This window comes from Fundulus heteroclitus, unplaced genomic scaffold, assembly GCF_011125445.2.
Source record: "Fundulus heteroclitus isolate FHET01 unplaced genomic scaffold, MU-UCD_Fhet_4.1 scaffold_320, whole genome shotgun sequence".
Lineage (NCBI taxonomy): Eukaryota > Metazoa > Chordata > Actinopteri > Cyprinodontiformes > Fundulidae > Fundulus > Fundulus heteroclitus.
The window spans coordinates 3,238-147,416 of NW_023396730.1; the positions used below are offsets into that span (position 1 = coordinate 3,238).

General features: G+C 40.6%; 5 protein-coding genes across 9 annotated transcripts in view; 4 read left to right on the plus strand and 1 right to left on the minus strand.

The window, feature by feature from the left end:
- The first annotated feature begins 31,204 nt into the window (after positions 1-31,204).
- LOC118556297 (zinc finger BED domain-containing protein 4-like) lies at positions 31,205-38,356 on the plus strand. The gene is made up of 3 exons (XM_036130269.1): positions 31,205-31,863; positions 31,942-32,183; positions 38,336-38,356. Exons 1-3 carry the CDS (start codon positions 31,353-31,355, stop codon positions 38,354-38,356), a joined length of 774 nt encoding a protein of 257 aa, XP_035986162.1. The 5' UTR covers positions 31,205-31,352.
- Positions 37,663-88,880, minus strand: chchd7 (coiled-coil-helix-coiled-coil-helix domain containing 7). Of its 4 annotated transcripts, none has more exons than XR_004928926.1 (5): positions 88,507-88,801; positions 67,385-67,444; positions 67,202-67,300; positions 53,564-53,744; positions 37,663-39,118 (listed from the first exon to the last, which is right to left on the minus strand). XR_004928926.1 is itself a non-coding variant. In XM_036130270.1 (4 exons), exons 2-4 carry the CDS (start codon positions 67,436-67,438, stop codon positions 53,640-53,642), a joined length of 258 nt encoding a protein of 85 aa, XP_035986163.1. In that variant the 5' UTR covers positions 67,439-67,444; positions 88,507-88,800; the 3' UTR covers positions 53,492-53,639. The 4 variants fall into 4 exon arrangements, 2 of the variants coding, with proteins under 2 accessions (XP_035986163.1, XP_035986164.1); XR_004928927.1 differs by lacking the exon at positions 37,663-39,118 and adding an exon at positions 52,348-52,460; XM_036130270.1 differs by lacking the exon at positions 37,663-39,118 and having other exon boundaries at positions 53,492-53,744; positions 88,507-88,800.
- Positions 88,881-89,042: 162 nt separating this feature from the next.
- On the plus strand, positions 89,043-117,611 carry plag1 (pleiomorphic adenoma gene 1). The gene is made up of 3 exons (XM_012858011.3): positions 89,043-89,223; positions 106,328-106,684; positions 106,855-117,611. Exons 2-3 carry the CDS (start codon positions 106,437-106,439, stop codon positions 108,047-108,049), a joined length of 1,443 nt encoding a protein of 480 aa, XP_012713465.1. The 5' UTR covers positions 89,043-89,223; positions 106,328-106,436; the 3' UTR covers positions 108,050-117,611.
- Positions 117,612-140,099: 22,488 nt separating this feature from the next.
- LOC105931881 lies at positions 140,100-143,138 on the plus strand. Of its 2 annotated transcripts, XM_036130272.1 has the most exons (8): positions 140,100-140,231; positions 140,313-140,512; positions 140,621-140,828; positions 141,304-141,379; positions 141,491-141,774; positions 141,865-141,921; positions 141,999-142,075; positions 142,162-143,138. In XM_036130272.1, the coding sequence occupies exons 1-8, from the start codon at positions 140,172-140,174 to the stop codon at positions 142,223-142,225; spliced, it is 1,026 nt and encodes a 341-aa protein (XP_035986165.1). In that variant the 5' UTR covers positions 140,100-140,171; the 3' UTR covers positions 142,226-143,138. The 2 variants fall into 2 exon arrangements, 1 of the variants encoding a protein (XP_035986165.1); XR_004928928.1 differs by lacking the exon at positions 140,313-140,512.
- Positions 143,139-143,204: 66 nt separating this feature from the next.
- Positions 143,205-144,179, plus strand: part of LOC105921034 — a 2,167-nt gene continuing 1,192 nt past the window's right edge. Inside the window, exons 1-3 of the mRNA XM_036130274.1 lie at positions 143,205-143,321; positions 143,813-143,957; positions 144,041-144,167. Of these exons, the coding sequence (XP_035986167.1) occupies positions 143,317-143,321; positions 143,813-143,957; positions 144,041-144,167 (277 nt within the window). The 5' untranslated portion in view covers positions 143,205-143,316. The remainder of the gene's footprint in view (positions 143,322-143,812; positions 143,958-144,040; positions 144,168-144,179) is intronic.

The following is a 144,179-nucleotide window of genomic DNA, read 5'->3' on the forward strand; positions in this document are numbered from 1 at the left end:
TTCTTTTTGTCTTATTAAAATTGGTGGGGGTGTCGGCGACGTTGCAGCGTAAACAGGGGCGTAATGCAGCCGCTGTCGGGTGAACATTATTGCACACTGATAGCGCAAGGAAAACTAAAATGATGCGGCGTGCTGCTGCTGCAGCACATTGACTCTGCTTCTCCCGGCACCGTCTAGCGATCACCACCTCCCCTCCGCCGCTATTAAGTAGAACAATGACCAGTGCAAAATTAAGTTCTATTTACCGAAGATGAAGTGTGTAGACTGCACATTCTGTTGTAGTATGATGGCTCCCACAGTCCATTGAGATTGTCTGCCTGCATCCTTTTCATGGATATTATTAATTTCTTTCTTCTTTCCTCGTCCTTTGGTAAATGACAGAAACGTACATCCGACGATTTGGAATGCCTCTGTGTGCAACCGGGAGCACAACAAGTCGTAGACATTGTTTAGATTCCAAAATAAACTAAAAGTACGTTCTAAACACCCGTTTTGTAATGATAGTAGACGGGAACAGTTCTGCTTTTGCCTACCCGCGGGACCCGGATGTAGCGCAGACGTCACGCATGACGTCACACGTGAACTGGTCTATAGTGCATCGTGACAAACAGAGCGTTGGGACTTGCTCAACAGCGGGTCCGCTGAGTGACATCACAAATGGGAGGTGACAGTACTATTCTGGAACAAGATGGGTTCCTCCACATAAACATGATTAAAAGAAAATTATTCTTAACTAAAAAAAACATATAATTTATTGCACAGTATGTAGTAGTTTTATATTTAAAGTACTTTCAGCAGTTTGATTTCTGATTTTGACCGGACTTCTCCTTTAAGCAGAAACGTGCCTCTACTCAGCGCTGGTTCTCAGACCAGTGTGATGCGTTCGCGAGCGTCAGAAAGCTATGGTGCATTCAGGAGAATAAGACATTTCTAATTTACAAGGAAAGGCACATAAAACCAAACACAGCCCGAACCGTAGGGTCTACCCCCACAAACTATATATCCAAACGTGCGTCTCGATGCCGTGAAGTGTGCTATTTGTACTTCACTCCATTTCCAGTTACCATGGCAACAAAATTAGCGAAAAACCACTATTGCCTGTTTAAAGTTTGTTCTGTTTTTTTCAGTTAATAAATATGTTTATGTCAATGTCAGAAGTGCCTTTTTGGGGCTAAAGACAAAATAACCAAAGCTGTTGATCTGTGATCGACAGTACTCCATTGCAAAAAGTTATATATTACAATATACATGCTAAATTATGGGAAAACCACAAGGAAAGCAACTTAAAAAATCCAAATAAACAACAAATGTAACAAAACAGAAAAAGCAATGCAAGCCTCTAAGTAAACTAGGAGTTTATTTCACAAGTGCACAATGATAGAAAAAGGCTTCTTTAAAAATGTTGCCAACTTTGGAACAGTGCTTGTAATGGTTTCATTCTAGGGCCCCCACAATTCCTAGCAATGCAAGGGAGAACCACCCATGCAGATAAAGACAGCAAACATTGAAAATGGAAACATAAGCTTGTTGTTGCTAAGTATCTGGTTGCTACAACTTCCAGAAGGTGTAGGTTTGTTTGTGTCACATTAACATATTTAAATATTATGTTGAACACACCTTTTTGTTATATGTTACCCATAAACACATTGAATCTGGTACAGAAATGTCCAGTGCTGAAATGGCTGCAGACTTTCCGGGCTGGGCTCTATAGTCACCACAGGTGCTGTCCAGTGCCTAATCCAATGAGACTCTGAGTGCTAATGGAGGTAAGGCCCTGTCTTAAGTTTTGACCCGTGGCAAAAGGTTAAATACTAAAATATTGGAAAATCTTGGGGTATTTGTCTTACCTTCCACAGTGTCAGCACACTGATTCAATTGGTTTTAGTGTCTTCCCTGTGTTGTTTTCTGATGTTTCTTTAATGACAACAGTTTACATAGAAGACAGACATTTTGCCTTCCTGCACACAAATCTTTTTTCAAACACTTGTATCAAACCTCTGCTTAAGAAGAACCTCTAAAAACATTTGATTTAAAATCCCCAAGCAATAAAAGCCTACAACCAAGGATAATTTTTAAACAACCAAAGATATTTGAAATAAGCAGCATCCGATCTGAACAGCTTACAATTTCCTTTCCACCACATACAGAGAGAGACACATTTATAATTCTTACAAGCTCTTAACAGATATACCTTACACCCTACAAAAGCTCAGCCTAACCAACACTCAGAAGCTTTGCCTTTAACGGTTACGCACACCACCAGGCGGGCGCCTTCTTCAACTTCTTCAGAAGTTGAACGTTTCTAGTTATTATTATTATTATTATAGTACCGTTAATACAGCCCGAACCGTAGGCTGTACCCCCACAAACTATATATCAAAATGTGCGTCTCGACGCCGCGATCAGGGCTTTTTGTACTTGATGCCGTTTCGACTTACAGTTGGAATAGAATTCGCAAAAAACACTTCTTAACACAATTGACCTCTCAATAATGCTCGGCTGAGCACGACACTGGTGTTTTGGTCGAGTGGGTTAGGTGTCGGGCTGCGAAGCAGAAGATCGAAAGTTCGAATCCAAGCTGTGCCAATTTTAGAGAATTACATTTTCACCCAATATTTCATTTCCCTTTGGCTTTAAAAAACGATTTTTCAATTTAAATCAATACAGTTCACCTCATGCCTTTAACTTGGTTATTCACATATTTTATTTTTTCATGCTACATTGAAGTATTTAATCATGTTTAATAACACCAATTTTCCATGCTGCTTCGATGCAGACCTTCTCCTGTTGGCTGTTGGCTCATTAGCAGCCTCATTTGTTGTGGTCTGTGTTCATTCACACAAAACAATAAACCGTGCCAGCCGACATGAGTTTTACAAACGGCAAAGCTTTGTCTTAAGCAGTAACGTGCCTCTACTCCGCGCTGCGTTCTCAGACCAGTGTGATGCGTTCCCGAGCGTCTGAAAGCTGCATTCAGGAGCATGGGACATTTCTAATTTACAATAATATATATTCTTTTTTACAAGTAACAATTAAATAACTTGAACAACTGGTATAAATGAATGATGATAAAGGAATTTATTTAACATGTTTTGGGACAGTTTGTATTCAGACGTTTTAAGAAAACATTAAAGTATTTTATGTATTGTTTATTAATTTATTTTATATTATACTTAATCTCCTCCTTTTCCTGTATAATCCTGCCTCAAGCATTTCGCTGGCTCTCCTTATTATTGTAAACTTTGTAACGTAACGAGAGTTCAGGGACATCCTACAATCAGGCTTAGGCTACTGGAGGACATCAGGGCCAGTTTTTCTCACTCTACTGATTTCTACTGTTCTCCAGTTTTGCATTGCATTGCATTGAAATGAAAGTCACATTTCCTGCCACAGTTGTTTGCTGCTTCTCCACCGAAGCCAGGCCTGCAAGCTCTCCACCATCAGCCATCACTTATCAGTTACCCTCCTTCACTGCCTTGAATTTTAGTCATACTCAAAAACTGCTAGTTGAAAGAATAATTAATTTCATTATTATTTTCTGTTTAAATATCCAGTCATATTCACTGAATTAGAACATCTTTTTAGAATGTTTTTTAGTCTGAAAATGACAAGTACCTTTTGAAATTAACCTTAATGCAGGTACCAAACTTGTCCTTAAACCACAATAATTGTATTTATTTTACTACTATAATGTACTATTTTAATCTTAAATCTTATTTGTATTAGTTGGGATGGCTGCCAGCACAACACTGCATTATGTCCTCGTGACAGAAATCATCGCTAGAAAAATGCATTATCATCATTCAACAATGATTACTGAAAAAGACGTACTTCGTTCCTGTAGTTCCTATACTGTCCACGAGTGGCGCTGTGTGAGCAGACAACAAGCAGTACTCTTTGAGTTCCGGGTCAGAGGTGAACTCCTCCGTCTTGTGGCTGCTATTGCTTGCTGTGCTGTGCTGTGCTGCCGTTTTTCCTAAATTACTGAAGGATATTGTTGAATCAAGTCCAATTTACCCAGACGAAGGGTGTTCCATTGGGTGTTTTCCTTGCAACTACGTGACGGTGAGTCGTTTATTTAATGTCGGTTTTATATTATGGTAGAAATGCGGTGGCAAGGCTACACGGCACTGAGGGATGGAAGAGCTGCGTGAAGCTGACACCCCACCCACAGAAAAAACTCCGTTAAATAGACGGAATGGTTAGTGCTTCGCTTGTGCAGGTTTGTGTCGTTAAAATTAGCGTTTGTGCTGTTTTGGTTTTGAAGATATTAAAGAATATTTGTTAAGGTCATCCAGAATTCACCATCTCCCCATTTTGCTTCGAATCCGATCAAACTGGGCTACTTTTTTTAGTGCTTCGTTTGTGCAGGTTTGTGCCGTTAAAATTATCGTTTGTGCTGCTTTGGTTTCGGAGATATTATGAATTTTAATTTCAACCGATGACGTCATCCCAGCCCGCCGCTTCAAAATAAAGTGCTACGGTAAATCATATGTTATTGCCGTCACTGGAAAAAACGTAAGTCTTTTTAATATATTTCTACTGATAAATCAGTAACATTACTATGAAGTTGTGTCATCTACCGAGCCTCCCCCCCTACAGCATTCTTATAAAATGATTTATATATTCCTGCTTATTGGCAAAGATCTCTTGGGACACATGTTTTTGTTTGTTTTTTTAGTTTCCTGACTGAGGGGAGAGGCTGGAACAGTCTCTGTGCAGGATGGCTGGCGTCCTTAATGATGTTCCTCATTTGTGTAAAAAGATGTGGTCAGATCTACCGTTTGGTCTCAACACTTTTCTCAAGAAAGCAGTTATTAATTTTATATTTTTCTTTTATCATGCAAGTTGTTTTAGCTGCTATTGTAAAATGTGTGTTATATTGTTTTGTACTTTATTCCTGAATAAATATTGCGATTTATTTTGTCTCATTTAAAGAACTTTACTTTAGATAGCAATGTCAAGTGACATTGCCAAAAAAGGCATTTCATTTATTAGAATGTTCAACTGTTTTCATAAAAAAAGTCTATTTTTCCTAATCAGAAGGGTTTATTCTTCTTCGAGAGTATAATGTTTATAACATTTTCAAACAATAACTTGGTTATAGTTGATCTTAGTAGTCATAGTTCATTACTCCTCTGAAGTAATTAGAATAGCAAACCTTTATTGCTCTACAATAGGGAGATTTGGGGGTGTCTGCACCTAACAAAAGGGCAATTAAAGTATACAGGCTTATATAACGCAGAAAACATACCCAAACTAAAATCAATAACAGAAAAACTGCAAAAAATAAATCACACTGGTCAGCCTATAAAGTATAACAACATTAAAATTCATAATATCTCCGAAACCATAGTAGCACAAACGTTAATTTTAACGGCACAAAGATGCACAAACACAGCACTAAAGAAGTTGACCACTCTGGTTTGCTTTGGCTCAGCACCAGCAAAGGAATAACAATGTAGCGCTTTATTTTGCAGCGGCGACCTGTGGTGACGTCACCGGCCGGAATTAAAACTTATATTATCTGCGAAACCAAAGCAGCATAAACGCTAATTTTAACGGCACAAATTTGCACAAACGAAGCACTAAAGAAGTTGACCAGCTTGGTTGGATTCAAAGCAAAATGATGGGATGGTGAACTCTAGATGAACTTAACAAATATTCTTTAATATCTTCAAAACCAAAACAGCACAAACGCTAATTTTAACGACACAAACCTGCACAAGCGAAGCACTAACCATTCCGTCTATTTAACGGAGTTTTTTCTGTGGGTGGGGTGTCAGCATCTGACACATGGCCTTTGGTGAGCTTTGGTGACATTAAGTATTGGCACCCTTTTTGAGGAACTTCCCAGTACAGGATTTGGACCAAACTAACAGAGTACAATCACCCGGTGATACTGGACACAACCATAGACATATATAAAGAGTAGACCCCGCATCGACCGCTCTCGCCTATAGGCGCTGACGAGATTTAGGGGCGCCATCTTGGGGCGGTCGACAACTCCGCTCAGTCTAATGTGTTAACCAGGTGCAGAATCAATTTTAATCAACCATAACTCGTTTAATGTTGAACTAATTTTCACATTTGTTTAGCTTAAAACTTTAAAACTATAGCTATTATAACAAATGGTCCAGTGCGTTTAAATAATCTTAGTGGGGTTAAAAGTAATAGAATATTCTGACATGATGTATGTATGTTTCAAAACACAGCCACACACACATTTTTTATAATTTTTTTATTGCTATATAAACAAACACATTTGTACATGTACATATGTACATATACTTCCCAAAAAGAACCCGTGATGGGCGAAATCTGTAAAGTAGTAACCTTTATTTTTTTTTACAATTATTATATACAATTAAATACACTATAGTATATTGAAACCATAGAACAAAACCTTTTTACCGGCCCAAGCATTTGTTTAACAAATGAAAGTACTATATAAACGTTTTTTTTTTATTATTATTTACAAATAAGCTGTAAAATAATAATTTTAATCAATACGAACTGAAGGCTTCAAATTGCGGAGATCAGCGTGGCCCACCGCGACCCGAGTCATTGGATTAGAACGGGAGAAAATTTAAAATTATTATAAAAAAAATACAAAGTACAGTAGGACAAATAGTGACTCGTGTGTATTTCACTGCTCTTTTGACTGAGGCGCTGCATCCGTGACTCCGGTCTGTAGCGTTTTTTTCTTCTAAAGCCCGCGGTGCAGGTGAGTTTTTTTTTTTGGGAGAAGAACACATTTTTATCGGTAGTTGTCACTCTTTTTTTCAAAAAAGATTCTTATAAACCGACACGCCACCTGATGAGAACTGTAATGAACGGCTCATCAATGCAAATCCGTGAAGCAGCGAGACCGTGAAAGGTGAACCGCAATATAGCGAGGGTTCACTATATATATATATATATATATATATATATATATATATATATATATATATATATATAATATATATATATAATATATTATATATAATATATTATATATGCTGTATATTCACTAATGTCTAACAACAACTTTGTATCTCCTAGTATTAGAAAACTTACATTCTGATCAAAAATATAAACAATGTCTTTTCATCTTGCTTGTGAAAAGTTATCCCTCGAGCCCTGACATAAATAATCCCTCGATTTAAACAAAAATGAGCCGCACAGTGCTGAGGCATCATTAGTGTGTCAGCTTGAATCAGCAGGATTAGGTATCAAGTCGACCGCCCCAAGGTGGCGCCCGTAATTCCTGCGCAGCGACAGTCAATGCGGGGTCTACTCTTATATTATGTCTATGGACACAACCGTGTTAGTGGCTAACGCTTAGCATGTTGCTAACCGGAAGTAGCTCTAGGAAGGTCTCACCAACTTCTGCTTCACAGAGTTTGTACTTCCTTTAGTAGTTTGTAATGCCTTTATCATTTTTATTCACATATTTCATTTTTTCATGCTACATTGAAGTATTTAATCATGTTTTAATAACACCAATTTTCCATGCTGCTTGGATGCAGACCTTCTCCTGTCGGCTGGTTTTGACGAAGACAAATCCTTTTCACACTCAGAAGATTTGATTTAAAATCCCCAAGTGATAAAAGCCTATGACCAAGGAACTCGGAAGCTTTGCCTTTGACGGTTACGCGCACCACCAGGCGGGCGCCTTCTTCAACTTCTTCAGAAGTTGAACGTTTCTAGTTATTATTATTATTATTATTATACTACCGTTAATACAGCCCGAACCGTAGGGTCTACCCCCACAAACTATATATCAAAACGTGCGTCTCGACGCCGCGATCAGGGCTTTTTGTACTTGACGCTGTTTTGACTTACAGTTGGAACAGAATTCGCAAAAAACACTTCTTAACACAATTGACCTCTCAATAATGCTCGGCTGAGCACGACACTGGTGTTTTGGTCGAGTGGGTTAGGTGTCGGGCTGCGAATCAGAAGATCGAAAGTTCGAATCCAAGCTGTGCCAATTTTAGAGAATTACATTTTCACCCAATATTTCATTTCCCTTTGGCTTTAAAAAACGATTTTTCAATTTAAATCAATACAGTTCACCTCATGCCTTTAACTTTTTTATTCACATATTTTATTTTTTCATGCTACATTGAAGTATTTAATCATGTTTTAATAACACCAATTTTCCATGCTGCTTCAATGCAGACCTTCTCCTGTTGGCTGTTGGCTCAATAGCAGGCTCATTTGTTGTGGTCTCTTGTCATTCACACAGAACAATAAACCGTGCCAGCCAACATGAGTTTTACAAACGGCAAAGCTTTGTCTTAAGCAGAAACGTGCCTCTACTCCGCGCTGCGTTCTCAGACCAGTGTAATGCGTTCGCGAGCGTCAGAAAGCTATGGTGCTTTCAGGAGCATGGGACATTTCTAATTTACAATAATATTTTTTTTTTACAAGTAACAATTAAATAACTTGAACAACTGGTATAAATGAATGATGATAAAGGAATTTATTTAACATGTTTTGGGACAGTTTGTATTCAGACGTTTTAAGAAAACATTAAAGTATTTTATGTATTGTTTATTAATTTATTTTATATTAATACTTAATCTCCTCCTTTTCCTGTATAATCCTGCCTCAAGCATTTCGCTGGCTCTCCTTATTATTGTAAACTTTGTAATGTAACGACAGTTCAGGGACATCCTACAATTAGGCTTAGGCTACTGGAGGACATCAGGGCCAGTTTTTCTCACTCTACTGATTTCTACTGTTCTCCAGTTTTGCATTGCATTGCATTGAAATGAAAGTCACATTTCCTGCCACAGTTGTTTGCTGCTTCTCCACCGAAGCCAGGCCTGCAAGCTCTCCACCATCAGCCATCACTTATAAGTTACCCTCCTTCACTGCCTTGAATTTTAGTCATACTCAAAAACTTCTAGTTGAAAGAATAATTAATTTCATTATTATTTTCTGTTTAAATATCCAGTCATATTCACTGAATTAGAACATCTTTTTAGAATGTTTTTTAGTCTGAAAATGACTAGTACCTTTTGAAATTAACCTTAATGCAGGTACCAAACTTGTCCTTAAACCACAATAATTGTATTTATTTTACTACTATAATGTACTATTTTAATCTTAAATCTTATTTTTATTAGTTGTAATGGCTACCAGCACAACACTGCATTATGTCCTCGTGACAGAAATCATCGCTAGAAAAATGCATTATCATCATTCAACAATGATTACTGAAAAAGACGTACTTCGTTCCTGCAGTTCCTATACTGTCCACGAGTGGCGCTGTGTGAGCAGACAACAAGCAGTACTCTTTGAGTTCCGGGTCAGAGGTGAACTCCTCCGTCTTGTGGCTGCTATTGCTTGCTCTGCTGTGCTGCCGTTTTTCCTAAATTACTGAAGGATATTGTTGAATCAAGTCCAATTTACCCAGACGAAGGGTGTTCCATTGGGTGTTTTCCTTGCAACTACGTGACGGTGAGTCGTTTATTTAATGTCGGTTTTATATTATGGTAGAAATGCGGTGGCTAGGCTGCACGCCACTGAGCTATATGCTACATGTAAAAGCCTAACAGCAGCGCGATCTCTCCTCCGCTGCAGGTAAAGAGCCGGGTGAAGCTGACACCCCACCCACAGAAAAAACTCTGTTAAATAGACGGAATGGTTAGTGCTTCGTTTGTGCAGGTTTGTGCCATTAAAATTAGCGTTTGTGCTGCTTTGGTTTCGGAGATATTATGAATTTTAATTTCAACCGATGATGTCATCCCAGCCCGCCGCTTCAAAATAAAGTGCTACGGTAAATCATATGTTATTGCCGTCACTGGAAAAAACGTAAGTCTTTTTAATATATTTCTACTGATAAATCAGTAACATCACTATGAAGTTGTGTCATCTACCGAGCCTCCCCCCCCCCTACAGCATTCTTATAAAATGATTTATATATTCCTGCTTATTGGCAAAGATCTCTTGGGACACATGTTTTTGTTTGTTTTTTTAGTTTCCTGACTGAGGGGAGAGGCTGGAACAGTCTCTGTGCAGGATGGCTGGCGTCCTTAATGATGTTCCTCATTTGTGTAAAAAGATGTGGTCAGATCTACCGTTTGGTCTCAACACTTTTCTCAAGAAAGCAGTTATTAATTTTATATTTTTCTTTTATCATGCAAGTTGTTTTAGCTGCTATTGTAAAATGTGTGTTATATTGTTTTGTACTTTATTCCTGAATAAATATTGCGATTTATTTTGTCTCATTTAAAGAACTTTACTTTAGATAGCAATGTCAAGTGAGCCACCAAAAAAGCATTTCATTTATTAGAATGTTCAACTGTTTTCATAAAAAAAGTCTATTTTTCCTAATCAGAAGGGTTTATTCTTCTTCGAGAGTATAATGTTTATAACATTTTCAAACAATAACTTGGTTATAGTTAGTGATGGGTCGATGAGGCGTCATGAAACGTTTCGACACATTGCAACTCTGTGCCGATACTGTGCCGATACTGTGTCACTGAATACTGACACCTGCTGGACCTTAAAAATCACTACAGGCAACCTGGTTGACAGAGTTAACTGACACTGATTTGATGACCAAGTATACACAATACAATTTAAATCATTGTATGTTGCATTGTATTATTTTATATTTTCATTTGAATTAAACATATATTTGATTTTTTTTAGATACAGTCAATAAATAATGTGAAGGAGGATGCTTGTGGACTGGCTTTTTTATTTTTTTTTACAAATGGTTGATCGGGCGCTGTGTTTAGTTACCTGACTGATATCATCTGTTCTGAAATCGGACATGCTGAGTATGACAAAGGGAGGAAAAACTACTCAGAGTAGCAGCTTTCTACTCAGTGTAGATCAGCTGTTTTTTTTCTGAAACGACGCTCAGAACAAAGACGCACAGCGCAACCCGCCCAACCAAAAAAGCGTTGCAGAACCCATCCATCAGTGGTGCGCTCCGATCAGCACCTGGTGCTCACAGAGCGAGACTGTGGTACACCACCATCACACCAGAGTTGCAAAATAGTTAAAAATTAACCATTATTAACCGTTATTTTGTTTACAGTTCAGCTTGGATTTTCTTTACTGCGCAGCATAGCTCTGCTGTGCGCGCTGCTGTGCGCGAATGCACACGCGTACAGCTTAGAGGGAACAGAAACAGTTTGGCACGTCAGTCAGTTCGAAACAGGTGCTGTATTGGTCACGTGACCGAAACAGTTCCTGTATCGGTCACGTGACTTTTCCGTAGCAATACACACATCGACACGGGTTTCGCTCTATGAGACCGACACATGCGCCGACGCATCGGTGTTGCCGGACCCATCACTAGTTATAGTTCATCTTAGTAGTCATAGTTCATTACTCCTCTGAATTAATTAGAATAGCAAACCTTTATTGCTCTACAATAGGGAGATTTGGGGGTGTCTGCACCTAACAAAAGGGCAATTAAAGTATACAGACTTATATAACACAGAAAACATACCCAAACTAAAATCAATAACAGAAAAACTGCAAAAAATAAATCACACTGCTCAGCCTATAAAGTATAACAACACTGTAAAGAACGATCTCCTAAAACGTTCCTTTGTCCACCTAAGCTAAACCTTTAATGAGGCTTCAACTATGAATATATTGACTGTGTTATCAGCTGAAAGTATAAAGCATATGGATTGAATTAGAAATGCCTAAAAATATAGACCAATTTGGTTTGTTGTGTATTGAGCTCAGCACAAAATATTAAAAACTTAACGCTCCCCAAAAACTATTGGGCTGCAAATCTTAATGAAAACTTTATTTTATTTTATTCCAAGGTTGTTGCTGCACAAACAAAGCACTGAAAAAGTTGACCACTCTGGTTTGCTTTGGCTCCAGCTCAGCACCAGCAAAGGAATAACAATGTAGCGCTTTATTTTGCAACGGCGGCCTGTGGTGACGTCACCGGCCGAAATTAAAACTTATATTATCTGCGAAACCAAAGCAGCATAAACGCTAATTTTAACGGCACAAACGAAGCACTAAAGAAGTTGACCAGCTTGGTTGGATTCAAAGCAAAATGGGGGGATGGTGAACTCTAGATGAACAATGGCCTATGGAAGTCTGGAGGGATGGGAGTTCAAGTCTGACAGCAGCACTTAGTGTGTGTTTTTAAGTCCCAAAAACTGTGAATAAATGTTTTTCAACATCTTACAATCACTGTGACCAGTTCCTATGCATAATGCACTTAAATAAATGTTTAACTGAGTAAAAGTACTGTTGAAATTGCAAATACTTTTCTTAAACTCTGAGGTTATTCATAATGTTGTGTAACAGGGAAATCTTTTTATTATAAAAATCAACAACAAGTCCACGCAGTGACGCACCCATCTAGCACATGTATGGGGCCAAGGGAATGCCATGACATGGCAGCCCAACCATCACTGCTTCGCTCTGGGCATGCAACAGTCTGAGTGGTACGCTTCTTTGGGGCTTCTCCACACCGTAACTCTCCCGGATGTGGGGAAAACAGTAAAGGTGGACTCATCAGAGAACTATACATGTTTCACATTGTCCACAGCCCAAGATTTGCACCATTGAAACCGATGTTTGACATTGGCACGAGTAACCAAAGGTTTGGCTATAGCAGCCCGGCTGTGTATATTGACCCTGTGGAGCTCCCGACGGACAGTTTTGGTGGAAACAGGAGAGTTGAGGTGCACATTTAATTCTGCTGTGACTCTGGGAGCCGTGGTTTTATGTTTTTTGGATACAATCCGGGTTAGCACCCGAACATCCCTTTCAGACAGCTTCCTCGTGTGTCCACAGTTAATCCTGTTGGATGTGGTTCGTCCTTCTTGGTGGTGTGCTGACATTACCCTGGACCCCGTGGCTCTTGATACATCACAAACACTTGCTGTCTTGGTCACAGATGAAAGGCAAGGGAAATTTATTTATAAAGCACAATTCAGTACAGAGACAATACAAAGTGCTTTACATGATTAAAATATAGCAAAATAAACGCAAGTAGGAATAAAATGTAGATAGAAAATAGAATCAAAGCAAGTAGAGATAGAATGTAGAAACAAAGAAGAACATTAAAAACAGTAAAACAGTCTAACTAGAACAGTCAAAGGCAATTGTAAACAAATGTGTTTTTAATCTTGATTTAAAAGAACTCAGGCTTTCCGCACTTTTACAGTTTTCTGGAGGTTTGTTCCAGATAAGCGGAGCATAGGAACTAAATGCTGCTTCTCCTTGTTTAGTTCTGGTTCTAGGTATGCAGAGTAGGCTGGAGCCAGAAGACCTTAGTGGTCTGGAAAGTTGATACACTGATAACAAGTCTGTAATGTATTTAGGTGCTAAGCCATTAGGGATTTATAAACTAACAGAAGTATTTTAAAGTCTATTGTCTGAGATACAGGGAGCCAGTGTAAGGACTTTAGAACTGGGGTGATGTTCTCTACTTTCTTAGTCTTGGTGAGAACGCGGGCAGCAGCGTTCTGGATCAGCTGCAGCTGTCTGATCCACTTTTTAGACAAACCTGTGAAAACACCGTTGCAGTAATCAATTCTACTAAATATAAACGCATGGATTAGTTTTTCCAGATCCTTCTGATACATCAGTCCTTTAATCCTGGAAATGTTCTTCAGGTGATAGAAAGCCGACCTTGTCACTGTCTGTAAATGCTTTTGGAGGTTCAGGTCTGAGTCCATCACTACAACCAGATTTCGGGCCTGATCAGTGGTTTCTAGCTGAAGCGACTGAAGCTGTGTGCTAACTTTTGATCTCTCCTCTATTGGTCCAAATAGTATTACTTAAGTTTTGTTTTTATTCAATTGAAGAAAGTTTTGACACATCCAGCAAGATGTGCACCAACAATTTGTCCTCCTTTGAACTCACCCATGTCACCCATAATGTTGTGTGCGTTGCAATATTTTGACCAAAACTGTGCTCTTAACCTGCTAATTGGACCTTCACACTCTGCTCTTATTGGTTCAATGTGCAATTAATGATGATTGGCCACCAGGCTGGTCCAATTTAGCCATGAAACCTCCCACACTAAAATGAGAGGTGTTTCAGGTTCATTGTCCAACCCCTGTATATATTGTATTTCACTTGAGTTACTGAAATAATTGTATATACTTTTATTTATTAAGATTTAATTCTAGTGTTTATGTAAGGCAGAGGTTACAAAGTAAACGTTACGACCTTTTGTTTGGACCGTTTTTGCCTTTTCTTCTTTCTATTAAAAACGGCTCTAAGAGAAGAGGTGGAAACAACGCCCCCAAAATGACGCTTGTGGCCAAAAAGTGTATTATGTCAGTAGTAGTTTAGGACTACCGTAGCAAATGAATGGGAAACGTTGACCGTCGGCTGTCGCCAATTAGCTCATTAGCTGCGTCTCAGATCGAAATACGCAGTTTGCAGCTCTGCAGACGCAAAGTTTTCCTGGTCGGCAGGTTTTGATGAAGACAAATCCTTTTCACTCAGAAGGTTTGATTTAAAATCCCCAAGCGATGAGAGCCTACGACCAAGGAACTCGGAAGCTTTGCCTTTGACGGTCACGCCCACCACCAGGCGGGCGCCTTCTTCAACTTCTTCAGAAGTTGAACGATTCTAGTTACAATTTGGAATTCCAAAGTGGGAGACACTTACAAATTTATCACAGCATCGGATACCTTAAGTTCTCTGCCTGTGTCTGAAGCATGTCTCAAAACTTACACGTTGTTCCTCCCTTTTTAAATCTTACATAGTCCAAGCGGGGGCTGGACCAACCTTCTTTTTTCTAAGTTTCTGCTGAGAACATCTGTTTCCTAACCTTTGACCATTAAATGTAATCTTGCTTGGTTCCTGAGAGTTGACTAAAACAATGTAGGACCTTATGCAAGCATTTTTAACTGTGTTATCTGCTCACAAGACTGTCATATGGCCTCGGTCTAAAGTTTGAATGCACCCTTTGTTTTACAAACAACAATTTCATCTATTTAGGTTACTGGGTTAAAGTTAACATCTGTATTTCTTTAAACCACACAAATATATATATATATATATATATATATATATATATATATATATATATATATATATATATCAGTCTTCATTTTAATTATTTATAGAAAAATAGTCACAATTTCAACCTGATCACGTTTTTAATACCCTCAATGTTTTTTTAAAGATAAAAGTAGGAAATATGCTGTCAATCTTAAAATGCCTACCAGTTGGCAACAGATGGGTGACCAAAGCCATTTCTCACTACACCATCATATCTTATTGAAAACGTTTTTTTTTTTTTTTTTAATTAATTTCTAAAAAGTATACAAAATAGCTAAAATAATTGCAGAACTGTGGGTATAAAACCAGCAATAGCGGGAATTTCTTTGTGGGGAGTTGTAATTGTTGTAGTTGCAGAGGCGATTGAATCTTCTTTAAAAATCAGCACTTTACAGAAGCAAAATGAGCGATACGAGCAATACTGCTGTTGCTTCGATCGTTGGTCAGCTTTACCAGCAGGCTGAAGAGGAGGTGATGCAGTTGAGGAGGCAAATCCGAGCGAGGAGAAGATTGATGCAGCAGAGGAGGCTCAGAAGGCAGGCTTTGCTCACCCATCTATTGCCAAAGATAAAACATTTGTATAAAATAAATGTGTCATGGTTTAAGTTGTCTGGCTTCTTTCTTGTTTTGTAGTTTACCCAGCTCTCCCTCCCACAGCCATTAGTCACACCTACTCTAATTAGTTTTCATTCCCGTCACCTGTGAGGCTCCCTTTATAAACTCACCTCTGTTGTCTCCTCATCGCTGGCTCGTAGTGTTTGTTGCCTCTCCTTCGTGTCTGCCTGCACCTGTTCCCTGTCTTAATTCCCAGTCTGTCAAGTTTTGGTTTTGTTTGGCTGCGCTGCTGGCTTCAGTCTCGCCGTCTTCGTCTCCGTCTTGGTCTCGTCCCTGGTCCTGCAGCAGCCCAGCTCCTCTCTGTCTCGTGGACTCTGTACCTGCCACTCAGCTCCTGCATCATTCACCTCCGTCTGGTAACAACTCTGGTTCCTCATGTCACTACCATCCACCTGCAATAAACTCTTTTAAGTCCTACTCTGTGTGTGCGTGCTGTGTCCGGGTTCACCCTCGACAAAATCATGACAAAATGTCTGTTTTTTCATATACTATTATTACTATTATTTTCTTTCCCTCTTTCTCCTCTCAATTATTCGTGTCCTGACTCAGAATAAACTCACTTAGATAGGAAAAACCTTTATAGAATGTATTTATTTATTTATTTATTTTATATGCTGCTGTCGTCCTAGGGAGACATTTACAATTTATTCCAGCAAGTATTGAGTTAATAAAGCAACACACGTCAGTCAGATAAACACAAAACAAATAAATCATAACCAGCGGTACTATGCACACTACTTTTTTTAATTACGCACTAACTCTGTAAACAGGCCACATAGGAAAGCTATGCATGTATTGCAAAGCCTTGTGGGATAATGTGCACTACTGGCTTTTCTCTAAAATTCCAAGTTTACCTGAATTTTCTATAAAAGACATTGTTTTTGGAACTCCGAGAAAAGAAAAGATATTTGAAAGATTACTAAATGTAATAATTATAATGGGTAAGTTTTTCATTCACAAATGTCATTTTCTTAAAATCAAACCATCTTTCCCCACTTTTTACAAGGAACTCTGCCATCTCTTATCTCTGAAATTCATGGACAAAAAACAAGATGCAGAACTGTATAATATGGTGAACAGTTTGAGACTAATGGAAAACCCCTAATTATTATTATTATTTTTATTATTATTTTATTTATTTAAAAAAAAATTTTTATTGTCTTTTCGTTATTGTCTTTTCTTGTTCACGAATGAGGGGAAGATGGAGCGGGAGATCGACAGGCGGATTGGTGCAGCATCTGCTGTGAAGCGGGCGCTGTACCGATCCGTTGTGGTGAAGAGAGAGCTGAGCCAAAAGGCGAAGCTCTCGATTTACCGGTCGATCTACCTCATCTATGGTCACGAGCTTTGGGTCGTGACCGAAAGAACGAGATCCCGGATACAAGCGGCTGAAATGAGTTTTCTCCGTAGTGTGTCTGGGCTCTCCCTTAGAGATAGGGTGAGGAGCTCAGTCATCCGGGGAGGACTCAGAGTAGAGCTGCTGCTCCTCCACGTCGAGAGGAGCCAGTTGAGGTGGCTCGGGCATCTGGTCAGGATGCCTCCTGGACGCCTCCCTGGTGAGGTGTTCCGGGCACGTCCCACTGGGAGGAGGCCCAGGGGAAGACCCAGGACACGCTGGAGGGACTATGTCTCCCGGCTGGCCTGGGAACGCCTTGGGATTCCTCCTGAGGAGCTGGCCCAAGTGGCCGGGGAGAGGGACGTCTGGGCCTCCCTACTGAAGCTGCTGCCCCCGCGACCCGACCCCGGATAAGCGGAAGAAGACGGACGTTCTCTCTGCAAGTAAGGAAGCAAGTTGGATCGGCTTCTTCAGGTTTTTCAGATTTGTGTACATCTGATGCCGACACTATGTTTGTCATATATGATGTTAATAAAAAAAAAACTTTCCGGACTGGAGGATGCTGGAGCATATCCAATATACAATGGAGAGAATGTAAAACGTATCAATTTCTTTCAGAAAAGTCTTCAATATTTTATTTACGATATAGTTTAGCATTTTTTAATGATTTAAGTATAGAAATAATTATTTTCAGTACCGTAATTACATTTTTTTTTTGGCGAACCGGAAGTTATTCTGTTTGCGCTTGCGCAAATGAGCTGATGGTACGGATCGTGCTACCGGTACGGATCAAGTAGTGACACCGTGTCACTGACACGCATAGACATAATATAAGAGTAGACCCCGCATTGACTGTCGCGGCGCAGGAATTATGGCCGCCATCTTGGGGCGGTCGACCTGCTACCCTATCCTGCTGATTCAAGCTGAACACACTAATGTTACCTCAGCACTGTGCGGCTTATTTTTGTTTAAATCGACGGACTATTGACGTCTGGGCTCGAGGGATAACTTTTTTCACAAGTAAGATTAAAATATATTGTTTATATTATAATGTAATTTTTCTAATATTACATAGTGAGATACAGGTCTACACGTCCAAGTTTTTGTGACTTAGTCTCTCCAAAATTGCAGCTTTAGACATTGGTGAATAATAAATAAATAAATCAAAGGGAAGCCCCGCATGGGAAAACTTAAAATGGGATTTATTTAACAAAAATCATAACTGGTTGGAGAGGAGAGAGAGAGAGAAAGAATGAGCTGAGCTCCTCCGAGCTGGTCTGATCTGAGCTGCTCCCACCTGGGTTTGATCATCTGGTGCTTGCGCTGTCAGGTGAGGAAGCTTGCTGACATCAGTCTGGCCAGCTGCCTCCACTTCCAATCAGCACCAATTAGAAGCTCTACACAGGGACTCAGATGAAACTATATATATATATATATATATATATATATATATATATATATAGTGAGCCCTCGCTATATCACGGTTCACCTTTCACGGTCTCGCTGCTTCACGGACTTGCATTGATGAGCCGCTGCCGTTCATTACAGTTCTAAAAAATAATCGGTGTTGGCATGTCGGTTTATAAGAATCTTTTTGCCCCCAGAAGTAAGAAGAGCGACAACAACTACCGATGACTATGTTCTTCTCCCGAAAAAAAACACACCTGCATCGCGGGCTTTAGAAGAAAAAAACGCTACAGAGCGGAGTCAGGATGCAGCGGCTCAGTCAGAAAAGCAGTGAAATACACGTGAGTCACTATTTGTCCTACTGTACTTCGTATTTTTGTCATAATAATTTTTCATTTTCCCCTGTTCTAATCTAATGACTCGGGTCTCGGTGGGGCGGTACTGATCTCCGCAAGCCTTCAGTACGTATTGATGATTAAAATTATTATTTTACAGCACAGTAGTTATTTGTCAATAGTAATAATAATAATAATCTTTATATATGTCTATGGTGACACGCATATTGAGAAACGGCCTTCGTCATTAGGGTCGGCAGCCATTTTGGGCCATGTTGGGCCATGTTGCATGATGGGAGTTGGTGGCCATTTTTGACCACATTGCATCATGGGAAATGCAGTCTGTCATGTCCCGAACTGGCGTTACAAGGCGGATGGAAGGGACTAAAAAAGAAATGAAAGAGAAAGACCTAAGAGAGCAAGAGGGGATGTGACTATGGAGAAGTTCAGACAAATAAGCAGGGTTATGGATGGTCTTGAAAGTAAGGAGGAGTCCTGAATCTGATCTACATAAAATGGACAAGGTATGTCAGTAGATATATATTTTTCAAGAAGATGATGGCTTATGTGTGTTAGGAGTTTATTGAGGGCTAAACATTGTTAGCAGAGTCTCTTACACAGCTTTTCGCGTAGCCTTTTAAGATACACTCAGTCTGAAATTCCTTTTCGTGTGACCACCGTTCATTCACGGGCACACTCATTTATTACCACACAGGTGTAGGCAGGGAGGGTTCTAGCCCTTTGGTTGCCCTAGGCGAGATTGAGTTTTGCGCCCCCCCCCCCCCCCTCACTTTTGCTGTGCGAAATACCAGTGCTGTTTTCAGCATCTGTTTAGTGCTTCATTGAGTTGTGTTTACAGTTCCACAAAGAGTGCTGTGCGGTGAATTGTGCCTACAGTTGTGCAAAGTGTGTGTTACAAAATTGCAAATTGAGTGCAAAGCAGTGTTTGTTCTTTTAGTTTTGTGAACTCAGTGAGTGGATTTGCTATAAGTATTAATAGTTTTAGAAATTGTGCTATAAGAATCAAGGTTGTGTTTAAGCATTCAGAAAAAACTGTAACTTAGCATGGAGTGATAGACAACAAATACCAGAATAGGTTTCAGAACCTTTTCTTTTTTATTATTTTAAATAATTTATTACACACTCAAAGTTAGGACTGTGCAAAAACACTTTTAACCATCTGTAAGGACACTTAGGTAAAGTATAACTAATAAACTGGATTTTGATGATTATTTGTACATCCCTTCTGAATACTCAATGCAGATAATCACTACAAAATATATTTATATTAGTATCCTCCACCCATTCTCAAGCTAATAATATAGCACATAATTCTACTGCATATATACTGAGATAATTAGATGTTCTTTTTGAAATATTTGTCAGGAATCACCACTACCTTTATAGTTTTACTGCTATAGGCTTAGGTTACTGGAGTATATCAGGATCTAATTTTCTCACTATATTGAGTTCTACTGTTCTTCAATTATGCATTATGTGTTGTCATTTCTGCTTTAACTTTCTGTTCTCTCTCTTTTCTCTTCATAGTAGGTACACCTGGTCTGGCGTTCTGTTAACTGTGACATCATCCAGAGAAGACGGCTCACCCGCTACTACCATCTAATGTAGAACAGATTACTAGATCAATGTGTGCTTCTGTGCTTTTTTGTTTCTCTTGTTGTGTCTCTGTTCTGTCTTCTGTAACCCCAGTCGGTCGAGGCAGATGACCGTTCATACTGAGCCCGGTTCTGCCGGAGGTTTTTTTCCCCGTTAATGGGTGGTTTTTCTTCCCACTGTCGCTTCATGCTTGCTCAGTATGAGGGATTGCAGCAAAGCCATGTACAATGCAGATGACTCTTCCTGTGGCTCTACGGTTCCCCAGGAGTGAATGCTGCTTGTCGGGACTTTGATGCAATCAACTGGTTTCCTTATATAGGACATTTTTGACCAATCTGTATAATCTGACCCAATCTGTATAATATGATTGAACTTGACTTTGTAAAGTGCCTTGAGATGACATGTTTCATGATTTGGCGCTATATAAATAAAATTGAATTGAAAAATTGAATTGCTATACTAGTTGCTTCACTCTTTGTCTTTTTATTTTCATGTATCTATGTCTACATGTGTTGTCTTTTACTTTCCTGTATCTATTTATTCACTTGTGTGTAAATGCACCCCAGCAATCAAAAACAATTATGAGAAAGTTTACCCACTGCTGCTTTTTTTTTTTAGATGCTGCTAGCAGAGCTGGAGAAAATAAAAACTAAGCAGGTTGATGCAGCATCAGAGCCCCCATCACTGACAAGTTCATTTGTGAAACCAACAAAAGATGATGCCATCAATCTCTCATTCAGTCGATTTTCAAAAAGACCATGAAATAATTTTATTAGTAATTGCTTATATTACATAATAACCACAACAATTTTGTTTACACGCATGTTTTAGATTTTATTCTTTCAGCTTTGGGAATTTTTTTTAACTGCGAACAGGTGACTTCTAAAGGTAAAATCATCTTCATGTCCTGGGGGTGGGAAGTGGGCCCTTACCCAGCTGACTGCACACGAGGGTATCACAGCCCTGGTATCTTTGCCTAAATAGTCCCAACACCATCTCACAAATTATCTGTAGGCTATATGCCTATGCTGTTGCTTGTATTGGGACCCAGCAACCTGCAATGTCCAAGCATTTAAACACACCGCTTCCATGCCAGGATGGTCTGTGTCAGGGATTTCTCCATCCATATCCTCTCTGGCTTCTTCCATCTTAACAACAACCAAGCCGATTTCCTGGCAACAGATGCACTCTCTCACAGAATCCATTATTGGCAGTGAGAACAGGAACACCTAAAAAATAAGATTGAATAATTGTATATTTGTATATGAATTACACACCATAACTGATTTGCTAAATTCATTCAGTGTATATTTTTGATATATAATTTTTGATATATTATTTTTGACTTTTGTTATGCTTGTATGTAGGTAGGCTAAATATTAATGTACAGATACTGTTTTTAAAATGTTGTCAGGTGATTCTTTATGATAAGTAGCACCTCATCATTGGGCCTAACTAGGCCATGGCATAAATTTATTTTTAGTTGTGAATAAATGCTCACTCATTTTAGTGATACATTTTGTCCTCATCTCTTTATTTAAGATAAGATAAGATAGACTTTATTGATCTCACAGTGGGGAAATTCACTTGTCACTTCGGCTCAATACAAGTGACAAAAGACCGATTATCTTGGCGTTTAAAATAACACAAAACAGCGCAAGAAGACCTCGTTTATTTCGTTTTTATTTTATAATTTTGTAGACAGCTGCCGATTAAACTAATGTTACAACCTTGATTGATCAATATAAGCGCCGTGAAAACGGCTGCAATGCGCGCTCCCGACAAAGGGGGGGGGGGGGGGGGGGGTAGATTTTCACAGGGGAACTGAATTCCGCACAACACCGGCATTTTAGTCATTAAATATCTATAGTGCCTAAAAGAAAATGATGTCAACATACGAAAAATATTTGAACTGCGCAGTTAAAAGAAAAAACTTGTCCTACCATTCATCTAATCTCCCGACGTCCAATCTCCACTCCTTGTCCGAGTCGCTGTTGTTCGTCCGCTGCCTTCTCTTCATCTAAAACGTCTGGGTCGAACATGTGAGGCTCCAGACACAAATATTCTTCCTCCGATACATCAGAATGGTCTCCTGGTAGCAATCGCTCGGTTGAAGTCGAAATTTTGCTTTCAGATTTCTCGTTTTGGCTATCGCATGTAGTGCAGTAATCCGCCATGTTGAGATGAACGCTCATGTTGTGACGTCACGACTTCCGGGTTGGAGGGCGCTTAAAAAGTGATCAGAATCTTTTCCGATTTTCTCTTAAATGTGAAAAAGAAAATAAAAAAATTCGGTGGTATATTTATTTGTTCATATTTTGCTATATATATATACGTAAGGTTAAGTCAAACTGATGTACGCTTCATAACTGGTTTAAAACTTTTTTTTCTAATTCTATGATTAATGGGAAGTAAGCCTAAGGGCGACGCTAGAGGGCACCCCCAACACATTTGTTGCCTTAGGCCAGGGGTCGGCAACCTGCGGCTCTTTGATCGCTCTGATGCGGCTCAGGTGTTGAAAATAATTTTGTCGCGGAGCCACAGGCAGTCGTCAATGCTGGCTGACCAACACTCCTCCTCACCTGTTGGTGGTGGTAATGCACACTGAAAAGATTCTTGCTCACCGTCAAACTCAAGAAGAAGAAAAAGAACTGGTAGTTCACTGGCTGCAGTGACATAAACACAGCGAGGCGGAATTTTCAAATGCTGCTTTTTTTTTTTTTTAGTAAATTCTTCAAATGACAAACACGGTGACATAAAATAACATGGAGTCATTGATGAGGGTGAAGAGAGCTAAACAGCAGGGTAAGAGTCGTTACCATCTCTGACATTTGTTCATTTTCAAAGTGAGGAAAACGAACAACGCTTGGCTCGAGGCTGTGAGCGGAGTCCTGCACGGCTGAAGTCGAGTCTCAGGTGCCGCCTGAACGTCTGATAGCTCGTCTAATGCAGCTGTTAGCTGGTTAATGACAGGAGCTCGTTCACTTTCGCAGATGTGATTAAAATGTGTTCGGATTAAAAAGAAAGAAAGTATTCCGGATGAACCATTTATATGGGCTGAAAATAAAATAATCCGACCATGATGTGCGTTTACTCTCACCAAGCTTTATTCAAAATAAAAACTCTGACATTAGCAGAGTTGATGATTTCCATAAAACAACAGTAGAAGTACAAGCGCAGAGGTACATTGGTTCTGGTTCGGGTCCATTTTGTTGCAAAAAAGCCCTTATGTGCAGTGTTATTTCATTTAAAATTTCAAAAGGATTTTGTGGCTCCCAGTGTTTTCTTTACTGTCTGAAATGGGTCCAAATGGCTCTTTCAGTGGTAAAGGTTGCCGACCCCTGCCCTAGGCAATTGCCTAGCTCGCCTATAGCAATCGCCGGCCCTGGGTGTAGGCCATTGATTATCTTGTCACGTGAGCATGTAAGTGTGATGTCATCTTTACCACAGAAACAATTAACAATAAACAATAATGAGAGCACAGCTCAACACTTTTATCTTGTCCACTTGTGAAAGTCAAATCTGATGAGCTCTTTGTGGCATCTTATTGCCACATTGCCAGACAGGACACTGGAAAAAAAAAAGAACTGGTCTGGTGATACAAATGCAGAAATCTCTGATGCACGTTCAGTAAGTGGTACCTGCCAATACCCTTTTAAGAGGTCTAACTTACTTATGAATTGAGCATTTCCAATTGCATCAATACAGTCCTCTATTCGAGGAAGAGGAAAAGAGTCAATGACTAACAAAATTAACCTTTCGGAAATCTGTTATAAAACGAGGAGAGCCATCTGACTTAGTCTCTAAGAGACATGGGGAGCTCTAGGGACTAATGCTTTGCTTAGCAATGCCATGTTCTATCATGTAGTCTGTCTCACCTTTCATTAATGCCCTTTTTACTGGGTTGATTCTGTAAGGGTGCTGTTTTATGGGCTTAGCACCAGCAACGTCAATATCATGTTTAATGACTGAGGTTTGTGTGGGAACGTCGTTGAAAAGTTCTGGAGAATGGTCAATTAAAGTGACAATGTCATTCTTTTGCTCTTCTGATAAATGTTAGAGTTGATTAGGCAGCATCTTCCACATCTCAGAGTTTGGCAGTCGTGGAGTTTGGTAAGAGATGGAACACAGATTCAAACATCCGCAGCTTTGGAGGAACTTGTTACAATCAGTGCTGAAGAACCAGTGGATGGCAGTGGTGGATCATCAAATGGTTTTCGGCTTATATTTTGGCCTTAGGCATTATAAGGCTTTAACATGTTGATATGGCATATCCGAGTCTTCCTCCTCCATTCAGGAGTGCCGATAACATTATCTGTGTCACTTAGTTTGTCATGAACCTCATAAGGTCCAGAAAACTTGACAGACAGTGCAGAACAAGAAACAGGTAATAATGCCAAAACCTTGTCACCAACTACAAAAGATCGAGACTTGGCAGAGAGGTCATAATATTTTTTCATGGTCTTTTGTGATTCACAGAACGATTTCTTTGCAAGTTCACGGGTATGGTGGAGTCTCTCTCTGAACTGACAAACATAGTCCAGAATGTTCTGTCGAGGAGAAACAGTTTCTTCTAAAAGTTTTTCTTTAAGAGTTTTAAGAGGACCACGAAGTGTGTGTCCAAATACCAACTCCGCTGGACTAAACCCTAGAGATTCCTTTATGGACTCTCGAGCTGCAAACAAGACAAAAGGTATGCCTTCGTCCCAGTCTTTTTCAGCTTCAGCACAATATTTCCGCAGCATGGACTTTAATGTTTGATGCCACCATTCTAAAGCTCCCTGTGACTCAGGATGATACGCGCTGGAGACAGTATGCTGAATGTTCAACTCTTTTAGGACTTGTTTGAAGAGTTTTGACTGGAAGTTTGTTCCCCGATCAGTTTGGACTACCTTAGGTAAACCAAAAGTAGAGAAAAACTTCACCATTGCTTTTATGACTGAGCTGGACGTAATGTTATGCAGGGGGATGGCTTCAGGGTAGCGAGTTGATGTACACATCAACGTAAGTAAAAACTTATTACCAGTCTTTGCACGAGGAAGTGGACCAACACAGTCCATAATGATGTGTTCAAATGGTTCTCCAACCACAGGTATGGAATGGAGTGGAGCTGGAGGAATTACTTGTTTGGGCTTACCAGCTATCTGACAGGTATGACAGGTGTGGCAGTACTGGCTTACATCGGTCTTTAGACCTGGCCAGTAAAAGTGCTTAAGTATATTTTGGTATGTTTTGGTTATCCCGCAGTGTCCTGCCCAGCTTCCTTCATGTGCCAAAGCTAGAATGTGTTTGCGGTAAACAAATGGAACAACAATCTGGTTTACCACAATACAGTCAGCATCGGGGAGGACAACGGGACACCACTTTCTCAAGACTAGGAGTCCGATAGCATTTGTAATGCTATATGAGCTGCAATGATGCAAAAATGTGCAAAAAATGCAAATGTGTGAATATATGAGCTACAATGATGCTAAAATGTGCAAAAAATGCAAATGTTGTGCAGAGTTTGTGGGTTGTAGTTTGGCAGTTCAACAGCAGTTTAACAGTCTGATGGCAGCAGGGAAAAAGCTTTTGCAGAACCTGGTGGACCTGCAGCGGATGCTGCAGAACCTCTTCCCAGAGGGCAGCAGGGAGAACATTCCATGGTGGGGGTGTGAGGGGTCCCTGATAATGTTACGGGCTCGGGACACAAAGCGCTGAGATGAAATGTCTTTTATGGAGGGAAGAGGAGCCCCGATGATCCATTCTGCTGTCCTCACCCCTCTCCTCACGTTCTTCCAGTCGGAGGCACTGCAGCCTCCACACCACACAGAGAGACAGCTGGTCAGAATGCTCTCTATGGTGCTTCTGTAGAATGTCGTGAGGATGGGCGGGGGCAGGCGGGCTCTCCTCATCCTCCGCAGAAAGTACAGTCGCTTCTGTGCCCTCTTCACCAGTGACGTGGTGTTCACAGTCCAGGTGAGGTTGTCCGTGATATGCACCCCCAGGAACTTGGTGCTGCTGACCACCTCCACAGCTGAGTTGTTGATGAGCAGTGGAGCGTGGTGAGGCCGGTTCTTCCTGAAGTCGACGATGATCTCCTTCCTCTTCTCCACGTTCAGGATCAGGCTGTTGTCTCTGCACCAGCCCACCAGCTGCTCCACCTCCTCTCTGTAGTCCTGGTCGTTGTCGTCTCTGATCAGGCCCACCACTGTTGTGTCGTCTGCAAACTTCACGATGTGGTTGGTGGTGAACCTGGGGATGCAGTCGTGTGTTATCAGAGTGAACAGCAGGGGGCTCAGGACGCAGCCCTGAGGGGAGCCCGTGCTGAGGGTGATGACATCAGAGGTGTTCTGTCCGACCCGGACTGACTGAGGTCTGTTGGTGAGAAAGTCTAGTAGCCAGTTGCGAAGAAGCCCAAATGTTCCAGTTTTCCCACCAGATGCTGTGGTATGATGGTGTTGAACGCTGAACTGAAGTCCAGGAATAGCATCCGCACGTGTGTGTTCTTCTAAAGAGAAACACTTCTGAAGAGCGGGGTCCATCTTCTGAGCTGCACAAAGTTGGGCGTGTGTAATGGGTAGAGAATGACTCTCTTTAGTCAACAACTCATCTTTGTCACCTACATGATGAACTGCAGGCACCAGTGCATTATCCTGTGGCATTTTGTCATCTGAAAAGATTGGCTATCAAACAAGCTATCAGACAAGTCAACATTCATTTCTTCAGTTTTCTTTAATTTCTGAGCTCGGGTGAGCACACAGGAAGTAGTTACATTCTTTAATGTAAGGTCTTCCTCCTTAGGAAGAAAACTAGGGCCATCAGATATTTCCAATGCAGGAGTCACCTTACCACCAGCAATATCATCACCTAGTAGAAAGGAAACACCTTTAATTGGTAATGCATTACAAACAGCAACTGGAAAAGTACCAGAAATCAGTTTTGACTGTAATTGCACTAGATGTACTGGCCGGGGGACATAGCTGATGTCAACTCCTTGCAGTACTACACTGTAGCCACAAGATGAAAACTCAGAGAAAGGTAAGGAGTCTGCCAGGATAATAGACTGTGAGCCTCCAGTATCACGCAAAATGCGGACTGTACGTGGTTCTGCAGACATTCCCGGAATGGAAACCAACCCATCCAACAAAAAAGGTTCAAAACAGGGATCCAGAGTGCAGTCAAGTTGGGCTATTTCTGGGACCTTGTAGTTTGCTTTTTATTAAACCCACACCTTTTGGTTTGGTCTGGAAAGAGTTCCGCTCTTTTTGTTTCACAACTAAACAGTTAGCAATAACATGACCTGTTTTGCGACAGTAGCGACACTCTTTTCCAAAGAAAGTCCCCTTCTGTTTTTCCCCCTCAACTTTAGGAGACACACCGTTAGCGGATATAGACTGAAAGGAAGACTTATGTGTAAGTACGTATTCATATGCTGAAACAGCAGCAGAAGACAAAGAGTCTACCTTTTGTTTGTTTAAATGCACAACGCCCGCTCAGGCAAACAGTTTTTAAACTCCTCTAACAAAATTAGTTCTCTCAGAGAACTAAAGCTAGTTGCTTTATTAGAAGCACACCACTTGTCAAAGAGGCTTCCTTTCTCCCTGGCAAATTCTACATAGGCCTGAGTGGGACGCTTTTTAAGATACCTAAATTTTTGCTGGTAAGCCTCAGAAATAAGCTCATAGGCTTTCAAAATGGCAGCTTTAACCACCTCATACTTTAAAGTGTCATCAAGAGATTGGGCAGCTACAACCTCTTGTGCTTTACCAAGTACACTGTACAAGTAAGGCCCAAACATCAGATGGCCACTGCAAAGCTTGCGCTATTCTTTCAAAAGCAGAAAAATAAGAGTCAACTTCTGCCTCTCGAAACTCTGGTACTAAAGCCACATATTTTGTGATGTTAAAGGGGCTGATTGTGGGGGATCCACAAGAACCGTTAGTGGGGCTCACAGTTCTTGAAGGTACATTGAACCTTTGGGATTTAAGCTCCAACTGACGAAGCCTCACAACCTTGTCCGCTTCAACTTTCTCAGCTTCAACTTCCAACCGTTTAAGTTCAAGTTGAAATTGTCTGAGATGTGCTTTCTCCTCGGCCTCCATTTTCAATCGGGCAAGACAAACCTTTAAACGAGCATCAAGCTGGGAACTAGCTGATCCAGTAGAAGCCGAAAGGGGATCAAACCGAGGAAGTGTGACAGGAGTCTTAATCCCACCAACCACCTCAGGATCAACCTCTTTTGTCTTCCACTGAGGTTCTTTTGCAACCGTTTCAGAGGGGCCAGCTGAAGATAACACTGCAGGAGGCACGGCAACTATTGGTTGACCGGCTGAAGAAGCAGGAATGAGATTCAACTCAACCAATTTATGCACAATCAGATCCCTTAACTCCCTTTTGACAATCTGCCTCGAATAAGAAATTGAAAAGTGACTAGCAATCTGGGCTAAGTCAACTTTACGAGAGCTAGTAAGCTGCTCAAGAGAGGGGTGTTCCAAAAACTGATCAACGTTAAACTGAGCCATTTTAAAGCAATAGCGCAGACTTCATAGGTCCACCTTTAACAGAGACAACTTAGATTGTAGTCAAAGGACTGTCTTAATTCAGATCCCGGACGAGCCCCCACTAAATGTTACGTCCCAACTCGTCTAGGGGAAGGGGAAGTAGCATTTAAAAATCAAAACCAGGAAGGTTTTTTTTTTTAAAAAGGTAATAATTTATTGTCCAGCTTGGGTTATGAACAAAAGAGGTTGAAAGAATAAATACACCCCCAAGGGACACAACACAAATAACAAAAGAAAAACCCACAATGACTTAAGGCCACAAAACCTAGTCCTGATGCTCCAAACAGCATCAAGACTTAAGCAAAACGAAAAGGGCAAAAGCAAAATAGACAAAGCCTACACAAAGTCTTCAAAAGACAGCTACTTTGAACAAGACCTTGTAACGCAACCGTCAGTTAGCAGTAGTGATGTTACGTGATGTGCCGAGGCTTCGAGGCGTGTGTCGAGTAATGGAGGGGGCGTTTCCGTAAAGCGCGTATCGAAGCTTGCTTCATTTAGGGAAGGAGCCGACAACGATGACGTCCGAAGCCTCGCTGCCCGGCTGTACCACGTGACTGCTTCGGGAAGTGGTTCAGATTTTGGCACGGCTTTGACAGCTTTAAAAACCCCACAGGCTCCATTCAAAAATGTGGGTTGTTGTAAGCGAGTTGCGGTCAGTTGTGAGAGTGGATAGAGTTTGGATAGTTTGGATAGCAGAGTTTGGATAGTGGTTATTTAGTTTGAGACAGTTTGGTGTTTGGAGAGTTTGAGAGTTTGAGAGTTTGAGAGAGAGAGAGAGAGAGAGAGAGAGAGATATTTAGGAGTGCGAGGACAGGATAGGAGTAGGATGGAGCCGGCGAGAAAGAGGAGGATGTCCCCTATGTGGGAACATTTTGATTTGATAAGCCCTAACAAGGTAAGGTGAACTGAACATTTGCAGATGCATTAGGTTTGCTTATGAGGAACTGTATTTTTCACTGTTTCTTATTTTCTGTAAAGGTGAGGTGTTTATTGTCCTTGTTACTGTTTCACCGTGCCGTGTCTAAGGTGAAACACCCTCGGTGGACCCAGTTCGTTTTACCCAGTCAGGCGACCCCCACTTACTTATTACCTTGAATGTAGGAAGCATAAAACAGACAAGTATGCTTTTAGTTATATTTTATCTAGGTAAAGACAGAGAAATAGTTACAGTCACACCAGCGCTGATGGGCCCCTGATCGGCAGGAGGCCTCGAGTGCTCATCACACAAACATTATAAAGGGATCTCGGGACACACCCATACAAGGGCGGTACACATCCAAACTGTGACATCAGCAGGGAAGCTGCGTCACCTCCAGGGTGGTATCTGATAGATATGTGCCAATCTTTTGGGTCAGTGCCATCTAAGTGTGCCATGCAGTTCTGGGATAAACAGCTCGTTCCACTTGACCTTGTTGATATCCTAACATCCTCCAAGGAGTTGGGGTACAATAATAACACCTCATCCATGCTAAGGCACTACCGTGCCTTGCATGAGAATAGGGAGGAAACTGGAGCTTCACCCAGCCAAGGTATTTCATTACTATACTACAGACACACTATCACAATTTTTTTGCATGCTGATGTTTGCTTGTTGTGCAAATAAAGACAGGTAACAGACACTGTATTTATTCCCTTTTAACCAGCCACACTATTGGATACCCAGGCTAAAGGATACCCAGGCTTTCACTATTGTGGATGACGTTGGATTCAGGACATTTGTGTCTAAGCTGGATCCCAATTATGTTCTCCCTACAAGGCAGGTATGTGTGGCTCCATACATGAAACAAATGACTACATTATTGTATGTGTCACAATTCAGCAATATATATACACATTTCTTCCTTTAGGCTCTGAAGGTCATGGTGGAGGCCAAATATGAGTCTGCTAAGGAGCACACTAAGGCTAAAGTAGAGGAGGTGGCTGCTGTTAGCCTTACATCAGATATGTGGACATCCATCAACATGGATGCCTACCTGGCAGTGACATGCCACTTTGTGGAGGAAAACCAAAAGCTGAGCTCGGTGTTGTTGGGAGTGCAGGGATTCCCCCAGTCTCACACTGCTGAAAATATTGCTTGTATAAAAGCCTCCCTGATGGAGGAATGGGGAATCTCAGGCAAGGTGACATGCATGGTCACCGATGATGCTCCTAATATGGTGGCATGCGTGAGAGAGCTAAAGTTTCGCTACCACATTTCATTTGTGTTGCTCACACCCTCAATCTTGTTGTGAAGAGGGTGCTTGACCAGCACCCTGTGCTCTCTGGCCTCCGGGCCAAAGCAAGGAAGCTGGTTGGCTACTATAGAAGCAGCACCACTGCTAAGGTATGCTCTTTTCTTTTATTCCAATATATAATGTTAATAGTTTGTCTGTACTCCTACTGCAGTGACTTAATGGCCTACTCTTCTGTATCTTTAAACGAGAAGCTTACACAAGTGCAGCTTCAGCTGGGCATGCAAGCAACCAAGCTGATGCAGGAGGTGGAAACCAGATGGAACAGCACCTACTTGATGCTGCAACGTCTGGTGGAGTTGAAGGAGCCAGTAGGAGCGGATTACACACTGACATTCCCTTTTTCACTGCCAGTGAGTTTGACATTGTTGTAGTGTGCCTTTCTTTACTATCTCCTTTCTATGACGCCACCACGGAGCTCTCTGCAGAAGAACACGTGTCGGCATCAAAAGTTACCCCCCTCCTGAAGATGATAGAGAAAGCCCTTCAGGAGGAAGAGACTAAGTGGGCACCTGCAGTAGCAGTGGAAATAGGAGAGCAGCTCATCAGACAGCTCAGGGAGAAGCTGCACATGCTCCAGTCAATGAGCATCTTGTCGCTGGCTACACTCCTGGACCCACGATTTAAACTTATAGCATTTTTCAGCAACACAAAAGCTGCTGAAGCAGTGAAGTGCTTGACTTCAGAGTGTGCCACCGTCATCCGACGGAACCTAGAAGAGAACACTCACGAGACTCCTCAGGCTTCCACCTCTCAAGAATTCACTGGAGGTAATCTTTTATATTACATTTTGAGATTACTTATTCCTATTACAACACTTACTAGCATGACCTGTGGTTTCCATTTAGGTAGCAGACTTTGGCAAAGATTGGACACTAGTGTCATGGAGGCAAAGAGGACTCAAAATGTGTCAGCAGATGCCACCGTAGAGGTCCAGCACTACCTGTCAGAGGCAAACATAAGCAGGCTGGAGAACCCCCTGGAGTACTGGGCTAATCACCGGTCACTGTACCCCAATCTGTACAAACTTGCACTTATTTATTTATGCACCCAGGCATCATCTGTGCCATGTGAGCGTGTCTTTTCAAAGGCTGGAGAAGTAGTGTCAAAAAAGAGAAATCTTTTAAACCAAAAACTGTGGAGAAATTGTTGTTTCTTAATAAAAATGCATGAAATCATCCAAGTTACACAAGCATTAGCGTATTCATTACCCCCTCCCTAGTTCCATAAGCACTTTCACTGTCCTCTGCCTGATTAAGCCCATGCCATTTTTCTAGAGTCACAGAAAAACATTATTACACAACATGCCATATCACATGACACTACTATTTTGAGAATAATTACATACAGAGAACACATTTAAACAATATTTTATTATACACTTGTTAACAAAATTTATGTAGACAAATGATTTCGTCCTACACCTTTTGTGAAGTCATTCCCAAGAGCCATAATAAACAAAAATTCAATGCATCACACGTGTTAAGATACAGCTGGCTGTGATTATACACCTGGCCAGTAGGTGGTGTCGTGTGCACATGAAGCATCAAGAAATGAACCCTTTCTCGAACCAGTTGGCTCAAGTGGTTCAATGCCTCATGAGGCTTCATCTCACCATTAGTATGAACCACCCAGCAAAGAGGTAAGCTGCTCTAAAACACAGCTGCCCTGTCTGTGTGGGAGAGCTGGGTTTAAATAAGGAGGTCTCTCCACAGATTGGTGGGGCAATCAGGTGAACGTCCAATCCAGATGAGGATGATTGCAATATGGAGTGGCTAAAGGCAGACCAGGAAGTGACACATGAAGGCTGGAGGTCTGGAGGTTCCCACAGTGGCACCAGCTGGCAGGAAGATGCACCTACACCTGCAAACTTGCACCAAGAAAGAAAAACAAAACAGACAAAGGCCACTGGTCGTAACAGAGGGGCAGGATGAAAACACCCGAGAGCTCACTGTTGATCTCCTGTTGAAAATTCTGCCACACTGGAAAGGACAAAACTGGCTGGATCCTGGACACCGTGCATCAACTGGGGAAGACCACCGACCGCCCTCGTCAAATCATCATGAAGTTTACAGATAGGAGATACAGGATGAACTTTGGAGAGCAATGAAAAGCCACCCAATCTGCAAGGGCCTTAACCTTTGCTTTGTAGAGGATCTCACCAAAGAAGACAGAGAGGCAAAAAGAGCTGTCTGGCCTAAACTGGAGCAGGCAAGGAAGGAGGGTCTGAAGACTATGCTCAGAGTCAGAGGTCCCTACTCTTACATTAATGACTGTTGGATCCAGGTTTAACACATTTTAAGTTTCATCATGTTTGCAGGGGATTGTTCCTTTAATATCCCATTTAATATTATTGGAAGTAGTATTGGTAAACCCTTTTATTTTAATTAATATTTTTTGTTCACTACCTTATCATTTTGCTTAAAAGTGAAATCTCTTTTTTATTTCTTAATGCAAGGGGTCTAAGAAATCTAATAAAAAGAAAAAGTATACTTTTATTTTGTAAAGGGAAACGAGCACACATTTTCTTTATTCAAGAAACTCATTCCAAATTACAAGATGCTTCATTCTGGGTTCAGAATGGGGTGACAAAGCTTACTTTAGTCATGGCACAAGATCAGCAGGGGTTTTATTTAAAAACTTTCCTGGACAGATTCTATCACATATTCCAGATGGTCAAGGGCACTGGGTGAGGCTTATCATTATTGTTGACAATGTGAAATGTATTTTATTAAACATTTATGGCTATAATAACATCTATGAAAATAAAAAAAGCTGGATGAGATCATGCCACATTTAGAGTTCTTGAAAACTTCACATTCAACTGAAAATATAATAATAGGTGGGGATTTAAAGTTGGTCCAAGATAATTTTTTTGATAAACGTCCCTCAAGAAATTTGTCAAGCCATCCTAATACTATTTTAGATATTTTCCTGGTTTGGTTCAAACTATCTCTTAACATCTAGAATTGACCATTGGATTATTTCCAACCATTTATTAGACTATGTTATCAATTCTATCATGTCTGTGGCTGCTTTAACTGATCATTTCTTTATTAATATAAACATTAAACCTAAAATTAGAACTTGGTCAAATAAGTTCTGGAAATTTAATTCAAGCTTGTAAAACATGATACGTATTGCCAAAACGTCAGATAATTTAGTGAGACGCAGTCTTCGGAAGCAATTAAGTCTCCAATTGGAAAATGTGAGTGTTTAAAATACTAAATTGTAAAATATACCAATATCATTTAGCAAAATTTTTTAACAAAGATATGGAAAAGAGAGATTGGATATTATCAATCAGTTGAATCTTTATTGTAACAAACTTGTCTTAAGTGATGACGATTAACTAAAAAGTTTGAACTTACAGAGGAAATTAGATGAAATTTATAATAAGAACTTTTTCCAAAGCTTCGGGGTTGACTTCCAAAGTTTTAGCCCTTCATGATACGCCACCTAAAGTACTTCTTGATTCTAAGATCGACCAACTCGAAAATTCATGCATTAGTGACCATAATTTCAAAAAATGTGGCATTAAGATCGTGATTGCGCCATTAAAAGGTTTTTTTAAGGGCTAAAAATTGTCCCTCGCGACCGCTAGGCTGAAAATCCACAATTTGGGTTACGTGGTACAATGACGTAGTTCGTAGATGTAGCCCAGGCTACGTTACAGAGAGTAAAATGGAGAACACAACGACAAGTTCAGATGGCAATTCACAAAGTGATAATTTTAACACGAAAAACAGCACAAGCGTCTGTTACGACTTGGGTAAGTCTGAGAAAAACATTTTAGTAGAATAAACGAAATGGATTGCTGGTGTATAATTGGAATTGGGGCTTATAATCGTGGTTCTGGCTGACAGTTGGGATGTAAACACGGAAAGAAGTTGTCGAAGCTCGATTGCCTAGCATCGTTTATGACGGCTGAAATTTGCCAAAACAGCACGTAAAAGACAAAGATGTACTTTCAGCACAAACCAACTGGCTGCAATGCGCGCTCCCGACACAGAGGGGAACAGATTTTCACAGGGGAACTGAATTTCACACAACACAGGGACTTTTCGGGTTCCGAAATGTGTGTAAGGAGACATTATCCTTGTTGGTATTTAACCAACCATAAGCCACACGCTTTTTAGCCATGTTTAATCCGTCTTTTTGTGTTTGAGAAAGCAAGTTTGCAACCAGGAAGTAACTTGCTGCAATGTCAACAGATCAACGCTTGTCAACAAATTACGTCATCGGTCACGTGACACCCGGCGCAACATTTTTTTATGAGCCTTGCGCTAAAAAGCCTTAAAAATCCACTTTATCATCAAATTTAAATTTTTTTTCCGCGGGTCATAATAATATGTGAACTTTCTAATATATTGCAACTTGTATGATTTCAGAATCAAGAAGTACTTTAAAGAACTTTGTTGAGTTCCTATTAAATCAGAAATAAATCTTAGTAAGGACCAAAACAGAAGTCAGTTACTTAATGTAGAAAGTAAACTCCACGACTGTAAAACAAAACTCAACATGTGGGTCTAAAGAGACTTGTCAATTTTGGCCAGAATATATTTAACAAAGATGGAAAGTCTATAAAGACTTATTGACCCAATCTATTCAAGCGCTGTTTCTTGTAAAAAAAAAAAAAAAAAAAAAAAAAAAAAAAAAAATCGCTTAATCAGATTAATCGGAATCTCATTTGGAGAAACAGGCCACATTAGATCAAGAAAAATTAAATTGTAAAGGATATAAGTGAGGGTGGTCTTAAAATTATAGATTTAGATTTCCTTAATGGTGCATTAAAAATAAAATGGTTAAAATCCTGGCTCAGACATCATAGTTCCTTTTGGTATTGTGTCCCTAACTTTCTTTTTAGCCAATTTGGTGTTCTAAATTTGCTACTCATTTCTGACTTAAATGTAAACAAGCTTCCTGTGAGATTGTCAGAGTTCCATAAACACATTTTGCTATATTGGAAAATATTATACACGCACAATTTCTCAGTGCACTTGACAGTCATCTGGAATAAAAGATAAATATTACATTGTGACAAATCCTTATTTTTTAAGAATTAGTTTGAAAAAAATATTTGGTCTGTGTTTCATTTAATGGTGAGGATGGTACTCTGCTTTATTACCAATGTTTGTGCAACAAATACAACTTTAACCCTCCTGTTTTAGACTTTTATCGTTTGTTCAATGCACTTCCCCAAGAATTTCAATTTCTATCTAGAAATATAATGATATATCATACTATTCAACCTCAGATATCCAGATATTAATTCAAGGGGTCCAATTTTTTTAGAAAAATAATGCAACAACCTCTTCATTAAAAAAAAGTTTGACTTACCATTTATTCTCTGAGTGACAAAATAATAATGATATCCTGAGTAGATTTGATAAAGATACAGTTGTTAAATTAAGATCCATGTATTTGACTTTCCCTATAGCTCCTAAAGCAAAAGAAACACACTTCAAAATGATGACTAATACGTCTTAATATGGATGATAATAGTTGCACATTTTGTGAAAATAATATTGAAACAACCAACCACTTCTTCTGTGAAATTCTTAAAAACTTATTAGATTTTCTGCTATTAGAAAATAAAGACTATGAACTCTGTATCAGTGTTATTCTATGTTAAGCAAAGTTTTTCATCCGTAGAAACAAAATACAGAAATGTCCCCCTAACATTATTCATTTCAAAAGTAACCTTAACTTGTATGTAAACTCTTTGAAACTTATGAAAAAACCTAAAGCTCAAACACTTTTTTCCCTTCTGAGCAATGTTTCTTATGACTAATACACCTGTAATGCTTGTCCCCCTTGCACAGTTTTATTCTTCATATTAAATTTTTTTGTCTTCTACTTACACCTGCCCGGTGAATGCTGGAGATAGGCACCAGCAACCCCTGCGACCCCATGAGGGATTAAGCGGTTTGGAAAATGGATGGAAACGTCTTCCATTTAAGGATTATGGAGGCCACTGTGCTCTTAGGAACCTTAAGTGCAGCAGACATTTTTTTTTGTAACCTTGGCCAGATCTATGCCTTGCCACAATTCTGTCTCTGAGCTCTTCAGGCAGTTCCTTTGACCTCATGATCCTCATTTGCTCTGACATGCACTGTGAGCTGTAAGGTCTTATATAGACAGGTGTGTGGCTTTCCTAATCAAGTCCAATCAGTATAATCAAACACAGCTGGACTCAAATGAAGGTGTAGAACCATCTCAAGGATGATCAGAAGAAATAGACAGCACCTGAGTTAAATGTGTCACAGCAAAGGGTCTGCATACTTATGACCATGTGATATTTCAGTTTTTCTTTTTTAATAAATTTGCAAAAATGTCTACATTTCTGTTTTTTTCTGTCAAGATGGGGTGCTGAGTGTACATTACTGAGAAATAAAATGAACTTTTTAGATTTTTGGAAAATGGCTGCAATGACACAAAGAGTGAAACGTTTAAAGGGATCTCAATACTTTCCATACCCACTGTATGTCCACATTTTTACTGTTTACAAAGTGCACAATATAATAAACAACTAGCTATTTTACCATAATCAAATAGTCCCAGACAAACAAATTTAAAGCCTTTTATTCACATTAAAACAGAAATCACTGAATTAAATAAATGTTTAAAGTGCAAACAGAGCCAAATAGCCCTATTACCTTCCAAATTGAAGAGATCCAAACCTTAAGAACTGAAAGCTTAAGCTTTACGTATAAAACATCTTTAGAAAACAAAAATAAATAAAAGTGGCTCTTTTATAAAAAAAAGTGGTGCAAATAGAGAAAGCAAGCATGTTTCTCTGTTTGTTATGTTTTTTTGCTTAAAAAGGTACCAACCTTAGCATCTTCAAAGAACATTAAATAACAATGGCTCTTTCAGGAGGAACCTGAAAACAAAGCTTTTAACACCATTTTCTGTCTTTTGATTATTCTTTCTTTTACTTAATGAGAGATATGGGCTTGTCCTGCCAGTAGTTTAAATCTTGGTTGGAATAGGGTCAGTGCCATTCTCATGCAGACATTTAGGTGTTCATTTGTGAGTCTAAAACGGTGCTTGCTTTTGATAAAGTTCACAGTGGAAAAAGCTGATGCATAGCTGTAAGTTGATCCAAACATTGTCAACATGTGCAGTGCTACTTTGGTTAGACTCACTAGGGAACACACTTTTAGACACAGTCTATAGCCTGAAGTTAGCAGGGTCGGTTGCCTCAAAATGCTCTCTTAATTCTGCATTTCCTTGCAGATCAATGAGATCAAACTGTAGAGATCCTGCATTTGCTCACTTGAAAGTCTGTTTTGCCGCCTTCGAAAATCCTTTGATTTCTCTGATAAGAAAAGGATTGTGGATTAGCAGGAGGAGCTGCGGCCCATAGCAGAAGTGGTTGATCCTTTGAATGAAGTTCTCAATCAGTTTGTTTATGAAGTCAACATAGGGAGAAACAGCTCTCTCATTGTTCCTGCAGATTTGAGAAGTGTTCACACTCTCTTTCAAGATCTTCTTTGAAAATTTCCAGCTTCTTCTGGAAGGAGCGAAAAAGCTGTCATCAAATCAGCAACTGAATTATTCTCGCCCTACAGCTTTAAATTCAGCTCATTGAGGTGTGATGTTATGTCAACCAAAAAAGCCACCATATCCATCTTGTGTTCTTCTTGCAGAAAAGTGGAAACTGTGTTGCTCTCTGACTCCTGCCCGGCCTTGAAAAAGCTGCTATTTATTTTCGAATAGACCAGAAACGTCCCAGTACATTGCCTTTACTCAGCCACCTCATAAAGTTGTGCTGTCATTGACGTTTGCCTCAACATCTTCCAGGAATTCTCTCAGGAGGCAATGCTGAAGGAATGAGGATGCCCTCAGGAAGTTCATGACCTTCATTTCTGTGTTCATTACTTCAGCATAAAGCTCTGATAGGGTGGCACACAGAACGGTCTGATGGATAAGGACAGTGGTAAGCAATAAGATCTGGATTGTCCTCTTTCACCCGGGGGACAGCCCCTTGCTCTTTTCCCACCATGGCAGGGGCACCATCTGTGGGGACAGAGACAACCTGCTTCAGATCTATGTGCCTTATTCTCAGCATCTCTTTTATTGCTGCATATATGTCCTCTCCTTTAGTGTGCATGTCCAGTGTTGTTACACCCAGCAGGTCATCACAGAGCTCCTTTCTATCTTTGTGATAAAATCTCACATACACCAAAAGCTGGGCATTATCACTAACATCAGTAGACTCGTCAATGGCCAAAGATATGCATGGTGCACTTTCAATGGCTGCATCATGATGTGCCAATACATCATCAACTAACATTTTGGATTTTTTTGATCGTTGAAGCTGACGTTGGGATTTGTTTGATTTTTTTCACACATCTTGTCTTTTTGTTTTCCATAAAATAATGTCTCAGCAACATAATTTAAGCACTACTTCATGACTTTACCATGTTATGCAATTATACACTGTTAAAAGTTATTTAATGTTTCATAAATAACTCTCTGTCTGTTAAGTATTGTCTGGTGATGATCAGCTCTTAAGCTGATATCAAGACAACGGTTGAAAGGGGTGAATTTGAGCACTAGCGATCTTTTAACAGCAAAACCTGCACACACATAGAATAAAGGAGTGACAGCTTCTTTTCAAGTTCAAGAATTTAATAACAGAAATAAAATGAACATCCAGAGAACATCACTATGTAATGCTGTTTACCCGAATTAACACAATATTTCGATTAATAAATCCTCTCTACTAGGCTAGTGAAACTTAACTAAACTACTAAGCAAAATGAAGATAAAAAAGAAGCTAAGCTAAGGAACTATTTACATGCAAAAAACAAACAAAAGACAAACAAAAGTGGTTGGTCATAATCAGAATACTTCAGTGAATCCTGGTTCACTGCAGATCTGATTAACAAAAACATGGAATGGAGTTAAAACATTTGCCATGTATTTCAATCCATTCACAATGCAAAGCCCAAGTTGAACAAAACATTATTTGTTAAAATAATATTCTGAGGACCGGTTTGTCCTGTAAAATCATTTAAACCCTTACGACCGAGTTTGTTAATGCGATTCTCCCTCCGGGCACATGGGGTCGCTGTGGCAACTCGGTGGCTAAGAGGTTAAAACATAATGTTGCCGAAATTGCCTTGAAAATCGGCATTAATATACCATGTTGATGCGGCAATAAGGCTTATAACACCATCGGAGGATGGCAGAGCAGAACAATTATGCTGTACGCTTTAAAACGGACTCCTTTTTAGGGGTCTGAAACCGGATGTTAGCAAGGCTAATAGCATGTTTGGCTAGCACGAACTACCGGTTAGCCCTTTGTTCTAAACCCGACGGTTTACAAACATTTCCCAATAAACCTTTTTAACTTCACCCTTAGACCGCTGCCCAAACCTCTGTCCTTTGTTTCGTGTCAGTTGGGTCCAGTTTTGGCCATTCACGGGAGGAGCGTTGAAGGAGGGAAGTTGTTAGCTAGCGCTAGCGGGCTAGCGCTTGGCTCTTGGCAGGCTAGCGTTAGCCTTGCAGCAGCATGTGGCTAACGGCGTGGTCTGGGTTGGAGGCCTGGTCCTCCAGGCAAACTCTGACCCCGGTTGCAGTCAACATTTAAGCAGATCTCTCTTCGGCATGGGGACGTTGCTTCTGTGCCGGCTTTTCAGCTCTGCGTTGCCTGGAAACCAGCTCCGTCAGGGGTCCACTGAGGAAGCAAAACAAAGCTGGCAAAGACGGATTCCTTCACTTCGGTGTCTGTTTTAAGCAGAAGTGAGAGACTTATCTTTGAATGGGCTGGCAGTTTCTCCCTATGTCGGGGAGGAACTGAGTTTCAGAAGGGTTCATTCTCACCCAGCTCGGGGCCTGCTCCAGGCCCCATGCATGGCTCCTGAGGGAGGAGGGACCCCCCCAGAGGAGTTCTGGTCGTCCAAGGGTGGAGGAGTGTGTCCCAGCAGCTTGGAGTCAGGAGAAGAGCGAAGAGAAGTGGGCAGAGGTGTGCTGTGTCTTTTATCTGTAAGGAGGTGGTCACAGCTGACCTCCTGCCGAGAAGAAGGGACGAGCGAGAGAGGGGGGGAGAGGAAGGCTTCGCCTGGCCCCCCCTTATCCTTTGCAGAAGGAGTGGACTTTCTTTGTTGAATCATCCACTGTTTAGAATTCAATCTGAGATCACTATCATGGCATAACAACCATAACTAAAGTTTTTTTATGTTGCCCCAAAATCCATGATACCTTGAGTGAACATTCGTTTGCACGTTGCTGTGCTGTAAAAGTATTTGTGATGAGTCCGGTAGATCTTTCATACTGGGCTTGCAGTTTGGTTATTTTTCGTGCCGTGAAGACGGTCTGCTTGTAACCTTTCTCAGCTGTTGCTGGAAAGCTGAGTCAAGATGACGCGGAGTGGTCTCCTCTCCTGCGGCCAGGCCAAGCTGAGAGGAAAGCTTATGTGAAGTCGCCCACTGCAACCTGCACAGGCCCTTACAAGAAGCAGCTACGCTAGGGAGTCCGAGTGGAGGTCCCCACTTCCACAGCCCGAACGCAACCCCTCCCCAGAGCTGTGTAAAGCTTGCCCAGGCTTGGCAAACAACAGCTGTTTTCTGCTTTCAAGCTAGCCGCCTGCTTGCTGCTCAGATAACCAGCTTTACCTTCACTGCAAGCGGACACCCCATCGCCACAATCAGAGACATTGGCAGTGGTTTGGCAGAGAAATAAACAGGGAAAGTTTAGAATGGTTTCCCTTAGCTCTTAGTAGTAACAATTTTATGAGATTCTTCATAAATAAAATTGATGCCATTAAAAATAAAATAACTGGCATCCTCCCAAACATGATTACCTCGTCCTCAGTAAGTGAGGCAGCATTGGAGGAATCTTTAGAACCTGCGCAGTGTTTGAACTGTTTTGAAACAGTAGAGCTTTCTGAGCTATCTAAAATTTTAGCTTCATCTAAACCTTCTACCTGTATGTTAGACCCAATCCCAACCAAGTTGTTTAAGGACATATTCCCTTTGATCAGTGGCACTATTTTAGACATGATTAATCTATCCTTAGTAAATGGATATGTACCACAGCTTTTTAAAGTAGCTGTTATTAAACCTTTACTTAAGAAACCTTCTCTTGATCAAGATGAGTTAGTAAACTACAGACCTATATCTAATCTTCTTTTCTTTTCTAAAATTCTTGAGAAAGTAGTTGCTAATCAACAATGTGAACATTTACAAAGTAATGACCTACTTGAGGAGTTTCAGTCAAGCTTCAGAGCTCATCATAGCACTGAAACAGCTCTGGTGAAGGTCACTAATGATATTCTCATGGCCTCAGATAATGTTGGTACTTGTCCTGTTAGATCTCAGTGCTGCATTTGATACAGTTGATCACAATATTCTCCTACAAAGACTTGAACATACTGTAGGGATTAAGGGGAAAGCATTAGGCTGGTTTAAATCTTATCTGTCGGACACATTCCAGTTTGTTCATGTTAATAAATCTTCTTCAAACTTTAGGGTCACCTGTGGAGTACTACAGGGTTCAGTCCTTGGACCAATTCTCTTTACTATATATATATGCTTCCGATCGGCAAAATTTTCAGACAGCATGGGATTAATTTCCACTGTTATGCTGATGATACTCAGCTATATTTATCCATAAATCCTGATGAATCTAATCAATTACTTCGACTGCAGTCATGTCTTGATGACGTCAAAAGCTGGATGACTTTAAATTTCCTGCATCTAAATTCTGACAAGACCGAAGTTGTAATCTTTGGGCCAGAGTCCTCAAAAAATAAACTTCTTAACCAATCACTTAATCTGGGTGGCCTTAACTTGGCCTCTGGTAATAAAGTAAAAAATCTTGGTGTTATTTTTGACCAAGACATGTCATTTAAATCCCATATTAAACAGGTTTCCAGAGTTTCCTTTTTTCACTTCCGGAATATCGCCAAAATTTGAAACATTCTGTCCAGGAGTGATGCTGAAAAACTGGTCCATGCATTTGTTACTTCAAGGCTGGACTATTGTAATTATTTACTATCAGGAAGTCCACAAAATGCAGTTCAAAGCCTTCAGCTGATCCAAAATGCTGCAGCAAGAGTTCTGATGAAAAGCAACAAGAGGGATCATATTTCTCCAATTTTAGCTTCCCTTCATTGGCTTCCTGTTAAATCAAAATCTTCTCCCTTATAAAGCCCTTAATAATCAAGCTCCATCATATATCAGAGCTATAATTACCCCGTATGTTCCTAACAGAGCACTTCGCTCTCAGACTGCAGGTCTGCTGGTGGTTCCTAGAGTCTCTAAAAGTAGAATAGGAGGCAGATCCTTTAGCTATCAGGCTCCTCTCCTGTGGAACCAACTCCCACTTTTGGTCCGTGAGGCAGACACCCTATCTACTTTTAAGACTAATCTTAAAACTTTCCTTTTTGACAAAACTTATAACTAGAGTGGCTCATGTTACTCTGAGCTACCTTTATAATTTTACTGCTATAGGCTTAGGCTACTGGAGGATATCAGGATCTAATTTTCTCACGCTATAGAGTTCTACTGTTCTTCAATTATGCATTATGTGTTGTCATTTCTGCTTTAACTTTCTGTTCTCTCTCTTTTATCTTCATAGTAGGTACACCTGGTCTGGCGTTCTGTTAACTGTGACATCATCCAGAGAAGACGGCTCACCCGCTACTACCATCTAATGTAGAACAGATTACTGGATCAATGTGTGCTTCTGTGCTTTTTTGTCTCTCTTGTTGTGTCTCTGCTCTGTCTTCTCTAACCCCCAGTCGGTCGAGGCAGATGACCGTTCATACTGAGCCCGGTTCTGCCGGAGGTTTTCCTTCCCGTTAATGGGGAGTTTTTCTTCCCACTGTCGCTTCATGCTTGCTCAGTATGAGGTATTGCAGCAAAGCCATGTACAATGCAGACGACTCTCCCTGTGGTTTTACGCTTCCCCAGGAGTGAATGCTGCTTGTCGGGACTTTGATGCAATCAACCGGTTTCCTTATATAGGACATTTTTGACCAATCTGTATAATCTGACCCAATCTGTATAATATGATTGAACTTGACTTTGTAAAGTGCCTTGAGATGACATGTTTCATGATTTGGCGCTATATAAATAAAATTGAATTGAACTTGATGTGTTTTCAAAGCCTGACTGAGCTAACCATGCTAGTTTCCACTAGAATTCCAAAAACCAAGCTTTGCTGATGTGGTTTGACTGTGATTTTATGGTTATAGCAAACTTTACATCCAGAAGGGTTTTATACACCCATGGAATATTAATGTTTGTGTTGTCGGGTCTGCAGATTACGACCAAATAGAGCTTATTAGTATTTTTTAAATAGCGCTGAATGTCCGCTAGCATAGCACTATTACCTACCACCAAGTCAACGCAACTACGGGTCATTTAAACATAGTGCTTTTTTTTGTTTTACTTCGACATAGTTCAATAGTGCTGCGAGTGTTAGTACATCATTAATAGGGAACATCAATGTTGATTTAATGGTGTTTTGTATAACTAGGATTAATGGATCGCTATAGCGCTCCCTAGCTTAAGAAAATCAAGTGTCCTAAACGCACTGTTTTTCACTGAGGAAATCATTCTTTAAAATGTTATCTTCCCAAATAATGTTTTCATAACTCAGATTTACATTGTGAATGGGTTGAAACACATATCAAATGTTGTACTAAGTTAGTTAAGGTAATTTGATCTCATTCAACGTTCTTTAAGATTAACTTTAGTTCTCTAAGTTGTATCTGCAGTGAACCAGGATTCACTGAATCATTCTGATGATGGTTTTCAACCATTTTATTTTTCCTTTTGTTTCTTTAGTGTGTACATAGTTCCTTAGCTTCTTTTTATCTTCTTTTTAACAAATATATTGTTCATTCTATAGTGGTGTTCTCTGGATGTTTATTTATTTACGTTAATAAAAACTTGGACTTGAAGAGAAGTTGTCACTCCTTCAGCTAATTGTTTGCTTACTCAGGTGGGAAGTTCACAGCAACCCTGATATAGTTAGTTTTAGGTTGGACAGTGGACATTCCGCGCGCCGTGGCTTCTGTCTCCTGTTCGAGTCAATGGCGTACTGCGCACGTGACGTCACCGACTCAAGAGCAACGCCCCTTTTGCCGCTTAGGTAGGGCATACAGAGAACGCCCGTAGCAACCAGCTATTACACGCACAACAGAACCAGTGATATGACCGACTTTGCAGCCGTTAAACTTTCCCAAGACGATGTTCCAGGCGCACAGATTACTGGTCGCACTGTCGAAGAACACACCAACCTTCAGCTCAAACGATGGCTTGAGTGTTGAGGGCTTAAAAAAAACGGAAAATGGGCCGAGTTGATCGAACGGTAAGCTTTTTGTTTTTTTCCTGCACGGCGGTCATGGCGTCGTCGGCCGTTTTTTTGTTTGTAATCACCGTCCAGGGATCGGTATATGTTTAATGTTTGTCTTATTTGAAATGTTTTTGAGTAAGCTATCCTGGTAGCAGGGTATCAAGTTAGCGCCTGCTACCATGATAGCCTATATGCTATCATGGTAGCAGGCGCTTCATTATTAACATGTCGGCCACCAAAATACTCTTAACTGTTCACTACTTGATGTCGCTGGAATTGGGTCAGGATGTTCTTCGGTTGGGCCCTTTCCTCCGACAAAATGCTTGCTACATATGTACGTGAATTTGGTAACTTTTTCCGGGTTGAACTGCTGTGTAGGCTGACCGCACCGGTGTACCCAGCGCACACATTTCTCCTTAGCAGTCTTGAACAAAATATCCTTCATATGCGGCCGATCAGCGTACCTCGAGTCGCTGTTGCACGTTCCATAGCAACAATGTTTAAAAACCATGGTTTTAGATTTGGAAAAAACAGTCGGTTACCGAGTAAAACCAAGGGTAACGCACGTCTCTTTTACAGCGACACAGCGGCCAACTATGCAAGCTTGCCCTACTGCGTACCACGTGATGTGACGTCAACGTGACGTTACGTTTCTAAAAATAGCTCACTCGCGGTACGCCATTCAGGGAGAGTCACCTGGGGCTGCCACCCTCTGTCTGCTGTTGAAGCTGCAGAGCGCGAATATCCAAAAGCCAACCTAATACTAACTTCACCGCAGTTTTACACCAGTTGCTTTCATGTAAATTTGCCAATAACTAAAAATTAAAAAGTTGGTAGATTTGTTTCTAGTCACCTTTTTGAAGAACATTAGTCACTGGAGGGTGTGAAAAGTGCAATAGTGCTCTTTATGGAGGCACAGGATGAAGGGAGCTGTGTTTTTCTTAAAGACAGAGCTGCTTTTATACGCCACAGTGGCGTATAAAAGAATTACGTCACAGTAGTGTCAAAATTGGGGTTTGGTTATCTCTTTACTGCAAGTTGCCTTTGAAAAAGAGGATTATATTCTGAACAGAGAAAAATAAGATTGTGATCTGATCTGCCAAGCGGGGGGTCTGGCTTTAGAGATGTATGAGTCTTTGACATTTGCATTAAACTAGTCCAGAGTTTTGTTTGAACCACTACAACTTGTAAAGTTCCCATCAGAACCCTGAGCAAAACTAGGTTTTGCTGTCACTGCAACTGAATGCTGGAAGAACAGGTCCAGTCAACTCCGCCTCATTTTTAACCAACCAGACATTTAGATATAGAAGTAAAGATGTTTTACTTTTGTTAAAAAGTGAAAGAGGAGGGTCGACACTTTGTTGTTCAGTTAGTGGGTGAAAACAGAAAAAACGCACAAACTTGACAATGTTTTAATCCTTGGAGATATGAACATTCACATTGATACTGATGCTCACAGGATTTGTTTCATTTTAAACAGCATGTCTCTGCATCTACAAATTCCAAAAGGCCATTAGATGTAGTTTATTCTTTCGGCCTTAACATAGTCCAGCTGAGTGTTGTTAATGTTCATCTTTCTGACCACTGCTATGTGTATTTTAATTTGTCGTTTAATTCAGTCAGCCTGCCTCAGAAGGTGATTTTCCGAAAGGCGAATTATAAATCAAAATGCTGTTGAGAATTTCTTTAAACTATTTGAGCCAAATATTTTTGATTGTAGTCACTGTTTATCCATTCTAAATTGGGTTGCTCCTATAAGGCACAAAATATCTTCACCTAAAAACCTTAGCCTTTGGATGAATGAATATGTATTGTTGTCGTTGTTGTTGGTGGAGTGTAAATGCAAATCTACAAAACTTGAAGTCCACAGATTGCATTTAAAGGAGTTGATCTCACGATATGATTAAACCGGCCAGATCTGCATATTTTTCTGATCTTGTGAACACGAACAAGAAAAACCCTAAAGTCTTGGTTGATACCATCAGTAATATCGTATCAACCTAAACTCCGCTGGTTTTTAAACTTTTTTTTGTAAAATTCGTTGATGATATCAGGGCAAATATAAATCCATCTTTTGATAGCATGCCTAGTACTGGCCCTTCAGCGTGCTTATGGTCATTTACTCCGGTCACCGAGAAGGACATTAAAGTTTTACTGAAAAAGATGAAATTTTCTTCCTGCCCGTTAAACGTACCCACATCACTGTTCTTAAAAGTATTTGATGTCGTCCCGCATGTGGTCAAACTCTTAAAACTTATCTTTCTACTGGCTCAGTCCCAAGCTTATTCAAACAAGCAGCCTAAGCCCTTTTAAAAAAAAAATAAAAAATATTTGGACCCAGCGAATCTGTGCAATCATAGGCCAATTTCGACACTACCTTTTCTGGCTAAATTTCTGGAGAAGCTAGTGGCAGGGCAGCTGACTACTTTACTGGAACAAAATAATATTTTTTTAAGTTCCAATCTGGTTTCCGTAAGATGCACTCCACTGAGACAGCTCAGTTAAAGGCATACTATGCAACAGTATAGTATATCAGTTAATTAATGTGTTCCATACCGTTTTGGATGATTAAATGAGTCATTTCAGGTCGAACAAACGTTTTCTCGGCCGCCCTGGTGGTCTGTAGGGGAAATACCGTACTTGCAATTGCAGGAGCCCTCGGCCTGCACCCACAGGCTCAGAAGTCTCGTGCATGCCAAGAGTCTGTCTTGCTTTACGGCGAGAACTGCTACACGCCCCCCAGTGAAAGGCATGCTCGTTGCCAGCGCAGTGGCGATATTTATGCAGTTATCATGGCGGAACCAGCGAGAAAACAGTGAAAGCCCATGTTGGAGCAGGCAAGAAAGAGGAAAAGGGCTCTGGACAGAGAGAGTAGTCGTACACGGGTGAACATCGGGCAAGCTTTTTCCGAATGGCGAGAGCTAAAAGAAAAAGAAGGCTGCAAGGCTGACACGGACCTTGCGCTTCTGCTGATGCGATTGTAAGTAACATTGGAATGGTTTCTCTCTCTCTCTCTGCATGTTCATACCTTCACTGTGTTAGTCATTGTTTGTACTGCCGTTTTTTTCGACTTTTCGTTGCGTTCACCTGTCTGCTAAGCTCAAAACAACCGCGCCTGGCTTGACGGAGAAACCAGAACAGCTGAGCATCTTTACGACAGTGCACTTTTACTTTCGCCCTCTGGGGGGAGCCTCGCTGGAAAATCAACACCGGTTGCATAGTATACCTTTAAAAGTGTCTAATTATATATTGATGGCTGCAGACTCTGGTCAGTACACTGTGTTGCTTTTATTGGATCTGTTCTTAGCTTTTGATACGGTTGACCATAAATGTTACGGCCTCTGGCCTCTTGAGACTGTGCAGGCTTCTATTAATTATGCAGATTCCACTGTGGGAGAACACCTTCCTGATTGGCTGCCAAGGAGCTGCGACCGCATTGGACCAGCAGAGGACTGCCATGCCAATCAGGCCGCTGATGAGGCCTACCTGCACCATATAAAAGACTTTTGGACTCATTCCTTCAGGGGGAAGATAGCTAGTAGGAAGCTACTTGTGAAGTTGTCTTTTCCCCGCCTTTGCTGTTTGGTTGCATTGGGTTGTTAAGCTGTTTTGTTTTGGTTGAAGCTTGACCTTGTAGTGGCTCATAGCTCTTGTTTGGGAGGTTTTGAGGCTCCTTTTGTGTGTACTTTTATTTTATCTATTAGTCCTCTTGGGTGGTTTGAGTTATCATTAACGTGACCCGTTGAACCTTATGCATTTTATTTTGTATTCAACATCCCTAAAATCATTAGCCCCTTTCTGTGGTTCTATTAATTGAGTTAAGAGTATTGTGTTTCGGTTATTCTAAAACCCTTCCTTGTAAATAAACCATTTCACATGCCACTCCACTTCTCTAGACAGTTTTATGTTACCTCCTCTGAACCCTTATATGGAGGGGGTGTAACAATACATTTCTGACACATTGACTACAAAATAAGGTAGAATTTTTCTGGTACTGTTCTTAAGTGGTTTTCTTCATATCTGAATAACAGTATGTTTTTGAATAGTTTATCTGAAGTCACACCTCTGTTGCATGGTGTTCCTCAGGGCTTGGTCCTATGCCCACTTTTGTTTCTTTTGTACACCAGCACCCTTGGGAAGACTATTAGCAGCTTTAAAATGTGTCTTATTTATACGCTGATGAAATTCAATTGTACTTCTCTTTTAACGACTCAAAGTTTAACAAGTTAGATGACCTATTAAATTGTATTGCTTGTATTAGGGAGTGGCTTACAACAGAGTGACCAGATGTCCCCGATTTCCGGCGACAGTCCCCATTTTGGACCACCTGTCCCCGGCTAAAGCTGTCCCCAGAAATGTCCCCGATTTTACCGTCCGAATGAGGGGGAAAATGTTGTGTGTAGACTCATATTACGGTAGAAAGAGTGCGTGAGCATGTTGTGTGCTGAAACAGCTGTTACGATAGCCAGCTGCGCTGCTGTTAACATAAAGACGAGGAACAAAGCGCACCACTAGACAAGCGGTAATGATCCTTTTGAATGTCAGCTGCCATTAAAACACAAAGAAGAAGAAGAGTGCACCACTTTTAAAACAGAAGAAGTAGAAGTTTGTTGTCACAACCTGTGGCAACTGATGGGGAGCTGCCCTGTGTTATGACCATGAGTTGCTGCTCGCATGAGTAAAAAATACTCGGATAAAATGTAACAGAATGATTGAAAACTCCTTGTAAGGCGCTAATCTAGTACAGTGGTCCTCCAGGGATCAACAAGGGTTCGTCTAAAGATGTTTTAGAACTGATTGGTGACCTTTAGTTTATATTTCAGATAGTTATAAGTTGTTTTGCTGATTTATGGTTGTGATTTATGAGCATAGACTTCCAGGCTTAGGTGTGCTTTTCTACTGTTTAGTTTGGATATATGAAAGTTCCTCATGGAAAATTAGGAGTCAGTAACAGGAAAGCTGAATGAGATCAGATCTGCATGATCTGAGAATGGAGTAAGAGATGATAATAATAATTAATAATAACAGACATTCTTGGATTATATACATTGTGTTAATGTTTAGCCTTTTCTGCTGTCCAATGGTTAAATTTGGCTAAAATCTTTGACAAGGTTTACCACACGGTTTTTTCCTGTTTACTTGTCTTCTTTTCTATTATTTCATCCAAATTACCAGGGCCACTGCCTCAGACCCTGTTCAGTTAAAATTTCAGTTTCACATATTTACAAAGTATGGTACGTATTAATAAAGTTCTGGTGATAAAGCTTTGACATATTTGAGTGATAAAGTAAAGTATTAAGTGATGTAGTGTGCAAAGTATGCTATGTAAAACAGAGTGACTCAGGTTTGAGTTGAGTAGCCCAATTGCCCAAGGATATAACCTCTTTCTGAGTTTCACTGCACTTTCCTTGCTGTGGCAGAATGAAACTGTGGCAGTTTAGTTGTATTTTTTCTTGTGTTTTAAAATTTTCAGTTCTGCACATAATATATCCTCTTCTCCTCTTATTTTATCCAGACCTCTGGATACCGTGGCTGATGGCTCTCCAGACACAGAAGGCCTTGAAGAAACCAGAGATTATCTCATGTTAGCTGACTAACTGACTGGTGTTAACTCACCTTATAGGAGCAAATAATATACTTGCACATCAACTACTACCATACACATAATGTAGTTCTACACACTTTGTGTAAGTTTATACATGCTGCTGCACTACACACACAATCACTTGCATTCATGTCAAGGGGATTTCCAAGTCTGTGCTCTTTGGAACATTTTTAACACCTTTTCACCTCACATCACCATAACCCATTTTCTTGTCCAAAACAGGCTCTATCCACAGCTCCACTTCTTCCTGAACTTCAGCAGCTCTTTTGCTTCCTGCCTTTCATTACTGGACAGACTGATTAATCCAGGTGTGTCTGACGTCAGTAACCAGTCAGACACACCTGGATTAATCACCTTGTCCAGTAATGAAAGACAGGAAACAAAAGAGCTGCTGATGTTCAGGAAGTAGTGGAGCTGTGCTTATAGCCCATTAGTGGGAGAAATTAATCTGCTACTTTGAGATGCATAGGCTCCTGATGCGGTCAGGTGACAATAAAATAAACATATATCACCCTTTACCTGCAAGCTTGACCGCTACTTGGTTTTGATGTTAACACAGAAAAACCTATTGCTCATAGGTATGTAGACGTGAACAGAATGAGTATTTGTTGCACTTTTTTGAAGAGGTGGGGGAACTCTGTTTCCACAGACAGCCACAGGCATAGAATAAATGTTTGTATTTACTGGGTTTTTTCCCCTCATGTCACTCTCCCCTTAGAGGGCAGCTGAGCTCTTTGGGCCCCACAAAATTGAAAGGAACTGCTAACCACCCTTGACCCCTGCACTCCCACCCCCACCACTTTCCCCCAACCCAGAGACATACTTCTAGCTTTCTATTAACTGTAAACTGTTGATTTATTCATTTTATTAATCTTAGGATATACTGAAAGTGTGGAGAGGCACATTCCAGGCTTTTACACTTGATTTTTGTTGTTTAAATACAAAAAAATATGTAAAAATAAATGAAACCATTACTGTCCCATTTCCCAATTTCATCGTGATGAGATGTATTGCTTTTTATGTACGAGCTAGAAATGTCCCCAGATTTGATTTCAGAAATATCGGCACCTAAGTTTACAAATAACTGTCTTCGGTTGAACTCTAATAAGACTGAAACTCTGATCATTGCTCCAGAACATAAAGTTTCTGTGATCAAACAACACCTCGGTTCCCTGGGCTCCTCATCCCAGCCCAGTCTAAGAAACTGGTGTTCTTTTTGATCAGTCGATGTCCCTGGATTCCCATTCAAAACGTTTAGTTAAAAATTGCTTTTATCACTTCAGAAATGTCTCTAAATTGAGTGCAATCATTTTCAAATCGGACTTGGAGATGTTTATTCATGCTTTTATTCCCTGTCGTGTAGAATATTGTAACTCTCTTTTTATTACTTTTAACAAATCAGCAGTCACTCGTCTCCAGTTGGTCCAGAATGCTGCAGCAAGGCTGTTGATGGCAACAAACAGAAGGGCTCAATTCACACCGGTTTTATCCTCTTTACATTGGCTGCCAGTCAAATGTAGAATTGATTTTAAAACTTTAGTTTTGACTTTTAGAGCTTTTAATGGACAGGCCCCCCATTACATCTCAGACCATTTAACCCCATACTCTTCTGGCCACACTCTGCGGCCCTTGGGCCAAAACCTTCTGAAGGTCCCTAAGACCCGGTTTAAAACTTGAGGGGACCCGTCCTTCCAAGCTGTAGACCACAGATTGTGGAATGCCCTGCCCCTGTCTCTCCGTGTGGCCGACCCTGTTGAATCCTTTAGAAAGCAGTTGAAAACACTTTTGTTTAGAAAAGAAAATGTATGTATTCTTGATGTTTTCATTATAAGCTGTTCTTGGGATATTTCTATTTAGTATTTATTACTTTGTAAAGCACTTTGTGATTTTTATCTGTGAAATGTGCTTTATAAATAAAGTTTACCTACTTACTTAGACTGCATCTGGTTAGAGGATCTGTTTTCTGATCCAATGTGTAACCTTGACCGGTTCCGAATGGTTTTAGGCTTTATCTGGCATCTACTCTCACCTCCTGGCTCCTGCATACTTAGTACCAGACCATACAGACTTAATTTCAACACTGGTTAAGACCAGTTAACCCAAACAGCAGCAGGAATTACTGATGACCACAAGCTCTGAAAGAAACCGAAACAGCTCCGCAGAAGGAGGGGTTTAGACTGAGCTCTGAATGGACATTGTGAATAGATCATGTACAGCCTATATGGCCTATTGTTATTTTTATGCAAAAGAAATACGTGTGCATGTGAAGTCAGGGAAGTGCGTGTGTCACAGGGTCATTGTGTGAGAATTGAGAGCTCTGAGTATGATTATTATTATTATAAAAGTCCTTTATTTAGGTTAATTAGCTCGTAAAATTAAACTTTGTTTCATGAGTCCTGGCAGTGACTCATTATGAGCTTTTTACAGCGGTACTTTTGTAAAACTGACTTTTTTGGCAATTGAATCAAAACAAACAGCTTTATATCTCAACTTTAATGTCCTCTTTGACTGTCAGTTATAGCTTCCAGCATATGCCTGTTCCTTACAGTCACTGCAGTGTATCAGGATCTCCACATCTCCGCAGGCCAACTGTCCGCAGCATCTTTGTGATGGTGTTCACTGTTAGTAGGGTTTGCCCCCAATGGCATTCAGGATTTCTAGCCTCTCTGCAGCAGTGGGCATTTCAGGTTTAACACCATCTCTTCTCCTCTGCACCATTATGTCGTGCTGCAAAGAAAACAACATACATATGAACTTTACTGATCACCTACCAACACTTCCCAAGATGCATGGATGTCAGTGTTAACATAAAATGCTAATGCGAGTTGCTATCAGGGGTGGAACAAGACGGAAGGGTGGGGCAATGGGATCAGATTTCAGGGACATCAGATCCCTGAAATCTGATTTCCCCCCAGATAATTGACGTCACAATAACAGGTCACTCCTGTGCAGTAGTTGGTGCTACGCACCACAAAGGGTGTAATACACCCAACTAGAGGTAGAACTTTACAGTACATAAAAGAAAATTAGACAGTAAACAAATGATCATCAATCAGAAAGAAAAAGAATAGCAGAAAAGATGAGACGGGAAAGAACAGGAAGATGGTTTAATGGGATCAAAATGACAAGGAAAGGGAGAAAAGATTAATAACAAGACTAAGATTTGAGTATACAGGACTTAATAGTACACTTTTGAAAATACAAAAGCATAATACAGGGAGTAGTGACCACTGTGGGGAGGAAGAAACAATAGAACTTGTTTCATTGAAATGTCTGAAATATGAGCATGAAAGAGGATTTAGGATAGGGCTGGACGATAATTCAATAACAATATATATCGATCGATAGACGTGTGGCGCAATAGGAAAAAATAGGGTTGATAAAACTTCGATAGAGTTTTCCTTCCTTCCTTTCAGCCTATCATATTAGTTGATGCTACAGTCACTACTTCCTCTCGACCAATCGTAATGGCGGACCCAGGCACGCCGTCACAAAGCGCCACCCTCTCAAACCACAACACAGAGCATGTGAATATGTCGCAGCAAGGAGCGGCGGAGGAAACGGTCCCAAAACGGGCTTTTACTAGTTCGCCAGTCTGACAGAAATAAACCAGTGATTTGTAAAACTTGCAAGGAACCGGTAAAAACAAAGTCTGGTAACGCAACCAACTTGTTTCATCACGTAAGCCGCTCAGCCGCTCACACCTGCAGCAGCGCGAGCTGTGCAGCCTCGCGCGACACCGCGTCAGTTCTTCCAAAACAAAGCAGGTACAGCAGCTAAACTGGGCTCCCTTCTTTGTGATAAAATGAAAAAGTGTCCAAGCGGTGTAAGGACATGACGCATGCAGTAACGTGATGGATATGCTGCTGTGGAAAAACCTAGCTTCAAACAATTACTCGCCACTCTTGATCCGCGATATAAAGTTCCGGGACGCAAGTTTTTCTCTAACAGCGCTCCCTAAATTGTGCAACTAGTGCAGAGAATCAGTGCAAAATGAGCTGCAATCTGCTTCCTTACACGCCACAAACCTCGGACCTCAGCCCTGCGTCAGCCTCTCAATTATGAAACCTGAGAAGAAACTAATGTGCTAATCCCACCTAAATATGCTATTTTACTTATTTATTTGGTATATTTATTTTGGTCATTTTACTGGTCACTTTAGTTTATTTTTTGTCATTATTTAATAACATAACTCAGGTCTCTTAAGTTATTTTTCTTTAAAAAAATTCTGTTATGGTTAAAAAAGTTGGTTAAATAAAGATTTAATTGGAATTCTGTATTTGTGTTCTTTATTAAAATTAAATAATTTAGCAATATCATAAAATGTCCAGGCAGAGCTGCACATAAAATATGGTTTTAAATATTTTCAAAAATTATCAACATCGATCAATATGCATTTTTTTTTTAAATCGATAAGCTTTTTTTCTATATCGTCCAGCCCTAAGGTGGGATAGAATTTGAAAAGATTAAAGAAAGATTTAACATACTAGGCATATTGCAAATTAAAATGTGGAGCAAACATAGAAATGAATATAAAAAGTGTTAAAATAATTTGATTATAGATCGGGTTAAATCAAAAATAATCAATTTGATTGAAAATTTTTTTAGTCAGCTCATATATTCAGTGGGCCGTGCACATCGTGCCACATTATGTACCACACTTGCTAAATCTGGCAGTTTTACAATATGCATTGATAATTCCTGTATATCTCCCACCTTTCACCTTAAGAGCCTTGGCATCATCCTGGACAGACCTCTCTATCACTTTCCACGTCTATAACACATCCATGTTAACTTCCTTTCTTTGCAAGGATTAAGCAAGATCTTCCTTCACACTTTTGGCAACCTGGTTCACAGTCCACTCACCTCTCCCTGTCCCCCAGAATACCCTCCATAAACTGCAACTACAACAAAAGACAGCAGCTTGCATCATTACATAATCTACTTCCCACTTCACACCTGTGCTACATTACTGCCACTGGCTCCCTGTCACATTCAATATAAATCCATCCTATGAACATACAAGGCAAATCACAACCTTTTCCGTTCATAAATTTCTTACTTTCATATTCATCCTACGGAAGCGTATTGCATTCACCAAAGAAAAAAAAAAAAATCAGACAGCTTATATAATTACGAGATCCTGATCCCGTAATTATGACATCTTATCTCGTAATTATGAGATCTTTTCTCATAATTACGAGATAATATGTCATAATTATGAGATAAGATGTCAAAATTACAAGATCCTGATCTCAATATTATGCTATTTTTTCTAATAATTACAAGATAAGATGTCATAATTACGAGATCAGGATCTCATATGTCAAAAGGAAAATAAATAAATAATAAAAAGATAAATAACATGGCAAATAATTTCAAGTTGCATCCACTTGGATGGTACGGAAGCGTATTGCATTCACCAAAGAAAAAAGAAAAAAAAAGAAAAAAATCAGACAGCTTATCTCATAATTACGAGATCCTGATCTCGTAATTATGACATCTTATCTCGTAATTATGAGATCCTTTCTCATAATTAAGAGATAACATGTCATAATTACGAGATAATATGTCATAATAGGGCTTGGGCGTCATGACGTATTACTTTGTGTGGCCGCCACGTTCATTGCCTCCGCCGCCGCTACTCAGACTACTGCCTATGACTACCGCGTACTGTACTCTCTCTCTCAGCCGTGTTTTAATTTGATTAATTTCACCTTAACTTGATTTCAACCATGGTAAACCATTGCTGTATTGTGGGCTGTAACAGCGCAACACATGATCGGCATGGGAAAAACATAGAAAATGGGTTAACTTTCCACTGCTTTCCTGCCTGGAGGCACAACCACGGAGTCGTCGGCTTGCTTGGATCGCGGCTTTAAGACTAACGATCATAACTTTCCACAGTATCCCGATGTCAATGAGAGTGTGTTCCCTGCATTTTCATTCAGGTAAGTTAAAGATGCACGGTTTTATTTTATAGCCTACATTGTTTCTTTCCTTCAACCGCGACACAACATACATGCACATAAATACGAAAACGGCACCGGGAAAAGGCTCAAATACGTGAGAAACCAGGAGGGTTTAGGGAGGGTTGGCAGGTAACGTTACTAACTAAACCTTTGAAACACATAGCAGCTAGTTAAAAATACATTACATGCGTGAGTGGTTGTTAGCACTAACGGTTAGCAGGTGCCAGAGCCCATCTGAGCACAGCTTACCTTTGTACGAATTACTGTGTTCCCACTGTTTGCTGGCTTTAAGATCTGCAGCTCCTGAACCCATCCATTCGTAAACTGCACATGAGACTCCAAGGACTTGTAGCTTAGGAACTGTTCTAAAGTATAGGCTCTCACACCACAAACAAGGTAGCCGAAGACGTCCGATATGCAAAACAGTGGCAACAAGTCTTCGTGGGCGCTCCACTCATTGTTTGGAACTTCATATGGATCCAAATTATTAATAATGCTGATTTTGTCAACATGCCGGTCCCTGGCTTCTGTATTTAATGTGTCCCGGTAAATTCCAGATCTTTTTCGGAATTTTAACATCTTTTTTCTATCTATTCTTTCTCAACTCTACTTCTACGTTAGCCTCGTGAGACCATCCTGATCTCGCGAGCTTTCAAGGTTTCACTCGCAGATCAGTCTGGCTACTCTCCGTTAAAGAAAATTTGGAGCCGTTCACCAAACGAACGTCCAATCAGCGTTGGCTTTGAGGCGGGTTGAGGTGTGACGCAACCAGAAGCGCGACAGTTCAGTCTAAAGAACATAGCGGCTTCAGCCGATGAAACTAGCGTTAGCGTGGCTATCGAGCAAGTTTTATCGGAATTACAGAGTATTTATTTGCTGAGCTAACGAGCCTTTACCTGCAGCAACAAGAGTAGCTTGGCTTGTGGTTGTGTTTTCGTCGTCACTCTGTTACGAGCGTCGACGAAGCATGTTGACGAGTACGTCATATGCTTCGTTGATCTGATTGGTTTATTTGGCTTGTCTATCACCAACATAGGCCAATCAGCTAACCAGTATTTTCGCCCCTTCCCAAAATTACTTCAACGGAAGGTTTCCAGATGGATATGCGGAGCAAATCTATCTGGCGGCGTCAGGTTACTTCTACGTCTCTTCGTTCAACAATGTTATGTCAGAGGTATTTTAACGTTCGCGTTGCCACATAAGCACTTTTAAAACATTTTCTGTTGCTGCACATTGCGCTTGGGAACTCCTCGTCTTTCACACAGTTTGCTCTCTTGGCGTGGTAAAAGGGCACTAGCCTAGCTTTAGCTCCACAATGGCTTCCTCTCCTACTATTACTCCAGCTTCTCCGTCTCTGACTAAGTCTCCCCTTATCTCCTGCTCTCTGTGTCAGATGTTTAGTTATTCCTCTGCCTCCTTTAGTGATAATGGTACTTGTAATAAATGTAGTGTTTTTGTAGCTTTGGAGGCAAGGGTGTCAGAATTAGAGACCCGGCTCTAAAACAGCTGATAGCCGCCCCTTTGCTAGCGCGGAGCCACATAGACCTAGTGTTACTACACTTAGTGGTCCTCCAGAAGCACCCGAGCAGCCGGGTATCCAGGCCGGCTGGGTGACGGTTCGTAGGAAGCATAGCTCTAGATTTCAGCCCCCAGTTCACCACCAACCCATCTGCGTTTCTAACAAATTTTCCCCACTCAGCGACACACCCGCTGAGAAGCCGATCCTGGTGTTCGGGAGCTCAATAGTCAGAAACGTGGCACTAGAGACACCAGGGACCATAGTTAAATGCCTGCCAGGGGCCAGAACAGAAGACATAGAATCTTACCTGAAACTGCTGGCTAAGGATAAGCGTAAATACAGTAAGATTGTTATTCACGCTGGCAGTAATGACACCTGGTAACACCGATCGGAGGTCACTAAAGTTGGTGTCGCTTCGGTGTGTGAGTTTGCTAAAACAATGTCGGACTCCGTAATTTTCTCTGGTCCCCTGCCTGATCTGACCAGTGATGACATGTTTAGCCGCATGTCATCATTCAACCGCTGGTTGTCTAGGTGGTGTCCTGAAAACGACGTGGGCTACATTGATAACTGGCAAACTTTCTGGGGAAAACCTGGTCTGATCCGGAGAGACGGCATCCATCCAACTTTGGATGGTGCAGCTTTTCTTTCTAGGATTCTGGCCAGATTTCTTAGTTCTCCTAAATGCTGACAACCCAGGGTCCAGACCAGGAAGCAGAGCCGTAGTTTAACACACCTCTCTGCAGCTTCTGCACTGTTACCCACCAGTGTTGTAGTCAAGTCACTATGCCTCGAGTCCGAGTCCAGGTTCGAGTCTCCAGTGTTCAAGTCCGAGTCAAGTCCAAGTCATTAAAAAAAATCAGAGTCAAGTCCGAGTCGAGTCACTATTGATCCAAGTTCGTTGTAGGAACATGCCGTGACGTGTGATGTATGACATGAAGCAGTAACATTCCATTGCACTAATAATGGTGTTCCGCGAGCAAGCTATTTTTAGAACGTGACGTCATATCACGTGGTACATGTAGGGCAAATATGCGTTTTCCTCCACTCTTTCGCTGTAGTTACCCTTGGTTTTACTCGGTAAAACGACTGCTTTTTCCAAGTCTAAGACGTCTCCTAACCATGGTTTTTAAACATTGTTGTTATGGAACGTGCAACAGCGACTCGAGGTACGCTGATAGCCCGCATAAGAAGGATGTTAAAGCCGCAAGCGGCATCGATCGGCACTCGCAGCCAAGTGCGCTCCGGCCTAATGGCCACCGCCGCAGTGCCGGCCGGCGGGCGGGGTTCGCACACCGCCGGCCGCCCGCCACCGCAGATGCTGTCACGCATTTTCCTCGCCTGTCCACCGGGCGATTCCCACAAACGCGTTCGGCAGCGTTCCCCCATGACTCACAAAAAATCTAGTGCAGATCGGTCGATGCAGCGAGGAGATACAGCCTTTGGATAATGATAATGCATGGCCACCAGACCGGACTAAATTGTTCGGCGGGCCGGACAATTTATACCGATTCCTGGACGGTGACTACAAACAGAAAAAAATGGCCGATGACGCCATGAACGCCAAGCAGGAGAAAAACATTGACTTACCTTTCTATCAACTCGGCCCGTTTTCCAGTCTTTCTAAGACCTCGACACTCAAGCCATCGTTTGAGCTGAACGTTTGTATGTTGTTCCACAGTTCTACCAGTAAAATGGGCGCCTGGACATACTCTTGTGAAAGTTTAACAGCGAAAAAGTCGGTCATATCGTTGTATCTGTTGCATGTGTAATGGCTGGTTGCTACGTGCGCTCTCACACTGTTTGCCCAACCTTAGCGGTTAGGGGCGTTGCTCATGAGATGGTGACGTCACGTGCGCGGTACGCCATTTAGATAATAAAATCATACACCAAATAATATTCTAATGACATATTAAAATTATAGCCTAATGATATAAAAAATGTTGAGTCTTTTTCTCAATTTCCGAGTCAGAATGATCTGAATGTAGGAGTCCGAGTCCAAGTTCGAGTCATCAGTGCTCAAGTCCAAGTCAAGTCACGGTCTCTAAATTTAGCTAATGACTCGGACTCGAGTTCGAGTCTCGGACTCGAGTACTACAACACTGTTACCAACCCATTATCCTATTGAGACGGTGTCTTTCCCACGGCCAAAACTTAACAGATCAAAAACTGATCTAAAAGGAACAAATCATAAAAATCTAATAGAAATCAGTACGGTTCACCTTGAACCTAAAAATAAAACAATTAAATGTGGTCTATTAAATATAAGGTGTTAGGGTTATTAAAGATAACCCCTTTTATCCTAGAACGAAAAGCACACAACACAAGTTTAGACTGTTCTATAGAAGAGGACAGAGGATAAACCCAAACGGAGAACTTCACTCCCTGAGAGTTTGGGATCGTCTGTGTCGGGTCATTTCTGTCCTCTTGTCTTTATTGTCACTCATCAAAAGAAAAGGGTCAGGGGGATTGGGTCAGGAGGTTTCAGGAATTTACAACATGGGGGTTGAAAAGGGTCAGGAGGTTAAAAGCAAAGAAGGAAACAATTGGAATTGCAGATGGTAATTACTCACCAGCTTCATGCACAGCTGGATAAGGGAGACATTCCTTATTTGAGAGAACCATTTGTTATTCCTGTCTAAGGTTAAATACAACAAAACCTTTCTGAAAGCAAACTCTTAAACAAACCAAATACCTGTAACTTGATAGAAATAAAATGATTACATTAGGGCTGAAACGATTCATCGAGTAACTCGAGTAACTCGATTACAAAAAATCCTCGAGGAAATTTATCTGCCTCGAAGCTTCGCTAAATTTATTGTATTGTAATAAGCAATGCTGTTAAATACGCAGCACACTGGTCTAGCCGGAGGGTTTTTGTGTTGCACAACGCTACCACTTCCGTTAGCGCCTGTGCTAAGTTTGTAGCTATGGAGGGAACCGGAGAATGCTCAGAAGGAGAACCCCGAAAGCGACAAAAAATGTCAAAAGTTTGGGAACATTTTAGACTAAACAGAAAGGACAACACAGCGCAATGCATCCACTGCAAAGCAGAATTGGCGTACCACAACAGCACGACATCAATGTTGCAGCATCTGAAGAGAAAACACCCGCTACATGCATCCAACTCATACACGGCTGCCAACAGGTAACGTTTATGTTCTCTTTGCTAACTACGTTGTGTGATAATCTGCCATGTTATAGATGTAAATTGAGGCACATTATTTTGCTAACGTTACATCTACCGCTTAAACATAGCGGTTACTTAACCGGGTGTAGTGTAAATTGTATGTGAGGGTGGAACTGAGAGAAATTATGCAGGACTTAATGTAAGTTTGTTAATAAAAATACGCAGCAACAGATTACAGGCATAAGCTGAAAAGCATTTATTTAATGGTGTCTTTCCAACCTGAAAAGTTACAATCTTTTCTTCTCGCTACTGTTATGTATGAATTAGAAATTTTGATTAATATTTTTTGTAGTAATTCTATATTTGTTTATACCTAAGCAATCAAGAATAAATAATAGCATCGTTTTAATAAAAATAGCAACATTTTTGCATTTTATCATGACTAGTTAAGGCTGCAGAACTCTGTACAAACTCAAACCTTTACATTTTGAGTAAGAGTTTATTTTTTTCCTAACATATAGATTACATTCTGTTTTCCAATACATAAAAAACCATTTCACTGCATTTAGATTTTTCTGTGATGGTTAAAAATAATGCTTTTAATTAAAGCATCCTCAAAACTCACACATAAATGAAAGCCTTAAATCCATAAATAAAATAAAACTGAAACTAAAGCTGCTATCATGGCAGATGAGCTGTCAGTGCAGATTCCAACTTAATAATATTAAATGTTATAATATCCAAATTAGTGCACTTGAAATATATTTAATTCATAACAAGGAATAAACAAATAATCATTACATTGTGCTTCTTTTCAGTGAACCGAAGAGTCATACGTTGGACAGCTTTGTTCAAAGGGTTCCAGGATGTTCGGTTGTTCAAGCAGCTGAGTTCACAAACAGCATTTTAAATATGATCATCACAGACATGCGACCGCTGTCCGTGGTGGAAGATGAAGGATTCCAGAAGATGATCTCCACCTTCAATCCAAATTATACCCCTCCTTCCAGAACCTACTTTGTAAAAATGATGGAGAAAAAGTATGAAGAAATCAAAGACAAATTGAAAAACATCCTAAAAGAGACAGACAGCATTGCTCTCACAGCAGACATTTGGACAAGTGTTGCCACAGAGGCATATCTTGGAGTGACATGCCACTTTCTTGGAGAGGACTGGAAAATGAAGTCCCACACCCTGACAACAATGCCACTTGAAGAAAGACACACAGCAGCAAACATTGCAGAGTGGCTTGAGGAGGTTATTGCAAAGTTTGATGTTCCACCTGAGAAAGTCAGAGCTGTCGTCCACGACAATGGTGCCAATATTGTAGCAGCAGTGAAGATTTTGGCAGAAAAGCATAAGTGGGCATCTGTGCGATGTGCAGGGCACACCCTGAACTTGGTGGTACAGAATGCTCTGAAGAGCAACCAGAGCATCTCAAAGTGTGTGGCAGCTGCAAGATGTCTTGTTGAACATTTTAAAAAAAGTGAACTGGCTTGCACAAAGCTGAAGGATAAGCAACAGCAAATGGGCACAGCATCACACATGCTCATACAAGATGTAAGCACTCGTTGGAACAGTACTTTCCACATGCTGTGTAGGCTGCTGGAGCAAAGATGGCCGATAACTGCTGCACTATCTGACCCAGCATTGACACCACGAGGAAAACACTACCTTGATCTTAAGCCAGAGCAGTGGAATATTATAGAGGAGATAAGCAAGGCTCTTCAGCCATTTGAAGAAGCAACGGTGTTTCTGAGTGGGCAAGACTACGTTACTCTTTCTGCACTTCCACAACTTGTGCAAAGCCTCAAGAAGTCCATACAGACCCAAGTTTTTGAGACTGCACCAGCTCAGTCATACCAAGCTGAAGTGATGGCACAGATCACAACAAGATGGGAAGGACTATTTATGTGTCAGCCTCAATCCTCAAATACTGTTGTACTTACTGCTGCTTTAGATCCCAGATTTAAGAAACTTAAGTTCTTGCCCCCAGATGAAGCCTTTAAGATCCAAAGCATGGTTCAAACATTGGTCCTTGATGTCAAAAAGAAAATGAGACAGAAAAATTCAGGTGAAAATGAGGTCTCCACTGATGCCCAAGACAAGCCTGTAGAGCATCAGCAGAACACCAACACATTTTTCAGCAATCTACTGGGTTCTTCAGAATCCAGCACAAGTGATGAGGAGGATGAGGAACAGCATTTGAACCAAGATGTTCAAAAGGAAGTCTTGATGTACTTTGGAGAGCATACACTGTCCAAGAGGGAGAACCCACTTCTATGGTGGAAATCAAATGCAGCACGGTACCCAACACTGTCAAAACTTGCAAAGTTCTTTCTGTGTATACCAGCAACATCAACACCATCAGAACGGCTTTTTTCCGCAGCAGGGAACATCGCATCGAAGCGCAGGGCAAGCCTCAGTTCACAACATGTCGACATGCTCACTTTCCTTCACAGCAACCATAGTCTTCTTTAAGGCTTCTTTAACAGTTAAACACATGCACACCTGTGTGTTGGAGCATTTAAGAAATGCATATTGAATAACATTCAGTATATGTTGGATTTAAGATATTTTTTTATTCCATCTTTAAGAACATCCAAGTTGATTTTGTTGAGGTTCAAGTTGTTTTTGTAAAGCCAGTGTTTACTATTTTGCCTTAGTAATCTTTTCTATTAATTCTTTTTTTATTTCTCCTCTGTTTTTGCAGTTAAGAAAGCAGGAAATCTGTTCTACCTCAGATTTGAAACTTATAATTTGAATGTATAAAAGGCAGTATTCTCTGGTTTGCCTTAACTTTTCTATTTAAAGCTAATGAATATTTTTTTACTCTTTTGTGTTAGCACTGAAAAAAGCAAGGAATTTGTTGCACCTTAGACTTAAAATATATTGTATAAAATGCAGTATTTACTATTTTGTCTAAACTTGTTTTATTTTTAAATCAAGTATTTTCTTTATTTATCTTTTCTGTTTGAACTTTAGAACAAAAAAGCAAGAGATTTGCTGTACTACTGATTTGAAACTTTACTGGAGGTTTAATGTTATTGCGTTGTTATTATCAATAAAATGTTAAAGAGTTAAATGAGTTGTTTACTTAGTTCTTTTACGTGTATGTGTATTACTCACTGAAGATAAATACATAAACTAAAAGCTGGAGTATAGACATTTTTATAAGCATATTTGTGAGCCTGCCACTTTATTATTTGAATATAATTTAATATCTTAGTATAACTTTTCTTCAGGTTAAAGCAAACTACTGTTACAAGTAAACTTTCTAAACTACAAACATTTAACTGTTAGGGATGCTCAAAAAGGAGATATTGGACTGATCTGGACTAACTGGTGTTATTGCAGATTTGCCAATAGTTTATTTTATAATTTTTTTTATCTGATTACTCGATTAATCGTAAGAATAATCGATAGATTACTCGATTACTAAAATATTCGTTTACAACAGCCCTAGATTACATTCACATTTCTCCAACATAAGGTCTCTCCCTCCATAGACTTTGTTAGTTAATGAATTGATTTCTGATAAACAGATTGATTTATTTTGTCTCACAGAAACCTGGCTACAAGAGGACTACATTAGTATAAATGAGTCAACTCCCTCCAATTATTTAAATTTCCACATTCCTAGATCTGTGGGAAGAGGAGGAGGAATGGCAACCATCTTTCAGTCTGATTTATTAATTAGTCCCAGGCCAATTAATGACTACAGTGCTTTTGAACATTTAACCCTCAGTTTCCCTCATCCAAACTGCAAAGCAATAAAACCTCTTCTGTTTGTTGTTTTGTATCGTCCACCAGGCCCTTACTCTCAGTTTTTGGATGAGTTGTCAGATTTCTTATCTGATTTGGTGATAAACACTGACAAGGTTATTATAGTGGGTGATTTTAACATTCATGTTGACACAGAATGTGATAACCTTAGCGTAGCCCTTAAAACGATCCCAGATTCAATTGGTTTTGTTCAAAATGTGCATAAACCGACGCACTCTTGGCTCCATACTTTAGACCTTGTACTGACATATGGCATTGATTGTAAAGAATTAACAGAATTTCCTCTCAACCCTGTCCTATCTGATCATTTTTTAATAACATTTGAGTTTAATCTAACTGAGTTCTCCACCCCCAAAAGAGGGTTTCATTATAGTAGATCTTTATCGGACAATGCTGCATCAAACTTTAAAAAGGCTGTCCCCCTCTTAATATTGTCAGTATTGCATAAATACCCTGCAGATACCAGCAATGTTGTTTCTTCCCATTCACAAATAGATGTCTTTGTTAACGGTATGACTTCGTCATTGCGTTCTGCATTAGACAATGTAGCTCCCTTGAAAAAGAAGGTGATTATTTACAGGAAGCTGGCTCCTTGGTTTAATTCAGAGCTGCGTTCCTTGAAGCACAATGTTAGGAAATTATAGAGAAAATGGCACTCTAAACACCATGAGGAATCCTACCTAATCTGGAAAAACAATCTACTGTTGTATAACAAGACCCTTCGCAGAGTTAGAGCAGCATATTTTTCATCATTAATTGAGGAGAACAAAAATAATCCTAGATTTCTCTTCAGTACAGTTGCCAAACTTACACAGAGTCATAGCTCCGTTGATCCATCCATTCCCTTAGCTCTTAGCAGTAATGATTTTATGAGATTCTTCATAAATAAAATTGATTCCATTACAAATAAAATAATTGGCATCGTCCCAAACATGATTACCTCGTCCTCAGTAAGTGAGGCAGCATTGGAGGAATCTTTAGAACCTGTGCACCTTCTACCTGTATGTTAAACCCGCTCCCAACCAAATTGTTTAAGGAGCTATTTCCTTTGATTAGTGGCACTATTTTAGACATGATTAATCTATCCTTGGTAAATGGATATGTACCACAGGCTTTTAAAGTAGCTGTTATTAAACCTTTACTCAAGAAACCATCTCTTGATCAAGATGAGTTAGTAAATTACAGACCTATATCTAATCTTCTTTTCTTATCTAAAATTCTTGAGAAAGTAGTTGCTAATCAACTCTGTGAACATTTACAGTGACAAAAATAGGCCCTGAGCCTAAGCCTATAACAGCATAACTATAGAGGTAGCTCAGGGTAACTTAAACCACTTCAACTATAAGCTTTGTCAAAAAGGAAAGTTTTAAGATTAGTCTTAAAAGTAGACAGGGTGTCTGCCTCACGGACCAAAACTGGGAGTTGGTTCCACAGGAGAGGAGCCTGATAGCTAAAGGATCTGCCTCCCATTCTACTTTTAGAGACTCTAGGAACCACCAGCAGACCTGCAGTCTGAGAGCCAAGTGCTCTGTTAGGAACATACGGGGTAATCAGAGCTCTGATATATGATGGAGCTTGATTATTAAGGGCTTTATACTTGAGAAGGAGAATTTTAAATTCTATTCTTGATTTTACAGGAAGCCAATGAAGGGAAGTTAAATCTGAGAAATATGATCCCTCTTGTTAATTTTCATCAGAACTATTGCTGCAGCATTTGGATCAGCAAGATACTACTTTTTACTTTCATTCCTTCTCATGTTGAAATAAATTAACTCACCCAATATTTTCTGCAGTTCTTATATCTCAGGAAGTAGGCTGAGCACCTGCTCTTATCATAGTTGTAGGCATCCAAACACTTGTGGGAGGCATCACTCTCCTGAAAGGGGAGAATCAGGTCCAGTCAGTTAGTAGAGCTTACCTTCTTTAACACTGTCCAGTATATAAAGCATCAGAAACTTACTTCTAAGCAAGGATTTATGTCCTGGTTCGAAACCTTTCGGGATGCTTTATCCATTTGGATCTGTCAACAGAAAACAAGAAATGCTTCTATTGTTGTGTGCATTTGTTCTCAGAAAAACTTCATTTAGCAATGCTGGCAACTCTTTAATTTTTCATAAACATAAAAAGTACTCCTAAATCATGGCTTCTATTTTTTTTTTGTCTCTGCTCTGTCTTTTCTTCCCCCTCAAGTGGGTTGTGGCAGATGGCCATTAACATTCAGCCTGGTTCTGCTGGAGGTTTCATCATGTTAAAGTGGAGTTATCCTCTCCACTGTTGCTTCATCCATGCACAGTATGAAGGATTGCTGCAAAGTATAGAAAATGGATGGATGGATGTAATTGACTAGGATTTGTCTGCATGATTGGATTGAATTGACTAGATATTTCAGTAAACTGCTTCTGTTTTTCTTCTAAAGTTCATTCACATGACCTTTGCTGTAAGTTGATGCCATACAAAGTCAAATAAAATATTATCAAATCACCTATTTTCTGTACTTTTGTGTGTTTATGTAGCAATAAATGTTAGTTTATTATTAAAATCTACATTTTTTTCCATTTAACATATTTATTTCTCAATATATTAAAACTTATGTGGATCTACAAATGAACCTCATTAAATAACTTTGAATAATTAAGATCAAACTTTTTTTATTACATTATCAAAACAACAGTTATCAGATGCCCAGAGTGAACGAGGTAAATAAGGGATACAGTGCATACAAAATAAATTGTAAGCATATCTTCTAAATATATCTAAAAAAAATTCAATTCAATTTTATTTATACAGCGCCAATTCATGAAACATCATCTCAAGGCACTTTCCAATGTCAAATTCAATCAGATTATACAGACTGGATCAGATTATACATTTCCTGTTGTGATGGTCAGTTCATTTGTCACTTGCACTATCAGTATCATTATTGTAGAGAATGTTGCTAGGTTCACAACTCTAATTTGTATTTTTATGAGCTTTCATTAGTCCTAATAATCCATTAGGTATGGAGTTGAAAATCACGCAATATTCCTTAAATGGTATTGGAAATGTATTTTCTGTAATAAAGGTCACATAGTTAAACAATTGGTCATTACTGTCAAATAGGTCTTTAAGAAGAAAAATATTCCTGTCAATCCAGTTTTGTAAGTAACGTGACTTTGTTTTTCTTAATACATTCATTGTTCCATATTACAGCTTTATGAGAGGAGTGGTTGTGAGAGTAACATAATTTCCAAGCTGAAAGAGCCTGTTGGGTTTTCTAGATATTTTTGGATTTACTTACTTTTAAAAAGGTATAGTTCAGGTCTTTGACGTACAGAAATTCGATACCTTCTTCATTCTTTAAGTTTTAGAGTAATCCAACAGATCCTGAACCAGTCTTATGTTGCCGCTTATATGTCGATTAGCCATAAAGCCTGTTTGTGTTTCCTTTATGATTTCATGAAGGCCCCTTTTCAAATGTTTAGCACATATTAGAGATAAGATTTTTAATCTGTATTTAGAAGTGTGATAAGTGTCTTTCTATTAGTAATTGATGTTTGTCAGGCTTTTGGATATTAAGGCATATCAATCCTTGTTTCATACTTGCGGATAATTACTTTCTGAGGATGTTTTCATTAAATAATTCAAATAAAGGGTTTTCAATAATTTAGAAATAATTGAAGATAAAATTCGGTTGATAGAACCATCACTACCAGGAAATTTTCTTTTTGTTTTCAGAGAGCAGATAGCATCTGACATTTCTGATTTTGTAATGGGTTTTTCACGCACTGATTTAAAATGATCTGAAATTGTAGGAATAAATGAAATTGCTTCAATAAATTGATCACATTCATTTATCTTAGTGTTTGACTTGTATATTTCACTGTAAGAGAAGTGAACATGTTTTGAAATTTCTATAGGGTTAAAGCAGATCACATTATTTATTTTAAGAGCAGTGAAATTGTTTCTTTTCTGATTTTGTTTCTCAAGTTCAAAGAAAAAACATCAATTCCTTTCTCCATGTTCAAGCCATTTTCCACGTGACCTTATGGCTCCTATTGCTATTTTAGTGTACATATAATTTATTTCTTCTTTTAGCCTTATAGTTTTTAGTTATTCTTCAATTGAGAGGTTATCTTTACTCATTAGGATTTTCGAATCATCCATAATTTGTATTTCTTAAGTCAAGTGGTTTCTTTTAATTTCTTTACTTCATTTTATTGCTAACTCCCTGATTTTAAATTTGAAGCACTCCCAATTTTGCATGTGATTGAATCCTCATATAGATTTAGCAATTTTCCTAGTTGATTGGCAAAATAAATCATCATTTAGCAGCGATTAAGTTTCCAGTATCCACATTATTTACTTTTCTACTGTTTTGAACCTCGTTAATTGTTTGGAGATGGGTTTGTGGTCTTAGAATGGGGCATAACTAAGTGCCAGGTCTGACACCAACTGTAAGCATGGAGTTGTGTAACACCTAATTATGTAATAATGATGCGATATGGAATAAAAATTTAATGAAATAAATTCCTGAATGCATTTTTTAATACGTTCTGGCACATTATGTAATAACATTATTACCTTTTGCGCAGCTTATTACTAAATGCGGCTGTAGCTCTTTTTAAAGAAATGTAATAACGTAGTGCAATATGTGATAAACAATCACAAACCAGCATTTGTGTTCATCCTTATAAATACACTTTTCATAATGATCATGTCCCAGATACTACACATTAAAATCTTTGAAACTTTGTTCAGTAAATGCTAACTTTTCATTGTTTTCCTATATTCACATTTATTGCGCTGATCCCTGTTGCTCAGAAATTATTCCAATTTATAGACTACAGCCAGAATCTAAAAGTCAGCTTTATTGAAACGTGAATTGTAGGTGAGGCTGTGGCTCATTAACCAGAGAACAGCCAGCTGCATGTATCGCTCCGCCTAGCTCCACTCACATACATCTGGGACACCGCCATAGGCATTGCCTTTACTGAAGGCTGGGGCTTATCAAAACTCCTTGCATATGATTGGATAAGCCACTTGTGTGTCATCTTTATCGACGTGCTATTTCAACCAGTCACACCGAAGCTAACCCGTGACGCTGATGAGACCGACGCCGGAAAAAAAAAACTTTTTTTTATTTTTTTATGTGTTTGCGGCTCTAGTGCAGGGTTTCCCGCAGCGCTATCTTGGCGAGGCGGCCGCGGAAAACGTGTCGTCCACCCCCCCCCCCTCCGCTCCGCGAGCCGGTCCGCGGAAAACGTGTCGTCCACCCCCCCCCCCCCCTCCGCGAGCCGGTCCGCGGAAAACGTGTCGTCCACCCCCCCCCCCCCCCCTCCGCGAGCCGGTCCGCGGAAAACGTGTCGTCCACCCCCCCCGCTCCGCGAGTCGGTCCGCCTCGCATAAGCAAATTCCTGCGGGAAACACTGTAGTGGCAAGCGTTTTATTGACAGTGAGCTGACAGGAAGAGGGGGGAAGACAGGCGGCAAAGCGCCGCGGGTCGGAGTCGATCCCGGGCCGACCGCGTTGAGGACTAATAGGCCTCCCAATCCACCTTATTTTCGAACGCGGAAGTAACTAAGGGTCCAACTTCCGTTTGTGTGTGCCGCACTTCCGTTTCAGCGCTTCCCTCGGCCAAATAACATTAGCTTGACTGAAATGATAAACAGTCGCGGCAATATTGTCAAAAACTGCAGAGCGATGGAAGTGGCAGGTCAGCGCCACAGCCTCAAACTATTAATGACAGAGAGGATGACATGAAGAAGTGGACTTGTTTAACGAACGAGGACATTTTAACCGGTTTGTATCACTTTGTGCGGACGGCTCTGCAGTGCGACTTTACCGGAGCGAACCTCCGCAGTGGAAAAGTTGGATCGGCGTTAATAAATATTAACAAGGATGACCTGGTATTCATGGAGGCTTATGGCCGTTAAAGCCAAAGCAAGTCCAACGTTCACTCTCCTGGATCCTGACTACATTAACCGGCTCTACCGAGATGACCGGAGCTCTGATGCTGCAGCTCCAGGGGAAGTTCTTCAGTCAGGCAGCGGCGACTTATGGAAGGTAGGCTATGAATCGTCTGATTAAAAACATCCTGGCTGTTGCCTCGTTGTGATTAGATTGCTGTTCAGTTAATATTGTAATGTTTGGGATTTAACTGATGTTATAAGAGGATATCAAAACATTCGGCCCACTTCATGTTTTGGCTTGAAATTTAAAATGTAAATGGATAGTTTACGTTGTCACTATAAACTATCCATATTTTCATATAAATATGACACCAAGGACTGTAATATAAAAAGTAACCGTTTCTTTAACTTTGTTAAAAGGTGCAGTTTTCCGTAGCCAAAGATCTGACTGGATTGTCCTGCACAGATGAGCAGCGCCGTCCCCTAAAGGCTGAATGATGGATGTTTCCTGCACCACAAAGAATTAAATGGCCTACAAATATACTATATATGTGAAATGTACATAACATACAATTTAGTTATTTACATGTGCTAAGTCAACATCCACTTGCTCAAAATATGAATAAATGCAAATTACATAAGAAACTGAAATGGATTGCAAAATTTATTAATACACATTTTAGTTGGGCACAATTTTTGTTTAACATTTAAATAGTCTGGAAATAAGGATATACAATACTTAAAGTTATTAAAAATGAAAAGTAACTGCACAGATTCTAAAGATTTGGTCTATTTTATAAACCATGGTTACAGTCTGGGAGATTACTGTGAAAACTTTGAGCCTCCTGATAACTCTTTCCACATGTATGTGGACATTTGCAATCCTCTTTGTAGCAGTTACATCCTCATCAGAGGACTGCTCTCCTTTTTGGGTGAATGCTGGTAGAACAAGGTTAAATCTCCTCTCAAAACAGCAGATCTCTGATGGTAAAGCCTCTCTCTGCCATCACTTCATCGCCAGGACGAAGATACTCCAGGTGTTTTCCCAGCCACATGCATTCTTCTTCTTTTCTCCTAGGTGTGATCATTGATGGCTGTAGTGTCAGCATCTTTATTCATAGGTGACTCTGATTATGGAGCGGTCCGGTCAGCCTCTGCATCACAGCGGCTGTCATCTGTCAAACACAAGCCTGCACAAAACCACAATCAGTTTAGCAGACAGCATAAAACATGTCAAGACTACTTAAAACTATGTAAACACCAAGCTAATAGAGCTAATAACACCTGTATCATTACACATTCAAATATTCATATCACACATTCCTTCCGGTTTTTACAAACACCTGGAGTTATTACCTGGGATGTCATTTGTAAGGTTACACAGTTAAATTCTAACTGCAATATTTTGGGTTCTTTGAGATCATAAGAGTATGGATTTTCATTTTTAAAGTCAGATTTTCACCATGTTATACATTTGTAAAGGTCACAGTTCCAAACTAAATATTCAATTACACAGCTAACTGTTTAGTTTGTAATCTACATATTACAAATTAAATATTTAACTCCAAATTAAATGTTTGGTTCACAAACTAAACATTTACTTTGGGGCTAAATATTAAGCTTGTTATTTAAATATTTAACTTGGAACTGTGACTTGTTTATAGATTTATGAATAACAAAAACATGAATAGTGAACCCTAACTTTTATGTCATAGTATAACTTTACAAACGGAACTCCATAGACCTACTAGCAGGGATGAAACATGTCCAGAAAATAATTTACAGAGAGAACAAAGCTAAAGACGGCTGTCTTCATTTGAAAGCATATGTTTTATCAGGAGCGGCACAAACTAAGGAGTTAGAGTTAGTCAGCTAACGTAAACATCCATTAGCTTACCTGTCTCCCCTCCTCTTGACGTCTCCTTGACTTTGTTTTTAATGGAACTTTGTTGCCCAGACACTTTTCTGGCATCGTGTGGTCTTCTGTTGGTCTTTTGTCCACAAAATGAAAAGAACATACATACGGTCGCTTCGGTGGTTTCTTCATATTTAAACCTTTTAACCACAGGCGAAGAGATTCCTCATTCTTCGGCTGGGGGTGAAGGAAGTAGGGCGCCTCGTCTCCGCAGCTGTTGTTCCCGGTCGATGATTAAAACACTTCTGCTCCAAGTAAACCTTTCTTTTACATCCGTTATTATGACAGCTTCTAACCGGACAAATCATCCCGGTCTTCCTCGAAGTCATAATGCCGAGTAATTTGAGACGAAGTAGCTGCATGAGCCGCTTTTCAGCAAGCTACCCAGTAACAGGAAGTGACGCGCCGGAAGTCTCGCCCAAACAAACGGCAACTCGCTGCCTCCATGTTTCCATCAAAAATAAGGTGGATATGGTTAGCGCTAACCGCTCCGGGGCGCGTTGCGCGTCCGCGCCCCGGAAAACAAAACTTGCCAAATCCGGTCGGGAGAAGGGCGAAAACATGGTTTCCACCAACAAAAGCCTTCAGAGCCGTTCTCTGATGTTCTTTTAATGAAACAATATCAAATAGATTGGACAACATGGAAGAAATAGCAGCATCAATGCTAACGCTTGCTTCCTCGATGCGAGCCGCCATTGTTGTTGGAATCTCACGGTGGCTTCTCCACTACGTCACATCCATGAAACACCCGCCCTGCGTCCTGATTGGCAAGACCAAAAAGTTTGGTTGGGGAAATCACTTTCAATGAGCCGTGTCCCAGATGTATGTGAGTGGAGCTAGGCGGAGCGATACATGCAGCTGGCTGTTGTCAGGTTAGTGGCTCATGCCTCTGACACCACATCTAGCTATTGTAATTAACATTTAGGGTGAAAGAGACATACCTGCACTATAAAACCTGTCTTCATTAAAGAAGCGCCTGCTGTTCAGTAGTCATATTGACCCTGTGTGGCATCCCTATGTTGGCAAGTTCATGTCTTTACCCTCAAACTGGATACATTTGCACTACTCTGAGTAAGACAATTTTGATATAGTTTAATGTGTTTTTATTACAATAGGTTACAGTTGAATATCATAAATTCTTAAAAATATTAACTTGAAAGCCATGAAACAATTTTGCTAATGTTATGATTAGTAGACAACTACAATTGAATCTAACTAACACGTTTTTCCAGCTTCATACCGTATATGTTTTTCTTTCCTCTGTATCATATTGTTATTGACAGGAATACTGAAGCTGAAACAAAGGCTACGTTCACATTGCAGCCTTAAGTGACTGTTATAAAAATTATTATTCTGAAGTCACTATGGCCTCACACCACTCGGACAGAGGAGGCCTGGAGACCTGATGTCTGTGTATAAGTTCCACTGTTTGCCGAGTGCAAGGCTGAATGCTGCGTAGAATGATTATTGTCTATGATAGACTGTCTTTGTTATGTCTCAAACCAAGGCCACAGTGCAGTATTAGGGGAAGCCCGAAAAGCGAGGCAGGCAGAGACAGGGCAGACAGAGACTGCAGCGGGACCGTGGGGTGCGATTACTTTCCATCTATGTGATCTCTGCTCTGTTTCTCAATAAAAGTGCTGGAACTGTATCACTCTACCGGTCTCCTTCTTCAGTAACTCAGGGAAGTCAGTTATCTGTTCAGAACTCCCATAACAATTTGGCGTCAACGAACAAGATCTCCGACCGACAGGCCGGGAAGTCCGAGGACAGGAGCAGCTTTGGCCAGCCCGGAGAGGTTATCTGGCCTCTGGTACCCCGAATGGATTTTCAAGGGACGTGGAGGAGCTCCTGGTCTCGGAGCATCTCTGGGCGTCGGTGCGAAGATCCAAACTTTTCTTTCATAGGACGGTAAGGGGATTATTTTCCAGCTCTTTTAAAAACAAACGCAATTGGTCAAAAATGCTTGCAAGCTTTTAAAATTTAAACCCCATTTAAAGAATACCTCAAGAAATTTTCAAATTTAAAACTGTAAACCTAAAAGGTAGTAAAAGTAAAAGCCGGTAGAAATAATTAATTATATCTATATAAAACAGGATTCGCAACACATAACAGTGGCTAAAGTTTTAACATTAAACTAAAATTCAAAATTTAATTAAAATACGTTTTCAGCTGAAATACGGACTCTCATGCTGGGAGGACGGGCAGAATGATTTTCACCTGGAGAACGGGTGACCGGCTGAGCAGTTTGCAGCTGGTCCATTAAAGTCCTCTTGTCTTGGTTTTGTACAAGAGGCTGTCCACTTCTGTTGTGGATGAAAGCGGCAGGGATGCTTAAGTCATTGACTGTTGCGAAGACGTTCGCAGCTTTGATAAGTGGGGACCCCGACCATTATACCAAAAAGCCGACCATCAGATGTGAGGCCTTTCATTTTAGTTGGTCGATCGTGCTAAGGACGAGTAGAAAATAATAATAAAAACAAAAAATAACACTAATTACACCTTGTTTCTGTTCCCCAGTGGAAACAAGGACTCGTGTCTACAGACCATCTTCACAAAGTGTTTTATTAGAGAGAAATGCAAAATAAAATGCTAATGGCCCATCCAGAACTGAACATTTATTACCATCCAGCTCAATCGTCCAGCCTGTGAGGAGGAACCAAGAAGAAGACTGGGGATGAAGAAGCCAGAGAACTCTGATTCCTTATTCTTCAACGGGAGGAGTTGCTTGAAGAGACCCTAAGCGTGATTAGATTATTTTCTGCCTTGTGCCATGAATGACCTGAAGGCTTCCTTAACTTTGCGCTTTTTTTATTTATTTATTTATTTATTTATTTATTTATAACAGGGACAATATATACAATAAGCATTACTGTACATATGAAGGTCGAATTTTCGCCTACAGTTCCATGAAAATGCACAACTATATGAGCAAAGTAACAAGTACAAGACACTTAAAGCAAATTATGAAGCTGAAGTGCCCAACACTACTCTGACCTGTTCTATGCTTCAGTGGTAGTACATGAGATCAAATAGAACGAGTTGACAGGCTTGATGTTTTTATGACCTGGCCACGCTTCAGACATATAAACGTATGATATCAGTATGTTTCATTGAACATAAAACCATCCTACAGGGGACCTCAGAGTTTGTGACCCCTACTTCCCTGGTTTGTAGCATTAGCTGTAGAGTACACCTTTTCAGGAACAAAGAACACATACAGAAGTACAAGGGTAGAAAGAAAACATGAAAGGTAATTAGTAATGAAAAAAAAAAAAAACACGTCTACCCCAAAAAAAAAATGAAATAAAAAATAAATAAAAAAAATATATATATATATAAAAAAAGGGGGGGGGGGTGCGTGCGTGGGGGTTACAATTTTACATTGAAGCCACAAAATCGATAAATGGTTGCCATTTAGAGTAGAATTTATTCAAGGTTCCAGTATTTGTATGTCTAATTTTCTCCACCTTCAGAAAGGACATGACCTCCTTTATCCAATTTGTGCTGGATGGGGCTGTCGTTGATTTCCAGTTAAAGAGAAGATGGCGCCTTGCGATCAAAGAAGTAAAAGCTATCACTTCCAACTCTGTTGCGGACTATCGACTATACTGCTCTGGGAGACCAAATATACCAGTATGAGCCGAAGTGTCAATAGCTTTTGGAAGTACAATAGATACAGTGTGAAAATAAATTTGCCAGAAATTTGTGAGGGCTGAGCAGGTGAAAAACATATGAGCTAGATTGCAGGGTGAGTTTCCACATCGGTTGCAAACATCTGCCATATCTGGGAAGATCTGTGCAAGCCTAGTTTTTGAATAATAACATCTGAATATCACTTTGAACTGTATCAAAGTCAGGCAGGCACATATAGAAGTTTTATGAATAGACCTTTGATATTAACGACCTTTGCAAGGGATTAAGTTGTACAAATTCACCCCACGATTGTTCTGGTAACAGGTAAGGGAAATTGGGAAATAAGGATTTCGCACAAGCCCTTATCTGGAAGTAAGTGGGAGGGTGGGAGAGCCATTTCAGAAGCCAAATCAGTGAAAGAGCAAAACAATCCTTCCCTATAGAGATCCTTGAAACATTTTAGTCCCTTATCATGCCACAGGGAGAAGGTTGGGTCGGTAAGAGCGGGTTTAAACATTGGGTTTTTTAAAAGTGGAGTTAGGACTATGGGATCTGTAAATTTAAAATGTTTCCTAAATTGTAACCATATTCTCAAGGTATCTACAACTATGGGGTTGTTGGTTTGGCCAGATGGATTTAAAGAGACTGGGCCTGTAAGTAGAGCCAAAAGTGAGGCTGAGGAACATGAATTTGCTTCTAGTTGACACCAAAGTACGTCAACTGAATTAGACCAGAAAGCAATTTTAGTTATGTTAGCTGCCCAGTAATAGAATTGAAAATTTGGTAGGCAGAGACCACCATGGAATTTACAGTTCTGAAGTATTTTTTGTCTAACCCTGGGTGTTTTGCCACTCCACAAAAAGTGAGAGATAGCTGCATGTAATGATTCAAAAAAACTTCTTGGTAAAAATACAGGTAGACATATAAAAAGAAACAGAAATTTTGGCAGGATGTTCATCTTAATAGTACTTATTCTCCCAATCAAAGAGAGCGGGAGGGACCCCCACTTTTGGAAGTCATTTTTAATTTCTAGGGAGAGTGGGAGGAAACTTTTTGGGTACAAAGACTTAAAAGATCTGGTTATGTTGACCCCAAGATACCGAAAACCCGAGGGGCACATCTTAAAAGGAACATCAGATTGAGAGAGCCGCAGTGCCGAATCGTTAACAGGATAACATTCACTCTTGGCGACATTAACTTTATACCCTGAGAACTGACCGAATCTGTGAAAGAATTTGACGATAGCGGGGCAGGCTCCTATTGGGTCAGTAATGTATAAAAGTAAATCATCTGCGTACAACGATAGCCTTAGTTCTGCACGACTCCTGACAATTCCTTTAACCCTGGGAGAAGTTCTCAGAAAAATACTCAAAGGTTCTATTGCAAGAGCAAACAAGAGGGGCGACAGGGGGCAGCCCTGTCTACAACCTCTATTTAAGAAAAAGTATCTGGATCGGTTGTTGTTGGTAATAATACTGGCACAGGGCAGTGTATAAAGAAGGCGTATCCATGATATAAAATTTTCCCCTAGTCCAAATTTAGGTAGAACAGCAAACAGGTAACTCCATTCTACCCGATCAAACGCCTTTTCAGCATCGATTGATATGACAACCTCAGGCGTGGCCGTTGTCTCCCTGGAATAAACAACATTTAACAAGGTACGAACATTGTAATAAAGTTGACGCCCCTTTATAAAGCCAGTCTGCTCCTTGGAGATAATTGTTGGGAGAACTCGGTCGAGTCTCCGGGCCAGAGCTTTTGCGAGAATTTTTGTGTCCACATTCATTAAAGAAATTGGCCTATAGGAAGTACAGAGGTCAGGATCCTTGTCCTTCTTTAAGAGAACATTGATAGAAGCCTGTTTTAGGGAGGGAGGAAGTGAACCGACTGACAAGGACTCAACATAGACAGAATGAAGTAATGGGATAAGTTTGGCTTGGAAAGCTTTAAAAAATTCAACAGGGAACCCATCGGGTCCTGGAGCCTTGTTGTTTTGCATGTTTTTTAAGGCAGCGTTTAACTCCTGAACAGTAAGATCAGCTTCAAGATGGTCAATCAGTTCTGAGTTCAATGAGGGAAACTGAAGCTCATCCAGAAACATATGCATATCAGTCAAATCAGGTGGGAGTTCACATTTATATAGTGACTCAAAGAAAGATGTAAAAACCGAATTATTAACCTGCATGTCCTCCTGCAGGACCCCCAACCTATCTTTAATGCGAGGTATTAAACGTGACACGGCTTGACGGCGCAATTGGTGAGCTAACAATCTGCTGGACTTATCGCCATGTTCGGAGTACCTAGCACGAGAATGAAGCAAAAGGCGTTCCGCCTCATTAGTTGTGATAAGGTCCAATTCAGTTTGTAAGACCAAATGACGTTTAGAAAGACTGTCGGACGGGGTGGTTGCAAGTTGTTGGTCAACCAATTCCAAATCAGAAGTAAGCTTCTGAATATTTGACCTTCTCATTTTCCTCGCATGTGCAGCATATGAAATTATTTGACCACGTAGATATGCCTTCAAAGAATCCCACAAGAGTGGTCTAGAGATTGGTTCAGATTCAGAGTCATTAAGGTTAATGAAATCCTCTATCGCGTCCGTAATAAATTTGTGAAATTTACCATCTGATAATAGTGAAGTGTTAAATCGCCATTGAGAGGGATAGCGAGGTCTGGGCGAAATCTGAAGATCGAGGGAGACAGGGGCGTGATCCGAAATAATGATTGGGTGATATGTAACATTTGATACTTTAGGCATAAGCTCAGCATCTACAAAAAATTAATCTATACGTGAAAACGTCTGGTGAACATGTAAATAAAAAGAGTACTCCCTATTGCTTGGATTACGAGATCTCCAGGGGTCAACACAACCATTATTTAGCATGAAACTATAAAGGGTTTTGGCCATTGATGATTGGGTTAGAACAGGTTTAGAACGATCCAAATGTGGGTCAATAGTACAGTTCATGTCCCCTCCAAAAATTTAAAACACAATTATTTAAAGAGGGTAGAATTTCAAACAACTTGTTCAATAAAAAACCTGGGTTGTCAAAATTAGGAGCATATACGTTAACTAGTAGGGTGCGTAACTGGAATAGAGAACCTAATACTATCAGAAACCTGCCTTCTCTGTCTGAGATAGTTTTGGTCAAAACGAATGGTACAGATTTACCTATTAAGATGGCAACCCCTCTAGCCTTTGAATTGAAACTGGAGTGGAACACATCCGCAACCCAAGGACATTTAAGCCTGAACTGGTCTTTATTTCTCAAGTGGGTCTCCTGTAAAAAAATATCAGGTTTCAAACGCTTTAAATGAGAAAACACCCTACAACGCTTGACAGCACCCCCTACACCTCGAATATTCCAGCTGATAAATCTTACATTTGAATTGTTTGTATTAGCCATGTGAGATATGAGTTAACATTGAGGAGGCAGCCCGATTTTGCCCCCACGCACCAGATATAGGGATGAGAAGAAAGAAAACAAACGAACAGAAAAAATAAACAAAATAAATAAAAGATAAAATGTCTGAACTGCTACACCCCCCTCCCACATCCCACCCCGGATAGCACCAACTAGGGCTGTGCATAAAAATCGATATAAAGATTAATATCGATATTTTTAAAAACGATTTAATATCGATATTCTGGCTTTCAATATCGATATACCTCCCAACCTCTAGGGGGCGTTATTACAGCGCAACCATTACAGTTCACAGCGAAGGAGAGCAAGTGAGACGAATTTGTGGAACGGCCGACAGGATTTTAGAAGCTCCTTTGTCCCTAAAATCAGATGTTTGGGCACATTTTTGGTTTCTGTGACACGTTAAATGCATTGAAGCAAATGCACTTTATTTTCCTGTTAATATGTCTGTGATCAATAAATAGAACATAAACATAATATTTGGCTGATTTTGGTGATTGAATCACTGAGCATTAATTCAAAGTAATAAATATCGATATTGGAATCAAAGCAAGCTGAGCCATGTATCGAGAATCGTATCGTATCGTGAGCTGTGTATCGAGAATCGTGTCGAATCGGCTCATCCTAGATGATACCCAGCCCTAGCACCAACCATTACCCCGTCCCCAAACGACGGGATACCAGTGCAAACTCCAAATGGAGTCGTGAGTCTAAAGACTAAACTTAAGGTTTTGGACCAAACAGTCATCCTCAATTCACCCCAACTCAATTGGGGCTCCCACAAACATGTGAAAACTGAAATGCAACTTATAACAGAGCAGGTGCATAACATGTCGTCTAACTCCTCTATGCCCTGCACGGCCCCACTTACATCGAATTAAACTATGCAGAACCGAAGTAATTCAGCTGTACAGTAGAACCAACATTGCAAAAAGCCACTTTGAATACGCCGATGTAGAAACTTGGTTGTAACACTCGAACCCGAGATTAACTTTAAGGTGATGAAACCGGATTTATTTAGTCTTGAGTGTTTTTACGAAAGCAGATGCCTCCATAGGTGAAGTAAACTCTTTTGTGACGCCTCCTCTAGTGATGCGGAGACGAGCTGGATGTAGGAGCCCAAACCGTATATCTGGAACCTCTCTGAGCTGGCGTCGGACGTCGTTGAAGGCTGCACGGGCTTTGGCAGTCTGAGCGCTAAAATCAGGGAAAATGGAAATTGTGGAATCCCCCACCGTGATTGGTGATTGCTGTGATTGGTTTACGCTCCTCTGGTAGTCCTATTATTCGAATGTTGTTGCGCCGAGATTTTGACTCCAGGTCCTCACATTTGCGGTCAGGAGCGAGGACCTGCGCTGAAAGTTTGGCCAAATTACCCTTGAGTGAGACAACATCGTCAGTGCATGACGACAGCGTTTCCTCCATGTCCGCAACAGTCGCCCTTAGTGTATCCACCTCCGACCTGATAGCCGCAATGCTAGCACTTAGCTCGGTCTTCACGCCATGCAGCTCCGATTTAATCTGAGTCAGATTGTTAGTCAACGCCGTCTCCAATTCCATCTTGAAAATCTCCACCATCTCTGCACAAAGCGCAGCGAGCAGTTCGGCTTTAAAGTCCGGTGAATATACGTTCCGGGCCTCTTCCGAAGGCGGTCGCCCGGTAGCCGTGTCCCGTGTTGTGTCGGTTTTAGCAGGCTGAGGCGGGGATGCAGGCAGCGGGCTAGGCCTCGCTATCGTAGTGGTTGAGTTATTCGTATTTTTTGGCTTCGGAGGCATCTTAGGTTGTAGTAGAGTCGTTGCAAGATCAAGAGGATCCGTAAAGTGCACGGAAATGTCCAAATACACCTTGTAAAAAAGATAGTCTGCGGGAGCTCCCTTCCCCACGTCTTACTCCATCAGTCACAAAACCGGAAGTCAACTTTGCGTTCTTGACGTTTAGTACTCTTCTCATATTGTGTTGCTGTTTGTTTAACTGCTCTGTTCCACTGACTCACATGTTTGATTTTTTTGTGTTATGAGATCTACACTTTAATGTTACATCATGTTGATCAATATGGGTTTATGGAAAAAATGGAAACTGTTTGCTTCAGACACACATAGATTATTGTCTATGGTAGACTGTCTTTGTTATGTCTCAAACCAAGGCCACGGTGCAGTATTAGGGGAAGCCCGAAAAGCGAGGCGGGGAGAGACAGGGCAGACGCAGACTGCAGCGGAACCGTGGGGTGCGATTACTTTCCATCTATGTGATCTCTGCTCTGTTTCTCAATAAAAGTGTTGGAACAATATCACCGCCGTCTCCTCATTTAGTAAAGACTGGAACCCAGTTACTATTGTTTAGAATTCCACCAAGAACTCCCATAACAGTGACCCAATTCCGATTTTTTTTGCCCATATGCGACCTGGATCTGATCTTTTTATGACAGTCTGAACAACACAGATCGGATTTTTTCAAATGCGACCCAGGCCACTTAGATATGTGGTCCTGAATCCGATACGTATCTGATCTTTTCAAATGCGACCTGTGTCTGTACGGCCAGGTCGCATTCATCCGACCTGTACGTCACTGATACTCGACAAACGTCACTATTCTGCGTCCTGCTATGCAGAAGCGGGAAGAAAGACGACACCCATAGCGGACTACAATGAGAAAAGCAGTCAGTGGAGAGAAAGCTCCGGTTAGAAAATAAATTAATGACCGCAAAATGCGCGCCAGCATTATAATCCATGTTTACTTCTGCAAACACTGAGGATGCTTGTTACGTGTGACGTCATCGCGTCCTCAAGTGTGCATGCGGGACACTTGGGTTGAACGCATTCAGTTCACACAGGAGATCACATACAAGTCGCATATATTTGGAGATGTGAACGGACACTCAAAAAAAAAATCGGATTTCACAAAAAAAAATCGGAATTGAGCATTAAGACCTGCAGTGTGAACGTAGCCAAACTCTGTCAGTAGCCACTGGTGAAAGAGCAACATGTTTAGAGGTATGACGTTTAGTGTGGAAACAAATGGTAGCCTATTTATCAAGAAATGGACTACATCTGTCAGTTCTCACAATGACACTTCATGAATTTAAAAATGAAGCAGAAAACAATCTTAGAAAAAGGATATTGTTAGAAATATTAATTCCAAAATAAAGAGCTACTTCCGCATTTTGTAATAAGCTGCACAAAATGTATTATTACATTATGCGCCAGAACGTATTACATGCGTGGTTTCAATGATTTTTATTACATTTCGAAGCCCGATTTTGTTACATTATTACATATTGCAGCATCATTACATAATGCGGCATTACAAGGTGATATATAGTCCGTGGGCCACAATCTGTTGGGTGACTTTTCTTATTAACTGTCAGGGGGCAACTTTCTTGCACCGGGATCAGTTGCTACACATAGCAGTGATCTCAAAAGACCAATGTTCCCACGTTTTCACTTGCACATTAATAAGTTATAGGCGATAAAAAATCTAAACTATTGCGTTCCGGTCCAAGAGGTCACGTGATTCGAGTTTTGCTGCTCAGCCAATCAGATTGCTGTATTGTAAGCTGTGCGACTTCAACCAGTTCATCATGGCTGCGTCTGTAAAGGGTTGTAAACATTTGTTTCCAGACGAAGAAAGCCCAATAACAGCATTTGTCACAAGGCTGACAGGCTGCCAGACCAGCTTACGATAAAAAAAATTTATTGCAATTAATCGCATAATGTTGATAGTTAATTCAAGATTAATCGCAAATTAATTATATATTTTATCCTTTTATATATGAACGTGTAATAGCCTGTTTGGGCATTTTAATATGCAATTTGGGAATAAATGACTAATAAAATACATGCTTGTACAAAAAATATTTTTATTTTGTTATTTTTCAAGCACTTTCAGAATTGGAATGAAAACATCCTAGTGCCAAATATTAAACTCTGGGCTATGGCTAAATGACTAATAATGACGCCCTGCTGTTTACACAATGTGTAAATAAATTAGTAAATAAATACCTGTTTTCATGCCGATATATTTTTTGCCTCTTAAACAAAGATAGACATGGTATTAAGCATATACATGAATAAAAATTTTACATTTCAATAAAGTCATAAGTTTTGTTAATTTTTTCAATCTCTCATCTAATTCTCTCATCTCTCATCTGAGCTTTCAAATCAACAACAATAACTTCTTTGAATTTTTTTGCTTGCTGTTTATATCCATATTCATATAGTTTTAACCCAAGAAAAAGTTTTTAAATTTCTAGGTCATTCCAGTCTTACAGTTTGCTTGCAACTGGGACAGGAGCTTAATACCCTTGAAAGAGACTTTAGGAAAAGTTTAGTAACCCCAGGTACTTTGTTTGGCAGTGTGATTCAGTCTTAGTTTGACAAATACAGAGACAACAAATTAATAAGCATTATAGAGCGGTTAATGGGTTGGGTTTCTGCAATGTTATCAGCAAGTTAAAAACTCATAACCAATCTCTGCTCAAAATGGTGATCTGCACCGCCTAATGTACTTTCAGCAGTTATCACTGGATACACTCAAAGTGTCTGTAGTGCAGGCAGGTCTCCATATTTCGTCACTTATTTTATACCCCAAATAAGTGATTTCACTTTCAGAAACGTACCAAAAAAACACAACCAGTGACTCATCAACAGTAAGAGCGCGTCTCAGTCTGTAATTTCAAAACAATGGTTAGAACAAACTTAAATTACTGTAGTTGTTCTTGTGAGTGTGTGCTTTAATGACTGAGTGCAGTGTAAAGCCTTTTGGTGTCCTATGGTCTACATGAATTAAAAAAAAAATACAAGAAATTAGCTTTTTGGAAATTGACCATAATGTGATTGTTAGGACATATGGAGAGAAAAATGCACAAAAGTGAAGGAAGCTTAATTCTGCTTAATATCTAAGCAACGTTTTAATTTTTTTTCTTTAACAGCGACAACATTCTGCAGTCCGTCAAAGCAGAAGATATTCTTACAGATTCTGAGATTAAGGTGATGACATTCATTATTATGTAGAAGACAATCATATTTTTCAGGAAATTAAATAAAATTGTGAATTTAACTTAATCTAAAATGTTGCAGGACCTGGAAAAGAAGTTGCAGACTTGTGACATTCTGTCAAACAGAATGTATGACAGAATGTCCTTTCCTTTTGAATTATTTGTTGTATTCTTTTAATGCTGTAGGGTGTCATCCTAGTTACAGAAAAACTTTAAGAAGCACCCAATCAATTGCTAAAATTTAAAAGTCTTGTCAATTACAATTAACAACACTCATGATAACTGCCTGCCTTGTTGTTACAGACAGAGGTTCTCATCACATGGCTTGAAAACATTCTGTATGTCCCTGGCAGTGAAGATGTTGACCAACACATGGGCTGTGTCTCATTCCGCCTACTTCCGTCAGTGCACTGCTGATGTACACTGACCACTTACTGCCGTAGTGCCCACTTTCGACCGTTAGTAGTGTTCCAAAAGGAACACTTATGTTAAAACACTTACCGGAAATGACGGGATGACGTGACGAACGCAAAAACACGTGACCGCAAATTTTTCAGACCGCCAAAAAATATATGCCGGCGTTTTTTTTTTTTTTTTTATAAAAACAACAATCGTTTACATTCACAGCATGTTGAAATTACATCGCCTCCGACGTCAACGCAGGATCCTCCAAATATTGGCTGAACATGAGGTATGTTCGTGTATTTTACAAACACCTATCGAGTACAATGCCTCGTATTACCACCATTACTTACATTTATATGATTGCGGTGTCGCGGCTCCGGCTGTCTCGGCTGAATTGTCCGCCATTATTTTCAAAATGGGAAAATCTTCCCGACGTCCCTAGCCCCTCCCTTTCCGCTTTGTAGTCAAGATGGCGTCCGTTTAGTGCGAGTAGGGTCCATCGTTACACACTGCATTTTGTGAACGTTTTTAGGGGTCATCCGGGTACTTTCAGTGCACTGACTTTTTGTGTTATCTACACTACCTACTTCAAACTAAGTGTTCGAAGTGTAGAAGTAGGCGGAATGAGACACAGCCCACTGGTCACAGAGGTGATTCTGCCTGAGGTGAGCTTCAGTCCCTAAAACCGAGAAAGACAAAGCAATTACTAATGGCATAGGTTTGTAAGTGTAAATGGGCTTGGTGACAAAAACACTTTTATATGTCTATCTGTGCTGGTGAAGATTATCAGTCATCCAGGTCATCGACTCCCCTTTACAAAGGCTTTCAGTTTAATTTGGATGTTATCTAAGCCATAAAAAGGCATTTTTGTCCACTAGTACAAAAGCTTGGAACTTTTTTGGAAAGAATACGTCCATCTGTATTTTTAGTGGACCAAAAACTATCAAGGATGAGAGATGTTCAGAAAGCGTTAAAGAAGGATTTTATAATGTGAAATGGGTAACATTTGAGTTTTACATAGGGGTTTGATCCTTTATGTACTCATCTGAACATTAACTGAACACAAAATGATCTGCAGACAGACAACAAATGCTGATTTGATTGGGATGGAGAAAACTGAACAGATCATACGATGGAGTAAAAACACAACAAAGCAGAAAACATTACCAAAAATAACTTGCCACAAAAAAATTAATATTTCAGTGACAGCAACAACTTGAATAACAACTGAACTTGAACAATGTCTCCCTCTTGAGTCCTTCTGTAAAAATAGGTACCAATTTTACAATGGCTTCCAACACCTCCAGGTGATTTCTGGTCTGCATAACCAAAACAAACTTTAAAAACAAAACAAATGTAAATAGACAATTGACAAATATTACAATGGACACCCATAAAAATATTTGTCCTGATGCAATGCCCTTAACTTAAATTATGTATCATCTGTAAATGGTCTTAGGGAATAATAACCAATACTAAAATTGTGTGATAATAAGAGTATCCATTATTAAAAAAACAATTTGAACATGAAATGTGACTGATTTAGTGTTTTACAACTGCTGTACATGATTTGTATTTTTTTTTTTTAGGTTGTCATCCAGTGGCTGCAAAATAACAACCTTTGCCGCTACCAAGCCGAGATGATGCTCATAAATACCGTGAAGGAAAATGAGGGGTAAATAACAATTGTGTGTGCACAACTACATATACTGCAGTCATTAAAGGATACAGTACTGGCTCACCCCCCCCCCCCCCTCCTCTCTTTTTGTTCATTTATTTCCAGACTTTCGGAAGCCCGGGAAGAAGAAGCCACAGAAAAGGTTAACAGAAAAGGGTTAAACTACATAGCTATTTGAATGGTGGCCAGGGCTAGCCTAGTGTCAGGTTCCAGGAGAGGAGAGACTGGCACCCTGTACTGGCAACTGTCAATGGCCACTAATTTTCAGACAAACTACATCGTTCCATCAAATAAATATGACTTTAAGAAAGGTTTGACACTGTTTATTAAACAATGAGATCATAATTTCAAAACAAAAATCCACCTAGAGTCACCCTGGACTGGCACCCTGTACTGGCAGCCTGTTTCTGTTGTGGCAGATGCCAGTGGAGACTGTCAGCCTAGTGACATCTGCCAGTAATACGCCGTGGCAGCCAGACCTGCCACCGGAACTGCCAGAATGACCTGCTACTGCGCTTGCTGTCTCTCCAGTCCGGCGCGCATGCGCGAAAAACCCGCATCAAAACAATAAAAATGAACTGGTCAATTAGCAGCCTGAATATCGCTGTGACGTTCAGCAGCCTGCCATTTCCAATCAGAAGTCCCAGTCAAGTTTAAAATCACCCAAGGCGCTCCCATGCACAATCATGGAGAGTCTTTTTAATTAGCAATTAATTTCTATGGGCTCTGTTCTGTTGCCATCCAGTGGCTCAAGAAGAAACCACATCAAACATCGCAACGTAGAAGTGTTAAGTTGGCTTTCTGATTTTTTAGTAACTAAACGGGTGACCTTGGCATTCATCATAATCCCCCCCCCCCCCCCCCCCCCCAATAACTTTGACAGGAGCCGCCACTGTCTAAAATCCAGGCATGTTTAAAGCGGGAAACAAAAGATAAAGATGGTTTTCAGCAGTTTGGGGAAGCGTATATCGTCTTTATTCCTATGCTAAGGCCTGACAAACATGGTGGTGCCGTTTAACCTGTTAAGAAATTGTTCCTGAGGGGAACAGTGTCAGAGGGAATTGGGCCTTTAAAGCAGCTCCGCGGTCTGGTCAAGAGCTCTGCAACATGTCCAGGTGCTGCATCGAGACAGTCCACCTACCTTTACCAGGTACACACAGTCCAACGCTGAGAGGACTACACCAACCGCTGTGGCTCCACACGGCTGAAGGTCATAGCTTGGTGGGGAAAAAAAACGGAATGAGTGACTGACTAAGCTAAACTAAGCTGCCCCCCTGCTGCCTGTCACATAGATACTCCCAGTTAATTCATCTGATGGTCCAGCTTCTGAAAGCTACATGTGCTCAGGAAACTCGTTTTCTCCATCTGCTTTGTGATGCCTACAATAGCTCAGAAAATCCCCCAAAGTCACCATCACCTGAACGCAACATCAACCAATGAAAATGTCGAAAAGCGCTCACTCCGTAGCCTGACAGCCCAGTGGTCCAATAGGATGTCTCCTGAGTGCTGAGCTCCGTCCTATCCTTGTGAAACAGACTAAATGACTTCCAACGATTGACAGTTTAGCTAGCAAGTCCAAAAAATGGCCGTTTATTGAGAGGCCTGTAAGTGAGATGGGCGTGAAAGTGGCAGCGCCGTAAACAAATCACAAGAAGTGGGGGGGGGACCGAGATGGGCGTGTCTACCGCATAGTGCGGTTGAATCGCAGCGCATACAATGGCTGCCCGAAAGAGGAGAGAGCAAACAATTTTCAGGCCCGCCGCGTCTGACAGAAAATATGAGAAAAAAATTATAAAAAATTCGGAAAATAGTTGAAAGTCAAGAAAAAGTCCACAGAAAGGATGTGGAAGCTCCCGGGGTAAGTTTGGTGCAAATGAAACAAACGGGCACCCCGCTGATGCCTTCAAATATCGGGGTTATTTAAATGAGGAGAGGTGGGGTGAGCTGGGGAAAAAGTTTCTGTTAATCAGTCCTCCGTTTCGGAGCAGAGAAAACCCCAGCGGAGCGCTTTCTTCCTGGAAACCCGTCAAGAAGTTCAGTTAGTGCGGTGTGAGTGCCACTGTGCGCTTCCACGAACATTAAAGGCATTATGAGCCACACTCAGAAAGTTGGAGCAAAGTGCCGATCTCTTCTCTTTTTTTCATTTAATGACAGCGACAGTGTGGCAGGAACCTGGACTCAGAAACAATAGCCTTTGTTTCTGTTGTCTTCAGAAGCACCTAGTTCTGTTTCAGCCGCACGATCGTTGCCGTGAGCAGGCAAACGCGCTGATTTGAGCATCTTTTGTGGATACTAACGCCAAACGGAGCCGCGACAGCAACACTGTAGGGGAGACTGAGCATGTTGGTAGAAACGGACGGCACCTTGGCAGGGCTGCAGCCTGAAGGAACAGAAGCCCAACCTGATAGTCCTGAAAGGTGCAGAGTGGAGGGGAAGTGGTGCATGTGGAAGCGTTGTCTGGTTGCCTGCTGCTGGCAGCTGATGTTTTCTGGAAGATGGCAGAGTTTAGTAGCGCTGCAGTGGGCAGGTTCTCCCTAACAGAACAGAACAGAACCTGTCTGCAGGCGGCTGCTTGGTGAACCTGGCCGGTCCCGGACCTCCTGCTTTGGAAGTTCGGGCGGCACGGTGTGGATCTGTTGATGCTTCCTGATGTCCAGGATGAGGGTGATGATGAACATGGTGTGCTCTGTAGAGATGGCAGGCGCAACAGCTGCGGAAATGTTACTAATCTCTTTGGTTTGTACTTTTCTAGAAAACGTTTTGAGCCTCAACAAAACTCAAAATAAAATGAGCAAAATTGTATATATTTTTTTATTTTATTTATTGTGTTGCTATGCTACATGAACATTTTTGTATGTCCAGCTGTATTTAAAACACTTCATTACTTTCAAATATCAGTTTTTAAAGTATTTTAACTTGTTTAGAGATATGTTTGTCGCTGTTAAATCCTTGAAGTTAAAGGAGTGTGCAAACATACAGAAAATATCCAGTAAAAAAATCAGTTTTCATATTTTGGGCCTGTGTATAATTAAAGCTATCTCTAAATAAAGTTGAATAAAAGTAGTCTTTTTTCTAGAATCTTTTTGAGAAGAAAATGTATTACCAAAACAACACCAAAAAAATGTTTATGGCCCTTATGTATGACAAAACTAACTGTAAATTTAAAAAAAGGCTTATTCCTACTGCTCACATATTTATTTAAAGAGTTTAATTTGATAGCAGTCTACAATCAGTTAGGTTGTGTTTTTAAATGTTTTTTTTTTCTTTTTACAATTTTATGACTTAAATTTTTATACCTTCTATATATCAAGATTGTAGCTGCCATTATTTTCTCCCATCTTATTTTTACGTGAAAGGTACAAATGTGTTATGATCTCTCAATAACTGTCCTGTTTTCCACTAACTTATTCACTGATGGAGTTTTTTCTGACATTTTTTTAAATGAAAAAGGGGCCTTTCCTCTTTTTCTGATTCTTCAATCCTATTCAGTTTGCATTTTAAGGTAGTTAACTCCTTTTAGTCATTTTTATAAAAAGGCTTATGCCTAAGATGGTTCAGTCAAAGGTTTGCTGTTTAAAAAAAAATTTACTTGGCAAAGAAAAAGGTAACAACTTAAACAATCCCTTACCGCAGCAGTACTTTAATACTACATGACATTAAATTAACATAATTTTTAGAAACTTCTACAAGAACTATACTCAAATAATATTAATTTCATCAAATTCTGACATGTACAAATGTTTTTTATTTAAATAAAGTTAGTCTCCTTCAAGGAGCTACAGATAAAGGTTTTGGCACTGCCTTTGGCAGCAAGTGAACACCATGAAGCACTTAAAAGTAGGCACGATGGCACAAAGCTCCAGAACCTGATGTCTTCCTTTCAGAATACCAAAATAAATTCTGGCATGCAGATGGTCACAGAAATTCAGTAAACCTCGACATGACAGGAATTGTGCTAACATAAATGTTATGCACAAGCCAGATAAAGATCCCACACGTCCATCTAGCTACCGGCAAACATTAATTATAAATGCAGATCTTAAAATCACCCATGAGCTTGAAAAGATAAGCCCTTAAATTGTACATCCTGACTAGACTGAACTCATTTGAAATTGTTATGCTATAAATAATACAAGAAGACTCATCAGTCAATAGGCCATGGCAATATCCAGAAGAGATTGTTTTTGACAAGGTCCATTGGAAAGTTCTATTTGCTACCTTACATAGATTTGGATTTAGAAATACTTTTTTGGTCATAGATCAGATAACTATGGACCTCACCCAATGCTTGTGTGTAAACAAATGACAGGATTCCTCAAAGCTTCAATCTTGAAAGAGGCACCAGTCAAGGCTTTCCACTCTTCCCTCACTGTTCACTTAATTCATTTAACTTCTTGCACCTATTTTTGTCAAAGCAAAACTATTTCTGAAATCCAAACATCTAATAGAAACCACAAAAAATGTTTATAAGCTGATGATGTGGTGCTCTTTTGTGAAAATTGTCTCTTAGGGACAATAACCTCCACAAAGTTCTAAACAATTTCAGACTATCAATTGGAACAAATCAAAGCCCCTTTGTTTCTTCTCTAATATTCATCTCTCTTAAACCATTTCTTTTGAGATTTGAAGCATCAAGTGGGCAGCAATATTCCTAACAGCCTGAATGAGCTGATGCAATTAAATTAAATCTCATTACTGAAATTAATAGAAGACGGCATTACATGGTGGAGAAATCTACTCTCACTCGTGGGAACAGTGTCTACAGTTAAAATGATGGTGTTCCCCAAAATAGATAATATATTCTCTATTTCCCAGTTAAACTACCCCAGACTTGCTTCAAGCTTAGATTCAATGCTATATTGAATTTCTGTGGACGTCTAAGCCTCTACACATAAGTTTAAAAACTTCACTAAAGGCTGAGGGTCTAGGACAGGAATGCCCAAGTCTGGTCTTTCACAGGTACTATTTTGACCCTTTAGAATGAATCCCTTCTTTAACATTAGAATCAAATGGCTGAAGTCCCTCATTGAGCTCAGCAGAGGCATGGTAACAAGCCTTTCATTTAATTCAGATGTGTCAGAGAAGGGATGCTGCTAAAAGTTGCCTTCAACTCCCAAAGTTACTCTCAACAACGAATACAAAACTTTTAGAAGGGTTTTAAACATCAATTTTTAGTTATTGAAGTAAAATGCCAATATGCCAACTATCCACTTATATAGTGCATAATCCTTCGAAGAATGCATTACACAGGACAAGGGGTCCTCCAAATGGGATTTTATTGAGCGAGTCACAGTGCTACATGTAATATGGAAAGCTGAAAAACGGTGTTGGCACCACTGGTCCCACCAGATACCCCACGCGGTTCGGCGAGTATCACCACCTGGAGCTGAGTCTGGATAACGTCACTTCCAGCTGTTCCTCCATCTGTCCAGGATCCAGTATGAGGAGCAGCTGCCCAGGCCCCCCTACCCCCCCGTCGGGGTCAGATCGCACTTCTGGACACAAACTACAGATGCCTTCAGTCAGCAAATCCATCATTATTCAGTAGAAATATAGCGCAATTGTAGTGTCTAAATATGTAACGTATAAAAACATTTTTGTGCTTAAATAAATGGACGGGGAGGAACCTTAATGTGATGCAAATTGACAGGAAAGTTCAGATTGTTGTACTTGAGCGAAATTTTGCTTCACTGTAGATGTGCGACCATCGCGCCTATTGAGTTTTTCTTTGCTTTATGCACTCAATTCATGCTGTATGCATCACTTGAAGCGCATCATTCGCATTGCGGACCATTATTACGCTCCTTAATCCACCTTTACATAGGAATGTAAATCACTTGCTTCATTTGTCTTGTTTGCGTTCGTTGTCAATGTATCTTTAGCAGTAGCTTTGTGTAGCAGAACTGCAAATTCTTCTGGCCAAGATTCAGTGGTTTACACTCATCTGCAGGCCAGCAGTCACTCTTTTAGGGATGATGATGTTTGCATCCTGGATAGAGAGGAACGTTGGTTTGAAAGGGGCGTAAAGGATACCATTTTGTGAAAAGAAACCGCCTGTTGCTAAACAGGTGTGGAGGCGTTTTAGTCTAATTGTCCCCCTCGCATGACTCCGCCCCCTGGGAACAATAAGTGGCCATCAGAGTTATAGACATTATAAACGTAGACGCGTCGTTAGGCGGGTTCTGCCTATGCTGCGGATGAGTCAGAGCGTCCGCCATGTTGAATGTAGCAAATCTGCTGTTAGACTCAGTAACTTGAACAGTATCAGAGGGACTTTAATATCAGAATATACTTTCTTGGTAATATTTTTATTTTTGTAATATTACGATTTTATTTTCATATCCCTTTGGCTTTATTCTCGTAAAGAATAAAAATAATTAAAATAATCTAACCTGGCCCTATTACTCCAGGACTAAAATAGTTCTGCAAACTGTGACTATTTTGGAAATGTCCCCCCTTAATTTTCATAATATGACATTTTTCTCATAATATTACCACTTTTGTCGTTTTTTTTTTTTTTTACTTTATTCTCCTATGACTTTTTTCTCATATTAGCAATTTTATCTCTTTAATACTCCCCCAAAAATTCTGTTCCTAATCTTCACATGGCTTTATGAAATAATGGAGACAACAATGTTTAGCTTTAACCAGTTGATTTTTATATACATAATATCTATCTATCTATCTATCTATCTATCTATCTATCTATCTATCTATCTATCTATCTATCTATCTATCTATCCACCTATTTATTAATAATAATACAAAATCTATATATGCACGTCTATATTTAAAAACATCGACCAATTGCTCTCTTTTCTGCCAATCTCTATCAATTAATCTAATATTTATATTTTATTTAACCTGCATCTATATCTTTCCATCTAAATACTTAAAACCTATATACAGGGAACATAGACGTTCACTACTTTCTGCCACATACAATATGGCGGTGCTGTGGACGTGCAAACCTGCACCCAATGAGGCGCCTACGTTTATTATGTCTGTGATCAGGGTGATCGGTTGGTAGCATGATGGTCCTGCATTTTGCATGTGAACAACCGGTTTCGATTGTTTCAGAAAGAATGGCCAATCTACCCTAAGTAGAAAGTAGCTCCTCTGCGTAGTTCTACCTCAGGCTGTCATACTCAGCGTTTTCGGTTTCAGAACAGGTAATATCAATCAGGTAACTAAACTCAGCGTCCTATTAACCCTGTGTTAAGCGTAAGCCTCATCATGAAAGAGCAGATAACGTGATTCACCATGGCAACGGCAGGAAATAAGAAGCCTGGAAGTGAGCATGATCACGTGTCTAGGTGCAACCCGACAGGCATTGAAAGGAAATCATGATGAAGTATGAAAATAGTGTTTAATCAGGTAAGGTTAAGTTCAGTGATGTCTCTGCATAATAGGTTAAGTGGGGCACTAAAACTTAACACCTCTTTGCAGCAACACATTTTTTTGTGATGCATGCAACCTGACAAATGAAACATACAATTAAACATAAATAAAACATACATTTTCATAAACCAACATTTTAGAAAATCCTTTTTTTATAAGCTAAATATAATTAAATTTTTATACATAAATTTATAAATAAAGGCTCACTCATATTGTTAATTTATTGAACAGAAAAGATTCACATCAATCCGTCAATTAGCTAGCAAGGACAACCAACACTAGATTAATATTTACTTTTAGTTTACATTTTCCTATATATATTTTTTTATTTCTACATTTTATTCCAACAGGTTTTTTTTACTTGATTTTATTCAGTTTTTATTTTCTAATGTTTTGATCATGTAAAGCACTTTGCATTGTCCTTGTACTGAAATGTGCTACACAAATAAATTTGCCTTGCCTAGATGGTCACACACTATCCAGGAGAACCTAACTGTAACGTGTGCAATTCAAGTGTTTTGATTGGATGATCCGAGCTTGGGGCCAGAGGATTTGTGCCCAGGGCTGTCTACTGAGAGCGTGCTACTATTTCAGATGTTCATTACTTAAATGTTGGTGGATCGGCTCTAAATCCTTTTGTTGGAGGATTTAGCCTACTGAGTTTGTCAGTATTCTGGCAGACTTGAATATTAGACACAAATGTTTATAACAGAATTTTATTGCTAAGGGAATCAGTCTTTTTTTAAAAAAAATATTACTCTATAAAGAACGATCCTGTCCCACTGATTATTGCAAACATAGAGCTCCACAGCGACATCTGGTGGGGCCAAATGCAGAGATGCCTCAGGTTATGTTTTTCTTATGTTTAACCTTACTCAACTAAAGTATTTTTTATTTATTTTTTTGCCTGAATGTGGCTTCACCCAACCTTCTAAAAATGATTTTCTTGTTGGTGTATAATTTGTGCCAACCTCACTTTATATTAATCGTATAGGCTATTTTCATATTTTAAGTTGAAGTAAAGATGGTATTATTTAAGTGAAGAAAAATATGAGTGAAAACTAAAATCTATGAATGGAAAATTAGAGCTGGAAGTTTTAAAATTTGATACAGAATAAATTATTGCTTTCATTAGTTCTTTTATTAATCTTGTGGGTCTATGGAGCACCTTTAAACTCGACTATAACTGAGTGCAATAGCAACATTGCTGACAGCACAACATAGTTTCCTCTGAAAATCATCACCTACGTTATTAAAAAGCTGCTGTTGGCATAAAAACGAAGAGCAGCACAAAGAAATTGTTTAGAACTTGGAGACCGTCCCCTCGTTGTTAGAAGAGCGAGGTACAAGCTGAGAATATTAAGATAAATCAATGACAGTGGCAGAAAACGGTAATGCTTGAAATCCAGAAAAGATAAGAGGTTTAATCATGGTCTGTTCAGCCTCTCCAGACAGAGATTTCTATGTCGTATTTGCTCTCCAGCATACAGGTACCTCCAGAAAAGGACACACCTTTTCCAACACTTCTTTATTCAGATCTCAGCTTAAAGAGAAGAAAACTCAGGTTGCCCAAAAAACCCGCTGCCGAGCAAGGTTGTTTGACGGAGTAATTTGTTGTCATAATTTCACTCAGGGTAAAGGTTTCTGAGCTTTCTGAAGCGGAAAAGCTTGGGTATGCAGGAATTTAGCCCAGAAATTAGTATGAATATCCACTAACCCAGATTTCTAAAACAGGGCCCAGGAGTCTTTGTCAAAAATATTAAAAAGCCAGATGGTCATCATTGACGCAGCAACTAAATAAGTCACGACCAAGCTGACCAGTCATACTGTTTTCCCAGTGCAATTTGAGTTTTATCCCTCTTGGAATCAAACATCTTCTTTACACTTGATTAATTTTTTTTGTTTCAACTACCTTGGGAGTTCCACACTCGTTCGCCTCCATTGCTTCAGCTTGTTGATCAATTGTACGCATGTGCAGTGATGTAACCCCGGTCACATGATGTAATAGTAAACTTATACAGAAAAGGCTATAACAAATTAAGCAAAAACAAAGCTTAGAAGACAGAAATAACAAATACTACACCAGCAGGACATCATCTTTCAGAAAAATGTTGTATGCAACGTTTTATGTAAATCTTTGTATGCAACCAGAGCGAGTTACTGGTGTATAAATTTAAGAAAATGTCAAGTAACATGAATATGTACCTTTTTAAAAAGAAAATTGGAATCTATGTCCATTGGTTTCTGGACCTATGGAGGTTTAGAAAAAAAATTAAGGTGTAGTCATTTTATTGGCACGTTAAAAACTGACTTTTACATGTAGACAGATCTAGAAAAAAGTTCCTCACTGTCCAGGACTAATCTAGATCAAACTTGCCTGTTGCTGAATAGTATAAGCAAAACATGCAGACTGACTACTGGATGTGTATTTAGTGACAAAATTAATATTGTTCAGTATTTCAGTTAATGTTTTATGCTACTTTAACATTGAGAATGTAAGAGATTATTTTGTGAAATACATTAACATATATTAACATAACAACTTATAGCAGACAAGGTGAAATACTTCATCTTAGGAATCTGATTCTTTACAATTATTTAGGACAGGGATATAGTGTTCCTGATATTTCCAGTAACAGGTATTTCTCTATGTTAAAGGAGCAACAAAAGGGAATTAACGGACAGAAAACTAAACAGATATTCACATTTATGAAAAATTAAAAGTTACAATATGCAAATAAAATATTTAAACGATCAGAGTCAATGGGCCTGATGTAGAGTAAAATGATAACTTTTATATAGCCAAAAGTATTGGCTTATCTGCCTTGACTTGCATATGAATTTAACGGGTAGCTCACCCCCAAAATTATTATTATTTATTTTTTTTTATTACTAATAAACAGTTAACATGGTTGTCTTAAGGTACTGTCTATGTTTCCTGGTCATTGATCTGACAAATTACTGCATATTTCAAAATCCTCCTTGAAGGGTTAACAGGCTTATTAAATAGATGAAGTAGGGAAATTACCAGTATTGAGAGTAAACATAAGCCACTCAAAATGATGATGAGGATCTAAAATAAAGTACATTCAAACATTTTGATACTGTGTGACAATAACATTTTCCCAAATTTCATCATAATGCCACACATTTCTAATCCAGTGTAATCAGTTAATTTCTCTCCATTGTTTACCAGGAGCATACATGTGGCTTTTTTGTTGTTGTTGTTTTTATACTATTAACCAATCACGGCTCTTAAAACAAAGCATCACGCCTAGCAACTGGATCAACCACACCTCCCCACTCAAATAAACACCTCCGTTCTTGTAGGTCACCCTGTGTTCCTTCTTCTTGAAGAAGGTATTCTCTACAGCTATTTCCATCCTCTTTGCAATGTCTAACACTTTCCTACCTTCTACTTTTCTATTCTGGATACCAAACCTGTCCTGTCACTTCCTCATCACTTCTGTTCCCTGCTCCCACATGTCCATTGAAATTACACCAATCACCACTCTCTAACCCCTGGTGATATTTTGCATCACTTCATTTTACATACTCCAAAACTTCTCCTCTAACTCTCATTGTCCCTGTGAGATATAGCCACTAATAACATTGAACCACACACCTTCAATTTCTAGCTTCATCCCAATCACCCTGACACTCCCTTTACCTCCAGAACATTCCTGACAAACTCCTACTTCAAGAAAACTCCTAAACCCTTTGTCTTCCTATCCACACTATAGTAGAACAGCTTGAACTCTGCTTCCAAGCTTCTAGAATGATACCTTTCCACTTGTTGTCTTGAACATACAGTATATCCATCTTTCTTCTCTGTACCATGTCAGCCAACTCTCTAGCTTTTCCTGTCATAGTCCCTGCACTCAACGTTTCTACTCATAGTCTTAGACCAATAGGCTCAATCTGTATACCTTTATAGAGTAAGGACTCTTTAGCAAAAGCGGAGGTGCGTCAGCGGTTGCCATGCTAAGTGCTGTCCAAATAGTTCAGTCAGTAAGGAAGAAGGTAGGAAGAGTACCTTCTTCCCTCCTGTGGCTAGTTTTGCCTAGGAACCCCTGATGTCCCTTACCGGTGCTAAGAAGCCTTAAGCAGTGACGCGCGGTAGGGTTCATAGCTGGTGAGGCACTGACGTCATCAGAGCGGAGCAGATTTACAAATATATACACTCTACAGAGTAGACTCATTGCTAAGTGCTGAAGGAGACTGATTGAGCCAAATAAATTCACCAAGATACATGGAAACAATATTGATTCTTTGATGAAAAAATACTACTAAATTATTTGCCATTTGATTGGTAAAAGTTTGAGTGATGATGGATTTCTGCATTTGTAACACATTCTAAAAATATAACACACATTACACACAATTCATTACTAAAACAAAACATTAATAATTATCGCTGTCTTACCTCTGCTTATAAATGAAGTTCATGCTGCGCTCTTTCTGAACAAAAATATCGGTCATTTTCCGGTAAAAGTTCTCTTTATCTTCTTCAGTTTTAAAAGTCTCTCAGTCTCAGTGGAGCTCACTGCCAGGGAGGAAAGCCTTCCTTCATCAGTCCTGTTCCGGCTGGATGTTTAGAGTCTTTTTAGTGCTTTACTTGTTTAGCAAAACTCGCCAATAATACATCCATAACTTGCTTTGACTCTACTATTTGGGGATCAGGAGCGGTGCCCCTTGAGCGCCCCCTGCCAAGAGGCCAAGGAACTGCCGTCCTCACCTACAACCAGTTCTCTTCTGGTTATGATCGGCCAGCAGCACGAAAAAAACATGTTACCTGCACACAGTTTGATGACCAAAACACAATAAGCTATCCACATATATTAAATTGTGGAAAATCAGTTCATAACTGTTTGAACAATTGAATTTATGATCTAGAGACAGGAAGATACATTCACAGAATGGAAGCCATCGCAGTTAACATGGGATTGTGCAATCCCAGGGGAGGCCAAGCTCGCTGCAGCCTCACCGGCTTCACTATCAAGCGCCACCAAGGATTTACGTGAAAAAAGCGAAAAGTCTGTGATTTTAAAGAGAATATGATAAAAATTGAGGAAATTAGATTAAAAAAAATAACTTTTATTACAAATGACTGAGTGAATCACAATTTATATTATGTTATCATTATTATATATTTTCTTTTTTTCCATGATGACAAGTGAGGCCTGGCCTCACTTCCCTCCCCTGACTGCACGCCACTGGCCTTAATGTATCCCACAATCCTTTGCTTCACTTGAAGTATCAGCACATAGTTCTTTGTTTTTCTTAAATATTGATTTTTATGAACGCGGAAGTCTGCTCACGTCGATGACGTAACAGGCTGCGTCCTGGCAACCACCTAGCAACATGAAGTGACTGCTCACATCATTCTCAGACGCACTGAATTCTTCGGCAAAATAAAGGAAAGGTTATCTACCTTCACTGAATTAAGCATATAATGTATTATGCATACTTTTTACAAGAGATGTGATCAAAATGCATACAACTGCAGATGTTTTGCTTAAATGCTGTTTTCATATGTACCAGAATCTCCCTGGACTCGGTGACGTAGGTAGAAAAATTTCACTTTGTCATGTCTTTTTAAGAAAATCTTCGGCAAAATTAATAAAGGATAGATTATCTACCTTCCGTGAACAAAGATTCTGAAAATAATATCCATACTTCTCGCTAGAAATGTAATCAGAATGCATAAAAACGCAGTTGTTTTGCATAAATGTTTACTTTTCCATGTCTTTTTTTTTCTGAGAAAAACTTGCTAGTCATGTGACCTGGTTGCAAGCCAATGTAATTTAATAGGTCAAATAAAATGTAAGCCTGACACATATTGAAGAGGTAAATTGTGACAATACTTACGTCTCCCCATTTGGACCAATGTGATTATTAGACCTTCTTTACAAGTGCACTTGAAGCACGTGTGAAATCATGGAAAGGGTGACAGTGTTGTCAAGAAGTTTATCAAGTTGAAAATCTAAATTAAATATTTACTTGCTTGTGGTTACACTTAAGCAGATTCTAAGGCAGCTGATTTGCATCTGCATGATGTACCATTGCACACCGTACGTTATCTGCAGGATCCAAATGTCCAAAAATACAGTGGGAAATCCTGGTGTCATTTGATGTTTATGATAGGCGTTGGTTTTGGGGAAAAAGTTGTTCATAGTCAGTCAGGGCATTTACAGCCAGAGGAACGTCTTGACAGATCTGTCACACTTGTCATGATTTCACAGGTGGTGCAAGTGCACTTGTAATAAAATACGTCTAATAAATAATCAAGGCTGAATATGATATACTGCTCAAAACGTAAAGTGAACACTTAACAAGACAATGTAACTCCAAGGCAATCACACTTCTGTGAAATTAAACTGTCCACTTTATAATCAACACTGATTGACAATCAATTTCACCTGCTGTTGTGCAAATGGAATAGACAACAGGTGGAAATTAGAGGCAATTAGCAAAGGAGTGGTTCTGCAGGTGATGACCACAGACCACCTTTCAGTTCCTCTGCTTTCTGGCTGATGTTTGGGTCACTTTTGAATGCTGGACGTGCTTGCACTGTAGTGGTAGCATGAGACGGAGTCTACAACTCACACAAGTGGCTCAGGTAGTGCAGCTCATCCAGGATGACGCATCAATAACGACAGACACAGCAATCAAGGTTTGCTGTGTCTGTCAGCTTAGTGTCCAGAGCATGGAGCCGCTACCAGGAGAATGGCCAGTACATCATGAGATGTGGAGGAGGCCGTAGGAGGGCAACAACCCTACAGCAGGACTGCTACCTCTGCCTTTGTGCAAGGAGAAACAGGAGGAGCACTGTCGGAGCCCTGCAAAATGACCTCCAGCAGGCCACAATGTGCATGTGTCTGCTCAAATGATCAGAAACAGAGTCCATGAGGGTGGTATGAGGGTCTGACATCCACAGATGAGGGATATGCTTACAGCCCAACACTGTGCAGGATGTATGGCATTTGCCAGAGAACACCAAGATGCATGCACTGGCGCGCTGTGCTCTTCATAGATGAAAGCAGGTTCACACTGAACTCATGGGACAGAGTCTGTAGACGCTGTGAAGAACATTCTGCTGCCTGCAACATCCTCCAGCATGACTGGCAGTGGGTCAGTAATGGTGTGGGGTGCCATTTCTTTGGGGGGCCGCACAGCCCTCCATGTGCTCGCCTGAGGTAGTCTGACTGCTATTGGGTACAAAAATAAGATCCTCAGACCCATTTTGTGACAGTATGCTGGTGCGATTGGCCCTGGGTTCCTCCTAATATCAAACAGAATGTCAAAAGTGTGTTTATTAAAAGACAAATACTTTGTGTTGTACTTAAAATCCTACAATTGAAATGTTAAGAAAGATTTGGTCCACCAGCACACAGGTGGCTGATGCAGATGGAAGATTTTAATTTTTAATTAGGGCAAAATTATTACAGAAAAGTTAAAATCCTACACATGAAATGTTAACTTTTCAGTAATAATTTTTTGCCTAAATTAAAAACTAAAATCTTCCATCTGCATCAGCCGCCTGTGTGCTGGTGGACCAAATCTGTCTTGAAATGCAGTTGGGAGGGGGCCACCCCAAATCAGTACAGGGGCCACAAATTGCTCCTGGGCCACACTTTGGACACGCCTGGTCTACAGGCTTCATTAGTCAGTTAATGAGAGAGTGTTCACTGTGAAACGGTGCGCTCCCCCTCACCTGGCTACTTTGTTGAGTCTCCGTGGTCATTGATGCATTTGCGAGAGGACACAGCCTAACTTCAATATTTAGAGCTGTTTTATCTCAGAAGACATGACACCTCTTAAAAAAATGTTTAAAAAGCTGCGCAGTCGCAACATCAGAGGTTTTTCCTCTACTCCCATGCACAACACTGGTATCTTTTCAACATCTGGCCAGAGGGGGGAAACTTTTGCAAAATCTCTGGAACTATGCTACTTTTAATTTGTTTATTTTTTTGTTTAAATTGACACTTGTGTAAGCTGACACTTGTTATCATTGTGTCATTTGTCTCATGTAAATGAAAGAAGAAAAGGCCATATCGGATATCGGTTTGCCTGATGTCAAAAATAATTTGTATCAGCCTTAAAAATCCTGTATCGGTCGATCTCTAATTGATGCTATGGACTGGCCCGCCCAGTCCCCCAGACCTGAATCCAATTGAGCACATCTGGGGCATCATGTCACGCTCCATCCACCAACGCCATGTTGCACCACAGACTGTCCAGGAGTTGGCAGATGTGTTAGTCCAGGTCTGAGAGGAGATCCCTCAGGAGACCATCTGCCACCTCAGCAGGAGCATGCCCAGGCATTGTAGGCCACACAAACTGCTGAGCCTCATTTTGACTTGTTTTAAGGACATTACATCAAAGTTGGATCCGCCTGTAGTGTGTTTTTCCACTTTAATTCTGAGTGTGGCTCCAAATCCAGACCTACATGGGTTAATGAATTTGATTTAAATTGATAATTTGTGTGTGATTTTGTTTGTCAGCACATTGAACTATGTAAAGAACAAAGTATTTAATAAGAATATTTATTCAGATCTAGGATGTGTTATTTTAGTATTCCCTTTATTTTATGAGGTGTGTTATATTGGAATGAATGTTTATCTAACTATTCCAATGTAAAGTTTCAATATTATTAACCAGGTATTGTCTTCTAATCTGAAAAAAATCAGCTGTCTGCTGCGGCTCCTTGCTTCGCAGCCTAACAGGGGAGATCTCGGCTCTGCTGAATGCCCAAACATAGAAGCAGCCGCTCCTAAAACTTGTTCCTTTCATCTGATGACCATACACATTATATACGTAGATGCCTCATTACGTGCTGGAGCGCCATTTTGGGCTGAAATTGGCTCTGAAGATGAGTTTTTACTTGGTGAGAACAATGCATAAACCTAACAGATGGACCATATTTTTATGCTTATTAGTGCTGCTTATACACTATGCTTAGTGCTGTTTTTCGCAAAATAAGGCTGAATCACATTGCCAAATTAAGTACCCCGGAGTACAAACACATGCAAGAAGCTGTGCAAAACAGTTTTTTCAAAGGTCATAAGCTGCAGCCCTGGTTGCAAGCAGGAATTACCTGGACATTTAAAAAAAAAACACTTTTCCAGGCCTTTTAAAAAAAACTGTGTATGCATGTGTGCATGCACAGCACAGCAAAATAAGAAGAATTTATTATTCGTGTGTAGAGAAGGCTCAAGCTTGTACATGTGAGAGAGTGAAATACATTTAAATGAACAATCCAAATTGTTTATTTATTAAAATCTAAAATGTATTTATTATTTGTAATACCACGTTTCTTTGTTTAAGAGCATAAAACAAATTATTTCTGCATGAAAGCGCATTTATTTACATATTTAATAATGTCTGTTAAATAGCATAAAACAGTATGAAATCCCATATTTATACATTAATATGCCATATGTCTGTTCAACAGTGTACATTAAAGAAATATGTTGTTTAAACAATGTATTTCAGCATTAAAACATGTTTTTTATGTGTAACAGCATCCTGCATTATAACCACATCTCTGCCGTTTGTAACAAACCAAATTGTGTGAGAATTGGGTAAAAGTTATGACTTATTTTAGTTGGGCAATCAGCTTCCTCAGTACAAATAAATGCACAGGGGGCATGTGAGACCCATCCAAAATGGCAGTCACGCTGAAACATCAGCTCCTGTAAGCAGCGCCACCGTTTACACTATCCTTTTTTAACCGTGCCGAGAACCTTCAAGTGTCAATGGATCGCAAACTGAGCTGGACCGTGCCAGACACAACCGGACCGCGCTAAATCTAGACCTGTTCGATGAGTGGGCTCGGCCTGGTTTATCCCTGGCTCGGTTCTCAGATAACAAAGAGCGCATGAGCAGACCACGTCATCTCCTCACAGTCAGCTGACTAGTTTTGCGGTTTCAGACATTCATACAAATACTAACTTCCTTACCGTGCCACGCGGTTTTCAGTGATGATTCTGCTTAGCAGGGTGATGAACCTCAACGTCTGTCGTTATTTCCTGCGTCTGTTAGCCCTGATTAGACTGATTATCAACATCCCAAAAGCCAACTCCGTCAAGTAAATTCACCAAAGATTGCCTTCTTCGCCTGACTCTCTGCAAAAAGCAATTATAACCAAGCATTACTTCCTGAATGTTTCGGCGCCGCCATTTTGATTTGCTTGAGTCCCTCCTTCAATTCTAGAGAGCAGTAGTACCGTAGATCGTCACTAGGAGGCAAGGAACCGTGCCACCTTGATGTGTAAACCACTGAGCTATATAATACACTGGAGTGCTAATCACCGTCTGTTTGAACGAGTCACTTTGAAGCCACCAGCCGCCATATTGGTACTCCCTATTTCCCCCCAGTAACTAGGGAATATGAGCGCTACAGCATCGAATAACGAGGATTTTCTCATGTTCGGGGGGGAGGGCTTAAGACTTTTAAAATGTCAAATGCCATATACTTTTATGTTATGTTCTAAAACTATCAAATACTGAGAAAGTCATGTGCTGAAATATTTTGCATTTTATTCATTTAAATTTATATATATATATAAAACATTTATAAATATATAATTAACAATATACAAAAACATATATTTACATATGTGTATACATATATATACATATATACATATACACATACTTATATATACATATATTTAATATGAATAACATGTTAAATATTTCAGCACCTAATTTCCTAGTAGTTGATAGTGTTACTACATCCACTGACTGTAGAATTACCTATGAAACGTTTTCCCACAGCCAGAAAACTGCTTGTTGTTGCAACCAAATCCTGTGGGATTCTGTGAGAGTAGGGAGGAGCAAGATGGCGGCCAGTGACTTCAGTTTTTCGGCAAAATCAGCACTCCAGTGTATTATATAGCTCAGTGGTGTAAACGGTCGTCAGAACCAAGCTCGGCACGGTTAACTGATCCAAGCTCGGACCGAGCTTGGCATGGATCAGTTTAACAAGGGTAGTGTAAATGGGGCTTGTGCTGATGACTGCTGACTCTTCTTCTGACTATTCTTCCTCACGATAGTGAGCTTATAGCTGACTGAGCTATTTTTACAGAAAAGTAAGACACCTCCCTTCTTTCTGTGTTGTCAGCCATTGTTGCAGCTGTCAGTTTATGCACCAGGGTTCTCCTTTTACGTCACACAGGAGCACAACAGAATCTCGAAAGAGTCCTTTTTAGTGAGATTTATGTCTATATATCACAACAACCCTTTATTTAATCTGTATAATATTTATATCAAATCAGTTTTGTCAGTGTAATCTTTCTATTCAGTTTATCCTAAACCATTCATGTCACAAGCACATTAACATTAACAACAGTAATGATCTGATGCTTGGCCCTTTGCAGAAGTCATTGCTCATGTGTGATTGCAGATATTGGTAATACACACACACCGATGTGCTTACAAATTTGAATATTAATTGACACACTCAATCATAGGGAGTCTATAAATCAGTGTTCCTCTAAGTAGATCAAAGAAACCTTTAACTAATGCTTTTCTCTCTCCTTCTTTCTGTGTCAGGCCCCTGAGTCCAGGCTGGGATGACAACCTAAAGCTGGAAGTTAGAGTTACATCAGCACTAGTCAAGCACCCTGCACTTGTCCATGTAGCTGGTTTGCTTTAGGGTGCCATGGCCACAGGAAGAGAGAGCCGTCATGACCATGTCTTGGAGAAAGCCAAGCTTTCACCTACTTCTGGGAAACGCAGGAGAACAGAAGGGAAACCCAAGAAGAATTTTCCTTGTCAGGAGTGTCAGAAGGCATTCAACAGCCTGGAGAAGTTGAAGGTGCACTCATACTCGCATACAGGGGAAAGGCCGTATTGCTGCTCCCATCCTGACTGCACAAAGGCTTTCGTCTCCAAATACAAGCTGCTAAGGTACAGCAGGCTATAGCATGTGGATTTTATGTATTTAGGCTTTTTAGAATCTAGCATTTTGATGAGCTAGTAAGTAGTGTTTCATATCTTACAGTTCTGTGTAATGTATGCTTACTCTGAACATGATTTCAGCCTTTCTGAATTCTTATAGATTGTGTCTGTGTTTCAAGGCATATGACAACTCACTCACCAGAAAAAAGCCACAAGTGCTCATACTGTGAAAAAATGTTTCACCGCAAGGATCACTTAAAAAATCACCTACACACTCATGACCCACACAAGGAGGCCTTTACCTGTCAGGAGTGTGGGAAGAGCTACAACACCAAGCTGGGCTTTAAGCGTCACCTGGCTCTCCACGCTGCAAACAACGGAGATTTGACCTGCCAAGTGTGCCTGCAGCTGTTCCCCAGTACCGTGGTTCTCCTGGAACACCTCAAAACACATGCTGGCAAGACGTCTGGAGGGACCAAAGAGAAAAAGCATTGTTGTGAGCATTGTGAGCGTCAGTTTTACACCCGCAAAGATGTGCGACGCCACATGGTGGTGCACACTGGACGCAAGGACTTCCTCTGCCAGTACTGTGCTCAGCGCTTTGGTAGGAAGGATCATCTGACACGTCACATGAAAAAGAGCCATACTAGGGAGCTGCTGAAGGTAAAAACTGAACCAGCTGATTTGCTGGAGACCGATGTTTATGATTTGGCTTCTGGAAGCATTAAGGATGAGCTTCCCGCAACACTGACAACAAGGTCACATCAAGTTCATCTGTTCCCAGGCTCCGGCCTGGACACGCAGCCCTTCTCTTCCGCCAATAACCCCTTTTCTTTAAAGTACCCACTGAGCTCCAACTTTACCTCATACACCATCACCTCACATGAGAGGGAGCAGAATCTAAAGGGAGAACTGGAGACCTACCTAATGGAGCTGCAGAACACCATGCCATCCTCATCCTCTGTATCCCTAGAACCTCAAATCGCCTCCTCTAAACTCGAGCTGTTACCTCACGTGGGTATGCTGGGGGAAACGAGCGAGGAGGCTTCCCTCTTAAAAATGTCCACACCAGCAGCAGGACCTGCAGCGGATTCTGTGGCCTCATCTTCCTCTCTTATGGATTTTTCCCAGCTGTTCAACTTCCTTCCACACAATGGGCCTGCATACAACCAGGTAGGAAGCAGTGGGGGGAGCATGGGACCGGCCATCAGCTTTCCACCCACCGAAGAGCCTGGTCCTCTTCTCCAGCTGCCCCCCCAGACTCCTCCAGGTCAAGAAGCTGCAGAGAGCCCTCTCCAAGGACTCCCTTCCTCCTTCATATGCAGCCTGAGCACACCCACCACACTACCCCGTTTCCACCAAGCTTTTCAGTGATGCAGCCTGTGCTGCCAAACGCAGAGTCTCCGCAGCCCTTAACAGGCAAACTAGTCAGTTCTTTGTACAAAGGTGAGGAGACACTAACAGATGGGCCAACACATACAAGCACGCACACACAGACACACAGCTTCACTATCAGGCTTACTTAACTTTGGCAGATCTTCACCGATATTTCAGAAAAATCCTCCTGTTGTTGTTTTTTTTTTTAAAGAAATATTCTTATAAAGTCTTTTTTTCATTCATATCATTTACACATTTTAAGCTACTCTGAATACAGAAATTACTGAAGCCCCCATATTGAATAGAAAACGAAAAGTAGAAAGTGGCCCTCAGCCATATGCTGAAACTAATTATACTGTAGCTCCTTTTTAAAATCCACATAAAAAAGAAAACAGCTGATATATGCTTGTATTTCTAGTAGTGTGAACAGTTCATTGGTAACTGTAATATCATTGAAGAGATTTTGTCTATTAAGATGTTCCCTGACCACAGTGGTTCAGATAGGTATCCCTCCGTTGAAGCTTTTAATTGTCTGACTGTACTGTCAAAGGCTACTTTAGCTGTCTATGTTGCCATATTTTTTTAAAGCACCAGTCTGTAGTTTTGTCAATTGTTTTGTTGCGTTTTCTAAATTTTATGAATATTTTTATTAATGACTCACAACAACAATTGTATTCAGTGGCTGATTCATTTTCAGAAAGTAGGATATAGTGATTGTTAACTTAGGTAAAATCATTGACAGTGGAATTGAATTATTTAAATTGATCTTGCAAAGTTTCTGTTGCAAACACCCAAACAATTTCAAATCTAAATTAGACATTGAGAAACAGAACTACGACTGTACAATACTAGGAAAATACAAGATTGTGATTCTTTTGCTTATAATTGTGATAATATTGATTATGTTAAGTAACATTTTCTTTTTTTCATCACTTCATAACGCCCACCATCCTCTGTGAGTTTCAGCATCTGCTACTAAAATCATAGATCATGTGCAAAGCCTAAGGACAGAGCCTATCCAGCAATTCAAACATCCATATGCAGAGGATTCATTTAAGAAGTGTCTTCTACCAAATATAAGATAAGATGCTTTTATTTTATCCTTATACATACAAGGTTCATACAACAAATTTTTGTAGATGAGATGGACGGTCAGCCAGAGCCGCTGCGACCAAGCACGCCGCCACTAATGGCCGACCTGACCAGCATGTCTTTAGTGGTAGGGGAAACCAGAGCGCACGGAGGAAACCTACGCAGACACAGGGAGAACATGCAAACTCCACACAGAAAGCTGAGCCCAATACTCGAACCCGGCACCTTCTTGCTGTGAGGACGAGTGCTAACCACTGTTCCGCCGTCAAAGTAGTCTGTCTGGATTATTGCATACACTTATGTGACGAGCATTGCTATAACATGTATGGTGTAGCTCTATAAAAAAGGTTGTAGAGCCTTAAGATAAAATGTTGCTGTAAGTTGGGACCATTTCCTATTTATTTTTGATGAGGCTTCAGTTCTATAAATTAAGCCTCTTCTAAGAGTTGCTTTTAGTGGAAAGAAGCATTAAAATATAACTATAGCTGAGATGTTTATCATGAGATGTTCATCATATACTCCTCTGCTTCTAAGGTTTTTACCTATACCGCATATTCATTCACTGATCACATAACACTACCCTGTCATCAACCCAATGCCAAAAAGGTCCCATTAGCAACACAGATATGATAACATTGTGGCTTCCCACCTGATTTTAAAGCAACTGACTGGATGGCCCCTAAAGCAGTGAGTCCATATTTCCTGCCAAATGTTTTAGTTCTCTAGAGATTTAGAGAGTTAGCCATGCCTAAAACCAACCAAATATATATATACTTTTAACTTTTAAAGCATGCTTATCTTTTAGTCTGATAATACAGAATAAAACATAATTTTAAGCACTGACATTTAACCCAAATGAAAAATATTTGCACCATAATCTATAGATTCAGCTGAAACAATAAATCTTTCAAGTGTCAGCTTTCCACAACCTTCAACTTCTTTAATAGTATTCAGTGAATGAGTATAGAAAATAAATTAGCCTATGAGAGGATAGTCTAATGTCCCAGTTCTTCTTCTGCTACTATAAAATGTGCCTTTAGATAAAAGTTAGAAGGAGCCCAACAGTCAGCCATCTCCGGTAGTTAATATTGTTACATTTTTAATGGTCAAGGCTTGTGATCAGATTGTAAATTTACCCTGCAATATTCACAACAGGAACATTAGAGCTCTGGTAGGGATCCATCTGTTCTCACAGACAAACCCACTGATTGTGTAGGCTTTGTTCATTCCTCAGCCACAATAGTGTTCCGACTGGATCAAAAAGTTGCTGTTAAGCTTCCAGAATTACTTTTGGTGTGTGGTTCTTTCAAGTCCTGCAAATCAGCTCCCTTTATGCTGACCTGATCTGGTTCCAAAAGTCCCAGAAGCATGGTTCCATAAAGGAATGGAGGGATAGGTTTCACCTAACGAAGGAAGGTGTGAACAGAGATGTGTTGCTGTCCTTTCTTATCCAATGAGCTTTGAAAACATGGCAGTGGGAGAAACAGAACCTAAGATTAACAGTACACCAGTCAGTGTACTTGGACTCATGCATCTTTTAAAAGTTCTACTAAAATGACAACAACAAACACATAATGAACCTAAAGTGCCTTTGAGTTTGAAAAGACAACCTTTCTACTTCCTGTATATTTTATTTAATGAAGCCTGTTTTGATGATGATCCTTTTAGGCACATCCACAAGTATTGCTTTTTTATTTTCAGGTCATTTCAGTTTTTCTAAATCTATATAATGAAACAATGGCAACCATATTTTCTTATTAGACTGACAGATTGTAAATTACATGTAGCACTGATGTTTTACCTTGACAGATCTCATTCCCTCTTCTGTGTTGTGCATTTCCTCCTCTGGTATTTGAAAACAGTCCTTGCATCCAGTTTTGCTGCTCATGTGGCATTGTTCTGCTTGGGTTCCTCTGAGCTGGGACTGCCGCATTCTAGGCCATGCTTTGATTCTGTCCATCTTCTCAAACATAGTCCTCAGTCCTCTGGAGTTAAGAAAATGGATGTGGAGAATGTCTTCAGAGATGAAAGATTCTTTTGGAAAACTAAACAAAACATGAAAGATTTCATTGTTCATGAGTCTTTGTAATAAGTCAAAGTAAGTCCCAAAATGCCGAGTTTAAACATCAGTCAGTTCCTTTTCTGTTGCCGTTACTTCAAGGGATGAGGAATAACATCAGGTATGTGGAACCCACAGTGCCAGTTCCCTCCTGAATTAAAGCTAATATTTGCATTTAATCAACTCTTGCTTTTCATATGAAACTTCCAGTGCCACAGATTTGGGAGTAAATGGTGGCACCCGTTGTTCATCTATTTGAAGATGGGAGTTTACATTTTTTTTGCATATACATATCCCATTGCGGATCAGTAAGGAGAGTAGTTGTTGGAAAGTAGCAGGTAAGAATTCAGCTCCTTCCTTCCACATGTTGATGTGCCCCTGGGTAAGGCACTTAACCCCAATTCCCTGTTGATCTGTGTGTGTATGAAAGTGTTAATGTCTGTGAGAGCAGCTATGAGTGGTTAGAAAATCTCTGTATGAGTTCAATCCTTTTATATTGTCATCAAGTTCATCTTATGACCAAGTCTCCTTTTTAAGGGTCCTGATCTTGGTCCTGGTTTCACATTCTGACTCTTTCTAACTGCTCTGCTTTGCCGCGTGGTTTTGTGATTAGAAAACGTCTGTGTGATGTCGACAGACATATTCAGATGTGTTGCATGTATAGCTGCCAAGAGATGCTGCTTTGACTGTCAGGTTACAGATCAAGAACTCTCTAAACTACATGAGGAATCAGCTAAAAAAAAAAAAAGCTCAAGACAAGCAGGTAAATGATTTGTATGGAAGTGATGAAAGATAGTTATGTGTTGATGTATGAATGATTTTGTTCTGACCACCAGTCTGAGATAGCTTAGGTTTTCTGTTGGAAATGGAACCATCTGAGCAGACAAGGATCACATGCAGGGCTTAGTTTTTTTCTGTTGTAAAAATATTCTTAAACTCATTTATGATATAAAGACAATAGGCCCTTTTCCATTGCACTTTCCCCAGGCCTTACATTCATGAGTAAAAGGTGCTGGTCTGAGGGTAGGACTTTTCAACAAGCCTGGGGCTTTGTTCAGTGGGGGGGGGGGCTGAACAGTCCGTCTCTTGGACGAGTAAATGGGCCGTAAGGAGATGAGTTTACAAATCTATTTATACCCTTTAGTTTATCACAAAAAGTTGTTTTAAATGTTTTAGGTAAGAAAATACATCTCCAAACTTTATCTGTACAGCCAGTTCATCAAGGTTATGAGCCCACTTTAATTCTGTATTTGGAGTTGTCGGGAGCGCCAGACCTTTGCTAACAGGCTTGTCTCTCTAGGGGCGCCTGCAGTGAGTAACCCTGATGGTGCAGCGTTAATCGGTCAGACTGTCTGGGATTTCCCGCAGACTGGATCTGTTCATCATGACTGAAAAGTTAATATAAAGCATTTACTAAGTTTGTGGGGAATATCGGCAACCCTCAGATATCAAATGTGAACCTCTTAATTTTAAACCTTTTCGCCACCGTTCTATAAGGCAGATATTTTTGTACTGATGATCAAATGGAGCCCTTTCATTTTCCTTGTACACAGAAAACACATTTTGCTAACACTGAAAGTTTTGTCTTTTAAGAGTGCACCGCCCGCTAATCGAACCACTATGTGTGTTCTTGTACTTACAGCTGAGCGAGAATTTTTTTCCTAATTTTACTAGTAAAGTTAGGACTTTAGCCCCAGCTCCACTGGGTCGTAATAGATCACGCACAGTCCAGCTCCACTCACTTTCAGGAGCAGTTTTTTCAGGGCCAGACCAGGTTTGTGCACCTCTGCTGAGCCGATTCAAGGGCAGGTTTGAGTGAACACACCTCTTTTCAATGATTGGCTGCAGGATGACGAGAAATTAAAAGATTTTTCCAAGAAGTTCAGAAAAAACTGAAGAGCAGCAACATTACTATTAAGGACTTTGTGTGGGTCAATACAATTTTATTATCTTCAAACCATGAACCACTCCTAAAGGGGAAAAAAAAAGAAAAAGGACACCTCAGCTTTCTATACCCAGATGAACTGTATCAGATCTGTGGATTTATCGAGACTTTTTCTCTTTTCACACTGAAAACTGTTACATTTTGACTCTCTATCCATCCACTTTTTGCGGTACAAGGCTGCGGCTCTCTACCTCTTGCTGCTGCCCGGCCATCTTTGTGTACAAAGCACCCGGGGGTAGCAGCAAGGTGCTTTCACAGAGGTGGCCACTGAAAAGAGCTCAAACACGGTCAAGCCTCACCCTCCCTCTGCTGACAGAGCAGTCAGATGCCTGGTAATAAGCATGCAGTCAAAGTGGTAAAAAAATATATCTCTGCATTTAAAAACCTTCTAAACTATTAAACGTGTTCTCCTCCCTTATGTCACGGCTGAGGCAAAATATCTAATATAAAGCTTTAAATATTAACTGTCTGTCTGAAATCCCCCGAGCCAGGCAGTTGCTTCCTTTGGCTGCTCTGGCCTCTCCAGGCACCTCGATCTCGGTCAGTCCTCTCATGCCTTCACCGCTGGTCACAGCAAGGAAGTCTGTGTCTAATCAAGCCGATAAAATGAATTTTACTGCCGTTAAAATCTTTTTTTATTAACTCCTAGCTACGGCTGAGGTAAAAGATCTAAAATAAAGCTTTAATTTACAACTAGATGTGTCTGAAACCCATGGGGCAAGGCAGCATGCTGCTTCGTGAGCATTGGCTGCTCCAAGGCAAGCTCGAACCGGGCAAGGTCTGAGCTCGCACCGCTGAGAGTGTGAGGAGAGTAAGTCAGAGAATAAATAAATAATTCCACTGTGGTTAAAATCTTTTTTATTAACGTGTCCTCGCCCCGCCATAGCTGAAAAACAAGATCTCATATCAAGGTGTAAATATTAATATTTAGTCACGGAATACTCCGTGACTGAAAACAGCCGTAAGGATGGTGTCTTCTTGCCTCCACTCACTGGACGGAAGTTGTACTGCAGTCTTCCTTACAACTTCCCCATATGTCATTGGGGTGGTTTTCATGAACAGCCCACTAGCAAATGGAGACGTATCATATTTCAAAGCCCCAGGCTTTGCTTTAGCCCAGGAAACCAAAGCCTGGAGCTTTAAATCCTGGGGCTTGTAATGGAAAAGGGGCTATGGACACCATTCACTAACTGCTCAGTCTACCTTCAACAGAGTGTTGTGTGGTTGATTTTGAGCAGTCTCTTGGTTTGGGCCACATGTACCTGATGTACTTTCTGTTGAAACGAAGAGAAAAGCATAGCTTTAGTTCCCCAGCACAGGTGGGATTAGAGCCGACATGATTGTTATCATATAGTGTTGTTTACCTCACAGCCTCATCTTGTCTTTGTGTTTCAGTATTCAGATCATGAACTAGAAGTTCTGTTTAACATGACGCTTTCTTGTATTCATTCACAAATAATGTTTTTGTAGACTGTGTAAAACATACAATGTTTTTGTGCATCGAATGTTATTGTGTCAAAGCATTTATAAGTGTGTGCTACCTGTATCTTGTGAAGGTTTATGGTTTTATAATTTTTGTTTTGTTTTTTTGGCAATTGCAGCACTTTGTTAATGAAATGCCTTATTTCTTCCAGTACTTTGTTAAAATGCTTAATACAAATGTATAAATGATATATTTACCTCTTTTAGAGAACAGTAATATGTAAATACAATATAAATGTTTTATTTTTACAGCTTTGACAGTGTTTTTCCTATAAAAGTAACTTTTGCTTTACTTGCACACAGAGTGTGTATGCAGTTTTTAAATGCATACATATTAGTTTAAGTGAACTGTTTGTACGCTGGTATAGGCGAGCCCAAGGCAATAAACATGATTAAATGGACATTATAACACCTAAATATATTGTGGTGTGATGGATCATAAAACCAAGACTTACCGTTATGGAAAGAAATGCACCATGTCTTTTGAATCAATCATTCAACATAAACTAAGCCAAAATGCAAAAGAAAAGTGGAAACGTTAAGCCCAGTCTTTGATTCAATAACTTCAAGTAATCATCGTTATGTCTATCAGTCTTTATTATTATTAAAAAAGTTTTTTGACAGTGCTGCTGAAGATGGGTACCATTGTTTACACCAGACCGGAGGTCCAGACAGGGGGTTGATGTGTCAACAGTGTTATTTCATTCTTTTTCCATTCTGTTGTAGATACAACCTGCTTGGGCTTTGTAGGATAAATGGCCCTAAATTATACTAGAGAATACTTTGTTCATGGTACAGAGCAGTTCATGAAAAATTTAAATGAGCTCAAGGTGTCCAGATCCTTTGGCTGCAAACCCGGCCCAAATCATCACCTCCATGCTTAACAGTTTATTTTTGGTGTTTATGTTGTGCATTTTAGCCAAATCTCTCTAGTTCGGTGCACCTAAAGGACATTGTTCCAAGTGATTTGCCTGGAATCCAAATTTTCAAATCAAAATATTTAGCATTCTAACAGAGGCCTGTGTAATTTGATATGAAGATGTTAGTTACAACTGTTGTGACCTCCAGACGGAGCTTTTAGCCAAAGCTCTGGACTGTATTTTCCCCTGTAGAACATAGAAGTGCAAACAACCGTATGTTACATCCCCCATTGATGGCTAGTGACAGCTGTTGCTGATGTCTTTCTATCTTGGGATTGTATTAGCACACTCTTTTATGGTCCAGAGCTGCCAAAAACTGTTTATTGTTTTCTCTATCTGATGACAGAATAACAAATGATATGATCAGCAGCACCTGGCTACTACTTCTCCTCAATGTTGATGGAAGCAGTAAAGGTGTACTTAGTTTGTTCACACATGGCTTCTGCATTTTGGATTGGTTTTGGGTAAATTAACTGGTGTTGTTTTTCATCCAAGGTTGTATTTCCTTAATTTTAAGACTTGGTTTGGAACAGATGATTTAAGCATACTCAATTTAAGAAAGGTGTACTTACTTTGTTCAGCACCTTTTCAGAGATTATGACAACACCTTGGGGTTTGTCTTGTGAATTTGGTCTAAAAGATTTTAGATGAAACCCAATTATTTAAGTAGAATTTATGTTTCTCTAATCCAAGCGTTGATAATGAAATTTAAAGAGATAATTAAAGAAAACCTTTGAGAGAAATAAAAAGGCCCACTGATTATACAGTAGTGTCAAGGAGATAAAACGCTGAAGTTATTTTCAGTTGCATTTGAGAAAAGAATCCCCACCTCCCTGGTAGAGAGAGAAGGTAACCAGCAAGCGGCAAACAGTAGGCCATTTGGTGTTAGACGTTTTCATAAGCTCCAGCGGTACCAGTGAACTATATTGACTGTATGTAAGAAACACTGCAATACTGCAAAACATTTTAGTAATGGAACAAGCTGCTAAAACATATCTAAAGCTCCTTAAGGTGCTACAGACCTCGTTCTCTTAAATGGATTGTTTGTACGTGTATCCAGCTTAGCTGAAAAGCGACTGTGTGTGCCTGATTCTGTCATATAGCTATACAACATTTTGTCGTACTGTGACTCTTGCCTATTTTCTCCAGACATGCCAGGAGTTACATGGCCCAACACAAGATTGTATACTACAATTGTAAGATGTGTAAGGATACTGAGATGAAAAAAAAACAGTCAGTGCTGATCCTCACACATTTTTACATGTTGTTTAAAGTGAGTTAAAGGAGATAAACTCCATGATGGTTTTACTGCTTATGTTTTAGCATTTTAAGCCACATTGTCAATAAGAAACTCAGAGCAAAATCTCTATATTTTCCTACACATTTTCCCCTAAACTGCTGTCATATTTTATACATATAGGCAAAATAAATCATGGATTCTCACCAGCGCATTTTAGCATAATGGACCATTATGCTGAAAGTTGTTAAAGTTACGCTGAAATTATACCATTAAGCACATGAGCGTGACAGTCAGTACGACACAGAACAGTACGACGCAAACGTTTGAGAGCAACGTAGAAAAGTCAATAAAGCTCTTGAACATGCATTAGCACAGCTGTGGACCTCCCAAACAACGTGAGCTAGCGCTAGCTGTTATTAGTCTGACAAACATCCCCTTTCAAGCTCCACTACGCAATGCTCCACTGCGGGAATTCATCTACAGAAGTAGCAAAACTACACACCAGCCCCACCTCCAAGACACACACGTGCGCCGCCATCAGCCGTCCACCATTACGCTAAAATCCTGGTGAGGACCCTGAAATCAGACAAATAAGTAAAAATACATGTTTATAGATGGTGAAAAATCAATGCTGCAGCTTTTTCATCTGTTTTTTCTTCATCTTTTTAAACATTGTCATTATCCAAAGAAAGATTATTTATTGGTTGACAAAATAACAGGACTTTCATATACACTGCTGCTATGAGAGAGGAGAGTTGCATTTGCCAACTCCAGTGTTTTTACTCAATGTCATGAAAATTCAATAAAGGAAAGAAAAACTACTAAGCCTGTTTGGTATTTTCTACAACCTGTCATTGATGGAAGTTAGAAAAGTACTATAGGTTCTTGTGTAATTCAGCAACTGTTGAGTCTTTTCATGTTCCAAAGGTTTCGCTGATCCAAGTCTGTCAGTGGTGGCAGATGAACGGAATAAAAACAGGAATCTACAGAGATGATCCAGCGTATGGCAGGCAGGAAGGAGAGAGCAGACTTTCACTGCTCTCAGTAGAGTCCAATATTGCAACCTCACACGGACTGTGTTTCATCAGGAATTCCCTCAAAAGCTGTACAAAGCAGCTGCTAATCATATCAGTCTCAGTAGTTACTCACATATATCACTCTTATTCCCACAGAATCGAAAGCTGCCCTTTTTACCCTGCTTTGCCTGCTGTAAATGAACATGCCTCAATCCTTCCAAGAGACACGCTTTCCCATGGAACTGAACTTTCAATGACTATCCTCTCGTCGACAGGAACCAAAGTGACTTTTGTCATTCCAGATCATGCCGTATGGACTTGTGGTAAATCCGAAAATGGAGAATTGGATCTGCCATTCCGGATTTAAAGAGGGGAATGTTATGCCATAACACCATGATAAATAATTGATCTCAGATTGAATTCTGCTCCTGCTGCAAACATGAGAGGGAGTCAACTGTGACTGCCCTTCCCGGCAGGAGGTCAGCTGTGACCACCTCCTTACAGACAAAAGCCACAGCCCCACTTCTGCAGACTCTCTTCTTCTCCACAGCATTCTTCTGCAGACCTGTTCAGCTCCACTACAGCTCTCTGAGAGCAGACAAAGAAGGCCAGACCATGAGGGCCTGGTCGGCCCTCACTGACACACAAGCCAACAGCTGAGGGAGATTGCCTGGACCAACCACGCTTGATCCAGGGTCTGCTAGATTCGACTGCCTGCTTCAGCAGAGGACCTGACTGAATCCGGACAAACAACATGTCCGGGCAAATACAGAGCTAAGTTGCTGTCCTAACTTCACAATCAGATGCAGGGGCAAAGATCCTGAATGCGAAACAGCTCTGTGTATTTTTCCTCAGCCTGTAAAGGGAAGTGAACCCCAGTGGAGCGGAAAGCTGTGAAATTCTGCTCAAATCGGACTGCATCCCGGTCAAAGAACGTGGCCTCCAAGCTATCCAGACCACGGCGTTAGCCACATGCTGCTGCAAGGCTAACGCTAGCTAGGGCTGGGCGATAAACCGATTTTATGGATTAACTCGAGTGTGTAGTTCACGTCGACTTGTTTGAATGAAAATCTGTTTTCTCTTTAAAGTCTAACTCTTGGACTGAATGATGTATTTTAACGCAGATGCATTCAAATAGTCACCAGAGTAAAGAAATGTATATTATGTGAGCCGTTTGGAAGTAATTTCGATAAAACTTGCTGTATAAGCAAAAGAGCCCAAACATTCCTCAATGGGGCTGCTCCGGAATGTGACGTCACAAACCGAACTAGTACCGTGCATCCGGCTGCTAATACTACGACTTTCGCTACCGATTTATTAAATTTAATTAATAACTTACTCTACGTACAAAAAAATGTATAAAAAAAAAAAGTCTGATACATCTACAAACTCCACCTCAAGCATCGGTGACTCCGTTACCGAAATTATATATATATATATATATATATATATATATATATATATATTTATATATATATATATATATATATATATATATATATAAAGAAACATAGTTTGAACAAGGTGAGCCTGAGGAGACTATATCTAACTGCCCAAGACATAGAGCCCATGCTCCATTGTAAGTACCCCTCAAAATCCTCGCACGTGCAGTGTCACCGCCGGCAATCCAGTCCTTTCGCGTTTCTTTTACAAATTTAGCCCATTTCTTTCGGACCTTTTGATCCTTCGGCCAAGTATGTAGTGCTACTTTCTGGCCTGCACTAGACCGCGGTGAAGTTGGCTTGACATTGGAGAGAAGGGAGCAGCTGAGAGACGCTGGCCGAAATCGGAGTCCTCCAACCGGATCAACCGTGAGCTAGATCCCGCGGAGCTTGAATGTCCAATATCAAACCAACTTCACCACGGTCTGCACTAGGCATATAAGTGACACTACAGCCACCAACTACGCACCTAGAAGGCATTTTATTGTGGACTTCGTTCGGCGATTTTTTTTCTAAAAGCGCTTGCTCAAAGTAGACGTGGATCAGCAGAGTTGGTGTGTGAAAGAAGATACTGGAAAACATCCATATATCCTTGTTCGCTGTACCGGTTGTACAATGTAAACAATGTGTTTCTATGCAAGTTTGCTTCGCGCATTCTCGGTGTTCTTGAACTGACGTCACATGTCGGAAATGGCCGATCGTAAACGAAGGCAGCCCTCCCTCCCCCCGCATAAAGCGCGCATTTACCAAATAGTGAGTGACAACATGGCAGCAAGCAGGGAAGAACTCGTTCCGAAGAAAGGCACGGTGTCATCAGTCATTTGGAATTGGTTTGCAAGGTCAGATTTAGACCAGACAACACCCAGCTGCAAAGTATGTATGAAGTCTGTTACTAGCAAAGGCAGCAGTACGACAAATTTACTGCAGCACCTCAAAAAGCATCCTGTCGAATGGGAGAAATGTTGCGCGCAGCGGAATGAAAAAGACAGCAGCATCCCAAGCACAGCCGCTGAAATACAGTCCACCGTACCACAAACGTTTTCAAACTGCACCCCATATGACAAGAATTCGGCCCGCTGGAAAGCCATAACAGATGCGATTGCTATGTATATAGCAAAGGATATGGTGCCAATATATACGGTGGAAAAGCCGGGGTTCATTAACATGCTTAAAGTTTTGGACCCCAGGTATGGGCTACCTAGCTGAAAGTACTTCTCCGACGTTGCCTTGCCCAATCTATATAATAGCACAAGACAACGGGTCAAAAAAAAAAAAAAAAAAAGAGTTGGACGATGTGTCCTCTTACTCTGCCACCACAGATTTATGGTCATTGTTACATGGAGAAAGCCAGAGGTGGTAGATAGGATGCTAACAATGTACCCTACACTATGCTGTCATGTACAGATAACTGATGCTGTTGAATGTTATGTTACATAAGGTTACATGTCATGTTTTCACAGTTTACAATGGCAGGGTTCGCCATATTGCCTTTTTGGCTAATTGTTATTGATTGTGTAACCAAGCGTTCTGGGTTCGTGAATACGGTGCGGCTAGCTGTATGTATTTATAGATATATCTGGATCATGTAAACAACAGACGGAATAGTGTGTTCAGCGGTAACCCCGCTTCTCACTTTATTCTTCTCTCCAGCAAAACAAAACAACAACACTCACGTGCTCCCCCTGCCGTACAACCCAGCAAACTCTCGCTCTCCGGTAACTGGAAGGGACACACCTTCTTTTCCATTCAAACATTTAACAGTCTGTTACACACGTCCCCCTTCAACAAGAGACGTCCCCGTCTCACCTAAAAAAAAAAAAAAAAAAAAAAGGTACCCAGCAAACTACATCCCCAAAACACAGGGGAATTCAGATAACACCTTTGAAATCACAAAAATGAGAAAAACAGCCTGAAACAGACTTTTTTTTTTTTTTTTTTACAAAAACTAGTCCTTCAAAACCTGACAAAGTCCTGCAAATAGGACGGAGGTTGCACCACTCGCCCTCTGCGAGACTGCCCTACCTGGAACTCTGGTAAGTTCTGAGGCTGATCCCCATGGTGGGGAAGCGAAGACTCGACCCCAAGAGGAGACATCACAGCAGCCGGAGTCGGAACGGTCTGTGCAGGCAATGGCAGAGTGTACGGCTTCAGTCTATCATGATGAACCACCTGGGCTCGCTCCATCGGGTCGAGGGCATTGACGATGCGATACGTTAGTGCAGACTCTCCACCAGAAACCAGCACTTGCACGACCCGATATGGACCCTTCCAGTGCGGTGCCAGCTTCATACGGCTTTCTGGGGGGTTGTTAATCCACACCAGCGCACCTACCATATAGGGACGGTGGCAGCTACCCTGATCATAGTACAGCTTCTGTCTTTCATGAGCTTCAGCAGAGTTAAGCCTGGCTGTGCTGAATGCTGACTCCAGCCGCTCTGCAATGATGGAGGCATAATTCATCAGCGATCCAGTGCCCCAGGGGTCAGGAGCACTAGCAGGCACTAGCACATCTGCAGGAACTCGAGCCTCACGTCCATGCATGAGGTAAAATGGGGTAAACCGGGTGCTGGCATGCATAGAGGTGTTATATGCAAAAGCAACATGCTTCACATAGGTGTCCCACTCACCGCCATGAGAAAGCAACAGCTTGGCCAGCTGATCAATCAAAGCCCAGTTATGGCGCTCCACCATGCCATCTGATTTGGGGTTATAAGCAGTGGTACGGGTTTTCTTAATCCCCAGCCGCTGGCAGAGGATCTGGATCACTTCTGCCTCGAACTGACGGCCCTGATCACTATGCAGGATTTCAGGGACCCCATGCACCAATACATAATCCTCAAAAAGGCATTGTGCAACAGAATGGGCTGTCTGGTTAGGCAAGCATACAGGGAAACAAACTTAGTGAAATAGTCCTCTACCACTAAAATATACCTGTTCCCTCAAGATGTCATGGGCAGCTTCAGGATATCTGCGGCCACTCGCTGCAGAGGACGGCATACTTGGGCCCCTCCCATAGGAGCCTTTGGCCCAGGGACTGGGCTCCTGCGAGTCTGACAGGCCCTACATTGTTCACACCAATGCCTTATGTCCCTCAACATGAAGGGCCAGTAGCAGGACTGTCTGGCCTTTTACCACACACGTTCTGCAGAAAAGTGTGCAGCAGCTGGCCCCCCATGCAGCTGTTGAAGGAGGTCCGGCACCATAGATGCAGGGACAACAGTCTGAATTCGCTTCTGTCCCGTGGTGTCAGTGACCGCTGTGCGGCACAACAGCCCCTCAATCACAGACAGACGATGCATAGAGGTCCAGTCCACGACTTCCTCAAGCCAGCAGAGGAATCCCGGGGGAGTTTACAAGGCCGTCGCACCCTGCCCTGCTCCAACCATGTTAACACAGTACTAATGTCTGGGTCCTCACGCTGCAGTGACTGCAATTCAGCTCTATTATCACAAAGTGAATAGACCAGAACTGACTCTGTTTCCACATCTGCAGCTGGAGAGTGGTCAGACGTCTCGACTGAGGCCACAGTAACAGATCTCGTTGCAGGAGCATTTGACCCGACAGGGTCAGGAGACACGGGCCGACGGGACAGAGCATCCGCGTTCTTGTGGCGTGCTCCGTCCCTGTGTACCATGACCCAATCAAATGGATCCAACTCCAGCACCCACCTACTCCTGCGTCCAGTAGGGTCACTATCAATCGCCATGCGCCTAAGGCCCAGCAGAGGTTGGTGGTCCGTGATGATGGAGAACGCAGACGCCCCCACATAGTGTTTGAACTCACGCACAGCCCACACCACGGCCCATAACTCTCTATCGAAGGTGGACCATCTTTTCTGTGTGTGTGTGAGAGCCTGGCTGGCATAGGCTATCACCTTCTCACAACCCTCTTCGTCCTGCACCAGCACTGCCCCAACAGAGTCTTTAGAGGCGTCTGTGTACACCTTGAAAGGGAGTGCAAAGTTGGGCAGCGTCACCACCGGAGAGGATGTGAGCACCTGTTTGAGGTAGGTGAACGCAGCCTCACACTCAGCCGACCACTCAAAGGGCACATTCTTCCCAGCCAGACGATTCAGTGGTGCCGCGTGTTGGGAGAAATTACACACAAATCTCCTGTAATAGGAGCATAGGCCCACAAAGGCGCTGACCTCTGAAGGGGTGCGTGGAGTTAGCCATGTCTTCACCTTGTCAGTGTTCCGTGGGTCAGGTCGGAGACCATCCCTGGAAACTACGTGGCCCAGGAAAATGACATGGTCCCTGGCAAAGTAGCACGTTTTGGGATTCAGCCTCAGACCCGCTCGCTGGATCCTGGACAGGACTTCTTCTAAATGAATGAGATGTTCAGTGAATGTACGGCTGTAAATCAGTATATCATCTAAATACACCATACAAATGTGCCATGGCAGGCCCCTGAGGATAAGCTCCATCATGCGTTGGAACGTGGCTGGCGAATTGGTCAGACCCATAGGCATAGCCCGCCACTGATACAGGCCCCGTCCGGTCGTGAAAGCTGTCTTCTCACGATCCTCTTCAGCCACTTCCACCTGCCAGTAGCCATTTGAAAAGTCAAGTGTGCTGAACCAGGCCGAGCCAGCTAGAGCGTCCAGGCTATCATCCACTCGTGGGAGGGGGTGTGAGTCTTTGATCGTCACTGCATTCAAGCGACGATAATCAATGCAGAACCTCCACTGCCCCCCTTTCTTTCTAACCAGCACCACTGGAGAAGCCCAGGGGCTACAACTCTCCTCCACAACGCCGTCCGCCAGTAGTTCAGCCACTTGGCGTTCGATCTCCGTCCGTTTCTCGGGTGATGCACGATAAGCACGCTGCTTCACTGGAGGCGAGTCCCCAGTCCGAATATGGTGTTTGATCAGCGTGCACTTGCCCGTGTTCCGGCCATCCAAGTTGAACACATCAGCGAACCTCCGGAGCAGTTCAGCCAGCCTGGCCCTTTGCTCAGCCGTAACAGGAGACTCCTCCAGGGAGACAGGGCTCACTGCGGCTGGCGGCACAGTTGGATGGTCGTCCGCAACATGAGGTGGCACAAAGATGTCTTCCTCTTTGACGGGATAAAACTCCCCCAAGTGTAGTCCCCGTTTGAGTTCGACTGCCTCCCCTGTAGGATTGAGGATGCGGGCTGAGGTCACGCCGTTTCTCACACTGTTCACTGTACGAGCGACCACAAGTCCTGTCGTATCCGGAATGTTAGGCTCCAGGTATCCCTCGAAGTCTGCAGCAGGCCGACCGGTTTCAGCAGGAATGAGAATATTCACCGGTACCAGGGCCTCACTCAATGGAGGAATGGTCCAGACATCAGCAAGGGACATGTTACAACAACTAGGGATTAACTCACCACCTTGAAGCAGGGGCACTGAAACATCCCATAATTGTAACACACCTCGCCCCAAGTCCAACAATGCACAGTTCGGAGCCAGGAAGTCCAGTCCTAGCAGGACACACTGGGTGGATTCCCTTAGTACATGGAAGGTGTGCTGCCAGTAGGTCGGACCCAGGAGGAAGGTGATCTCACAGGTACCGAGTGTATCCAACATTTGTCCATTGATTGCCCGAGAGTCAATATAGTTCCTTTTCAGGGGCCTGTTTCGCAAGGCAGGAACTGACATACGGAAGTCCGCACTGATCAGTGACACCGACGCCCCTGAGTCCACTAACATGGGAACCTCTGTGCCTTCGACCACACCCCTGACGAAGGAAGTCGGGTGGCCGGTACAGTCCAAATGAGCAATTACATCAAAGTCATTATTGTTCAAGGGGCCCCTTATAGAACTGGCTGGCATTTGGGCCTCAATGCCAGCTATTGGCCGTTTCCCTGACGGTCGTTAACCGCGTCGCGCTGTCGAGGCAGGAAGTGCACACTACGCCGTCTGGGCTCATCTTCCTGTCGAGCACGCCAGCTCGGACTCCTGCCCCCCGGCGGCCTAGAGGGGGAGGACACCCCAGAGCCGCGAGGCTGAAAACCCTTTTGGCGTGGGAACTGCCCAGACTCAGGGGAGCGACCACGTTGCTCCTCCCGAGAGCTCCTGGACCGGCAGCCCCACTCACCACAGGTACAGTGACAGTGTTCTCCTGAGGGCGAGCGAACGCTTTGCCCCCTCATGTCTCTATTCCAAGCCCTCAGCCTCTGATTGTCCTCATAAAGTTCTCTCATTTCCACTCTCATGGAGTACATGTCCTCCGTTAGCTTCTCAACAGCCTTCTGGAGACCCCCCGGAACCGACACGGACTGGACAGATGTGCTCTCACCACTGTAGGCAGCAGTACTCACACAGTCTCTCTGTAGGGCAGCTCTGGCATTCTCACAGCGCTCAGCCACGTGTAACGCCTCCTCCAGGTCCGTGGCACCCATCTCCAAACACTTGGCCTTCAACGCTGGATCCAAACCAGCCAGAAAGCGTCGAAACTTCTCTCTGTGCAACATCACCATAATCCGGAAAGGCCTCCGCGACCAGCCGGCTCACGTCAGCAGCGTACACCTCCAGGCTTTCCCCAGAAGCACGCGCCCGGGCTGTCAGGCTGGCTCTGAAGCGGTCCATCAACTGCCTCTGTCCAAAAGCTGCCCCAAGTCTCTCCTTCACCATAGTATAATCCGACTTTGTCGCCCCAGGGAGGCTGTCCCACAGCAGGAACGCGGACTTGCCGAGACGAGTAGGCAGAATCCTCACTAACGCCTCCTCACAGTTGCCGCCGCTCCTGGCCGTGGCGCCGACGGCCACCTCTAGTTGTCTCGCCCAGCTGAGGAAACTCTGGCTCCCGTCCCCGGTGAAAGGAGGGGGGAGATCAATCTTAACATCACCGCCCAGTGAGTATCTGCCAAGCATGTTCGAACTGGGTTTAAAAGGGTTCTCGTCTGCAAACCACATGTCCACTTAGCGCTGTCTTCCCAGCACCGCACGAGATTAGCCAGCAAGCTATATCGGAGATGCTAAGCTATCCAACTGGCACGTAGCCGTCACGGACAAAAAAACAACAACGGGGATTCAGGAAACTCCCACCACCGCTGCCACCAATGTAACCGAGCGTTCTGGGTTCGTGAATACGGTGCGGCTAGCTGTATGTATTTATAGATATATCTGGATCATGTAAACAACAGACGGAATAGTGTGTTCAGCGGTAACCCCGCTTCTCCTCACTTTATTCTTCTCTCCAGCAAAACAAAACAACAACACTCACGTGCTCCCCCTGCCGTACAACCCAGCGAACTCTCGCTCTCCGGCAACTGGAAGGGACACACCTTTTCCATTCAAACATATAACAGTCTGTTACAATTGCACTTTAACTCCAAAGGAGAAATCAAAATAAGTATTTTTTGGAACTATTTCTTTTGCATCTGATTTTGGGGGCTGTTGAGAAAATCGATTTAAATCGTAACTCTGATTTAAAAAAAAAAAAAAAAAAAAAAAAAAAAAAATCGGGGATTTTTTTTTTATTTTTTTTTTTAGGCCATATCGCCCAGCCCTAACGCTAGCCTGCCAAGAAGAAACCAACAACTTCCTCCTTCAACGCCCCTTCCGTCCTGAAAAGGACAGGTTTGGTCAGCGGGCTGAGGGTGAAGTAAAAGGTTTATTGGGAAATGTTTATAAACCGTGGTGTTTAGAACCAAAGGGCTAACCGGTAGGTTGCGCTAGCCAAACATGCTATTAGCCTTGCTAACATCCAGTTTCGGACCTTTCAAAAGGAATCCGTTTTAAAGCATAACTGTTCTGCGCCGCCATCCTCCGATGGTGTTATGAGCCTTATTCCCGCATCAATATGGTATATTAATGCCGGTTTTCAAGACAATAGACCCTTTTCACATGACGTCACTCAACTTCTGTTTTGAAGCGGAGCAGGGTATCTTTACTTCCGGCTACATGCTTTTACATAGAAAATTCGGGAGGTGAAGATGTGTTTCACTGATAATCAGCGTGATTTCATAAGGTAAGACTGAGACCACAATATTAAGCGTGTTGTATTGACTATCTTTATTTTCCTTTGTATTTGTAGCGATCATTGCTGTTATATAGATGCTTTGATCGGGACAGTAACATGAAGATCAAAGCTAACATGCAGCAGCTTGTTAGCTTACTTTACCTATCATTAATCTGATGTAGATGTTATAAAATGATTACTGTAGCTTTGCTATTATAGAAATAAATTTGGTTCACTGAGTGAAAAAAGAGACATTTATCTGCTACATTGTTCCCCTTACTTTATTATGGTGACGTGTTATATATAATTGCAGTCACTGAATTAAAAAGATCTTATTCCATTTGAATCTTTTTGTTCATTCCTAAAAAAAATGACCGTGGGTCTATTGGACAGTACTTCTGTTTCTGAATTTTCTGTGTATTATAATGAATTTTCTTCATATTATTTGCACCTATATTAATGCACTTTTTTTTAGTTTTTGTGCAAAATACTGTATATTTGAAGTAGAAGCCTGAAATTGTTTTATTATACTGTATTAGTAATGACATGTGCTGCTGGTCTCCTAGTCAGATCAACCTTTTAAAAAAGAGATCTTAAGCTCAATGGGAGTTTATCTGGTTAAATAAAGGTTTTTAAAATTATAATTAATCTATTTCACGACTTCCCGGCTGATGCTGAGACTGGAGCACTGAGCTATATAATACACGAGTGCTAATAACCGTTTGTTTGAACAAGTCACCAGCTTGATACTCCCCATTTCCCCCCAGTAACTAGGGAATATGTGCACTACAGCATCGAATAACGAGGATTTTCTCATGTTCGGGGGGGGGGGGGCTTAAGACCTTTAAAATGTCAAATGCCATATACTTTTGTTATGTTCTAAAAATATCAAATACTGAGAAAGTCATGTGCTGAAATATTTTGCATTTTATTCATTTAAATGTTTAACATTTATAAATATATAATATACAAAAACATATATTTACATATGTATATACACACACACACACTTATATATACATATAATATGAAAACCATGTGAAATTCTTCAGCACCTAATTTCCTAGTAGTTGATAGTGTTAGTACATCCACTGACTGTAGAATTACCTATGAAACGTTTTCACTCAGCCAGAAAACTGCTTGTTATTGCAACCAAATCCTGTGGGATTCTGTGAGAGTAGGGAGTAGCAAGATGGCGGCCAGTGACTTCAGTTTTTCGGCAAAATCAGCACTCCAGTGTATTATATAGCTCAGTGGACTGGAGCCCATTGGGTGACGGCAATAAGAAGAGACGAGGGGCCAAATTTTAAAATCCTTCGTGGCAGCACTTACACCTGCAGTCAGCACTTCTCTTCAAAGGAGACCTACGTTTCTGCAAGTGGTCTTTAACAAATTAAACTCCATCTTTCTTTCTTAAAGATAATTAAGTTATGTTAATTTAGCTATTCCCAAGATAATTTCAGTGGCTCACCACGTAAGATTTTATTAGAGCTGTCAAAATCAATTTGTTAATGAAAGGAAATTAATCTGAGAAATTAATTAATTTCTGCACATACAAATGGTTTTTAAAAATACTCACCTGTACACTGTGATCGCACACTGTCTCTTTCTCCTGCATTGTTTACATTTCAATTGTTTACTGTTATATCACTGCTGCACTTTATCCTGTAATTTACTGTAATTCTCCAGCTGTATGCAAACGGAATTTCGTTCTGTACGCACTCTGCATACAAAATGACAAATAAAGTTGTCTAAGTCTAATTGTCACGATTTGCCTATGAATGAACCCAGAACCACACACACGGGACTTAAAATGAAAGTCTTTATTGAAGGTTTGATGGGATGGAGGGTGATGTAACCAGCGAGGTAGAACTGCACGGGAACAGGGTGATGGTGTTGGCAGGAGCTGACGGCCCGGAGAGAGACTTCTTGGAACCAGGAACAGGCAGCAGGGTCCACAGCTGGGAAGAGAATTGACAGTTCAGGGGAGAACCCACCAGAACTCGGCAGCAGGCTCTTCTGTAATGCAGAGGGCTAAACAGGACAGGTAAAAGGTAAAATGGACAGAGCTGCTATGAAGTATCTATGTAATAAATAACTAAAATATATGAAGTGTGATGTCTGAAGTTTTTTTAAATCCATGTTTTTTTGGTCAGTTCCTGAAAAATAACAGTATAGGACACAAGGGGTTTGCCCCGACAGCAGCATAATCCATAAATACTATAATTAACTGATTATTAGTGTGCATGCAACATTATTGACAGAGTCTTTCTCAGTCTATGATGTCATAAACCATCACAGTTTAAGGAAAATTTGACTCTTTTGAACATTTGGCTCTCCAGGTAAAGAGCCCGGAACGAACTAAGTTTCTGAATGTGTACAGGCCTCCTAAATCCACATCAAACTTTAATGATTTTAGTGACCTCCTGTCTGTGATATGTGTTGATTATGACTGTTTAGTTATTGTGGGAGACTTCAACTTTCACGTTGACAACCCTGAAGACAGAAGTGCAAAAGAACTGTGTGACACACTTAGAAACTTTGGTTTAACACAGCATGTTAAACAGCCAACACACAAACAGGGACATATTTTAGACTTGATCATCACTAAAGGTCTAAACATTTCACAGGTCAATGTAACTGATGTTGCCTTATCCGATCACTTCTCCGTTACCTTTGAATGTATCATTTCCAGTGACTCATTTAGCCGAAGGGACATCGTAAGAAAACGCACCTTTAAGGACAATGCCACAGAAAATTTTATTCAAGCTTACTTTGCTACTTCAACCTTGGGCTGCAACTCAGTAGATGAGCTAGTAGATAACTTTCAGTCTAAAGTCTCAGACATCATTGACTGCATTGCTCCAGTTAAAGTGAAAGTTGTTTCCAGGAAGAAAAAAAATCTCCTTGGAGAAATGCTCCAGCAGTTAGAAGTGAAAAAAGGGAATGTCGGAAAGCTGAATGCAGGTGGAGAAAGAACAGACTCCAGGTTCACTACGACATCTATAAAGAGAGACTTTACAGATATAACTTACAACTGAAAAATGCAAGAGAATCTTTCTTCTCTGAGATCAAGAAAAACAATAATGCTTGTGTCTTATTTTCCACAGTTGACAGGCTAATAAATCCTCCTGTGTCTGTGACTTCCGAACTCACTCCACCACGGCCTGCAATGAATTTGCTTACTTCTTTACTGAAAAAAATCCTAAAAATTAGAGGATCACTTTGTACTACCATATCAACACCAGGACCAATGCTTTATTCAGCTGGAACTATTTGACAAAATGTCCCATTTCAGCGAAATAAACCACAAAAGCTTAGAGCAGATCATTCAGCAGTTAAGTTCCTCCTCCAGCTGCCTTGATGTTCTACCCACAGCTTTCTTTAAAAAAGTTTTACCTGGCATAGCGTCTGATTTGACCCAGATAATAAACACGTCCCTTCTGTCAGGTGTTTTCCCCCAGTCCCTAAAAACAGCAATTATCAAACCACTGCTGAAAAAGAACAATTTAGACAAACTTCTACTCCAGAACTACAGGCCCATCTCAAACCTCCCCTTTATCAGTAAGATTATTGAAAAAGCTGTATTTCAACAATTAAACACCTTCTTAACAACGACCAGCCGCTTTGACGTTTTCCAGTCTGGTTTCTGTGCTCACCACAGTACAGAGACCGCCCTTATCAAGGTTTTTAATGACCATATAAATACAGACTGTGGAAGAACCACCGTGCTGGTACTATTGGACCTTAGTGCAGCATTTGATACTGTCGATCACTCCATTCTGTTAGAACGCCTGGAGAACTGGGTCGGCCTCTCTGCTACAGCTCTCCACTGGTTTAAATCCTACTTAAAGGACAGGGACTTTTTTGTATCAGTAGGTAACTTTACATCCGTGACGACAAAAATCACATGTGGGGTTCCCCAAGGGTCCATCCCAGGTCCCATCCTCTTCAATATCTACATGCTCCCTCTAGCCCAGATAATAAAAAACAACATCAGCTACCATAACTATGCAGACGACACACAGCTTTACATCACCATGTCACCAGGTGACTATAAACCAGTTCAAGCACTGAGTAAATGCCTAGAAGAAATCAATGCATGAATGTGTCAATTTTCTTCAGTTGAACAAAAACAAAACAGAAGTAATAATTTTTGGACCAATAGAGGAGAGATCAAAAGTTAGCACACAGCTTCAGTCACTTCAACTAAAAACCACTAATCAGGCCCGAAACCTGGGTGTAGTGATGGACTCAGACCTGATTCTTCAAAAGCATCTAAAGACAATTACAAGGTCGGCTTTTTATCACCTGAGGAACATTTCCAGGATTAAAGGACTGATGTCTCAGCAGGATCTGGAAAAACTAATCCATGCGTTTATTTTTAGTAGAATTGATTACTGCAACGGTGTTTTCACAGGTCTGCCTAAAAAGTGGATCAGACAGCTGCAGCTGATCCAGAACGCTGCTGCCCGCGTTCTCACTAAGACTAAGAAAGTAGAGCACATAACCCCAGTTCTAAAGTCCTTACACTTGCTCCCTATATCTCAGAGAATAGACTTTAAAATACTTCTGTTAGTCTATAAATCTCTAAATGGCTTAGCACCTAAATACATCATAGACTTGTTATCAGCGTATAAACCCTCCAGACCACTCAGGTCTTCTGGCTCCAGTTTACTCTGCATACCTAGAACCAGAACTAAACAAGGAGAAGCAGCATTTAGTTCCTATGCTCCGCGTATCTGGAACAAACTTCCAGAAAACTGTAAAAGTGCAGAAAGCCTGAGTTCCTTTAAATCGAGATTAAAAACACATTTGTTTAGAATTGCCTTTGAATGTTCAAGTTAAAATGTTTTACTGTTTTCAAATGTTCTTTTTTGTTTCTATACTATCCCTACTTGCTTTTATTCTGTTTCATTTTCCTATATTTTAATCATGTAAAGCACTTTGCATTGTCTCTGTACTGAATTGTGCTATATATATTGCCTTGCCTTTAACAGGAATGGGCAGAATTATTTTATTAATTGAGGCTCCAAATCTACTGACGAGACTGAGAAACACACTGAACCCACAGAGGAATTTTGTGGGATACTGCAAAAGTCTGCAACCGCAGTAGAATACTACACAAAAAGAAAAAGCTGAAGGGAATGAGGCTCCTCATTTTTATTCATAGACCTGTGACAGTGTGCTCCAACTGTGACCAAGTGGCCAACAGAATTGACACTGTTCTAAAACAAAGTAAGAAAAGGCTCAACATTATACATCAACTATATCCCTGGTGTGACTCATTGGCTAAAAGCTGTGAAACAGATAAGCTGATATAGCAAAGCTAGCGTAGCAATGTAATGGAGAAATAGAAAACTAATAAATAACAAAAGTCCTGCTGGTAGCATTGCTATCATTATCCTAGCATCTATGCTAATAGAGCTAAGAAGACAAAGCTCTTACCTTCATAATCGAAAAGGTATTGTTCCACAAAGAACTTGTAATCTTTGTGAAGTTTGGAGGCTGGTGTGGCCAAAAGCTTTTGTGCCAGTCTGTGCACGTCTCCCAAACAAAATTTGGGTAGATTGGTGAGGGACCGTGTAAATTCCCTATGTAAAAACACTGCTCGCGGAGAAAGCGGAAATAAAGATACCCTGCTTCACCGCAGAACGGAAGTTGCATGACGTCACTGTGAAAAGGGTCTATTTTGATAAGTATAGATTTTAACCAGGTTAGCGACGACCACTGTAGCGCCCCCTAGCGGGCGGAGGTAGAATCACATAAACAAAGGCAAGCGATTCTGAATTAAATGATTCTACAGGACAAACCGGTCCTCAGAATATTAATTTTAAAAAATAATGTTTTGTTCAACTTGGGCTTTGCATTGTGAATGGATAGAAAAACATGGCAGATGTTTTTTCACTCCATTCCATGTTTTTTTTTTTTTTTTTTAAATCAGATCTGCAGTGAACAAGGAGTCACCGAATTACTCTGATTATGATCGACCACTTTTGTTTTGTCTTTTGCTTGTTTTTGCATGTAAATAGTTCCTTAGCTTCTTTTTTCCTCTTCATTTTGCTTAGTAGTTTAGTGAAGTTTCACTAGCCTAGTAGAGAGAATTTATCGAAATATTGTGTTAATTCAGATAAACAGCATTACATAGTGATGTTCTCTAGATGTTCATTTTATTTCTGTTATTAAATTCTTCAACTTGAAAAGAAGCTGTCACTCCTTTATTCTGTGTGTGCAGGTTTTGCTGTTAAAAAGATCGCTAGTGCTCGAATTCATCCCTTTCAACCATTGTCCTGATATAAGCTTAAGAGCTGATCATCACCAGACAATACTTAACAGAGAGTTATCTATGAAACATTAAATAACTTTTAACAGGCACGGTGTTGGAGTAGCTGAACTTTGTAGCGGGTTCCACAGCTCGGCAGTAGAATTCACAGCACGGCAGAGAGGGAACCTTGCTGGTCAGAGTCACAACAGGATAAAATAGAGTGGTAAGGTGAATACTTACAGATAGAGTCTTAGCAGAATAGTTGCACTGATGAGACTGGAATAATCCATGGCAAGCTGAGGTAAAAGAGAAGCAGAGGTGGCAGGGTTCCAGCAGCAAGCAGAGAACAGTCAGGTAGCCAGGCAAGGAGTAGGTGTTGCATGACGACAAACCGGCAAAGGAGTGACAACAGAGGGAGGCTTAAGTAGGGAGGCAGCCGGTGAAATGAGTCTGACTGATTAATGACCAACAGGTGTGACTGACTGCAGAGGGAAAGCTGAGTGAGGGGGAGGAGGGGCTGAAAACTAACAGAAAATAAAGTCAAATCATAACTAAAACCCTAACAAGGAGGAAGAACTGAAAACTAATAGTAAACAAAAGCCAAGTCAAAACTAAACCCTGACACCATACACTTAATTTTTATGCGTGGACTCAAGTTACATATAAGTTATGTGTTTACACATTTTGTCTTTTTATAATGTCCTGTCTGGCAATGTGGCAATACGAATTGTTGTCTTAATGCCAAAATGAGCCCAACAGATTTTACTTTCACAAGTGGAGCAGTACTGCTTTCGCCATAGAGCGGATTTATACATGTATAAATCCGCTTGATTTATACATGTAAATAGTTTTATTGTAATTTATGCAGAGTATTTCATGTTATATGGACACTACAATTAGAAAGTAGAAGAGGAAAAGAAAAACAAGAAAAAAAGGAGAAAAGGTGAAAGAAAGAGGAGATAAAAGGGAGAAAATGATAAAATGTCTTCAGTCTGCTTCACCTGCAAAGAGAGATGTAAAAAGAACAGCACAACCAACGGATATAGAATTACAGAGACAATAAAGTAACACCTTGATACTATCGCTGAAGTATATGTAGTATTATTTAATACGACATGTATAATGTGGCAGCTGAAGATAAAAATAATGGTTTACTGTATAGAGGTGAATCTGTAAGTACCTGGAACCAAGCACCTGTAGTTGTTTGTGATAGTCAGTCTGTCAGTCTGCCCCAGGGCAGCTGTAGCTACTAACATAGCTCACCACCGTCACGGTGTGAATGTGTGTGTGAATGGGTGAATGACTGAACTGTAGTGTGTAGCGCTTTGGAGGTCCTCAGACCAGTTAAAGTGCTATACAAGTACAAGCCATTTACCATTTACCAGAGTGCTGGTGAAGATTCTCAGTCATCCAGGTCATGGTCATTCCAAAAAAGGTAAAAAACAAAGCAACTGGACTTGTTTTCGCTTCCTCTCCAGGAAGCTTTCTCGATTCAAAAAGTCTGGAGTAATGTGGAGCTGAACAGGTCTGCAGAAGAATGCTGTGGAGAAGAAGAGAGTCTGCAGAAGTGGGGCTGTGGCTTTTGTCTGTAAGGAGGTGGTCACAGCTGACCTCCTGCCGAGAAGGGCAGTCACAGTTGACTCCCTCTCATGTTTGCAGCAGGAGCAGAATGCAATCTGAGATCAATTATTTATCATGGTGTTATGGCATAACACCTGTCTGCTCCTGTCCTCCCGCCTTGGTTTCCGTTGGTCCCGTTGTGTTCCTGTTTGCTGCGCTGCTGGACTCTGTACCTCTGTTCCCGTCTCCATGGACTCTGGCTTCACTCCCAGTTCTGTAGCAGCGCAGCTTTCCTGTTTTCCTGGTCAGTCTCTCCACTCTGCTCCTGCCAGCCTGCTTCTGCATCCTACATCTCCGTCCAGTAACTGACTCTGGTTCATCTCATCATCTGGAGGACTACTTGCAATAAACTCTCTTAACCCAGCTTTGTGTGTGCGTGCTCTGTCCGGGTTCATCCAAGACAAAATCATGACATATGGAAGACTTGTGCAGATCAGTTTAACCTCATTGGCTGAATTTTTTGCCAAAAAAATTCAGCCAATGTGAACTTAACTGCTGAATGATCTGCTCTGTGTGCTTGTCAAAACCATTAGCGAAGTTACTGTTACGATTAATGGGATGTATTCAATATTATAGAATACAGGCCTTCCTAAGTTGAACACTGATCTGCTGGTTGTTTAATGAATCAATCATAAATGCTTCACATAGATAAAGAGTCCCAGTGTCCTGAGCAATAAGTCTTGTCAAATTGCAAATGCAGATCGACATGATTAACAAGGAAACATAATGAGGAAATATGAAAAGTAGGATCCAAACCAGATACTCCATGCAAGCAGATGAGCTCTAAAGGTTGATTCTCCAAAAAGAGCTTTTCGTCACTATTAAGTTGAGTCTGCTAAAATTATCATATTCAGAGTTTTGTAAACTTAATGTGAGGCAACAAGTTTGCTTCTTTTTAAAGTAAAGTCATCTTAATGCATCTCACAGTGCATGTGACAAGTGATGTGGCAAATAAGCATGCCCTACTGTGGAATAACCAAGGATGGGAGCAGAAGAGCATACATTCCTGAGTATCCTTCAGATTGCGTAGGACAATAAAAGAAAAGCTTTATCTAGATAAGAAAATGTGAGAGCTACCATTACTTGTTTCATCCCAAATAGTGTAGTAGCACTACACTATTTTAGTTTTGAGCTAAATATTAATATGCAAATTCACTTACTGATAAGCAGAAGTGCACCACCAAAATAAAAGTTGGGTCTCGCAAAGCTCTTTATAAACTCCTGCTGGTGGCGAAACTGATTCGCTTCAGTTGACACTCCTAAATTCTTTTTATCAATGATCATTTTCCTCACAACATGTTCAACATTCTGGCTGAAAACATAGGATGAGCTGTTTTCTGTCACGAATCAGAGACAGAGAGACCCAGTATTCAAACCAAACAAGTGAGGTAAATAAAAAGGCTTTAATAAAGCTCAGAAAATGGTCAGTCAGGGATAAGCAGGCTCGGTGGTCAAATAAGGGTTGATACAAAAAAGGGCAGTCCAAAAAAAGACAGGGATCAGGCAAGCTCTGATAATCAAAAGGCAGAATTAGGTTGGCAAAACGAGTAAGCAGTCAGACAGGGCAGGAAAAACAGGTTCAGGGATCAGGCTGGCTCAGAAGTCAAAAAGGCAGATTGGGTCAATATCCACAGGACTGTCAGAAAAGGCCGCTGGATAAGACTCACCAAAAGGCTTGAATTGATCTGGCAGATTGCAGGGGGCAGATGGAGGTATAAGTAGGGGAGTGAGCAGGTGAATGGAGTGAAATTAATTACCGGAATGGTTGGAGCTAATCAGGGGAAGGGAAGTGACTGGAAGTAAACTCAAGCTGTTTGGATGGTGACTGGAAAAGGGGAGTGACAGGGTGGTGACTAAGAGTTGAAGGAATGCTGGCAGGTGAACTGAATAAAGGCTAGTGAGTGAACTAATTAATCAAATAACAAACATAAACGATAACAAAACCCAAATCATGACAGTTTTCATGGCAATACTACTCATGGATCTTTAGTAGGGACACATCCCCAATGTCCAGAGACAGTCTCCATTTTGCATTATAAAGGGGCTGAAACTAGGGCTGCCAGTTTTAATGCGTTATTAACGCGTTAACTTTGTTATACCATAACGGCGGCATTTTTTTTTTTACTTGCGTTATTTGTGATTTAGCTGTTATTGGCCAGAGTTTAACATTTTATGGCACCAGGATGTTTTCATTCCAATCCTGAAAAGTGCTTGAAAAATAAAAAAAAATATTTTTGTACAAGCATGTTTTTTACTTGTGTAATTTACTGCAAAATTGCATATTAAAATGCCCATATAGGCTTTTACACTTTTACACACTCAGAAATAAAAAGATAAAATATGCAATTAATTTGCAGTTAATCTCAAGCTAACTATTGACGTTATGCGATTGATCGCGATTAAAATTTTTATTCATCTTACACCCCTAGTTGAAACACTTACCAAATGTGGATCTAAATTAGTTAAACTAATTTAACCTCTTTCTACATTCTTTAAGATGAACTTTGGTTCTTTAACTCAGATGTGCAGTGAACCAGGATTCACTTAATCATTCTGTTGATGGTGAACAACCATTTTATTTTGTCCTTTGTTTCTTCTGTGTGTACATAGTTCCTTAGCTTCTTTTTATCTTTAATTTTGTAGTTTAGTTAAGTTTCACTAAACTAGTAGAGAAGATTTGTTGATTGTCACATCTAACAGAACTAAAAGTTAAAAGTTGAAATAATGATAAACGATGCAAGAGTGAGAGAAATAGATCGTAATGTCCTCCAGCAGCCTGAGCCTATAGCAGCATAATGAGTGGCATGGCCAGAAATTGCTTTTTGGCCAGGCCTAAAACAAAATTGGTGGGCTAAATAATTATGGTCAAAAGTAAGTATATTTGTAAGTTGCACATTTGAAAGTTCACTATGAATACGATACAGGTTGAGGAAAAAATACCTGCTCTGTTCAAGTGAACTTCCTTGAATTGGCTGCAGAAAAGAAAATCAGGACCCATCACCAATCCGCTGTGTTTGTGGCTCAAACACAGTAATTGTTGGATCACTCAAAGTCATTATTTCCATTTCTGAATGCAATGTCACTCAGAAACGGCTGCTGTCGATTTATCAATCCAGACCCACGGGAAAAACAAAAACATTTTCTTGATGAAAACCTCAGCTATTTTCTTTTTCAAATCCGGAGCAGAGCCATACGGTGCCCGGCAAGTGTCAGCAGGTAAAAAACGAAAAAGCAGGTGGAAATCCGTGCTCACATTTTACTAAACCGTGCGCTCAGTTTTTTAATCTGTACGCACGGATTACTAAACTGTGCTCTCAATATCTGCAATATGTGCATACTGTGTGCTCTGTTTTGCAATCCATGAATACAGATTACTCAATGTCTGTCAAGAGTTTGGACGTGTGGCGTATGTAAATTATGTGGAAACGTTGTCATATATAAAGTTAAAGCACTGCCCTGTTTTAATCAGCACACTTCACAGTTTGTAATATGTGTTTTTTATTTTACACTTGGTTTAAAATGACGCAGATGTCATTGAGTAATCTGCAAGAACGGATTGCAAAACGGAATGCACAGTTTATTGTTGTGCAATTATACACTGTTTAAAGTTATTTAAACAGTGGGAACAATCTCCCTCTTTCACCTGGTCACTCCACCGAATCAGGCAGATGAGTTTAGCAGGCCCTGGATCAGGCATGGCTGGCCCAGCCACATTGCTTCAGATGTCCCAGGCAGGGGACACCATGTGGCCTCATGGTTCAGCCTCCTTTTGTGTAAGGGAAGGAAGAGGTGACGGCTGGTAGCTTTGTCCTGGAGAAGTAGTCGTCTACGAGTCTGGTCGTACATGTTAAAATTAACATAATTTAGCCATGGTGTGATGGCACTACATTATCAAACCATGTAAACGGATTGCAGAAACTGAAGGCACAGTTAATCTGTGTGTACAGATTCCAGAAACCGAGCGCACGTTTTAGTAAAGTGCAAGGACAGATTTCCACCTGCTTTATTTTATTTTTTTACCCGCTGACACTTGCCGGGCTCCATACTTTTATTCAACACAATATTACATGCTTCAAGTGCAGCATACAGTGGTTGTTACACTGCGTCATTACACATGATCCTGTTGCTGAGTTTTTCCCTGATCTGCTCCTGCTCTTGTAGATTGTTACATTTCATAACATTTGTTGTCACCTTTCACAGTGACAGTTTTGTCATCTCAACCTCCACCCTGACCAGACATTACTTCACCTGTATTTGCGCAGGTGTGCATCTAAGTGCATAATTACACATGCTGAAGGCTGAGTTTGAAATTGTTCTCAGAGCAGATGTTTCATGTTTTTGCTTCAAGCGGGCCCAGTGAGGCATGGACTCCTGCTTTGCCTTTAACCCACTAGCATTAGTCTTAAGCCTACAGGAAATAGCAATATAAGAAATAGCACTTTTATTTATGTATCGTAACCTCAAATTCTATCAGTATAGGCGCAGCCCTTTGGGCTTGGTGCTTCACTGTGTCTCACTTTTCTATACAGCCTAGAAAAATAATAGGCTATTTGGGAACTGTTGTTTGGTCCTTGCATACTTTATGTTCAATTATACCAGGTTGAGGTGATGAGGGGACCGGCAACTATTCTGTGCTGAGAGCGAGGCATAAACATAGTGGGAAAAATACATAAATACAGACTGTAATGATCTCTTTTTAAAGAGGGAGGAAGATGAATGAGGGGTCTGGGTTGAAGCTCCCAATGATACAAGACCCTATAATGTATGGGGTAACAGATCTTCCATAATAAACTTGTACATAAAAGGATAGTTGTGTCCATATTAGTCAGAAGTTGTGCATAACAAACATTTGTAAATTCATAATAATTTAAATCGCATTCAAAAGATACAACATACAGTTTAAATAGTTACAACTTCAATAACTAATAAATACAAATTTCAAGTTTAAATTTGTGCTTTATTCTTTATGAACACAAGCAGCAGCGGCTGCTTGAGAATACGGATTTTTTCTTTGAGAATACGAATTCACAACAGTGGTCTGACGTCACGGTTTCCAAGGCTGGTTAATGGAGCACAGAGCGCGAAGATAGGAGCCGCGCATGCGTACTATATGTTCTTTCAACTTAGTAGCGCCAAGATGACGGACCAGGAAGCTACGGAGCAAAGCCAGGTAATCTTTAACATTTGTATCTTAAGTTTTTATTTCTGTAGTTGATATTTAGACATCTAACTTTATTGCCCTTTCCGTTAGGTACAGTTAGCGGATATCCTAAACACGGCACACAGTCTTGTGTCATTGTTAAACCGAAGGTTAGGCTCTTCAGGGACTGTGAGGCCAGAAAGTGAAAGACAGTCTATTGAGGGACAGTCGAGGCAAGCAGAGACAGGTCCACAGTCAGGACAGCTAAGATGTCCTCAGCGCAGTGGTTCAGTTCATCAAGAAATGGCTCGGTAGGTTTCATCTTAGTCAGCCTGTGCAACAAGCCTGCGGTCTGTGTTACATTTCATATTGAATAAAATAAGCTGCATCATCATCATCATCGTCATCATTTTTTCCAGATCCTTTCCTGGACTTTTTCGCCGAGAGACAAAAGGGAAAAGACGTTTTACACCGTATACCCGACCAAAGAAAAGCTTTCTGGTGAACTTTTTTCTCCTTGAGAAACAACGTTCCAAAACCCCCAAAGGCAATGAAGAACTCCAGCTTATATTGGCTGGTCTGGGTAAACGTTCTCTCTCAGTAACAGAGAGTTTAACACATACAGAGGTAATTCTTTCTTTAGGTACAGAAGATTAAACTATAATCTGTCTGTCTGTCTGTGTGTGTATATGTATATATATATATATATATATATATATATATATATATATATATATATATATATATATATATGTGTGTGTGTGTGTATTTAAGAGATAAGATAAGCTTTATTGCTCTCACATTGGAGAAATTCACAATTTGTATGGATGTATGAATGACCATGTGTGTGTGTGTGTGTGTGTGTGTGTATATATATATATATATATATATATAATGTTGGTGTTGGAGCTACTCTTTCCACTGACTTTTTCTGCATCCTGTGATAACTGAATCAGCCGATGTCACGGCTGAATTTCCCCATATTCTTATATATTGCAATTTAGTGATCTCTCCTTGGGTTACGGAATACAAAATGTATAACAAATAATTGTATTTGTTATATGTATGATATTGACCAGTAACTGAACTTTTTTTGTACAAGCTGACAGATTTGTTGATCAATGCATTTCCAAGGCTTGGAAGCATCAATGGTGGCTGGTTGCTATACAAGTCTACAGGTATGTTGTAATGAAACATAAACTGCTAAACTCATGTTATACAACCAGTTTAACTCGATGAATGTGGATACAGTTGAGTAAATGATGTCTGTAAATGTTTAACATTTCTAGGTGGTGGTGGGCAGCGCAGATTAGTTGTTATTCCTCCTGATTCTGATGGTTATAGTGGGCACCAACTGAAGGCCGTTAGTGGAAATGGAAAATGTACACTGTACATAACTCCTCTACAGGAACAAATTGAAACTTCTCCATTACCAACAGACGCAAAAGAATTTGAAAACATGCCTAAAGCTCCATGCACCACCTGCAACAAAATGGTACCACTCCAAGCTCTTCCGATTCACATCAAGAGCTGCAAAGAGGAAATGATTTATCTCAACAGCTCCTCTGAGAATGTATGTCAAATACTGGCTATAAGTAATAAAGTGTTGGCTGTAATTAACCAAATAACTGATTGAATTCATATTGGTATGTTTTATAATTAGGAAAGCTTCACTCAGGACAATGGATCTCCATTAAGGACAGAACATCAGACAGAGATGGTGAGATGCTTTGTTTGCTGGTTGTGTGTTTGAATTATTAATTTAACTTTTTATTATGTACATTCTGTCTAATTTAGACTACTGAGTGTCCAGTGTGCAGAGGTATATTCAGCACTGATGCTATTGAGACCCATGCATCTGACTGTGGAATACGGTACTTCACCAGGAAACTTTTTTTAAAAACATTTTCATGTAGTATGCGATTGATCCATATATGTATTCTAATTACTATTCTTACAGATCTTCAAACCAAGAATCCAATATCAGCACCTCAGAGGACGGGATTAACCACTTTCAAAGGTAAACAAAAACAAAACTCCCATTCGCCATATTTATAGAGCAAAATGCTTTATTTAAAGACAGAAGCTCCAATTAGTTATATTTTGATCACATTTCTAGCAAAATGCATAATATTTTTATTCTTTTAGGAAGTGTTGGTAATATTTCTTTATTGGTTTTCCCAATCCTAACTCATTTGCTGTCAATGTACAACTCAAATGTTTGTATAACTCCTATTATTGGAGTTTCGTCAATAAGCTGTGCATGGCTGCATGCAGGAAGGATCTCTTGTAGCGGTTTCACTGAAGACAATCTTTTGTTGTATGACAGTCTGATGAAGAAGATGCCCATGGTTGTCCAAAATGTTCTTTGTTTTATGAAGAATACTTCATACATTCGTATGAAGATGTAGATGATTCGTAAAATCATCTCCAAATGTTCCCCAGAACAGGGCCAGCTTTCTTTTTGGATGAAGCTCAACAAGCTTTTTTCAACCCTGTTACTCTGATGCTTTAAGTCAATTGCATCTGATTTTGCCTCTACAGAAAATGACAGTAGGAACAACACACTACACACCAAAAAGATCTGCAGCATCTTATTACTGAAGAAGTCTCTTGGAGAAGAGAGATGTGCATACATGGTCCTGACCGCACAAACACACACAGATGAACCTGTTGAGATTTTTGTCAAAAAATAAAAATTTTTGTTTGATTTGCTTCTCAATTTTAATATCAATCAAGGGGAAAAAAATGGAAAAAAAATATAAAAGCACACCCAAAGGTACATGCAGATGTACGGTTGAACGCACTGTGTAACCGTACATCTGCAGGAACCCCTGTGCACAGATTAAATTCTGTTACAGTAATTACAGTTATGCTAAATATTAGCCTATTATTGAGCAAAAGGTTACATACTGTAAACTACCACCGAAAAAAGAATACTGGAAAGAAACAGTGCAATCAGTTGTCATTTGTAAGTTTCCAATTATTGGAAAAATAAAGCTTGTTTGGTCTTCAGGTAAACAGAGCAACTGATGAGAACATAAATGATCTTACGGATGACATTGTAGGCTGTGGCTATACTGGAAAGGTCTCCGTGGACAAAAAAGACCTCATCATGAGGTAAAGTTTTGTTTTGTTTTTTCTTTCAATTATTTGCTAAATCAACCCTGGGTCTTTCTGCATGGAGTTTGCATGTTCTCCCTGTCCATGCACCGGTTCTCTCCGGGTACTCCGGCTTCCTCCCACAGTACAAAAACATGACTGTTAGGTTAATTGGCTTCTCTAAATTGTCCTTAGGTGTGAGTGTGTGTGTGAATGGTTGTTTGTCCTGTCTGTCTCTCTGTGTTGCCCTGCGACAGACTGGCGACCTGTCCAGGGTGTACCCCGCCTCTCGCCCAGTGTATGCTGGAGATAGGCACCAGCACCCCCCGTGACCCCATGATGGATTAATAGGGACAGAAAATGGATGGATGGATGGATATTTGCTAAATATTACTGATTATTCAAATGTGTTATTAGTGTCATGTAACTACTTCTAAATGTGTAGAAATTATTCTAAGCACACTGGATTTTGTAATTACTTGTTGTCTTTTATAAAATATGTTTTGCAGAGCGATTGTGTTGCACTCAACAATGAGACTTGTGCCAATGCTTGACCAACTGAGAAAAGGCCTGCAGCTGTACGGCCTGCTTGAAGTGATGAAAACCCACCCAGATTTGTGTTTGCCTATGTTTGTTCCTAGGGAAGATGGCAGAGTGAGTATACATGTATGTTGTCTCCATTCAAATATTTTTATAAACATATGGAATGACTTATTTGTATCCTTTGATCACGCCATGTGGATGCAGCCTTTGTCCTCGAAAGATGCCAACCTAGGTTTAGTGAGATGGGTTCTGTGAGATACAGCAGAGAAGTGAACATCATGAACTTTTTTCAAGACTTTCTACAAAACATAGAGGACTGTGGTATGTTTTAAC

What these genes read in the sequence shown, in the direction of transcription:
- LOC118556297 (XM_036130269.1), top strand. Translation starts at nt 31,353, where the DNA reads ATGGAACAGCACCTACTTGATGCTGCAACGTCTGGTGGAGTTGAAGGA. An exon ending in CTCTCAAGAATTCACTGGAG is followed by an intron (nt 31,864 to 31,941) that starts GTAATCTTTTAT and finishes GTTTCCATTTAG; the next exon opens with GTAGCAGACTTTGGCAAAGA. An exon ending in GTGAGCGTGTCTTTTCAAAG is followed by an intron (nt 32,184 to 38,335) that starts GCTGGAGAAGTA and finishes ATTTCCTTGCAG; the next exon opens with ATCAATGAGATCAAACTGTA.
- chchd7 (XM_036130270.1), bottom strand. Translation starts at nt 67,438, where the DNA reads ATGGATAAAGCATCCCGAAAGGTTTCGAACCAGGACATAAATCCTTGC. An exon ending in ACATAAATCCTTGCTTAGAA is followed by an intron (nt 67,301 to 67,384) that starts GTAAGTTTCTGA and finishes CTCCCCTTTCAG; the next exon opens with GAGAGTGATGCCTCCCACAA. An exon ending in AGAACTGCAGAAAATATTGG is followed by an intron (nt 53,745 to 67,201) that starts GTGAGTTAATTT and finishes TTTTCTTTGCAG; the next exon opens with CACGACATAATGGTGCAGAG.
- plag1 (XM_012858011.3), top strand. Translation starts at nt 106,437, where the DNA reads ATGGCCACAGGAAGAGAGAGCCGTCATGACCATGTCTTGGAGAAAGCC. An exon ending in TCCAAATACAAGCTGCTAAG is followed by an intron (nt 106,685 to 106,854) that starts GTACAGCAGGCT and finishes CTGTGTTTCAAG; the next exon opens with GCATATGACAACTCACTCAC.
- LOC105931881 (XM_036130272.1), top strand. Translation starts at nt 140,172, where the DNA reads ATGTTCTTTCAACTTAGTAGCGCCAAGATGACGGACCAGGAAGCTACG. An exon ending in GTTCATCAAGAAATGGCTCG is followed by an intron (nt 140,513 to 140,620) that starts GTAGGTTTCATC and finishes CATTTTTTCCAG; the next exon opens with ATCCTTTCCTGGACTTTTTC. An exon ending in GCATCTGACTGTGGAATACG is followed by an intron (nt 142,076 to 142,161) that starts GTACTTCACCAG and finishes CTATTCTTACAG; the next exon opens with ATCTTCAAACCAAGAATCCA.